We start from the raw sequence: 138,073 nt of genomic DNA, 5'->3' as shown, positions 1-138,073 counted from the left end.
TGCAGTGGACAGGTGCATAAAGATGGGGAACAGGGTCCTCTGAGGGGTTTGATTACATCTAACAAGGAGCCACATACTGCATGGGCACCTCAGCATGGGATGTGGAGGACAGAGAACCAATCAGACCTCAAATAAGTCAAAGTTGAACTATTTCCCATTGCTTTTGTGAAAGGCAAGGTGGAGAAGGAATGTAGTTCTGTGTTTGCTGATGCTTTTGCCAAGGGCAGCCCTAGTGGGGGTGGATTAACACGTCCTCATGTTCTAGGTGAATGCTAGGCTAGGCCAGACCTAAATGCTAAAATTATTTGTGTTGTAAGAAATACAGCAGGGAAAATCTGCCAACATTTACAGCTCAGAGTAGGCCTGTTGCTGATCAGATATTATACAAGGCTTTGCATTTAGAGAGAACAGAACTATTTAGGATGTCTCTGATGTTGCACTGTGACATCCCTGCCATGTGCACATGCAGTGCAGTGCCCAATCCTTGCAGTGTCACTCAGGCCATGGCACAGCGACCTTAATGAGTATTAGAAACAATCAGTGGAAACCAATTAAATTTGTGTAAAAGTAGCTGCAGCTAAAAAGGGAGTATTAGCCTTTTTTTTCCTCTGTTACATGGCAGGTATTGGAAAATTATTGTAAATAAAGTACAGGTAGTTTTTAGTATAAAAAGTTACCACCACCCCAAGGGCAGGCACTGTGCCACAACCCGACCTGCAGGACAGATCCCAGCAGGTCAGAGCAAGAATGTAACAGATAAGAAAAAATAAACAACCTTAAAAAGCAGAACTGGCGAATCTCTACTTCTTCTTTGGTCGCAGGGCTGGGAAAAAAAGAGACTTTCTAATACCTCAGGGTCATCTCAACCACAGAAACCCGAGAGTGGGTGGGTGCAGAGCACCCCCAGGGAGCTGCCCTGTGGCTCAGCTGAAGCATCCTAGGTGAGCAGCCCCGTGGTTGCACAGCCCTGTCAGCGTGTCATTCAGCAGGTGACAAAACACACCTGGATCAGCTTCCCCCCGACCTCTTGGGTTTCAGGTAAAACAGCCCCTGACAAATGAGAAGGCATAATTACCCTTCAGGGCTGGATCAGCGTGGAGCACCTCTGGCTCTGCTCAGGGGTTTGGTTGGGGATGATGCTAAGGGATGATCCAGACCTGGGTAAATGCTTAAAAACAGAAGAGCCCAAATGCCTGGTGCGTGGCACTTGGTGTGTAAAACTGGTTAGGGAGCAGAGGGCTGTCATGCATGTGCACCGAGGGTTTGGGGACACCCCTGTCCTGCTGGTGGCTGAAGTCCTACCCACACATCAAGGTGCTCACCCAGAGTGAACCCAGCTGAGCTGCACAGCCACCTGTGGGTCAGCGTAAATGGGACCCTGAGCTCTGCATGAGGTATTGGAGGGCTCTTTGAGGGGGGCTTTAATATTTTATTTTTAATTGCAGTCTAGCTGAGAAAGTAGGTTGAAAAGGAGAGAAATGTCACTGAAGAGCAGCCCTGGCAGAGGAAGAGACCCTGGTGCATTAACACCGAAGTGTATCAGCTTTTCAAACAAGCTCTGTTGGAGGCTCTTTATATGTTGCCACTGATGATCAATAGATACTGGAAATTCTCTACTCTGCTCTTAACTTTCAAGTGATTTCCCTTTGAAGGCATAAAATATCTTGAGAGAAAGCTATTTAAAAGAAGTGCAAATTACATTCAGAACAGTACTAATCACCTCTTGAGATTCCTCCCTAAGGTTTGATTTACAGTTATCAACAACAAAAAAGTGATGAAAATCAGTCATTTTTCTAAAAGTGGTTTTTTTGGGGGGAGGAAAAAAATGACCTTCAGTGGTGGGTCAGGTGTCCACTCTGTGTTGGCTTCACCCAGGGCTGGTGTTGGATCCTGCAGTTCATACATTTCTCCCACATGCAGAGCGGGTTGTGCCCCCCAGTTGTGTGCCCCCAGATGTTTTGGGGTGTCTTAAAAAAGTGCAGGAGGAAGCCCCGGTGTCAGATGGCAGCAAAAGCTCTGGGTCTATGTGGCTCCCTCAGCCAGAGAGGAGGAGCAGAGGCTGAGGGAAGGGAGGCTCAGGAGCTCCGTGGGACACTGGGACAGGCTGAGCTCCCCGTGCAGAGCACAGTGGAGGTGCTGGGGAGCTGGGGGTGTCCCCAAGCTGGACATGGCTGGGACAAGGCAGGAGCAAGGCTGGGAAAGATGAGGAAGGGAAACCCCTTGGCAGCCATGGCCTTGGATAACAACCTAGATTCCTCCTTCCTATTCTTCTCTTCTCTCTGTGTGACTGTGCTTATACACTCTTTGTTTTGTCTGTGTTTTTGTCTCCACCCAGGGCAGTGATGGTGACTCAGTGGATAAGAACAAATGCTGCACGCTATGTAACATGTCCTTTACCTCAGCAGTGGTGGCAGAGTCACATTACCAAGGGAAAATCCATGCCAAAAGGTTAAAACTGTTGCTAGGGGAACAACCAGCACTGAAGGCCACAGGTAGGTGCAGAGGGGTGTGGGGGGCCAGGGCTTGGCCAAGGGGCTGCCTTGGTGTGTGAGGGCAGAAAATGGGAACAACGTGGAAAGCTGAGCAGTGGCAGCTGGCAGAAGCAGCTATTCATTTATGTTGCTGTCATAACAACCTTTAAAAAACTCCTGATGCTCATTACTGTCTGCTTTGTTTATGTAGATGAGGGGTTTATCAGCTGGGACTGGCCCTGGTGCCAGAGCCCTATCTCTGGTTCCACATTTCCAAAGGGTTTTCTCAGTGGAGAACAGTGTCTCCACTGGGTGCAGATAGCCAAGCTTGGCTTTAATTATCAGCAGTTTAATTATCAGCTCAGCTAATATGTTTAATAAACCTTTGGTGTTGCTGTACAGTACAGAGCATCATCTGCTCTTACCACAGAGGGAAAGCCAGGTTTTAAAAACTCTTGGATTGATTGTTTCTTGATTTTTGCCCAGATGGGTTTTGTGCTTTCCTCCACAGTGATTCTAGTAATGCAGCCTATTAACTTTCACATTAAAAAAGTCAAATGTTGAAATTGGACAATTTAACCATCTTATTGTTTGCTTAACCATAAAGTCCCTGAAAACCACTAATAATCTGTGAAAAAAATTCCTCTGTGGTTATGGAAGCAAAAAATGCTTGAACAAAGAAAACTCACCTTTCTCCAAGAAGGATTGCTGGGCTGAGGTCCTGCAGACAGATGTGACCCAGAATTGCTGCCAGTGGCACTTCCTTCAGCACAAAATACAAATGGAGCTGTGTGTGCTGGACCCTCCTAGCACGTAATTCCTAGATGTGATTAGATAACGGGGGCTGGCACTCTGTGTGTGTGGTTTTGTTGTCTTTTTAACTTCACAGACTGTAGATGCTGATACAGAGAGTATGACTTGTCCTTTGCCAGGGTGGGCTTGGGAGCTGTTAGCCCCTTTGCCTGAGGGAATGTGGGGAATTGTGTTAGGTGGTGATTTGCTCTGTTTAGTTGTCCAGTGTGTCCTGTGGAGGAGAAGGTAAAGCCATGGCAGCCTGGTGAAGCACCCCTGGGTCAGCCAGGAGGAAGGCTCTGAGCTGTCGTGGTCATCCACACCTTGCTCATGTCTGAGCTGTCATGGTCATGCACACCTTGCTCATGTCTGAGCTGTCATGGTCATCCACACCTTGCCCATGTTGGGCTCCTCAGGCTGTTCCTGCAGCTGGCACACAGCTGCAAGGGCACGGAGAGCAGCAGGGACTCAGCTTGGTGTTTGTGTGCCCAGGGCTTGCTTGAGCCCCATCCCTTAGTGCAGCCTGCCAGCAGCTCCTCCCCTGGCATCAGAGGAGCTGCCACAAGCCCTGGTGAGGTCCAGGTGAGCTGATGTTCACAGAAGGGCTGGATCTTGGAGCAGATTCCTGTGTTGTGCTGACAATTTGGATTCACCCTTCAGCCGCAGGGCCTGGCCAAGGCAGGGCTTGCTAAGAGCTGCAGCCTTGCACTGTGGCTTTTGTCTCACTTTTTATTCATCTAGATCAGCCTCATGAGGCTCTAAGTGAGCCGTGCTGTGTGCTCTGGAGTGATGGGCTCTTCAGCCATCCTAATCACTGGGAAGCAGCAACTCAAGGACTCATCAGCTCTTACAGGCACTTGATCTGGAAGATGAAGCTGAGCTCAGGAATACATTAATAAGCACCTCCTTGCTCTACGGGAGTTCTCAAAAATATGCCCTTTGGACACAGTATTTTCTGGGCTTCCTACCCAGCAATTTTCACTGGATTTTTGTCCCAGTCCTCTGTGGCTGACACTAGGGAGCGTTCAGTCTCTCAGAGAGAGCTTCAGAGACTCCACTGCTCGTGAGTCCTGAGAGCCAACCACGCACAGCCCTGAGCGTGCTGGATGCTCCTGGGGAGGAGATTCTGCTGCTTGATATTCTGGGGTTTCTGTCTCATCAATCCCAAAGAAAATGACATCTATTCTTAGACCCTCATGGAGACCAACATTCTCCTTCACAGTTCCCATCCAGATGGAGCACAGATGTCCCGTTCTCTGCTGGTGCTTGCAGGAGAATAAGTGGCCCAACAGTCAGGTTTCTCACAAAAACCATGTCTCATCATGACAGGGAAATGGTTGTGATCTTTCCTGTTCTGTGCTGTACAAGGCTGTAGCCCTCAGAGGCTTCATGTCAGCACTATTGCAGACGAATTCCTCCAGTCATTTCCAGCATCCCCTGTCAGCTTGCATCCCATCATCACCACGAGCTACAAACCCAAGGATTGTGGGGGAATAGCTGCTGTCTTCATCAATCCAGGTGTGAGGACCTGCAGGCATCATTCCAGGAAAGTGGTGATGGCCCTGGCTTTGGGACATCAAAAGGGACTGAGCAAGTGGCTTTTTGGTTTGGGTGCTAGGATCTGTCCAGCAGCAGCTGGAGACTTAGTTGTGGATTTCTGGGATTTCTTCTGAGTTTCCCAATGCCTCCTTGTTGTGGCTCACTTAACTTTCTTGTCCTCATGATGAGTTTCTGGAGTGTGCCAATGGAAGAAGTTGGGTGCCATTTAAATCCAGCTTGGAAAGAAAAGCTTTGGATGTGAGAAAGAAGTCAAACATTAGTTCATTGCCGGAGTGCTAAAGTGTTTCTAACTTTGTATTTTGCCTCTTGCAGCAAAGTAAGACTTTCTCACTTCCCTCCCACAGCGAAAGGGAACGTAAGGCAGACTGTCATGAGCTATTTAGCATTTTGAAATACTTGAAATAGTCAAACTCGCAGCTTTTATGTTTGTGTTTTAGATGGTGAAACATTTTTAACTTTTGACGTTTCGTGAGTGTTTATTATTAATTTCCATGTCGCTGCTCAGGGAATGATGGCATTTGCTGTTCTGTAGCAGTTATGTAGTGCATATCAAAATGATAAATTCACATTTGTGGAGAAGTCAACTTTCATCTATTTCTCTTTGGGAGAATTTGGTAGGCTTGGGATGCTTTCATTAATTGCCAGGCTGGGCTCAGCACAGCTTAGGACTGGTGGGGGTTGTCAGTGGGGCCAGAGGAATGTGGTTTTAAAAAAATATTTTGTACTGTGAGTGGTAAGGGAAATCCTTTCCCGTGGCAGCCCTGTGTGATGCAGGTAGGGGATCTCTGCTGTGGAGCTGTAGCCCATGGTCCCATGGGATCCAGGTGTGGATGTGGGCTGGGAGCAGGGCTGGGGTGGGCATGGGGGGCTCTGGTGGCATCCCCTGCAGCAGGAGTGCCAGTCCCCCTGGCACCTCCCTCCTGCATGGCATTTGGGGGAGCACAAGCCACCAGCCTCAGGGAGAGGGGCTCAGAGGCACAGCCAGGGGCTGAGAGCAGAGCTGCTTCTGTCAGGTTTCCTTAGTGAGCAGGAGATGTAACTCCTGTGGACATCACCAGCTCTGCCAGCTTCAGCCTGCCTGGTCCCCCTCCGGCAGCAGCATGCATAGAAACAAGGAGAGATCTGGCCAAAAGATTGGATAGGTTTAACTTTATAGCCTGGGGCTTGTGGAGCAGCAAGTCAGATCTGTCACAGAGCTCCTGGGCTGCTGAAATTGCTGGTTGTTTGTAATGCTCCAAACTTCTCTGCAGCTCACTCTGGTTCCCTGGGCTCACCAGGGCTGTTCCAAGTGCCTGTGGCATCACTGGGCACTGGGCATGGACCCCTTCCTGCAGGGAGGCTCCTTGGGGCGTGCAGGAACACGTCTGCAAGAAGGCAGCTGTGCTTGCTTTTCATGAGTCAAGCACGTGCAAAGTCTGTGTAACCCCAGTTTGAGCAGGAAATACTGCAATTCCCTGATTTTCTTCCTGATGACTGTGCTGGCCGCTGGCTTTGCTCTTTGCTCACCCTGGCAGTTCTGCTGCATGCACCTTGGAGGGGCTGGGCTGTGTCTCTCCTGCTGGAACCATAGAAAAGACTTTTTTTTAGGAGCAAAATCCAGCCAGACCCTGCCTGGCCCTGCCTGGAGCAGCTCTTCAGAGGCAGCGTCATCACTGCTGGAACTCTGTTACCTTGGCAGTCATCATCAAAAACAATAGAAGGTTATAAACCCCTGGAAATTGATAAGGTTGTAAGTAATGTTATATGTAAGATAGAATTTCCTTGAAAGGTGTCCCTTACTGAGCAGGTCAGCAGAAGATTTATAACAATATTAACTTTCCCAAGCCAGGGAGTCAATCACAGTGGGCTCCAGGCATAATTATATGTCTAAATATATCCCTGTGTTGCTGTTCCTGGTGGCAGACACTGAGGTGGGTTTGGCATTTGCTGCCCTGTGTGCTCATCAGGGCTCAGCTGGATCATCTTCTGATCAAAGACAGCCACCACACACCTCCAAATGTGCCTATTCCAGTACCATGGAGAGAGCAGGTTGTTAATTATTTAAAGAGCAGACATTTCATCTGGAAAAGAAAGGAAAGGGAAAGCCACATAAAAGGGAATTTTTCAATGAAGTGTGATAATTAAGTGCTAGTCATTTTATATTTTTGTATCCCAGTGTTACCTGAACTTTTATTTTACTTGAGACTCTTTTTTCCATGGGTTTGTGACTTGTATTGTATGAAGTTGGGAAACTCTGTTGAACAAAGTGCATTCCATTATATAAAGACTAATCACTCACTTTTCTTTGGGATGATTTGGGGGTCGTTTTTGTGTTCCTGGATGGGCTTTTTGATGAATCTGAAGGAAAATAGAATTAAATTAAGGTTGTGTGTTGTTGGTACCTGACAATTCACAACGTGAAGATCTTTGAAGGAAGAGGAAGGGACTGACTACTGAGTATTTTTTTTTTTCATCTGTGACAGTTTGCAATGACTATGGCTTTCCCATTCTTTCTGAGACCAAATAAATTGAAAAATAAGAATCCTGAGATAATGATAAATATGTCTCTCTGTCCTGAGAAGGAGATGGCTCTGCATGGTGTATTTATTCTCCACTGACGATTTTTCCTGGGAGTAGCAATTCAAGCAGGATAAGTTTAGCAAATTTAGTCAGAACAGTGATAAGACATGTAATTGCACTGAGAGCATCCTCCTTCCCAGTTAGTGAAATGCAGAAAGCTGAGGAACAGTCCTGGGCTGTCCTTTCATGATACTTTTTTTAATGAGAAATGGTAACTTTCCAAGCAGCACCATCCAAAATATCCACTGGGACCCTGTAACTGTGTCACCATGATATTTTATGAAAATCCTTTCACTAGGATTTTCTCCTGAGAAGCTGAGAAGCCTCAGAAAAGAAATGTAGACAATACCTACCTGATGGCTGTGGAATGTGGTCTGGAGATGGTTTACCAACAGGTGCATCTTTCATTGGTCCATGTGGATTTTTTTTACTTGATGACCAATCATGGTCCAACCATGTCGAGGCTCTGAGCAGTCACAGCTTTTTATTATTCCTTTCCTAGCCTTCTGATGAAATCCTTTCTCCTTTTTAGTATAGCTTTAATACAGCATTTTTAGTATAATATCATAATATAATAAACCATCCTTCTAAGAAACACGGAGTCAGATTCATCTCTTCCCTCATCCTGGGACCCGCGAACACATCGACATAACCGCAGCTAATTATTCCCTGTGTCTGCTGTGGGATCTGCCTCAGGCTTTGGTGCTCCTCAGGCAGCAGGAGCCCGGCAAAGCAGCAGCAGGAGCCCGGCAAAGCCGACGTGTGCCCGTTTTTCCTTTTGCAGAGGCTGCTCTGGGCGCGCTGAAGCCGGCGCACGCGGAGAGCGCCCCGGCCGTGCCGCCGCCGCCGCAGCCGCAGCGCAGGGACTCGGACAGGCACTGCCAGCTCTGCACGGCCTGGTTCAACAACCCCCTGATGGCACAGCAGCACTACGACGGCAAAAAGCACAAGAAGAACGCGGCCAGGGCCGACCTCCTGGAGCAGCTGGGGAAGACCCTGGACCTGGGGGAGCTGCGAGGTGAGAGACCTGCACCCTGTGCTTCCCGTGACCCTTGTTTGTTGGCCAGGGTTTGTGTACAAATCATGAACAGGACTGTTAGGAACACGTCTTGAGCTGTTCTGTTTTCCAGCATCAGTCTCATTGCATGGTTATGACAATGGGAAGATGCCATCAGCTCACAGGCAAGAACTTAATGTTACAACTTACTTTAAAAGTTGTTTGGCCAATCATACAAAGCAAAAGCATATTGACAGTAGTTCTATCCAATCACTATAAGCACATGTACCTTTGGTTAAAACTATGCTTGCTTATTTTGGATACAATACCTGCTTGTAAGCCTTCAAACACAATGCACAGAGCTCCATTATTAAGCTTAGAACTCCCTTATATCTTGCTAGATATACTTTTCTGCAGCTTAGGGAGTTATTCTAGACAAGCATTAATACACAGACCATTGTTCTACTTGGCCTTACTTTTCTACTTCTTACATAATTTTTCTGCTGACCAGTCTTGTTGCTGCTGCTTAGCTCTAATCACATTCTGCTGTCCCTGAGGCTTTCCTTTTGCAGCTTTCCCAAAAGCCCCTGATTTTATGGATTCCCACAATTGCTCACTGCAGTCACCAGTGGTGCAGGGAGCCCTAGATGCTGTTACTGCTTCCTAAGGCTCCCAGTTGTGTAAAAAAATCCCCTGCTCTGGAATGCCAGCCTGCAGTTTTAGCAGCATCCTTTCAAAGTTGTTTCCTAGGTATCTCTTTTGCCTCCTCCTGAAATAGTCCTTTCCATTAGTGCACACACCTGTCCTCGAGCAAGTGTGGCCTGTCCCTGGGAGAGGAGAGCACATTGCAGCTCAGCCCCACGAAGAAGTGCAGACAGGATGTTGCTGGAGGCAGAGCACTCCCTACATCTCCCTGATGGAGAGCAGGACAACTGCCTTCCATGATTTAATTAGTGTTTGTAAAATGCTGTGATGGCCCTGGGTCAGCAGCAGCAACAGGAGCTGAGCAGTTGCCACAGGGATGTTAAACACAAGTTTTTTTGGTTCCTGCTGAAGGGAAAGCAGCCTTTCTTTATCTGTCTGTCAGTCCATCCATGGTGGCCCCATGTGCAGGGTCCCTGTGGGACTGTGCCTGGGCTCACACCCCTCTGGGAGCCACCCTCAAGCAGAGCAGAGCACAGCCAGGCCAGTGGTCTCAGCAGCTGGACACCCCAGCATCCCAGGGCCCTCCTGAGCTCGTGATGGAGAGGTGCAATTTGATTCAGTCCAGGAGTGAATCTTGACAAGTACCTGCTTACTCTGGGCTGTAGGCACAGGAGAGGCACGAGCCTTTTTGTGTGGGTCACAATCCTGTGTGCACACAGGGACCTGATTCAGGCAGCTGAGGAAGAAGGAAAGTTTGATTCAGAGCTATGTGCAAGAGCTTTGGTTTGCCACTGAGGCTTTGCAATAACATTTTGATACACCTGGGTCTTCTTCCTTGCTAAATGAAATAATTTTTCTTTAGATACTAATGACTATACAGTATATTGTGCATTTCTTGATCTCCTATAAACCTTGTAATGGTTATCTTGATCCTCCTGTGCTACCTAGTGTGACTCATGGTGCCATCAATGATTCATGTTGGCTGAGTCACTGCCCGCTGCTGGCAGTATGTGGGGATAAAACCTGGGACAATAACATGGAAGTGCTCAGTACTTTGAGCTGTGCCAAGCTCAGGAGTGGCTGAGGATGTCATTAACTGTAAATAAATCAGTTGGGAAGTGTTTTATTCATTTAGCTCCTGGCAGAGTTGAAATTGGAGGCCTTCACAGCCTCGTCAGCTGCTGGTTTTTGCCTTCATGGTGGTGCTGTGCATGGTTGGGGTTTGCACTGGATCCAGTGTGTGTGGGTGACAGGAGAGGGGACAGCAGAGCTGTGTCCAGGCTCTGTGTGTGCCTGGTACAGGGGAACAGGGGTGGCCCTTTGGCTGGGCACTTCAGGATGCTCTTCCAGGGGCTCAGTCCCAGCACCCTGTGCTCCACAGCACAAGCAAGGAGCTGTCCCTGAGTCTGCCAAGCTGGGAAATCTTTCAGTTCCTCTAACCATGTCGTGAGCATCTGTCCATCTGTGCTCATGCTCTCCTGGATGCATTTAGCTGCAAGATCAGGGCAGATCTTGACAGGTGTGGAAAGCAGTGGCCACCCCACAACAATAGCCAGGCTCACCTTGCTAGGTAACATCGTGTCTGCCTGCAGGGTAACAGTGACAGCAGGACATGGCTGTGCTGGGGACAGCATCCCCATACTCCTCCTGCTCCACACTGCCTTTGCTGCCTCAGTTTTCCCTGGATTGCAAAGTCATCTCCTTCCTCTGCATCCCCGGTGGCTTCTCCCATCACAGCTTAAATATTAATTCTATTTTGACTAGTGTGGGAGATGAACGTTTGATGCATTGTGTGAGCCTGGAACAGGCAGTGTCAGTTGAAGTACAACATTTCAGCAGCCTTTGATGTTTTGATAATGGCTGTAATAAAATATTTATTGATAAATATGAATGTATATTTGGAGAAATAAAAATAGAGATATATTTTTGGACAATTGATATTTATAGGAAACAAAAACATTGATTCTTCTCACCAAGTGCTCATCCTGCAATTTTGAAGTCTTATTTTCTTCTCAGAAATAAGAATGAGGAGAGGAAAAACAAAAAGGAGAAATGAGCATTGTTTCTGCAGTCTGTGTTGAGTTAAAGCCCTAGAACAGGGCAGAGAGAGATCCCTTTTCCTTGGCTGGATGGAGTGCAGGGTCCAGCAGTTCTGTGAGGCTTTCCAGCCTTGGCACAGAGCTGCTTTGGGACTCACCCTGCTGTGTGGCTGGCCTGGCATCCCTGCTGCTCCTGCAGGGCAGGGGAGCATGGGAGCACACCCTGAAAGAGGAAGAATTTGGGAGTTTTCTTCCTGCAGAGCTGCCTCCCCTGGCTGCCCCTGCACCCTGGCACAGATCATAGGAAGACAAAACCTGGTGGGTACCAACCCCCAGATTCCAGGCTCTGCTCTGGCACCTTGTGCCTGTTCAGCAGCTCAGAGTGGCCATGGGGCTCCGTCTGCCAGCTCTCACCCTCCCCAGGCTGTCCCAGGCACAGGCAGGAGGAATGTCAAGTTTCAAGTCACATCTCATGAGCTGTGGTTCATGTCTGGGGTCCCCCACGGCCCAGCCTCTCCCATTCCCTCTCCCAGGCAGGTGGGCTCTGCAGTCCCAGCTGGTTTGTAAGGTGCTGGGGCCAGCCAAACCCTGCAACAGGTGCTCTGAATCCCTAAAATAAAGCCCAGCAGCACAGTACAGATGGACAAGGGCACAGAGATGATGTCACTTGGAGCCTTTGTGTCCTCAGGTACATTGGTGGTGCTGCAGATGCACCAGTATCAGGCAACGAGCTGTGTTTCCTTTTTCATCTCAGCTCATAATTTCTTTGTATGCCTTATAAATACTTCTCATTCTGTGCTGTCACTTGTGGTTAGTAAGAAGCAGTTTAACAAGAACTCCCCTGGAATGGGTTTTAATTCGTTTTATGCAGGATGACATTAATAACTTGACTTGTTAATATTTTATTTAATGGGGATAGGAGGACATTCAATTTTACATGAATGCATGTCACGCTGCAGGGGAGGCAGTGCTGATGTGTCTTGAGGATGCAGAAGGGGATGTGAATACAGCCAGAGCCCAGCAGCTGCCAGTATGAACTGCTCAGGGTGAGACCACCTTATGGCCTGGAGGGCTGAGCTCAGCCCCAGAGCACTGGCTGGGGAGTGTTATGAAACCAATTTCAAGTAGCAGCTTTGATGAGCTCCAGTGAGGTCAAATTGTGGCAATTTTTACATCCTGGAAGTGATCATTGCCTGTGGTCTCATGCTGCTCATCATTTGAGGCTAGTTTCCTCTCTCCATCTCCATCCCAGTTCATGGAATCTTCCCAGCTCCAGCCATGGAATCCACCCAGTTCCCAGTGGGAAGAGCTGCATCAGGGAACAGCACTAATTCCCTGCACAGAACACAGGGAGGGGGAGCAGGGTTCCCCCTGGTTCATCACTGTGAGTAGCCTTGACATGCTGAGGGAGAAAATCATCATCCCCAGTTAGGAGCTGCTTTGGTGAAGGCGTTTCCACCTACACCAGTAATTAAGATTCACTGAGGCTGCTCTTAACGTGCTGCTAAATTGGCTGAGCAGCAGAACCTTATTACCTTAAATTAAAGAATTACCTGTTTTTTAGCTCCCCAGTCCCACTCTGCCATGTGGAGATCCAGGTTCTCAGTCTCTGCAATGTGCCTACACACCACACCAGGCACTCACTGCCCTCCCCATTCCTGCCTTTCCCATTCCTGCCCCTGCATTCTGCTAGATCCGTGTGGCTTCTGGTGCCTGTTGGTTGAATAAAGGGAACAGGAGCTGCCAGCAATGGACAAAGGGCGTGACTGTGAAATCATCACTGCTCCATCAAGAATAAATTCTGGAAGGAGAAAAATCCATATGCACATTTGCAAATTGATTTTTGTTCTGTGCCACGTCGTGACACAGAAATACAGAAACTACTTAAATACCTCTGCAGTTGCTGGCTTGTTGTTTTCAAGCACTCATCTGAATGATTTTGGAATATTATTTAAAGATGATTTTCATGCTGTGCCAAATTCCTGGGTGAGAGATATTATGAAGTGTTTGAGAAAAGTGGGGCTGTTGGTGTCTGGAGTGCAGAACAAGACAAGGGATTTTTTTGAGAGCCAAAAAGGCAGGTCCAGCTGGGGAGGAGTCAGCATGTTTATTACCTGTGCAGTTAATTATGGTGAGCATGGACTGATCAAATTTGAGAACGCCACACGTTATTTGTTCTAAATGAGTTGTTCTAACAATTTTGGCAAAGAAAAAATACCGTAGAAAGCCAGAAGATATTTACAAGGAACATTAGAGCTGTTCCTAAGGAGCACAGCAATCCCTGCTAGGAATCCCATGGCTCCAGTGTTTTTAAGCAGAGCCCTTGGTTCTGCTGGGGACTGCAGCCAAGAGAGAACCCAGCAGGTGAGAGAGCTCCTGCTTTGGCTTTGGGTGGCTGCCTGGTGCCCCTGCAGCCTGCCAGCCTTGACCTTGAGCCAGAGGGAGACCAGCATCTGTGCTTGGCTGGTTCACTTTGGTGGATAAATCAGAGTGGATCCCTCTGGGGGAAAGAGAGCTCCCAAGTGATCTGGCTGCTGAAGGTACTCACAGAGAATTGCTCTGAATTATGATCACTACCAAAAACCAGAGGGATAAATGGTGCCTGGAGTGCTTGTTAGTGTGAGCACAGCAGTGATGCCCTGAGGAGGGCACAGGAGAGATTCACCACACTCTCAGGAGGGATGAGCCTTTGAACCTGGCTTTCCTCTGCTCAGTTCTAAAAATATTCCTTTAGGTTTCTCTAATGCTTGGATACCCTAGCCTGGAAAAGTAAATAGATGGGTCACTGTAAAGAGAAATGTCTGTGAAACTGGAAATGAAATGTGGGCTCCAAGTACCTTTTAATTAATTAGAAGTTTGCTTGGAGCATAGGTTACTGCTTTTTTTTCTCTCTCTATTTCTCCCTTTTTCTTCAGTCATTTTCATTTATTTGTACTTCCTAGCTGCCATTTTGAATAGCCTGTAGCCCAGACACAGGAGTGTTTCCCTCTGCTCCCCTCAGCCTCACCACGTGGCACAGGTGGAGCCAAGGGTTAATTAATTAATTAACACCTGTTTTTCTTCACAGGCCTGAAGCGCAGCTACACCTGCAACATCTGCAACGTCACCCTGAACTCCATAGAGCAGTACCATGCACACCTGAAGGGCTCCAAACACCAGACCAAGTGAGTGTCCCTGTGCCTCTCCCAGCGGGCTGCAGTCAGTCTGTCTGCCGGGATGGAATGTTCTGGAACAGTGCTCTGCCCTGCAGCCCCCCCCAGCAGAGGAGCACTGGGGGCTGTGCTCTGGTTGCTGTGCAAACACCAGAGGCACCTGCAGGTGGGGGGATGCAGGGCTGAGCCCACGTGGGCTTGCTGGAGAATCACTGAATTGTGGATGATGGTAACTGAGTGTGCAGCTTCTTTCATGTGTGGAACCTCAAAAGAGACACCACGAGCCTAAGGGGATTAGGTGTTTCCCAGTGAAACAGTTTTTGCTGTGATTTAGACTAATTATGCATTAGCCAGCTATGAGAACTGGGGGGAGTCTGCTCTGTCAATTACTACAAATTATTAAATGAAGTGATGGAGAAACACATGATACCAGAGACTAGATTAATGAACTAATTGCTCTTAATGCACTTATATGTGAGCTTTGGGAACCATTTCAGGCTGAATCACTTGGAACTGCCCAGATTAGGAGAGGAATATAAAGGGATATACCTGAAGTGCTTCAGGTAGCTTTGAGGGTAGTCTGAAAAGTGAGCAGGATGAGCAGAACTAGCAATGACTACTAATGGCTCATTTTGCTTAAGCCAGCAAAGGATAAAGCCAGCCCTTCCCCAGGTGATGTCAGACCTTCCCAAGTTCCTGGGAGTGTTCACATTGGCTTTATTCTGTTTGTTCAGGGAGTATTTGAATGCCTTCCCTTGCCAGTCTGTATAGTTATTGCTGTGGTTGTTGTAGGGATTATTGTGAAGGATAAAGTTTATCTCAAGCCAGAGCAGCCTCATGGATGGGAGATAGAGATGTGTCACCAGTTCCCCACCCCAGAAGGGTTCCTGGTCCTCTGGGTTATCCCCACACCACCTGCTCTGTTGTGCAGTCTCCTGCAATCAGCAGAGATTAAGAAATCTTAATTTCTAGTGCTGTGAATGACACCTTGGGAAGTTATTTATGCTTTGACTGTGGTAGGAGTGGCAGATGACACACCTGCCCTGGGCTCAGCCCGTTCTCAGTGCAAAGGAATGTGCTGGGCAGCACAAACAGCACATTCTGCCAAGGCTGCATCTATGCCTCACTGGCTTTTCCAAGCAATTGCCTCTTCCATATCAAGAAAGGGACTTTGGAAATGCAGACCTGGTCCTTTGCTGAGTTCCCAGAGCTGTGGTGTCCCACGGGGTGGTGGCAGCACTGTGGCTCCCAGGTGTGCCCTGTGCTGGGGGCAGGTGGGGATGGTCCCCTGCTCGTTCCTCAGCCAGTGCTCCCCTGCTGGTTCTGCTCTTCTCATTATTGCTGGTTAATGTCAAGGCTGTCCTCTGCCTCATAACTCAGGCTGAAGCCACTGGATTGCAGTTGCAAAGGCAACAAAACATTTTATGTAGCTGTCATACTTCATATAGTTAAAGACTAAACTAACCTGAAGAAGGGGGCACTTGGTGAAGGACAGGGGTGAAGGGATGCAGGGGTTTCGCTCTGGGACAAAGAGACTGCAGGATGGAAGCTGACACCACCCAAAAAATCCCAGGCAGATGAGTTTCCTGGAAAGCTGCTTCAGGAGCTGAGAACTTTTATGAGGCATGAGCTGCATTGTGGTTATTTATTGCTGTTCCTGAGAGCTCTGCAGAGAGCAGCACGCTGAGAGCCCCAGTTAGAGCTGCCTTAAATAACCCACCACACACACCATGAACTTGGCAGCTGTGTTAACCAGGAGCCTGCCACTGCCCTGTGGAGGGCTGGGGCTCCACGGGCAGCACAATTTGAGGCTTGTACCCTGCAGCTGAGCTGCTCTTCCTTGAGTGTCTGAGCAGGAGAGATGGAACATTCATAGGAACTTCAGGTGCTACCCCGAGTGCTTCTGACTGCGTTTGTTGGACCAAGAAAGGGGGAATAGGGCTTAGGAAGGAAGCTGGAGGTGTCTTGTCTGGTGTTTTGGTGTTGAATAAAAGATGCAGGAAGAGGGAGTTAATACTGAGCTGGTCCTTATCCCACCAGCTGTGCATGCACAAAGCAGATGTATCTGCCAGCTCCAGATGTATGATATATTTATATATGTTATATTATACATATTATATATATACATTATATATATAATGTGTATATATATATTGTATTTTATATATGTTCTATTATATATACATGTATTTGTATATATTATATTATATACATTTTATATATGTTCTATTATATATTCATGTATTATATATACATATATTTATATATACATATATTTATATATGCATATATATATGCTATATTTCTAACATTTTAAAATATGTTATATTTTTTATAGATTATATATTTTTTTCTCCAGGATCCAGGTACTCGAGCTTAATTTGAGAATTAAGGTTAAATTTCACACTGGATGTGTGAAATTTAGTGGGAGTGCAGGGCTCAGGCTCTGATGGGTGATGCTGCTGGCTGTGGGCACGTGCTGGCAGGGAGCAAGTGTTGGAATGTGGATGGACTCTGGAACATCTGCAGCGGGGTGGAGCACTAAACCTTTAATTAGGGATTTATGAACTGTGTGGAGATGATTGAGGCATTGTTTGACTTGCTCTCCAGAAATAGATGGGGTTTTTTTTTAATCTCCTTTCTCCTTCCCTCCTCCCCCCGTGCTGGGCAGGGTGCCAGGCAGGGCCCAGTGGTGGGCACCAGCAGCTCCTTCCTGTGGGCACAGCAGCAGCCAGAATCCCAGCTGTGAGTGTTACTTCTGAGAGGCTGGGAGGGGGGCACATGCCAGCCTCGCTCCTCACTGCTCCCCATGGGCTGGCAGAAACAAAACCTCCCTCTTCTCTGCTTTATGCAAGCTGTGAAGACGAAAAATCACTGCTCAGAGTGATTGGCAACAAACAGCAGGGATTAAAGTCCCAGATAGTTGTGAAAGGAGACAGAGGATATTCAGTGTCTGGGGTCAAAACAATGCTTGTGCAGAATGTTACCCTGGGGCTTGGCAAGAAGCCCTTCCTGGAGAGGGGCTGGGAGCAGGCTGGGTCATCCCCATGGCCTGGAGAAAACAGCTGCCTCCAGGGAAGAGGCTCCAGGGAGCCTGGATTTGGTGTGAGGTCCCTCCTCTGGGCACGTGGCTGCAAGGAGCAGAGGTGATTTTGGCAGAGCAGAGAGCCCAGGCTCACATTTGGGGTGGGTGTCAGCCCTGGGCCAGCTGTGGGTCTGTCACACGTGCCAGAGGGTGAGAGCTGAGCTCTCTGTCAGCCACGGAGGGCTGAGATCCAGCCCTGCTAATTAACAGTCTGACTGTGTGGGGATAACCATTCCCACTTCCACAAAGAACAACTTTGTCTTCTCGCCTTCATTTTGTCTCTTTGATCAGCCAGACCTCTCTGCCACATCTAGAGCTCACAAATGTATTCCAGGGTTTTGTAACCGCTCATTTGCACTTTCAGGGATGCTAATACATGTCAGGGTTTCCCTTTCAGACTCAGGCTTCCTGCTTAATTTCAGGATTTTTGCAGAGAGAGGACCCAATCCTGCAGCCACCATCGGGGTAAAAGCAGTTCAATGGTCAAAATTAATTCTGAGGGGTTAAGAGTGGTCGTATCTGGTAGGGGAGGTGGCTCTGCAGCCCCTCCTGCACAACTCTGTGACTTTGGGCTGCCCCCTGGGAAGCCCAGATGGTTGATGTCCTGCTGAGGAGCAGAGGCAGCAGGCTTGGTCCTGGGCAGGCTCTTTCCTCTTTTCTTCCCTTTTTTATTTTCAGGCTGAGAACACAGATGTCTAATTGGAACAGGGTATTTATCACCATAAGCTGCTTGGCTATTCAGGCATGAGCTAATCAAAATATTGTTAATATCATGCCTGGAGAAATGTCACCCTTTTCCCATGGTTGTGTTTACATCACTTTTCCCATCTATTTAAGAAGGTGTGAACAAACACTGACAGCCTGTTGTGGCTGAAGCAAGTCCCAGGGTCTGTGTGTCTGGCACAGCCAGCTCATGGGGAGCTCTGGGGCTGCCTGGCCTGGCTCCACCCGGGTCAGATTTAGTGCCAAATGGTGTTTCTCCTTCTCCTGGATGCTTCCAGCCCTGGTGCCAGCAGGTTGGGCTCCTTCTGCACATCCTCCCTCAGGATGAAGGTTCTCTGGCAGAATATTTCCTGTAAATTTCTGGAAATTAGAGTAAATTAGTTGTATTGTGCGCTTCACACCCAAGCCAAATGATTTTGTTTCTTGCCTTGGTGGCTACAGTAACAATAACACTTGGAAATAGTAGCATTTCTATGTGCTTTTTTGCAATATATAGTGGCTTATGGTAAAGGAGCCTTTAGAGCAGTAACAACTCCAGAAGATGAATAGTTACAAAAGGTAGATGGAATTGATAGGCATTTTAATTTGTCATAGTTTCAGTTCCAGAGAGCAGCTGAATAATTACACTGCCTGTGAAGAAAGAGAATGTAATACTTCCCCTCATTACAGATCTGACTTGTCTCCCTTCCCTTTTAATGTAAGTGAAAATGAAGATATCTCTGATATCTTCTGTTTTGATCATAATTTGAAAGCCCCAGAACAGCCCGTACAGCTCTGTGTTGTGGTGTTGGGTGCACAGATTAATCACTTCCATGTAAAACCCAAACACTGGGTTAATTGCTCAAAGCACAAACCTGAGCTTGCCAATGCCAATTCCAACGAGGAATTCCTCATCAGCTGAGCTGTGCTGGGCCATGGGGGAGGCGAGTTGGGCAGGATTTGTCAGGCTCTTAAATTCAAATTTAACACCTAAAGAAAGGAGACTTTTTCCAGTTTGCTGTGGTGGTTTTCTTTGATAAAACACACCAGGATGGAGCGTGACTTGGGCTTCGTTTCTCTCTTGCAGCCTGAAGAACCAATAGTGGCTCGTCAGTGGAGAAGAGGACAAGCACTAATGCTGCTTCTGTGGAGGGGAGCGGGTCAGCAGGAGAGGAGGCTTTCTTGGACAGTGATCCTATGTGGATTCAATAATTAACATGTAACTAACCTTTGCTTTGGACAAGTACATGGAATTTTTTTTTTTTAATTTTGTGGTGAGTTAAAATATTTCGATGGATTTTTTTACCCTTTCAGGACAATATTTATTCAGCACAGAGTCTAGAGTATGATAACTATCCTGTAAATACAGCACTTACTCATCAGCCATCTCCAGGGACAGTGGAAACAAACTATTTTACTTTTTCATATTTATTCCTAGATTTCTCCCAAGAGTATAAGATTATTCTACTACATTATCCATGATAGTGATGTAATCAGTCTTCAATCAGAAATAAACACACTTCCTTCACCTTCTCCAGCATGGTTTGTGTCAGCACATACAGAGCAGCAGCAGTGAATGGTGGGGATTGTGTAACGGATCAGTTTCTTCCTTCCCTCTTTGTCTCTAAAGAAACAAATGGTTCCATGAGTAAAGAACACTGAAAAGAAAGTGTGAATTCTCTTTCCTGCTGGTAGGATCCATGCAGGCTCAGCAGAAGCTCTTTGCTTTACTGACTTGGCTGCGAGGCCGGACGCTGCTGTGCCCACCGGAGAGCTGCAGGAGCCCGGGGGCACCAGAGCCTTGGCACAGGCTGAGCTGGCCAGGCCATCCCAGGTAAGGCTGGTGCCCTGTGCACCTGCAGGGACACGTTTTTAGCCCTGCACTGACCCAGCTCGGGCTCTGCCCTGCACTGCCTGCAGCAGCTCGTTCCCCTGCCTGAGCAGAGCAGGAGCTGAGTGGGAGGAGAGCCCTTCAGTGCTCTGTATCCTGGGCTGCTCTGCTGGCCAGGAGCCTCAATCCTGGGCAGTGCCTGAGCCCCTGGGCAGTGCCTGAGCTGTGCCTGAGCTCCTGGCTGTACCTGAGCTGTGCCTGAGCCCCTGGGCTGTACCTGAGGTGTGCTGAGCCCCTGGGCTGTACCCTGAGCCCCTGGGCTGTACCTGAGCTGTACCTGAGCCCCTGGGCTGTACCTGAGCTGTGCCTGAGTCCCTGGGCTGTACCTCAGCTGGACTTGAGTCCCTGGGCTGTACCTGAGCCCCTGGGCTGTACCTGAGCTGTACCTGAGCCCCTGGGCTGTATCTGAGCTGTACCTGAGCCCCTGGGCTGTACCTCAGCTGGACCTGAGTCCCTGGGCTGTACCTCAGCTGGACCTGAGCCCCTGGGCTGTATCTGAGCTGTACCTGAGCCCCTGGGCTGTACCTCAGCTGGACCTGAGTCCCTGGGCTGTACCTGAGCTGTGCCTGAGCCCCTGGGCTGTATCTGAGCTGTGCCTGAGCCCTGGGCTGTACCTGGGCTGTACCTGAGCCCCTGGGCATTACCTGAGCCCCTGGGCAGTGCCTGAGCCCCTGGGCTGTACCTGGGCATTACCTGAGCCCCTGGGCATTACCTGAGCCCCTGGGCTCTCCCTGAGCCCCAGGCTGTGGAGGGACAGCTCGGGTGCACTGCAGCATCACCTCCTTCCCTCTGTGGGACACTCAGAGCCACTGCAGAAGCTCTGTGTGATTAATTTGTGCTCTTGCATCGATGCCTTTCATGTGTGGAGGAGAATGGGTTTTTCACAGATGAGTAAACATCTCCTTGGGTTTCATGGCTGTGGGGTGGTTTCATTTATTGTGTTTTGGGTAATAACATGAGCCGCCAGTGTTCCTGAAGCTAAACTGCCTCTTTACAGAGAGAGTGATTTACAGAAATAGGGCACATCAGTCATGTGGGTTCAAGCCTGACTTTTCCAAGCCTCCTTTCCCCAAAGGAGCCCTCCCCCAAGCAGCATCCAGGGTGCTGCAGAGGCGTTTTTGTCAGGAGACAAGCCCAAAAATCTGTGTGCTCTAGTAATCACTACAAGCTAATTGCAGCAAATTAATTACAGCACAAACACAATTTCTTTCCCCAGGCAGGCGTGGGGAGAGCTCTGCAGTGAGCTGGGTTGGACCCAGCCTCTGCTGCCAGGCTGTGCCAGGCTGGCTGTTCTCCCCGGGGTGTCCAGCCTGGGGCTGGTGTCACTCTGGGGTTCTCGTGGCACTGCAGAGCAGGAGGCTCAGCTCTGCTGATGGGATTCCCCACCCCACAGCACCTGGCCCAGGTGAGTGGGAGGCAGGTGAGCTGCCCCATCACACCCCTGTCTCCAGCCTGGAGTGACAGAGCAGCACAATATTTCCATTTGTTGCCAGTATTGTCCAGGTCCAGTCAATCAGGCTTTGGTCCCTAAATCCTTTTAATCTCTTACTTTTCCTAAGTTCATTAGGCTTTCAAAGCAAGACATAAAAAGACAAATCTCCTCATGGTAAGTCAGTGATCCCTGTAGAAGTGACGCCAGATCTCTGATGTCAAGCCTGGACCAATGGCCCCAGGGTGAAATGTGTGAGAGGATGTATTAGAGAGCTTTGAAAGTGGTTCTGTGCAACCACTGTGTCCCCCTAGGTTACTTTAAACTGAAGGGTGAAAACATTTGAGTATATTTTCTTCATTGAAAAAAGAAAACATAAACACACTCAGCATTTTTCATGCAGAACATTTACACTTAACAATTTGATTTTGTCTGTTCTGGCCAAATGTTTTACTGGTTTAAAATTCTGTGCAAGATAGTCTGTGAAGAAAGCAAATCTCAATCATTTATCCTCAGTCTGGTTGGGTCTCTCCCCAGACTCACTTTACAGTCAGTGCTAACTGGAATACAGGTGGCACTGGGAGGCAGCTGCAGATGTGGCTGCCAGCTCTGAGCTGCAATGTTTTAGAAGTGTTTCATTACTGTAGCCATGCTGAGGCAGCTCTCCAGAGTCTGGTGTGGGTGAGTCAGCTTGTGTTTCTGGGGCAGGACACTGACTTCCAGGGGTGTTTCATGCTCAGACACAGCTCAACACAAATAATAATGTGGTTTTATCTGGCTCCTTATGTGGAGGCAATGGAGCTCTATGGCAGCAGGGTGTAACCTGAGGCAGCCCTGAGACAGCAGCTTCATACAGAGATTAATCATGGGACAAGAATGCTCCTGCTACGTAAGTGGTGCTTCCTTTCTTAAGTTCCTATTGCATCAACTTAATTAGCAAGTCCTGACCTTTAAAACCACCTTCCATAATCTTCAAATTAAGTGTGTGGAAGTCTGATTCTTCCTCTGGGCTGCACCTGCCTGAGGTCATGGACCTGAGCAGCTGCCAGCCTGCTCCCACAGCAAGAGGCTGTGGGGAGTCCCCAGGGCTGGAGAGGGGCTGGAGACAAGCAGGACCCACTTTGGGGGTTGAATGAGAGCTCCAGAGAGAGCCAATGTCCATTAACCCTGTGGTGTGCTGCTGCTGAAGTTCCTGCACTGGGCTCAAGGTGAAGACTGCAGGAGAAACCCTGTAGTGGGCCACTGCTCCCTAATTGAACCCTGTCACCCACTCGCAGGTCTCTGGCAAAAGCCTTTGTCTAACACGTTTTTAATCAGTGTGTGCATTTCAATTTGCATATTAATAGCAAGGAGCTGTTATTACAGCTGCTGTTGATGAGATGGTGTCAAGCCCATCTTCCCATCTGAGGAAAGAAAGAAACTGCATCTATTATGTAAAGAATGACTTTGGCAGAAAACATGTCTGAGGGTCGTCCATTCTTTGTCTCTATCTTCCTTTATCTCTGCCTTTATTTTGCTCTTAATGGCTCCTATGGATGCATTCATTAAGCTTCTTTTTTCCCCTTAGAACAAGGATCATTTAACAAGAGGCTGGGACAGGATTTTGTGCCTGTTGTGACAGCTCCAAGCTAAATACAACAGCCTTGTTCAGCGCTTTTGACTTTTGTAAAATGGCAAAAGGTGGCCCCGCTCTGGGAGCCATTTTTTGCAGCTGACCCAGAAGAATAATTAACGTGCTGTAACGAACCTTGGCATGTAAGGACCCAGCTGCACAGGTGTTGGCTTCTCCATCCATCCCAGTGCCAGGCTGGGCTGTGGTGCTGGTGGCACAGGAGGCAGATGGAGCACGGCTGCTGCTCCACAGAGGATGCACAGGACGAAGGAGAGCCCGTGGGATGGCTCAGAGCAAACTGGGATAAAGGAGAGCTATGGAAATAGAAAATGCAAAAAAAAAAAAAAGTACTGCCCTCCAGCCCAGCTGCACAAAAAGAGCTGGAGGGAGAGCAAGCCCTGCTGCAGCAGGGAGAGTGCTGCACACACACATTTATTGAGAGCAGTGCTGCTCTGAACAGACACACAAACTTCACCCACTGCTAGCAATTCAACAGCTTCTCCTAAAGAGGAAATTGTTAACTGTGCTAGGGAATGTGGAAGCCAGCAGGTGCACAGGATTAAATAACCCAAAAAGCATCTTTGCTAGTGCCAAAAACGTGGTGGTGCAGTGCCAAAAATGTGTCAGGGGTGAGTGGGACCCTTGGATGGGTGCTGTGAGGATGCTGCCTTTGTGTTTGGCCTTGGGCAGCACAGAGATGGGGAGGTTTGTGCCACTGGGCCACTTGGTCGTGGTGGCCAGGAGCAGGCTGGGGTTGGAGCAGGAACCACTGTGGACTCTTCCCTCAGCCTGCCCTCAGAAGTGGCAGGAGGCACAGGCTGCTCAGGCAACGCTGCTCCTGCAGCTTAAATTTGGAAAGGCCTGGCCAGAGTCCAGCTCACAGCACGCACCTCTGAACCAGGCAGTGCTGTCTCGATTGCTCCCACCACGACTCACTTTCTAATGCAGGTATTTAGTTCAGTAGTGCAGTAATGCATTAAAATGGGTCTCAAAGCTAATTATACAAGACCCAAACAATTCCCCCCCTCCTTCTTGTCTGATCTTTGGCCACACTTTTGGCCAGTAATGAAACACATCTTTGGCCACTGATCAGTGACTGCCCACAGGCTCTGGAATCAGGAAGGCAAAATCAGTCTCTGCTCTTGTGCCCAAAGGTTGTTTTCCTCTCCAAACACCCCATCTGCAGCTCTCCCTGGCACAGCTCAGATGCTTATTTCACCCTTGTAATTAATTCTATGTAATTTACTAACAGTGCTGTAGCAGTGAGGATCTAAGGCTACAGGATGATAAGGTTTATAGTGAAATTAGAGTATCCAGTAGATTCAGAGACCAGGCAGGCTTTAGGGCAACAACAGATTCTTATTTGGATCAGGAATAGGAACAACAAGCTTCCAGCTAGATCTAGGCTAGAAAAAAAAAATCAGCTTCAATTTAATGTAATTATGGCAACAAATTACTGTGGGGCAAAAGGTAGTAAGTCCCTGTAAAATTAAGTAGTATAAACCTAATTTATTATTTCAGATTTGGGAGGTTTAAAGAGTGTTACAATCACCACCTAATTTCACAGGGGTTGAAATGAGGTTGTTGTTGTGCATTGGACAGAAAGTTGGAAGTGCCAGTTGCCAGCTGTGGTTGCACATGCTGAGGGTTGTGTCTGGGGGCTCGTCCCACCCTCTGCTGCCATTCAGTATTTGTGTGTGAAAATGCCCAGCGTGGTGATTTCTGTTCTGAGAGCAGGATGTTTGTGTCTGTGCCAGTTCCAAAGCAAGCACAAAAATAGAGGTGCACTGCAAAAGGAGCGTTTGAAATGAATTCTTTTAAACCGTGCTGTGTGGTTGGATTAATTTTGGGTTTTTGAGGATTTATTTCGGTTGCGTCTCTCTTCCCCCAGCCAAACCCTGTTCATCTCAGAGAGGCTTTGGCACAGCAGGATGCTTGTTTGGGTCACACCAGTCTCTCCCTGATCCCCTGATCTCTGCCACTCTGGGCAGAGGGAGCACCAGGACCCAGCCAGGGCAGCGTGCCACTGAGGGGACAGGGGACAGCAGTGCTGGGAGCACCAAGTGGAGCTCAGGAAATCATCCATCACCCTCTCAGCACCGTGCAAACGTGCTGCCAGCCCACCCAGCCCTGCCTCCCCTCTGTGCCATATTCACGGTGATGAGTAATAAAGTAATATTTTAAATGCAGACCCAATGGTTCACACCCATTTCTCTGCATAGCAACACCAGGCTCCTGTCCCAGGAGGGGCGTTTAGCAAGGCCTCAGAGACATTTAACAGAATTTTCTCTTGGAAGTCAATCTGGAGAGCAGCTCTGGAGCCATTCCCTGCTTGGGGGGGCTTCAGTGAGCCTGTTTTAAACAGTCAGCTGCTGCGTGAGTTTAATATAAAACACGAGCATTCTCTTTAATTAAACACGCAGTTAGAGAACATTTGCAGCTTGCAGAGGGATGCTCTGTGGCTGCCCTGCCCCTCAGTGTGTCACCAGGGCCCTGCTGTCTCCTCCTTGCTGAGCCATGAGCTGGCAGCAGTGCCCTTGGGGACGATGCTGGTCCCCAGAGCAGGTCCCTCCCTTCTCCTGCTGAGAAGGACCCGAGGTTTATTGAGTCATTTGACCCCTCGGGGAGATTTATTCCTAGATTTATTCCTGTGCCAGAGCACGGGTGACGTGGCTGTGCCAGGGCTGAGGCTCACAGCAGGGCAGCCCTGAGGGCTGGAGGTGCTCTTGGCAGTCTGGGTCATTAAATATCTCCTGGCTCTTCTCCCCACAAACTTCTCCTCATTTTTCTTGGCCTCCTGCATGCTAGCTTGAGTGACTTATGCAGAAAAAAACAGCCAGAGAATGAATGCAGAGTGCAAAATGTGCTGGTTTTCTGTGGAGTTTTTTTGTGGTGTTTGTTTTCCCTCTGTCAGTGTCTGTTTGCCAGTACACTCTGCAGCAGGGGGTCCTGCTGTTGGCACGTTTATTTCACTGATGTTTGGGGTTTCACTCAAGTGGATTCCCAGCAATATTCCCTGCCCAGGGGTCACGTCTCTGCTGTGTGTGGATTTGGGGATAGCACTTGAGGCAGGAAAGCTTCTACTCAAAAAAAAAAAAAAAATCTGCTGCTTTTTCACTGAGGTGAGCTGGGCTGTGAGAAAGCACCACTAATGCTTGGTAGTTTTTAGGCATCCAAGTTTGTAAATCCACAGTCTAAAACTTGTGCAGACAGCAGAATGAGTTTCTGCAGCCTGGTTTGCTCTGTGCCCTTCAATCCACTCAAACTCACGCTCCCTGTTCCCCCTGCTCCCCAGTGCCTCTGCCCTGCTGTGTGGAGAGCTGCTGTGTTTTGTTTTCCCCTTGCCAAGCCCGGTGCCTCCTTTACAGACGAGTGGGCTGAGGCAAAGCCCATCTGGGTGGGAGCCGGGAGCGAGGGGAAGCGTGGGAGCAGCAAACGCTTCACGTCATGAGACAAACTCGGCGAGCTGGCCTTAAAAGCTCCCCGTGGCTTCAGCACACATGGATGGCAGCACAGAAATCCAAGCCAGAACCCAAGCAGGCTGGAGATCTGCTTGGAGCAGAGTGCAGGAGCTGGTGGCAGGCTGTGTTGCTGTGCTCAGCTCCCTCTGAGCTGAAGGGATGAACCTCTGCTGGCCAAGCACAGCAACATCTTCCACTTGGAGCCTTTCACCCCAGGCTCTCAGAGCTCCTTAGGAATATCAGCTAATTAAACCTCCTGTGGTAATTAACCACGTCTTCCTGATGAGAATCCAGTTTGGAGAGCGGCTGCCTGTCCTCCAGGCGCTGCCAGTGCCCATCACCAGCAGCGAGGAAGGTCTGGCTGTGGGACCTGCAGGTTTGGTTTTTGCTTTGGAGATCTTCTCCCAGAGGAGCTGGGGGGTCCTGTGAGACTGGAGAGTGGGCAGAACCCCGTGGTGGGACAGGACATCCCTCTGGGTGATTGCTGCAGCAACGTGGGGAAGTCCCAGGCTAATGAGAGAACAGCTGGATGTGGAGCAAGAGGCTGAGAGTGGTGAGAAGGGCATTTTATGAGGCTGTTCTGAGTCTGTGCTGGGTGACTTACTTCTCTCCAAGGTCTGCTTTGGGATGACATATATTGTTCATATAGCAGCAATGGGTGTCTTCCCTCCTGGTTTTCTTGTGAAAATATCTTCTATTCATAGCATGTGATATGATTTATCTGAAGGTACAATCAGATTTTTTTTTTTTTTATATTCCAGAGCTGTAGTCAGCAGGGACTTTGGTGGTTAATATTCAGGGCCAGAAGCCTCGGAAGTTTTGAGTCACAACTATTTCTTAGCGTAGGAGGCAAGAGAAGTAGCCCTGGGTGAAGAGTGGCAGGCACAGCTCCTGGCTGCCTCGAGGCACCCCAGCTGGGCTTGGAAGTGTCCTCCTGCCCTGGGCTTCCTTTTGGAGGTGCTGGGCTCGACCATCTGAGCTGCAGAACCTGCTCAGCACTGCAATTCCCTCTCTTGTGCTCAGCAGAGTCTCCCTTGTTCCTCCTCCTCCCAAAACCTGGGAGGGTGTTGGGGTGGAAGTTTCCCTGCTGTGTCCTCCTCAAGTCCCCCTGTGGCTCTTGCCTTGGGGCCCAGCTTTCCCTGAGTGCTCCTGACTGCCCTTGCTTAGTGTCACTGATGTCATGGAGCGGAATTTCGGGGGAAGTTCCCTAAAATCATGAATTGAATTCTTTCCAGCTCAGGGGTTTTAGCATTGCTCTCAGAATTTCAGGTAAAACAGATCAATCTGTGAGCTCTGCCATAACCTGCAGTTCTCATTTTGCCTCCAGTGACAGTGTGACCTCATTTTGAAAGGTCTGAATAACTTGCATTTGGCCCCTGGATGTGACACAGAATCCAACTACTTCCCTCTTTATTATACCTGTGGCAATAATTATTCTTCCTCTCCAAACATAGCATTTTTCCTCTTTAAAAGGGCTTTTTCTCATTCTCATTTCCATCCTGGAAGTGCTGGTTTCTGTTCTATTTTTAATGGAAAGGCTGGAGGGCAAATGCAATTAAACCACAGTGCATGAACTGTAACTTGAAATAGATTTTTTTAAAAAAACCCAAACACCACCTTGTCACTTGCAGAGGACTGGCTTTGTAATGTGGGCTCCAAGTCCAGGTTTCAGACCAGGATCACAGAGGATTTGGAGTGAAATAAATTGTGTTAAAGAAGGAGATCCAGCCATCCCAGGGCTGGAACTGGATGCCAAGGCAGCACTCAGGATCACTCCTGAGGTGTTTTGAGAGTGAACCCAGATGTGTGTGAATGTGGAGCTGCTCCCCTTGCACCGAGGCTTTTAAAAGGAAATTTAAAGGGACTAATTGAAAGGGACACATTTAAAGGGACACATTTAAAGGGTGTTTTCACCACCTCAAATGTCCCTTGTGGCTGTCACATGCTGAGGCTGCTGAAAGGAGGCAGCTGGGGAGGATGGAGTGAGCTGCCTTTGTGGCTAACAGGCAGAACCACTGAGGTGAAAGGTGTCATCCTTCTCCATCTGCTCCTCACCTGCAATCGATGCCGTGCTGCTCTCATCACTCAGCTGCTCCTGGAGTGCACCACACCTCACCCTGCCCTGTGAAAAATGGCTCACACTGAGGTGTTTTTGATCACATCTTGGGCTTGGGAACCTCAGAGTGCCTGCTCCAAAATTATTCCCTAAGATCACCTGCTGCATTAGGGATTTATCCCAAACTTATTGTATGGCTCGGGCTGGTGCAGACAGTGAGGAGGGTATGGGTGCTTCACTGAAATTCTGCATTTCCGTGGAGAAGTGGGAAATTATTGTTGAAAAATAGTTATTGAATAGTTATAAAATCTCAGCAAGTGCTGGGAAAAGAGTACTTCATTGAAATTCTGCATTTCCATGGAGGAGTGGGAAATTATTATTGAAAAATGGTTATAAAATCTCAGCAAGTGCTGGGAAAAGAGCATCCATTTAAGTTCTGGCATTGAGCCCTTGCTCAGCAGAATATCCAGGATGTCTTGGGCAAGTTCCTTGTGGCAGTCAGGACTCTGGCTGTGCCTGACAGGGACTCAAACCAGAGACCCAGCTTGCTCCACATCTCATTTGGCATCCAAATGCTCAGCAGGAGGGTGCAAGCCCTCAAAACTGACAAAAGCAGCACAGGGGACCTATGGGGTTGGCTGTTGCTTGTCTCTGCCCCATACAGGTGAGGTGGTTCTGGGCAGGCTGTGCTCTAAAGGACGAGTCTGGACTCTTGAGTTTTCTGCCTTTGATTTTGTTTATTATTTCTTATCTACAAAGTTTTCTGCCTGCCCAGCCGAGGTCTGCTCAGCGAGCAGCCCAGTGCACTCTCCCCTGCCCACGGGGGGGCTGTGTCTTTTATAGTGAAAACTACCTATAACATCTTTACCTTTTAAAGATAGAAACTTTTAAAGATAGAAACTACTACTACTTTTAAAGATAGAACCTTTTAAAGATAGAAACTACCTATAGCATCTTTTACCTATAGCATCTATACCTATACCTATAACATCTTTACCTTTTATTCCCAATACCTTTCATCCTTATTAACAAGTGCACCTTCACCATGAGCCAATCCACAAGTGCCAGCATCACCACAGAAAATGGATGAGAAGAAGAAGAAAGAAGAACCTGGGAACACGCCCTGAATCCTCCACCTTGTCTCCATAACCCCCCTGTACCAAAACTCTAAAATCTATGTTTCACCCTGTAGATAGATCATTCCTGCACCATTCAAAGGTTTCTCATTTCCCCATACACAGATGGCACATCCCCAGAAGGGTCAAAGTCAAGCCACCAGACACTTGTGGCAGCATTCCAAGACCTCCGAGCCCCCCAAGGGTTCTCTGGGTAACTCTGGGCATCACATCTGGAGGGATGTGCTGGGTTCCCACAGGGACCCTCTCTGCCTGGGTCACACTCCCCCTGCAGCCCCAGCAGCACAGAGAGCCTCTCCAGCCCTTGGCTCCTGCTCCCTGCCCGAGATCCTGCCCTGCCCATGGCAGGGAGGTGGAATTAGATCAGCTTTAAGGTCCCTTCCAGCCTGGTTTGGGACTCTCTCATTAACTCGGCCTTCTAATGCCATGAAGCTGTGAAAAGGTTTAAGGGCAGCTCCCGAGAGCTTTTACAGCCATAAATGCTTTTATCGCTGTAAAACCTTGAAGCATTCAAGCCAGCATCCCGTGCAGCTCTTGCTGAAGCTGCCCAGGGTCCTCACCTGCCCCGTCCTGCTGGGAACTGCTGCAGGAGGTGTCTGCAAGTGCAGCTGCACAGGCTCTGTGCCACAGCAGGCTGCTTTGCTGCAGTGCAGGTGAAAGGCAGAATTGCAGGGAGGTAATGAACTGCCCCATTTACCGAGCGATTAAACACCTATTTAAAGCCTGACTTGGCCGCTCAGGCAGCAGAAAACAAAGTACAAGGCAGTGCAGCCTGGAACAAGTGCTCGATGGCCACTCCAACCTGCAGCTTTTCAGAAGTTAAGGTGCTGTTAATCTCCAGAATGTGGTTTCACCTGCCTGCAGCAGCTGCCTTTTGCATGTTTGTCTAATGTTTATAAGATGTTCCTGTTTTACTTAAAGTTCACAGCATTTAATTAATGTGTTTGAGCAGATTAAAAATAGCACAAGATGCCACCTCTCTCCAGGCTGTGGGAAAGGCTCCAGTCAAGAGGAAAATCTCCCTGTCCACCCTGCTGATGCCAGCCTCCCCTCCTGCTGAACTTCATGCCACTTCATTTTTTAAATTGGCAGCTTATTGAAATAAAATTGTTGTGTTTGTGTGTGTTGTCAGTAGCATTTAAGCTGCTCACTTCTTGGAAATCTGTTGGTTCTCCACGGGGCAAGCACAGGGATAAATTCCAAATAATAGGTGGATGAAAGAGGTTCAGAAGCTGCCAGAGCTCAGCTGCAGACACCTGGGAAAAGGGCTTGGAGGAAAGGATGTGCTGGAAAGCAGCTCACTGTCAGGTTTGGAGTCAAACAGAATAAAACTGATATATTTTAAAATTTTGTGGTTGTGTTAATGCAGTCAGTCAAGTCTAATTAAATGTAGAGACTCAATGGATTTGTATAAACACTCTGTGGGAGCCTGTCAATCTTCCAGGGAAGTGAACCCCCAAACAAATGAATAAACCTTTAATATCTTCAGCTCTGCCTCTTTCAAGAGCAGAGCTGGGGGCTCTGGAGAAGGATCCAAGGGCAAATTTCCAGGAGAGATGCTGTATCTGAGGGACAGCTCCTGCTGTACCCACCTTGGTGCTGCAGCACAGACCCCAAATCAGGGTCTGATTTGACCCCTGATCAGAGCATGTCCTGGGTTTGAGTGCCAGCAGGTGGAGATGCTGGCCTTGGCACTCAGCTGCACCCACCAGCAATTCCTCGTGCCCTGCCCTGTCCTGGTGCTGCTGGAGCTGCAGCACCAAGAGCTGCTGGCTTTGCTGTCCCTGGACCTCTCTGCTCTGCTCCCTCACCTGTCAAAACACAGATTGCCTGGTGGAAAATACTTGTCCCAGCTTCAGAATCTGCAAAAAAAAAAAAAAAAAAAAAAAGAACCAAAAAATGGAGGGGGAAGATGCTGCGTGTCTCAAAGGTGAGCCTCTCCCCCACAGGAGAGGTTTCCTCCTCCAAGCTGCACCTCACACAGGGAGTGCTGGAAGCCAGAGGTGTGGAGAGCTCAGCTGGGTCAGCTCCTGCAGCACAGGGGGGTGGGCAGGGGGTCTGCAGTGCCCTGTGCCCCCATCTCCATGCCACGTGTGCCCAGGGCTGCGGGGCATCTTCTGCTTCCCACACAGGGCACTTCTGGAGGTGCTTCTCCTAAACTTGTCAGGAATTCCTCTGTGCTCATGAGTAAAGTTGGGAAAATCATCTACAGCAGAGTGAGAGAGGGAGGCTAAGACACTGCTGAGCTAATTTTTTCCTGTTTGTGGGGGTTTTTTTCTCTTTCTCAGTTGAATTCTCACCTTCTCACCACAGTTGTTGCATCTCACTGTACACTTCATTTGATCCTTTTGTGAAGTTAAAGTAAATACGACTGAAAGACAAAATACATGCTGTACTTGATGTAAGACTGATGACACGTCCCCCAATTATCCTCAGCCGTGAAATAGCTATAATCAAATTTAGAGAGCAGCTGTGTTGCTCAGCACTGCTGACAGGGATGCAGTGAGTTAGAATTGATGCTGCCTCTCCTTAATCCAGCAGCAGCCTCGTGGCCCTGCTGGGGATGTGCTCACCAGCAGCACTGGGCACCACCAGCCTGCTCTGCCCCTCAGCCTGGCACCCACTGCTAATCCTCTGCTCCCACCTGGGTCCTGCACATCCCTAAAAGTGCTGGGAAGTGGGACAGAGCTCCCAGGCTCATGTCTCAGCCATTCCTGGAATTTCCTCTGCTGGGCTTCAAAGTCAGCCAAGCACTTTAGCTGCCTTTATTTTTATTTTATTTTGTTTTTTAGCTTCAGCACAAATAGTTGTTTAAGTGGAGGACTCATTTCAGCTGTCTGTTTTCTCGAAAATGAAACAAAATCTCTGCACTCCCTGCTGTCCCCACAGTGGGACGTGTCCAGCAGCAGCAGCAGGGAACCTGATGGTTTAACACCCCCAGAACCTTCTGTGCTGTTCTTGGCTTTTCACAGCCAGCCTAATAGTGGTGTTCAAAATAATTGCTGTGGAGGGAAAATCACAGGGAGCAGCACATGGACAATGGAGGATATTTTTAGGACACACACACACACACACAAAAAATCAATCTAAATCTTAGGCTTTTTCACCGTGTGCCTTGAGCAGTGAAAAGGGGGGGAAGAGATGGGGCTGTGAGAGACATGGGCTGGTGGAAGGTGTCCCTGGGGTCAGCAGGAGCCAGGGCAGCAGAAGCACCCAGCAGGAGCTGCAGTGGTTTTGGCTCTCCTTGGTGCCCACTTGGGAAAGTCAAATGTTTATGTGTAACCTAAAAGAAAAGCTGTTCTGCTGCTGTGAGCTATTGGGTAATAAAACCAGGAAAGGCACTGCAGTCAATAAAAGTAAATTAATAACTAGAGACAACAAACCCTGCTTCTCTGACTGGCATGAAGCAATCCTGTGCTGAAGGAAGAAAAAAAAGTCACAGTTTATGAGGAGGCAGGTCAAGTCCCAAGGGGAATGAGCCATAGCATTTTGTGGGATATTTGTGATCACGACTTTTTTCTTCCCAGACCTGTAGGGTTTATTTGCAGGAGAAGCCAAGCAGCTCCACAGAGCAGAGGAGGTCCCAAGCCCCTCGGTGTGGTGGGTGCTGCCCACACCTGCCCTTGCACTTGTGCAGCTCATGCAGCACAAATTAGGAGGCTTAATTATTTCAATAGAGGTTAATTACATTAGTCACTACAGCGAATCTCCCGTTCATGCCATGCTTTCCACTTCATTTAATTCATTACCCCCTGTGACAGCAGATTTCTGCACAGAGCTGCTCCTTTATACCCCAGGTCCCTTCCAGGCTCAATCCCCCACGCTGGCCCTTTGCTTGCTCTTCTTCCTCTCAGTGTTCCTGGTGGGGGTGACACAGTTGGGTGGGAGCAGCCTGGGACATGTTCTGCCCCGGGGGAAGAGGGTGGCTGGAGCAGTGCTGTGCCCAGCTCAGCAGCGTGTTCTCACCATGCAGGGACAGGCTGTGAAGCCCACACTGTGTGTGCTGGAGCTGAGCAGATGGTGACCCTGATTGTGCACACCACCCCCTGCCCTTGGCTACATCATCCCCTTCCTTCTGTGCACATCACCCCTTCCCTCTGTTCGTGACCCCTTCCCTCTGTACATCCCCCCTTTCCCTGCTGTGTTCATCACCCCTTCCCTCTGTACATCACCCCTTTCCCTGCTGTGTCCATCACCCCTTTCCTTGTGTCCATCACCCCTTTCCCTGCCGTGTTCATCACCCCTTTCCCCCTGTACATCACCCCTTTCTGTTGTGATACGGCACGAAATGATGACACAGACACTGCTGCTCTCGAGGGGAACAAAAAAGAAGAACTTTATTTTCTGACTCCAACATGTCTAGTTTTCCAAAGGTGACAGTGGATTGGAGGGTGCCAGTGCCCCTAGACAGACCAAGGGTCCATCAATTCTCTCCACCTCCATGAAAGAATGCAAAACATAGGTTATTTACAAAACGGTGTGTGAAAAAGTTTGTTGAAAGAATGTAAACATCAGAAGGCTTAACAAAGTCTTACAAAATCAAGGCGACACCTTTCCTTGTGTCCATCATCCCTTTCCCTGCTGTGTATCTCATCCCCTTCCCTCTGTACATCACCCCTTTCCTTGTGTGCATCACCCCTTTTCCTGCTGCCTTCATCACCCCTTTCCCTGCTGTGTTCATCACCCCTTTCTCTGCTGTGTACATCCCCCTTTCCCTGTGTTCATCACCCCTTTCCCTGCTGTGTTCATCACCCCTTTCCCTGCTGTGTTCATCACCCCTTTTCTTGTGTACATCACCCTTTCCTTGTGTTCATCACCCCTTTCCCTGCTGTGTTCATCACCCCTTTCCCTGTTGTGTACCTCATCCCCTTCCCTCTGTACATCACCAGTTTCCTTGTGTGCATCATCCCCTTCCTTCTGTGTTTTATCACCCCTTTCCTTGTGTTCATCACCCCTTTCCTTGCTGTGTACCTCATCCCCTTCCCTCTGTATATCACCCTTTCCCTGCTGTATTCATCACCCCTTTCCCTGCTGTGTTTTATCACCCCTTTCCCTGCTGAGTTCATCTTCTCCTTCCCTCTCTAAACCTTGTTTAAAACCACTCCTGCACATCCGTGTCCTCTCCCACCTGCCAAGCAGGGTGCCAAGCTCTGCTGCTCGTTGCCCATGAGCCTGCTCCCTCCTGCCTGCCCTGGTGCCAGGCTGCCCATCATGGGAAGATTTATCTGGTTGTGCACCCCTTGCAATGGTCCTGAAAGAGCCATTCCTCACAGTTCAGTGTGTTTCTGTAAATGGCAGAGTGAAGTTCTTGGGTGGCATTTAATTAGTTTTACTGTGCCTTCCCTACTCGGCAGAGATGTGTCATAATAGCTGAAGGATTCATAAAAAAACATGCTTCAATCAGAAATTCAAATGCAAACCAAGACAGAACAACAAAGATCTGAAAACAAAACCAGAATTTTAAAAATTGCCCAGATGGGACTCAGTGCCACAGGCACATGGTGCTGCTGTTAGAGGCAAACCAGGGAGCTGCTCTTGCCAGCCAGAAGCCCCAGCTGATGCTGGGTGGCACAGCAAATCCTCTGGGATGCTGGGAAGGGCAGTGGCCAGGCTTTTCCCAAGGCTCACAGTGGCTTTGCAAAGCTGCTCCCACCTCAGAGTGGACCTGGTGCATACTGTCATTTGCTGAAGCACGTTTGTCACACCTTGGGCTGAGCCAGAGTTTAAGCTGTGACCACTGCCAAGGTGCCCTGAGCAAACCTGTGTGGGCTGCACAGAAAGGCTGTTTGTCCTTCCAAGGCTTCCCAGGGCTTCCAAACCCAGGCAGCCAGAGCTTTGTGCCACTGCCTGCCTCCATCTCTCATTTTGTTTCTAAAGCCAGCTCATTCCTTCACCACTGCACCTGGGGATCCATCACTGCTGTGCCTCCAGCTCCCCCAGCCCCCTGCACACAGCGTGGGGGGAGATTTCTACACCCAAGGAGCCCCAGTGCCCAAAACTGTGGCTGCTGACATGTGCAAGGGGGAAGTGAGACATTTCCCACCTGTTCAGCTAGTTTGCAGCTTGGTGGGATATTTCCTATTTTTAACTGTAGCTGCAGTTAAAGGAATAAATTTGTGAAGTCAAACATAAGGTAACAACCAAAGGAAGTAGTTTTTTTAGCTGCAGATCTCTCTGATTCACTACCTGGTGAACACTTTCTTTAGCACAATGATACTTCTTAGGGTGCACGATAAAAACCTGCAGCAATCAACAGACACTGTTCTCACTTTTCAGTCTCATCATTAGCATTTTGCTCTCATTAACCTGAGCATGACAAATTGCTTATAACACAGATATTCCTGTGTTGGGCATTAGCAGGTCTAGTTGTGAGGAGAGCTGTGGAATTTGGTTTGCAGAGCTGTGCATCATGAATATGAACTGTGTGTGGCTCTGACACCGCAGGTCAGGCCAGTGTAAAGGAAATGTTTCTGGACTTTAATCTGAATGGAGACCCAGGGATTTAAAGGTATTTAAACTCCTAGCCAGGAGTTTGCTTGGGCTAGGAAACAATCAGCCTTGTTTTCTGCAGGTGGAGGGTCCTTCCACGGAGGTGGAAGCTGCTCTGGCTGCTGCAGGTAAGACTCTGCCCTCTCTCCCCTCCTTTCTGACATTTTAGCACTTTTGCTCTGCCTGTGCCTTTTTGCCCACGTGTGCCAGACCCACGGCTGCTGGCATCCTGCTGGAGTACTGCAGAGCCAGGGTCCAGCTGGGATGCTCACTGGGATGCCAGCCTTGGCTGGGAGCACTGGAGGGGCACACAGAGCACCGCAGCTGCCAGAAAATTAGACTCATTTATTTGGAAATCTGTTGTACACAAAGCACTTTAATAACCACATTCATCTAAAGGCCACGTCAGGAGAAACAGTACTGCCTGTTCCCTCTCAGATGCCAGTTTTGGGGAATGCTGCTGCTAACATTTAGCAGGAGCTCCAGGTCACCTTGATACAATAAAGCTAAGACACGTTTTAATGGCTGTTTAATTAGATTTACCATAGGGAAGGTGCCGTGGAAGAAGGCTGCATTTCTGCTCCTGGTGCTGGTTTAAATAAAAATGCAGATAAAAGACTGCAAGTGATAGATAAAGATGAGGGGCTTTTGTACCCCTGTTCAGTGTAATTTTTTACCTTCATTTGAGTGATGTGTCTGCTCCTTCCCTGGGCTGGAAAATCTCACACCCCCTCAGAGTGATGCTGTTTTCTGCCTGCCACAAAAATGTAGGTTCTCCCCAATGTGTGATTTTCTTTTAGGTGACCTGAGCTTTGAGCACCTCACTCTAAGGCTCCCACATCCTTCAGAAGCTGCCCCTGTGTTATAAACAGGATTGAAGCAGAAGGGAAGGAATGCATCTGATTTCCAGCAGCAATATCTGAAGCTTATGGCAAGCTGGGCCCTGTATTAGAGAACAAATAGCTCAGGCTCATCTCACACCAGTTTTGATTCCTTCATGAGGCTGTGGGAGACTCCAAGGAGCATTTTGTAAAGTGGCCACTTGCTCCTCCACGGGAAATAAAACATTGAAACATTGCTGTGAAGGATGTGACATCTCTCCCAATGGATTTATTAAGAAGACCAGAAGAATAAGGAGTTATAAAACCTGATCCAGGCGGCAGTTCAAGCTGTGTAATTGATATCCATTATTTCCCATTGACTGCTCTGCATGAATTTGCCTTCTGTAGCATCAACATATTCTGAGCTGCTGGGGCTTGGCAGAGAGCAAAGCCAATAGCAAACCTGGAGTGTGAATCCCAGGAGAAAGCCAAGGTGCTTTTCCTCAATTTCTTCCATAAATACACACCTTTGTCATAATTTGCAGTTTCTCAAGTCACTGTATTTGCACAGGGCAATACAGATCTGCTGTGGCTTTGCTGAAGCAGAGACTGGGCATCAGCTTGGGTTCCACAATGGTGCAATTTCTCCTCATCTGCTTCATTTAATGGCAATTTTCTGCTATTTACAGAAATAGGGTTATTATAGTAAAGAATTTGCTGGAACAAAACAGGCAGAAAAGGGGCACCCCCAGAAATGCAGATTAATCCTGTGCCAGAGCAACCCCAGCTGATTTCAGTGTCTGTCTGTCCTGAACGTTTGTCTGCCAGCTGTCAGGAGCAGCACATGGCTCCTCAATGCTTCCCCAGGACTTCAGTGCTTGATGTCAGTGTTTGGTTTGGTTTTGGTGGCTGTTGGAGCAGTCAGTAGCTGAGGGACTGGCAGTGCCTGTGCTGAGAGCTGCTGTGTGCTCCAGGGGCTGCAGGAGCCCTGAGCACAGCCCCCTGCCCCACACAGGTCAGCATCAGGCAAATCCATCATTTTCCCCTTATTTCTCAAAGATTTTCTATGCCATTGACCTCCTGCCCCTGCCTCCTGCAAATCATTTGCTTTTCCAGACTCTTCACTATCAACTTCTACTATTTCTTGCCTCTTTTTTTTTTTTTTCCCTTTCTCCTTATCTCACCTCAAGAAGGAGAGGGATTACCTCATTTCCACTGCCTCAGAAATAAATCCTCATTATGGATTTGTACCTGGGGAGGAAGAAGCTGATTTCCACTCCCAGCCTGTTCTGGACAGAAATTTGAAGGTAATTGTTCAGTCCAGGGACATCTCACTTGCCTAATAACCATAAAAAGCACTTTTATTAGAGCTGGGCTTGGGGCTGGGGCTATTGAGAAGATATTTATGGGGAAGATATCATTTCAGAAAACTAGAATATGGACATCAAATTTATGTTTTTATTTTAAGGTGGAGCAAAGGGAAGGACGTAACATGCAATAAATCTGAGTGCTGGTGGGGGGCTCATCCCCAGGCCAGGGGGGCTGCAGCTGCCTCCTCACAGGGCTCACTGCATTGCCTCAGAATTGCTCAAAATCATCCTCTAAGGTGGCTAAACCCAGCAGCAGCCTTTCCCTGATGCTGCAGTTGTGAAAACTGCAGACACTGAGGTGTTTTTGCTCAGGATCCAGGAGCTGTGTCCAGGTTCTGCCCCGCTAAACATGCAGGAGCACGAGGCTGAAATAATAATAATGTGATGCAGCCCATCCTGCTAATTGCTGCAGGATGAAATGAGGGTCAGAATAAAACGTGGTTATCTGCTAAATGGCTGCTGCAGCCAGCTGTCAGGCTGTTTGCTGCAGCCCTGGATGTATTGGCTGTGGAGTTTTGGATGCTCCAGCTCGGGGCAGTGTAGTTAGGATATTTTATTAAAAATATTTTCCTAGGATTTTTCCCCTCCTGAAGAGCTGGGAGCCCCAGGAAAGAAATGTAAACAACAACTATCTGTTGCTGTGAAATGCAACTGATGCATCTTCCATTGGTCCACATGGATTGTTTTCAATTGATTACCAATCACAGGCACCTGTGCCGAGGCTGTGAGCAGGATTTTGTTATACATTCTATTCTATTCCTGTTCTTTGTAGCCTTCTGATCCTTCTCTCTGTTTAGTACAGTTTTAATGTAGTATTTTAGTAAAATATATAAGATAATAAATCAACTTTCTGAGAAATGGAGTCAAACCTTGTGTCTCCACACATGGGGTGCTCCCCTCAACAGGGCAGAACTGCCCAGTGATTTCCCTGGGCTCTGACAGAGCTCCTGCCACAGAGCCATCAGGGATGCACCAGACACGAAGCAGCCAAGAGCCCCTGGGAACTTCCAGGAGGAGAAAAGGCTTGGTTCAGTGCCGCAGCTTCACCCCAAGGTGCACCCAGAGCAGTGTGACAGACGTGCCCAGTCCTGGGGCTGCGGAGCTGCAGGGACCCTCAGCACCCAGCTGGGCACGAGGGTGGCAGTTCCTTAATGATTCATGAGGAATGGCATCTAACCAGCACAATTACAGCTCCCGTTAACACCGTGGGAGCACATTGTTAACACATTGTTTAGTGCCTGGCGATCCAGGACAGGGAGTGCTCACACCCAGAGCTGCTCCCCGACCTCTGATCCCACCCCTGGCAGCAGGCACAAGGGTTTGTTTGTACAAACTGGTCCCAGCGAAATGCAGAGCATGTAAATCAAGTGCCAGACCACAGGCTGTGGAGGAGCCTTGGCTTGCTGGAAGCACCTGCTGACCCAAGGGGCTGGAGCCATTCCCATGTCTGTAACCCCCAGGGGCACGGGAGCAGGGATTGGGAAGGCATGATATCTCACCTGATTGATTTAGGAGCTCTTTTCTTGTGCTGCCCATCGTGGGACTCACATCTCTGAACCCGGGAGAAGCAGAGAAAAGAATGGGCAAAACAATTCTTATCTCGTTTGCTGTGTTGTGCCAAAGCAGAATGCGATGTGGAGGTTGTTTACCCAGAGGGAGGGGGTTTTGTTTCCTTGGCCTGTCAGGGCCAGGTGTGTGTGTGTGTGTGCCAGCTGACAGTCAGGAGATGCCAAGCTGAGTTCTTGGCAGGTTCACTTTAGATGTCATGTAATATAGTATATTAAAGTAATTAATTATCCTTCTGATATCCGTGGAGTCCTCCTCGTCACTTCTCCTGCCACGGGGCAGGATTTCTGATAGCCTGTCTTGTTGAACATTTGCTGTGCTTCCTGACAGCCCTGGCCTGAGCAGGGAGGTGATAAATCACCTGCTGCTGGCTGAGGTGCCTTGCTGCCAGGTAAGGTGCCTTGCTGTGAGGTGAGGTGGTTTTTTGCCAGGTGAGGTGCCTTTCTGCTGGCTGAGGTGCATTTCTACCAGGTGAGGTTCCTTTCCACCAGGTGAGGTGTTTTTTTGCCAGGTGAGGTGTTATTTGGCCAGGTGAGGTGTTATTTTGTCAGGTGAGGTGTTTTTTTGCAGGTGAGGTTTTTTTTGCAGGTGAGGGGTTTTTTTGCCAGGTGAGGTGCCTTTCTGCTGGCTGAGGTGCATTTCTGCCAGGTGAGGTGCCCTGCTACCAGGAGGTTCCTTTCCACCAGGTGAGGTGTTTTTTTGCCAGGTGAGGTGTCTTTCTGCCAGGTGAGGTGTTATTTTGCCACGTGAGGTGTTATTTTGTCAGGTGAGGTGTTTTTTTGCAGGTGAGGTTTTTTTTGCAGGTGAGGTGTTTTTTTGCCAGGTGAGGTGTCTTTCTGCCAGGTGAGGTGTTATTTTGCCACGTGAGGTGTTATTTTGTCAGGTGAGGTGTTTTTTTGCAGGTGAGGTTTTTTTTGCAGGTGAGGTGTTTTTTTGCCAGGTGAGGTGCTTTTCTGCCAGGTGAGGTGCCCTGCTACCAGGAGGTTCCTTTCCACCAGGTGAGGTGGTTTTTTTTGCCAGGTGAGGTGTTATTTTGCCAGGTGAGGTGTTATTTGGCCAGGTGAGGTGCCTTCCTGCCGGGCTCACAGGTGGATCTGCAGGTGCTGCCCATTGCAGGTGAGCACTGTCCGCCGTGGAACAGCAAAGGGCACGGAGGCACAGCGAGCACAGGGAGCAGCATTCCCTGCTCAGTGCCCTGCTCCAGAGCTCCTTGGCTCTGCCCAGGACTGTGCAGCCCTGAGCCACAGCCTCTGCTTGACCTGTGGGCAGGCTGGCAGCAGGCAGGGAAGGTGACAAAGAGAAGCAAGCTCTCTTCAGTACCTTTAATTCCCTTGACTTTTTTTAGAGGTCCAGAAGCAGAAAAACAATGGAAAAGCATCACAGCTGCATGGCAGTGCCTGTGTCATGGTTGTGGCACTGGGGCTGTGGCCTTGGGCCCTTCAAAGTCTCTTCAGTCACCTCTGGACTTAAACTGTTGTGCCTTTGTGTCCTCCAAGGCCTGTATAAATTTCCTATTTTTAACAGCCTGTGCATAAGAAAAGCAAGCATTAGAAAGGTGTACAGCTGGATATCTTATAGTTAAACTGAATCCAGTCACGGTTTCCTTCCCATGGAGCTGTTTTAGATATAAAGAAGATGATAGATTACGTTATGTTTGACTGACAGATTTAAATTGGGGCTTCCTTCTGCAGCCTCCACATCCATGCTCTAAATAGGAGACTTGGGATTAAGGCCATTAAATTACTTAGTTTATTGGAAAAATAAAATATCAGGAGCAGATGAAAATGAAAAGAGAGAGAAATGCAAACTGAATGAGTGCTAAAAAATTACTAAGGTAAGGTAGCAAATGAAATAGAATAGCACTAAAACTAAATGACGTGACTAAAACTAAATGACATGTAAGAAATTCTCAAGTGGCAGTGATTGCAGGCAGACCCACACTCCTGCCTTTTCTGGATAGCCCTGAGTATGAGGAGTGAAACATCTCCTGGAGATCTGATTCCACCTCAGCTCTGGGGAGATTCCGCAGTTCCACAAACAATCCATCCACAGCTGCCCAGAGAGGAGCAATAGATTAATCTTCTTCTGGAGCAGCAGGGCAAACTGCCTTCCCTGCGCTTGGAAAAGCACCAGATTTGGGTCAAAAGGAGCAGATTTCAGCTTCTCCTTCCCCTCCTGCCGTGACCCCTGTGGGGCTGGCTGCTCTCCCAGCAGCTCTGCTGCCCCGTGCCTGGACAGCTGTGCTGCTTGGCAGGGATTGCTGCTGCCTTTTCCACAGCCTTTGCTCGAGGCTCTTGGTGAGGATGGTTCTTAAATCCGAGCACGGCGAGTGGCATCACCTGCACTCTGTGAGTGGCACTGTCCTCAAATGCAAAACGCCTTCAGGTGAGCACAGGGCAACCTGACCTCCTCATCCTCATCCTCATCCTCATCCTCATCTTCCTGGCAGGGCCAGCTCCCAGGATCACTCACAGCTGGTGCCCAGGAGGGGCTGGGTCTCTGTGAGGTGCCAGAAGAGGCAGAGGCTGCTGGATGACAGCCCCACTGATAGTAAAAGGTTTTAAAATCATAGAAAGCTTTTAAGTCGTAGAAATCTTTTAAAAGATTTTAAAATCGTAGAAATCTTTTAAATCGTAGAAACCTTTTAAAAGATTTTAAAATTGTAGAAATCTTTTAAATCGTAGAAACCCTTTAAAAGATTTTTGAATCACAGGAAGTTTGGGGAGTTAGAAAGGAAGCTAGGCTTAGTGGGCTCTGGGAACATGTTAAAATTAAACCCTGGGAAGTGTTAGGCCTTGTGTTTGCTGGATCATGTGAAATTGCAACTGTGTAACCAGTATGTGATAAATAATTGTTAGATGTGATGATCGTTTAGTAATTAGATATAATTATGGTTTAATCGTAAGAAGAATCATGAGGAACTGTGTTCAAGGGTTTGGGGGGGATCACGAGAAACCCATGCTTGGATGAAATCAATGTATACAACAGAACAATATAAGTTTAATAATTAATATGTAAGTTATATCACGATAGAATATAAAAACATGTTCAGATTTGGGTCTGTGCCCCTGGCACCCAGAGCTGTTCAATAAAAGCACCTGCACAGAATCATTCTGGGATTGTGTGCTCCTGAGCACTGACACCACAGCCACCACCAGGCAGAGGATGGAGATCCAGCCTCTGCATCTGGCTCCAAGTGGTTTAACAACACCATAGCACGAAGGGAAGAGTGTGAGAAAATGGGGTAAGAGAACATATTCTCTCGTGTTAAATCACCACTCTAGGTCCTGTTGCCATTGGCAGCCTGAGGGATATTTTTCAGAGATGCTAAAACACATTGTAAATTAGGAAAACAAGAGAGAAACCAAACCAAAACACCATATTGTGTAAGATCATATCTCTTGATACCAGAAAAGCTTCTCAGAATCAACCACCTCGCTCGTGTTTACTCCTGTTTGTTTGGGGTTTTTCACTTGAAGAGATGAAAAAGATGTCGTTTCTGGTTTTCTGTAAAAATAGCTGTAGTCATCGATGTCACCTTTGTAGCCTTGCCTCACTGCCTGCAGAGGTCAGCAGAGCTGGAGCCCTGGTGGAATGTGAGCAGCCCCGCTCCTTCCAAGGCCAGGAAAAGAACATTTCACCATCCTTTAACTCGTCACATGTAAAAGCTGAAAAGTCTCACACCGAGATCTCAGCAGCCACAGGTAAGTTTTCTTCAGCCAGCTTTGAGAAAGCAGCTAAGGAGGTATGACTACAACCCATAATTACTGAATTCCAGTCTGTAATTCCTCCAGGAAACAGCAGCAGTTCACTGGAGAGCACTCAGGCTCACGCTGAAAGGAGAGAATTGCAGGTGTTTGCCCTTTTGGAACTGTTGCAGGGGAATATGCAAAGCAGGCCTGAAAAGGAGGAGGTGAGTGCTGGCAGCACCAAGCCTGGGAGGTGACACAGTTCTGTCCCTGCAGGAGCCCAGTGCTCCCAAAAAGCTCTGACTTCAAGGAGAAGGAGCCCTGGGTGATGGCTCAGCAGCATCACACTTTCAGTCACTGTATTGCAACTGCTCTAAGCTTCCCCAGAAAATGAGAGAAGATCAGGTGTGATGTTCTGCACTTCACCTGTGAAAAGTAATCAGGGAAAAAATATAGAATAATGCAAAGTGCAGAGAGACTCGTGGTTGCACTTGGTATGCTGAAAGGAGAAGAGGGAGACACAAAATCATGTGCAGGTCAGTTTTATACAAAACATCAAAGACAGGTGGGAGTGACTGCTCCTGGGCATGGCTGGCAGGGGAGAGCAGCAGCCAGGAGAGAGTTCAGAGCTCAGCCAGCCAGGGAACACAAAAGCAGCAGGAGCATTCCCCTGTTCTCACAGTGAGAAACTGAGCAGGGCAGGGGGCTGCTTCTGATGGGGGAGCCCCCAGGATGGAGCTGGGGTGCTGGATCTCTGGGGGTTCAGCCCTGGTGGTGGCAGGGAGCAGCTCCTGAGATGGGAGCCCCCAGGATGGAGCTGGGGTGCTGGATCTCTGGGGGTTCAGCCCTGGTGGTGGCAGGGGGCTGCTTCTGATGGGGAGCCCCCAGGATGGAGCTGGGGTGCTGGATCTCTGGGGGTTCAGCCCTGGTGGTGGCAGGGGGCTGCTCCTGATGGGGAGCCCCCAGGACGGAGCTGGGGGTTCAGCCCTGGTCATGGCAGGGAGCAGCTCCTGATGGGGAGCCCCCAGGATGGAGCTGGGGTGCTGGATCACTGGGGGTTCAGCCCTGGTGGTGGCAGGGAGCAGCTCCTGATGGGGAGCCCCCAGGATGGAGCTGGGGTGCTGGATCACTGGGGGTTCAGCCCTGGTGGTGGCAGGCTCAGGGAGGGAAAGCTGCACAAAGCACAGACAGACATCGTGACCCACGTGCAGGTCCCCAGCCTCCACACTCTGCCACTAAAGGCCACCTCCTGCTGAGGCCTCATTAATGGGGAATGGCTCAGGCACATCATAAATTTTTTAAAAATGGCGTGAGGATCCAATTAAAAGCAGCATCTCTGAACTGGAACTGCTTTGCCATGAACTGAACATGCCTAAACCTAGTCATGGTTGAGCAGAGCAATTCCACTCAGCACTGGAAAAACCCAACAGCACAGTGCCCAGAATCTGATTTGATTTGAAAGACCACAAAATTATATTTCTCTGCTGATTTTCCAGGTGGCAGGATTTGATACAGAGTTTTTAGTTTTTCACTACTTCCTTTTAACTCAATTTGACAGGAATGGCTTTTGGTACAAGGCAGAATTTGCCCGGTGCCACAGCGGGGATAATGGAAACATCAGAGAAATGGCAAAGCCCAACTGGGGGAGACCAACCCTCTGTCTGGCATGCACTGGAATGCATGAAAGCCAAGTTTTCTGCAAGAGCAGAAGTCAGAGAAATGTGCACTTCTTGAGGGACACTCAGTGGCCCACCACAGCAGCCCCTCTTCCTGGGAGCCCAGGGGCTGCAGCAGGATCTGTCAGGTTGGGTGTGTGCTGGCCTTTCTGGGGACGTGGGAAGGGATTTTTGCATGGCTGGTACAAGCATGGCCAGGAGCACGACAGCTGCAGGGGAAGGAAGGGTGGTGGCCAGAGCCAGTGCAGCCACAGGGACACCCTGCCACGGCAGGCAGGAACGGGAGCTGCCCTTCCTCGCGGCTTTGCTGATTAAGGAGCTCCTTTTCTTGGCACTTTGAGCTGGAGTTAAAACATTGCTGGGAGAGAGGCACTCAGGGGCAGGCGAACAGCTTGCTCTCAGCTGGCTCAGCACTTTGCTGTTTGCAATTCCACCTTTCAGAGCTCAAAAAAATGCTCCCTGAAGGCTCAGGGCGCTGGGCTGGCATCCCTGCACAAGCCACAGCCCCTGTGCCCAGCAGCCCCTCAGCCAGAGTGGGGCAGGGAAGGGCTCCAGCCTGGATCCCAGCAGAGCAGCCCTGGAACAGAGGCACCAGAAGGCTGTGCTGGCTTGGGAGATCATTTTGGCTGCTGGGTGTTTGTGGGGTCCTGGAGGCTTTGTCCCCTCTCTTGGGAAGAAAGGGGATTTTTAACCTGACCTCCAGACTGGAGGAGCTGGGGGATGTGTCTGCCCCAGAGGGCCACGTCTGGATGGTTTAAAGGTCAAGTGACTCCTTCTGCCTCTCTCCCAAGTGGCACAGCTCCCCTGGCCCCTACAGAAATGCCAAGCCCTACAGAAATGCCAGGCCCTACAGAAACGTTCTCCCTGGGAAATGGTCTGTGACTTAGCAGGCTTGTGAGAGGCAGGTTTCTAATGACTCCTCAAGCCGAGATTTTATCCCTGCAAATGCAACTAGGTCTCAGTGTCCCTGATTAGTTTCTTGTGACAAATTCCATCTGTCTGCCTGGGAACAACAAAGACCTAAAAAACCTGAGCACCAGCCATGCAGCCAGCTGCTCCCATGCTGGGCTTTGTCATCACAGGAAACCACTTACAAAACAGGAAACTCTTCCTTGTTCCACTCAATTTCTTGGGACTATTTGCCATGAAATGTCACCTTCTCAGATGAAGGAATGGGATTTATCACAATTAAGGGAGGCTTTGACATATCCCTTTAAGTGAATTAAGGGTGCTCTAATTCTGAATTCGCCCAGGGCTTTGTTGGTGCAGTGGGAGTCCTCTGCAGCTCAGAACATCAGAAGCATGCACATTTTTGGGCAGTTGTTGGTGTGATTTTGCTGCTCCTGGCTGCCAAGGTTGGTGCAGCACGTTGACAACAAGAGCTGCTCATTGTCAGAATGTTGGCCCTGAGCACTCCTCAGGAATGCAGAGAGAGGACTCTTGTGCTGGGTTGTTGATTGACTGAGTGGTTTGCTATGTATTTGGGATTTTCAGTCACAATGCACCTGCGTCAGTGCCCTCGTCAGTCACCGCCTTCCTGCTGCGCGAGTTTTGGCTGCCACACGAGACACAGAGCGGCTGAAGCCGTGGCACAGGGGTTCTGTGGCACACAGGTTCTGTGGCACAGGGGTTCTGTGGCACACAGGTTCTGTGGCACACGGTTCTGTGGCACACGGGTTCTGTCTCACACAGGTTCTGTGGCACACGGTTCTGTGGCACACGAATTCTATGGTACATGGGTTCTCTGGCACACAAATTCTGTGGCACACAGGTTCTGTGGCACATGAGTTCTGTGGACACACACGTTCTGTCTCACACTGGTTCTCTGGCACACAAATTCTGTGGCACACGAATTCTGTGGCACACAGGTTCTGTGGCACACAGGTTCTGTGGCACACAGGTTCTGTGGCACACAGGTTCTGTGGCACACAGGTTCTGTGGCACACAGGTTCTGTGGCACATGGGTTTTGCTCCACAGGTGCTGCTGCAGTGATGGCAGGGCCCTGGCACGGTGAGGGGCAGGAGGTGGGCTGCCAGCAGCGCTCCCCACCGTGGTCCCTCAGCTCCTCCTGCCCTGGCCCTGCTGTCCCTGGCTCTTCCCGTGCCTCCACCTGCATTTCCCGTTCTGCAGCCGGAGCTGCGTCACCAGCGCCGTGGCCTTGATCCCCTGCCCGGGTGTGGCAGCAGCCCTGGCACCTGCCTGGTGTCCCTGACCTGTCTCCTAGACCCCCTGTAATAAAATCCCCGAACTCCATTTTTCACCCGGTCATTAATTCATTATTACTCTACTTAAACTTCTGTGACGTGTAATCCTTCCTACAAGGTTGCTAATTTGCTCCGTGGGTTAAGATCGAAATCCCAAGTGTCTCTGGCTTCCTGCCAGGACTCCTGAGCCCCCTGCCCGGGTCTCGAGCCATCCAGGGCACCCAGAGGGATGTCCTGGGTTCCAAGACATCACTGCCAGCCCTGCAGAGCCAGCTGGGCTCTGCCCACGGCTGAGACCAAGGGCTGATGCTGTTCCATGCTGTGCCAGGCTGTGCCAGGCTGTGCCAGATCTCCTCAGTGCTGCTGCCCCGACAAAGGGGGCTCAGCGTATGAAACACCCCACAAAATGTTGGGTTGCATTTGCTGTTGCCACAGCACACAGAGCAAACACTGGTGAGTCACTGGCGTGAAGCATTTATCCCAAACCTCCTGTCTTGGAGAGCTTTTGGCATGGATGAACTTTACAGAGACAACAGCCCTCGGTGGGAGTTACTGGGACCAGTCAGTGTGTCCAGGCTGTTCATGCCCACCTTACTGTGGTGTTATCTGTTTGGTGACTCTGTGACATTCCAGCAGAATTCCAAACTGGTTTTGTTCCAAACTGGTTTTGTTCCAACCCGAGCGGCTCTCCAGCCACAGGAGGGCGGCACCGGCACAAACTGCCAAAGGGCTGGTTACAGCTTGGCTTTGTCAGAGAAATAAAACAAAATCAGAAACCAAAGTAGCATATATTTATGTGTATATTACGAAAGAAAAGATAAAACATTAACAGGAAGGAAGGAGGGAACCCTCAAGCCTCACCCATTCCCGCTGAGCCCTTGTGCAAATCCAGGGGGAAATAGTGTTTACTTTTCAAAGCAAGATTTATCCCTAAATCAGTCATTAAACCTCCACGAAGTGATCCAGCAGAAGCACCCTGTTTCCTCTAAGAGCCGGGGGGGCAAGAAAGCCAGCAGGACTTTGGTGGCACCTTTCCATGGTCTAAAGGTGCTGCAACAGACTTGGACAGCAGCACAATGCACTATTCATTGACAAATCGTTTACCATTTCAAATAACTCCTTTAAAAGGGTAAAGATTTAAGTGGGTGGCTGTTTTGATTGCGTTTACAGTGGCTTGGAAAATAATTAAAAGAGAAAATGAGTGGAGAGTGGGTGCTGAGGTCCCAGGGTTTGAGGTCCCCGTGTCTGAGCAGTGGATCTCTCTGGGTACAGCTTTTTTGGGGTCAGGAGTTTCAAGAGTGCCTGGAGCCCCAGAGAAGCCCCCAGGGATGAGCTTAAAGCTCCTGCTCAATCTCCTGCTTCACTAAATAAGGGGAAAGCCGTATAAATGATGTTGAAATGTGGAATTGCTGGAATGCTCTGCAGCTGTCAGCACTCGGCTGATGTTTAACCCGAAACCCCGCTCAGGTGAAAAGAGGATTTGCCTCTCTGAGGGGCGTGTGAGGCTAAGGCCAGGCCAGGCCAGGCCAGCCCTGCTGCTGTTTTCTGCAGATGAAGATAATTTCTTGGCCAGAGCTCAGTCTGCAGCAAAGTAAAGGCATTGCCTTCCAAAGAGATTTGTTTGTTTGGTTGAAGCGAGATGTTTCTGAGAAAGGTCCCTGCAACTGCTCCAGGTTAAAATAAGGATTGGCACAAAGTGACAAGGGACAGCATTTGGGAATCAATACCTGAACCAGCCAAAGCCTGAAAAAAGAGTCCAAAATGGAATTCTTTTATTAGCTTTTCTCTGGCACTGACACCTGCAGACTTTTACCTGCAGCTGTGTGGGAAGAGCTCGCACTGCAAACCTAATTCCCAGAGGATTTTGAGGAGTCAGACTGAAGCCATCCTGGAGAAGGACCCAAACATCCTGACTGAACAACAGATTGCAGAGAGTAGTGTTGCAACAGAGAGCATGATTAGAGAACTTTGAGGAGCACTTGATCTAAAACACTCCACAAAAGGATGATATTTTAATGTTATAGTAGGAAAACCTTCTCTACACAGCTGAAATTAAGAAGGGACATGAGCCCCAGCCCCCAGCTTCCCCAAGGGTGCGATGCAATCTAGCATTGGGAAGTTGCTAAAATATATTGGGGCACTGCTTCAAGTTCAGGTTCTGACTGAGCTTTAATATCTTATAAAAATTAGGTTACATTACTCAAAATGGAAGGGTTTCAAAGTCACAGCAAAGCTGAATTTCACTCTGTAAACAGCAGCCTCAGGTCATTGCAAGCCGGGTTCTGTGAGGAGACTCTGAACTCTGCTCTGCCCCGTGATGGGTGTGTGGCTCTGGGCACCAGCTACAGGCAAAGAGCAATAATTGCCCCCTAAATCCAGGAGGAGCTTCCTCACCTTCCCCAGCAGGGACTGGGCTCAGGCTGGAGGTGCTTCAAGGTTTCCCCAGCCTGTCCACGCTGCTGAGAATTAATGGGGCTCTTCCTCTCACTCCATTCCTGGGTATCCACCTGTGAAGCTGCAAAGGGTAGAACAGTAAATCTTCCAATCAAATATTAAATTATCCCTAATTTATTTGCTTATGGCAAACTGTGAGCTCTGCAATCAGGCGTGTTGTTAGGGTTTATGTCCCAAGCTCTCCTGGGAGTCAGGGGATGTGCCTGGCAGTGCACTGGGGGGGTTTGCTGACCCCTGTAAATCTGGGCTGTGCCAGGCACAGAGACCTTGTTCCTGCTCCCTGGCTTTGGCAAATGCCTTCCAACCTCACAACCTGTTTTTGCACACTTTCATTGTGGCTAAAACATTCAGTGTTTAGGAAGAAGTTTATTGTTTGAATCAGGAGAAAACCAGCATGTGTCTGGCAGCATGTTCTGCATAATATATTAAAGGTTTTTTTACTTCTGTACAAAACCCTTCAAGTCACCTGGAATTTTTCCATGGGCTGCACTCTGCTCAAGGTTTCAGTTTGCCTTAGAGTTGTACATTTGTCCTTGTCCTCTCTGGCAGCCTTCCTGCAAAGTGGCTCAGAAAATGGTACCAGGGTGAGGGTGCAAATCAGAGCCTCACGGAAAGTCTGGGGGAAGAAAGGGTCTGATGGCTCCCAAGCAGATTTCTAAATGAAAAATTGTGTCTTGTACTTTGCTGTTCAGGAAGAGGGGGAGAAAAAGCCGTGTCTGGATTGGAATATTTTCAGCATTTGAAATGGCAGGTGAATTTTAAACAGAGCCCAGCTGGAATAGAGCCAGCCTGGGAAGCACAGTGTGGCAGTTTTCTCTTCCCTTTCCATTACGGTCCAGGCAGAAACAACAGCAGGTGGAGAAAGTATTTTTAGTCAGATTTTCCCTAATTCCTTGAGGCATTAAAGCATCTGTACTTTGCAAAGACAACGCAAATCCACTTTTTCATGCCCATGGGTGTTTTAAAAACCGAATTTTCTGACGATGTGGGAGAGCAGCAGCTTTCACACAGCTCCCCCTGGGAATTCCTTTTCCCGCAGTGATGGGTGCGGGATCCCGGGGTCCGGCAGGAGGATTTGGGGAGGATTTCAGGGAGCGGGCAGGGCTCGGGCTCCGGCAGCAGAGGAGCCGCCGCTCCCATTCCCAGGCGCTTTTTGGGAAATGATGGCTGCGGGATGAATCAGTGACCCGGCCAAGCCCGGGGCAGTGTTCAGCACTGTATGCAGCGGGTTTTCCGCGGAGGAGGCTGCAGGATGCCCGGTGACTGCGCGGTGATGGGGCCGGTGATGCTCCCTTTGCGTGGGAGCCGCAATCCGGGAGCTGCCGCTGCCCGGGCTCTGATTCACTGCCCGGGCCCCCAGCTGGGAGCCGCGGAGCAGAAAATGTCACATCTTCCCACGGCAGAGCTGCTCGGGCCGTGCATTCATTCGAGGCGCGGCTCACCGGGAAATAAGGGGCTTTTTCAGGGTCGTGTGTTAAGATTCTGGTCACGCCCAGCTTTTGGTTTTTAGCAAAGATAAATGGTAACTGTGCCATCTCCTGTTGCCTGCAATATTTCAGAGTCTTTTCTTCTCATAAATAGCCTTGGCTTGATACTGGAGCATCGTTTTGCTGCACGTGAGGCGTTGGAGCTTTGAAACCCCAGACCAGCTCTTTTCTGTGAAAACCACACCAGCACATCCACAAATCTCACTCTTTACAGCTTGTCGCTCACATTTAACCTGCTTTAGAGCAGAGGTTTCCCTGGGCAGCTGCAGATGAAATATGCTTCATCTGTGACTGTTTTCACAAGCACGAGGCACCCCCTCTGCCAGGGCTGCCAGGGACACCCAGGCTGCTGCTTTACTGCTTTGCCAAGCAGAGTCTGTCCCTCTGGGTGCAGCAGGGCAGAAGCTCAGCTCAAAGGTTAATTTTTAACTTGCCTGTTGCTCCACGGTGTAAGGGAAGCTGCCAGGGAGGTGTTGCTGTTGACTGGAGCACCCTGTCCCCCCACACACACAAACACAGCCGGGTGAGGGCTGGCCCAGCTCGGCTTTGGACTCTGCTCCTGCCCTGTGTGCTGATTTCACCAGACACTGAAGGTCACGGTACTGGCTGTTCAGACACTGGGAACATCCTCCTCTCCTCCTGAACGCTCTGGTCGTGCTGAGCCGGGCTGCTGACTCCTTCCAACCCCATCTTTTCATGGATTTTGGAGAGATGGGGATGGGTGTCTGATGAGGGGACAGAGGTGGGATCTCTGTGTGGTCTGCTGTCACTGACACCCCCTTTGCTCTGGGCTTTTCTTTCTTTTTGGGTTGCTCCCCACCTTTCCCAGTCTAAGCCAGATCTTCTGCCAAAAGTCTTCTCCTTAGTTTCTGTCCTGCCTTTCCGTGGCTTCTCCCCAGCCAGCAGTGGTAGTGGGGAACCACCAGCACCCTCCCAGCAGGGCTGCTAAGCAGGGCGTCAGACAAGCTGGATAAAATTAGCTCTTCAGATGCATGTTCCTCAGGATGCTGGGACAGGGGACACCCAGTACAGCCAGCTTGACTCATGGAGAAGAATTAATGGAAACGCCCGGCTCCTGGAGGGAGGAAATTCCTTGAACAGCCTTTTCCTCTGTTTGTTGTGCGGGAGGATGACAATGGCAGGGCCGGCTCTGCGGCACCGGGAGCTCAGGAAGGGCCGGCACCGCCGGGTGACAGCACGGCCGGGTGACAGCACAGCCCGGGGACAGCACGGCCGGGTGACAGCACCACCCGGGGACCTGCCCTCCCACCCCTCCCTGCACGGGCAGAGAGCGGCGGCACAGCCAGGGCATCCTTACCGGCACTGCCCTCCGTGCCACGAACACCGGGGATGGGTCCAGCTGCTCTGAGCCAGCCGGGTGCAGCCCTGGAGATAAGCAGAGCAGCAGCACTGTGCGTGCAAGGGTGCTGGGGTGGTTGGGTGTTTGTACCTCAAACTGTCTTTGGCCCGTGTGCCGTGAGAATTCGTGTTCCGTGAAAACTGCAGTTTTTGTTGAGCCCACTGTCAGGCATGTTCCTGGAGCACAAACCTGCCAAAGCAGGCTACAGCCAAGGAAAAGTGCCTTTTCTCACTGTAAATATCCAATAATCACATAACTTCTTAGAAAGTGGCCTTTATTTACCAGGGATACCACTCGGGCTGATGATTTCAATGTGATGAGACAAGAAGGGCTATAAAATCCCCAAGCCAGCGGATGTTATGAATCATGCCATGCAAATCTTGTGAACAGGACTGTCTGGGCAACCCTAGGACGTGCCGGCAGCAACCAGTTCAGTGGGTGTTGATTTCAGTCTGCCACAAGCATGGCTTCTGCCAGATTTGCTTCCTTCTTTCAAAGAAGAGCTGCTGGCAAATGATAACCCAGGCTGCCCAGGTCATTGCTTTGGTTTTGGGGGCCCAGAGAGAGACAAGGCTCTGCTAAATCCAGCACTGAGCCTGGCACGGGGGGTGCATTGTGGGCACCTCAGTGGCCCAGGGGAGCAGGAAACAAAGCCCCAGCAGCAGGGCCAGGGAAGAGCAGGAGGCTGAAGAGCTGATCTGCTCCCTGCAGGCTGTTCTCAGAGCATCCTCAGCAGCAGGCTGCTCGGGTCCTGGCAGGTAACATGCCCCAGAGGCGGGTGGGCTCAGGGGCTCCTTACCCCAGTTTTGAGGTTTGTCACCAGACGCTGCTCTGGGAGGAGCTGTGGCATCCCCAGGGCTCAGAGTGGCTGGGTGTGAGCAGGCACTGAGTGGCCCTGTTTGGCCTTTTTTGGGAACAGCCACTGTTTGAGGCAGTGTTTGTGGCTGGGGATGGCTTGTGGGGATGTGTCACCAACGGTGCAGCAGCTGCAGAGAGTGTGGAACACTGCTCTGCTGGGATGCTGGAAAACTGGCAACTCCTCTGCAGCAAACCTGCCCTGAGACAGATTTTTCTGAGCAAGGACAGTTCTGAATAGCCTTTGGAAGCTCCTTCAAACAGGTTCATCCCAAAACGGTTTACACTCTGCTCTTCCTGGGAGGGGAAATCACCGAGCATCCCGCTCCAGTTATAAATAATTATAATTGCCCATTCTATTAGGTGACTTAAAAGATTATTTCCAGTCTCCCTGACTTATTGGCAATTTGGAGTTCTTACTGTAGGCAAAAAAAACCCTGTAGCTGGGCTATCATTCTTCCAAGCTGCTTTATCTTTGTTGCTCTAAGCAGAGTCATGGGAATGTTTTTATCTAAAGCATCAGGTTATTAGAGGACAGACTTATAAATAACCAGTCTTTGCTATTTTTAAGTACTTTCAGCATCATCTATCATGATAGTACAGCAAAACCTGCAGAAAAACAGTCCAGTTCTGCTGCCAAAGCTTTGTAACTTACTGCTGTTTCTTTGGGTGATGAGGAGCCAAGCCCAGGTTCCTTCTCTGCTCTGCAGAAATGCCAGAGGCTGGCGAGCTGTGCTGCCCACCCTGGTCCCAAACCATCATTTTCTACACCTTTCTTTCCTCAGAGCATGTTATTCTGGTATTACAGAGGGGAAACTGACACTGGAGTTGGTTAGCAACAAATTTGGTGAGACCTTTCTGGGGGGAAAAAAAAACCCCAAACCCAAAAAAACCATGGTTGCCATAGCAACTGTGGGCCAACCTGGTGCTGCCAGGTGGGATGGGGGAGCCAGAGGCTGCTCCACATCCTGAGAATGGGCTGCCAAAGCCATGTCTGGGGAATGAGGGAGAGGTGCACATAGTCTGCTCCTAAACCAGGTCCCTGTGAAATGACAAAAAAAGTCTAACCCCAACACTCCAGGAGAACTGAGCATTTCAGACAAGATAATTTAGATTTACTTCATAATTTATTAGTTTTCACATCACTGTATGCAATAAATTATATCCAATATAATAACAACATTGTCATAAAATTTTGCCATGAAGCAAGTACTCATCTAATAGTGACTGTAACCTACACAGAGAAGAACTGCAGTTATTATATTTAGATTTTTAGTGTTAGTGGTAAGTGAACATAATATTAGGGAACTTCACAGTAAATTCAGGGTAATCTGTCATTATTATTGCTTCTGTGCAAACGACTTTTCCTGCACACATACAGCTCGGCAAGGAAAGGCACAGCTGTGCAGAGTGTCTCTGGAGCAAACGCATTCCCGGGTGGCTGAGCTCACTGCACCGCTGCTGCCTTTGGGTGCATTTAGCAGATGCAAAGTGACCCTGAGCAGCAGCTGAGCGGTCTGCAGAGCCCCCCACCAGCCACAGCCCCACCTCTGCACGGGCTCAGGCTTTAGGGAAACGAGGCTGAAGAGGCAAAGCACCCAGGCCAAGTCTGTGAGCACCAAGGAGGTCCCGAGTCACACCCGGGCGTGTGGGCTCCCCTGCAGCTCGGAGGAGCTCTGCCTCGGGCTGGGAGCTGCTTTCTTTCTGCCAGCCTCTGGCCACCAGGCTGGCCACAAATGTGTGCCACGGGCACCACTGCAGCTCGGAGGAGCTCTGCCTCGGGCTGGGAGCTGCTTTCTTTCTGCCAGCCTCTGGCCACCAGGCTGGCCACAATGGTGTGCCATGGGCACTGATGCTGCTGTCCACACGGATGTGCCATGGGCACTGATGCTGCTGGGCACACCAGTGCTGTCATGGGCATACGGATGTGCCACGGGCACTGATCCTGCTGTCCACATGGATGTGCCATGGGCACTGGTGCTGCTGGTCACACCAGTGTTGCTGGGCACACCAGTGCTGGGCACACCAGTGCTGGGCACACCAGTGCTGGGCACACCAGTGCTGGGCACACCAGTGCTGGGCACACCAGTGCTGGGCACACCAGTGCTGGGCACACCAGTGCTGGGCACACCAGTGCTGGGCACACCAGTGCTGGGCACACCAGTGCTGGGCACACCAGTGCTGGGCACACCAGTGCTGGGCACACCAGTGCTGGGCACACCAGTGCTGGGCACACCAGTGCTGGGCACACCAGTGCTGGGCACACCAGTGCTGGGCACACCAGTGCTGGGCACACCAGTGCTGGGCACACCAGTGCTGGGCACACCAGGCTGCCGTGGGCACCGCCTGCTGCCCGCAGCGATGCCGCCGTGGCTCGTGCTTTGCGGCGGGGCCAAAGCCCCCTGCTTGGGCTGTCAGGTCCCCAGGCCCACGGGGCAGCAGAGCATGCCGAGTGTGGCAGGAGGTCTCAAACAGCCCCGCCACAAAACGTTCTCCATTTCTGCTGCCTCCGCCAGCTCAGCGAACTTTAAGGGAGTATTTCCGAAACGTCAGGAACTGCAGCAGTTTGTCTTTTCTCCTCTGCTTTAGCGCCATCAGCGCTCTCGTTTTTTCCTCCATGTCCTGGTCGGTGGCGAGGATTATCTTGGCTCTCTCCTCCGCCTTCTTGTCCCCGGAGTTTTTGAAGAGTTTCTGCAGGGACGCCTCGTTGATGCTCTCGAAGATGTTGGCCGCGGCTTTCTTGCGCAGCGCCGTGTCGAAGCGGTAGCCGTGGACCGAGGGGCTCACTCGCAGGGATGTGGACATGGCTGCGCTGCTGGAGCCTGTCTTTGCTTTCATCGACGTGGGCTCTGCCGGCTCTGCCCCGGGCTCCAGGCGGAGGAAGGCGTGCTGTGCCGGCTCCAGGGCTGGTATTTAAAGGCAGGCTGGAGGAAAAGCTGGAGGGCTCCGGTTACAGCGCTGAGATCACGATGATGTCAACACCCGACAGTCGCAGGCAAGTTTAACATTTGAGTTGCCAACTTTCCTGTCGTGCGGACGAGATGAAAAGTCCTCACTGCTTCATCAAAGGAAATGTTGGGGTTTTTTTGACCCACCACAGAACAGGCTTCAACCGTGGCTGTGGGACTGAGCCAGCACAGCCCAAACTCCACTCCTGCCCTTGCTGCATGTGAAAAGCACTCCGTGCACAAAGAATCATACCATAAACAAGTAAAGCTCCAGGTGAGAACTGTTGCAATGCTAGCAAGAGGCTGGAGCCTGTGCAAACAGCCAAGAACTTGGCTCTGTCTCCATTGCCAACACTGCAAACCTGCTCCTGTCTGGACATGAGCTCCTTTCTGCTGCTTCCCAGCAGATGCAACTCATCTTTGGTGCACACAGAGCTGCAGTTCCTAACTGAGAAGTGCTGTCCCAAAGGCAGGTGATCACCCTCTGAGATGACTTCCCTGGGTGTTACACCCTCAGCTGCACATGGCAGTGGTCTCAGGGGGAGCAAGAAAACTCAGTTTGCTGCCCTGCTCCTGCCTCCAGTGTCCTTTTGCTTAAATTTCATGCTCATTAGTGCTGGAAAGAAAACTCACCTCTGCTCCATAAGAGTGTGTGCTCTCTATACCACCCTTGGTCAATGACAAGCCCTTGGGCTGGGAGGACTCTCTCTTAGTCACACAGGTGAGACTGTGAGGAGCAGGAGCTGGACTCAGTGACCCTTTGGGTCCCTTCTCTCTCTCGAGGCACTGTGGACAGGGCACAGAGGGGGCTGGCTCTGACCACCAGGGCTCCTGCTGGCCTTCCACACCTGGAGTGTACTGAGCACAGTCAATACTGCCCAGAATAGCTGTGGGTTCAAAAGTCACTTAAGGCCAGGAGCCAGAGATAAGTGTATTTTGGTTAATGTTTTAAAGCAGCCGGATGCTGCAGAGGCTCTGTTTGGAAAACCAGAAGCTTGTTTACTGTTGCTGCTGACCCTGTTACTCATCCCTGCTGAAAGGCTCTAGGAGCAGCCTCTGTTTCCATCCCACTCAGACCAGGGGTTTCCCTCACTTACCAGAGAAATTACCTCTGACCACACTGAAGAACAGATCCAAGGAAACATCACCCAGATGCTTTTTATTCCACATTCCCTTTAAAACTTCGATTCCTTTGGATAGAGGGAGGGGATTTTCCTGAGCCATACACACCTCTCTAGCAGTCAGTGGGAGCACTGAAGAGGTGATCCACCTGAGGCCCATGTGTAGATGCTTGTGCTGGCTCAGATTGGAGAAGGGGATTACCTGTGAGTTCTTGGTCACCAGGTGAACTGTGAGCAGGGCAGGTTCCTGCCTGGGCCCCAGAAGGACTGGCAAGCCCAGCTCCATCCGGGCTCAGATCAACTTCCAGCTGGCCAGGACTTGCCAGGCTTCTATCCTTAGGAGAAGGAGTGGCCTCATTTCAGTGTCTGGCCTCTTTCCTACCTGGGACTTGGGACTCACCCACTGCTGCTGCTGGGCACATCCTGAAACAGCCCTGAACCCTGCAGTGCCCATATCCTGCCAGGACACGGGTTTCCCCAGTGCTGCCAGGACTTTGCTCTGGCATGAGCTCTCTCTGCACGTGCCATGGCTTCCTGTGGCTCTGTCACCGTGTGAGTTACTTTTTACAAGTTTTTCACAATTTCTTTTGTATGTGCTGGATGTTCTGTGCAAAAAGCAGCTTTGAAAAATCCCTGGGATTCTTCTTCCACCGGCCAGACGTGCAGCCTCTCACCTTGCCATGGTCTTGCCAAACTGGTGAGACCAATTCATCAGCTGCTTGTTCAGCATTTGCAGGGCTGATAGATCCAGCCTGAAAATAGGACAGTTTTGGTGTGGCTGGATCTCTGCCAGGGAAAGATCTCATGGTTTATAAACTCTGCTAACATGAAATGTGATGGGGGAGCAGAAGGAAGCAGGGCCACATGTGCTGCCCAACCCTTCCTGCTCAGAGCTGCCCGAGCACTGGAGGGGGTAAACCTGCCCAAAACACGTGCCCGGATGAAATGCTCAAAGTGCTTTGCTTCACAGGACAGATAACGCCGTGTCAGGGTATTTGGGGCAAAATTCAGTGCCAGAAGATCAGCCAAGATCTTGTGGGCTGAAGAAAACAAACCCTTTTTAGCGCCCTGGTCTAAAACAAGAGCTGAGGCAGGCTCACGTGCGCCGTGTTTTCACCACTCCCACTGCACATGGAATCACTCTGCAGGTATTTGCAGAGATGTGGCTGACAGCATAAATTAGCAATATCTGCGGAAGATACAAGCTCAGAAAAGTATCTGCCATGGAAACCGAGACTAAAGCTGATGCTTTAGGAGTAAGACATCAGAAAGCTGCCAAGATCAAGCACGCGTTCCTTGTGAGCTCATCTCGCACAGAGCACTAACAAATGTCTTTGCCCCTTCAAGCTTCTCTGCCCACTTTGTATAAATTTAGTTGTGCTTGGCTCTGACAGAGCGATGAAGCATGCCTCGTCTGTTTTTTTCCAGTAATTTTTGTTTATACGGGTGTTTTAATACTGCTTTCCCAGTAGTGCCTAGGAGGAATTATTCATGTGTTGGATTGGAGAGCAACTTCAGAGACGATGTGATTTCTATCATCGTTCTCCTGCTATTATTGTGTAATTGCTTTGTGAGACGCAAACGCTCCATTTCACCCGTTAATGGGAGGATTAATTCCCATCCCCACCGTCTGCAGAGAGGCACAGCCACCTCTCTAATTGTGCTCTGCTTCTCCTGGCGTGCCGGGCTCGGGGTGCTCGGGGTGGGAGCGGTTCTGCTGCCAGGAAAGCCCCAGGGCAGGAGCTGGAGGGAGGCTGGCACTGCCCCGGGTGCAGGGGCAGCCAGTGCCTGCGCCACAAACTCCTGCAGAGAACTGGCTTTGCCTTCGTGTCGCCTCCAAAACCACTCCAAAGAAGGTAATCCGGGATGCCTGGCAGCTCCCTGGGGCGTGTTTTGCATAGCTTTCCCTCCGCTGGCTGCTGCCAAAACTTGCCGGGTCTGCAGCACCCTTTTGGGGTCGGAGGATGCAGCAGCCCCCGTGGAGCATCAGTGCTGCTCAGACCTTCCCAGCCAGGCGTGGGGCATTCAGGAGCTGAGACTCAGAGTGTCCTGTGATACCTGTGAGATGTAACAGATAGATATGGATGGTATAGATATAAATATAGATATAGATATAGATATAGATAGGTATAGATATAGATAGATAGATACAGATATAGGTAGATATTTGCTTTGTCATCAGGCCATTCAGTCAAAACCTAAGAAGGGGAAATGTCCACGAGCCTCCAGCCATCTCTGCTCTTCCCATCCTTTCCCTGGTTTCCGTGGTCTGGAGCTCTGGCTCCTCACAGCCTCCACAGCTGCCACCAGTCTGCAGCTGGGGAAGCCCAGCCCTTCCCAGGAGCCAGAAATGCCACTGTCTGCTGGGAAAGGCTTCAGAGATGGAAAGGTTTCCGAGATGGAGTGCTCTGCAGACAGCTGTGGCATGGCTCTAAGGTCAAGGAGGAACTGGTTCATTGTGTTGCTCTTGGAATCTGCTCAGACCTTCCCAGCCAGGCGTGGGGCATTCAGGAGCTGAGACTCAGAGTGTCCTGTGATACCTGTGAGATGTAACAGATAGAGATGGATGGTATAGATATAAATATTGATACAGATATAGATAGATATAGGTATAGATATAGATAGATAGATACAGATATAGGTAGATATTTGCTTTGTCGTCAGGCCATTCAGTCAAAACCTAAGAAGGGGAAATGTCCACGAGCCTCCAGCCATCTCTGCTCTTCCCATCCTTTCCCTGGTTTCCGTGGTCTGGAGCTCTGGCTCCTCACAGCCTCCACAGCTGCCACCAGTCTGCAGCTGGGGAAGCCCAGCCCTTCCCAGGAGCCAGAAATGCCACTGTCTGCTGGGAAAGGCTTCAGAGATGGAAAGGTTTCCGAGATGGAGTGCTCTGCAGACAGCTGTGGCATGGCTCTAAGGTCAAGGAGGAACTGGTTCATTGTGTTGCTCTTGGAATCCAAATTCCTGGGAGGTTGTCAGACATCCAGCTTGTGCAAATGGCAGTGCCTGCCCTGGCTCCAACCTGCCTACAGCCTCTCTCCACGGGGACTTGTGTGCCTCTGGGACTCCACCTGAGATTTCTGTTTGTTTGGCTGTTGCTCGGGTTTTTCTGTGGTTGTTGTTTCTTTAATAGAACATCTGGGAACACTTGTCCAAATCTCACGGCAGGACACTTTACGCTTTGCTCACAGAAACCCCAAGAGTTTAACTTGGCCATCTGTGCTCCTCGTGACTCCTCCTGTGGTCCCCATTTCAGAGACACAGGACAGGGCAGGTACTTGCCCCCGGTTCAGAGGTACAGGAAGGAGGGGATGATTGTCCCCAGGTCAGAGGTTCAGGATAAGGGGGATATTTTAAGGGCACTTCTGTTGCAGTTCAGTTGCTGGGAAGCACAGATATGTCTCAGACAATCCTCACACGGGAAAAGCATCCTGGTTTTCAGACAACAGAAGGCATGATGGCACAATTAAGCCAGTTAAATTCCATCAGAAAGTATTTTAATAGGGGGAAAAAATAAGGACTGGCCTAAGTGAGGGGAATGCAGCCCCAGAAATGTGCAGAGCAGCCCTGTCCTGCTGTGGCCCAGGGAATGGCTGGAGCTGGGTAAGCTCTGGCTGAGCCAAGCATTGCTCCATGCAGGGAGACCATATAAGAGTAAAGTCTGTGGTGTTACTGATAATGAATGTCTCCTCATTTCTCATAAATTCTCTGCTAAATGTACGATCACCAAGTTAATAATGCAGCGCAGGGCATAACAGATAGCCAGTTACAGTAAGTAAATCATGTCTGGTAAGAAACAGAAGAGAAACAGAAACTTCTGGCACTTTTACCAGGCAGGACCCCTTGGGAGAAGCAGCAAAGCAGAGCTGAGGACAGGTCTGGTGTGGATGCTTGCTGCCACAGGGGACTGCAGGGTCTGGGGAGGCAAGGGCTCGCTGTGTAGGGAAGCCACAGGTGATTCTCTTGGTGCTTGAGATTTCTAAAATCCATCTTGCAAAGAGGAACTCTGGCTGTAAAATATAGTGGCCTGAAATGTAGTGGTGAAATATAGTGCCAGCCAGGGCATTGTGACAAGAAGAACAACCTTGTCCGTGGGGATGCAGGTGAGCAGCAGCCAGGGCTGTGGGGCAGGGGAGAATTTAAGGGGGGAAACTCCATCAGGTGTGAGCACGTGCCAGCAGGACCAGCCCTGGGGATGGCACCAGCTCCCTGGGATGGCACTGGAACCAGGGGGTGGCACCAGCTCTCTGAGATGGCATCAGCACCATGGGTTGGCATCAGAACCATGGGATGGCACAAGGTCCCTGGGATGGCACCAGGTCCCTGGGATGGCATCAGCACCATGGGATGGCACCAGCACCCAGCTCCCTGAGATGGCGCCAACCCTCTGGAATGGCACAAGGTCCCTGGGATGGCATCAGAGCCCTGGGATGGCACCAGCACCCTGGGATGGCATCAGCTCCCTGAGATGGCACCGGCCCCCTGAGATGGCACCAGCCCTTCATGTCCTGCTATTCCCCCAGGAGCCAGGGAAAGTATTTGAATATCCTGACTTCAGCATCTTCCTCCCGGCTCAGGAATGAAAGTTTGGACTTGGGAGCACGAACAACCTTTTCTTTCCCTGCCCAGTTTCCTGTTTGATCTCCCTGAAGGTCCCGAGGAGCCGTGGCTGGACAGGGGCGCAGGCAGAGCCGTCTCCAGCTGTCAGACAGCTCATTGTCTCTGCCGAGGGGCCGGGCTGGCGGAAATCCTGCCGCGGGGCTGGCCCGAGCCTGTCCCGGGTCATTGTCGCAGCGCCCCGCACACGCTCGGCGCCGCCGTGCCCGCTCCTCGGGCTCTAATCTCCCCCGAGCCGCTTCCTCTGCTGCGGAGAGGTGGCAGACAGGACGTGCCTTTGTGCTGTGCTGCCCCGGGGGTCTGCGGTGCCCCCCGGCTCCCGGAGCCGGCCGGGTGCCGAGGGTGCGGCGCTGGGGCAGCCCCGGCGGCTGCGGAGAGTTCGGGTGGTCTGGTGCGAGAAAAGCCAATCGCTTGGTTTTAGAATGTTGGAAGTTTGATAGTAATTAAATGGTTGTGAAAAAATAGCAGGATAATTGGGGTAATAATAATTTGGACAGTGGGGATTAGGATGATGTGAGACAATAAAAACAAAGAGTTACGGACAGTCCGGGTACCTTTTCTGGGCGAAATAAGCCCGAAAAAGGACCCAGGTGAACAGAGGATTAACCCTCAAAAGCAACACCCCGTTGTATATTCATACACCTCATACATGATGTATAAATTCCATTCAAACAAAGGATTCTGTCTGGTCAGTGCCAACTTCTTCCTCTGAATCCTGACGGCGTCTTCAGGGCTGGGCAAGGCGGGAAGAAGTTCATTTCTTCTGATAATGGAGCAATAAATTCTCTTTCTCTGAAAGATTTAGGTGTCCTGTGGCTCCTATCTCGGTGTGAGCCCTTTCTTTAAAAAAATATCCTACATAACATAGTTTCTATTTTAACATTATGTTATAACCTAAAACTATATTTAACACACTACTTAAGAAAATTAACACAGCGTAACTTTCTAACATAACACATCTAATATTCATTTTAATATTTGCGAAAATATTAAAATTTTTCACATCTGGGGTATCAGGGGAGGGTTGTGGCCATGCAGAGGTGACACTGGGCTAGGCAGAGGACACCAAGGGCTCTGTCTGGGGCCAGGCACAAGGGTGACCTCTGTGAAATGTTTGAAAGCCTGCAAGCTGCCCGGGCTGGGAAACACTGGCTTCATGCTGAAAGAGCTAAGGCAGCTCCAAGGTTGGAGGGACAGGCTTCTTGAGCAGAATTTAGCTTTCAGTTCCTTAATTCTGTGTCAAAGTGAAGTGGGATGGGGCAGAGGGTTTCCCGAGCTGGCTGTGTTTTGGAGAGGAACAGTTGAGGTTTGGGTATGTGCAGCTGAGTAACACTGGGAGAAGAAAACCGGGAAGGGAAGGAGGGAAACAGCAAAGCTGCATCTGTGGAGATTTATCAGGGAGTCGACGCCGTGTTGATCGTCTGGGAGATGAGCTTGGCACTGCCGAGCCTTCAGCCTTATAGCTCATTTCTCCACCAACAAAAGAGTTTCTGGGAGAGAACAGATGGTGTTTGGCTCCTTCCACCATCTCTGGTGGCCCAGCAACTTCCCTTTGTAGCTGCTGGAAAAGCAATTTCTGTGATGCCCTTCCCATCCCTGTGGCTGTGCTCGAGCCACAGGGGCTGTTTCGGGGTATTTGGGGGCATTTTTTGCACGCTGAGGCCCTGCTGCAGATCCTCCCCAGGTTCAGCTGCTGCAGGAGGATGGGAGCTGCTCCAGGGGTGTCACTCATGCTTGTGCCGGGGCTCTGGCTGTCCCCAAGGCCAGCGCAGCTGTGAGGGCAGGTAACTGAACTTTGCCAGAGGTTGTTTTCCCCAGAAAGCTGCGCCCAGCCGCACACGTCAGCCCTGCTCAAAGAGCAGCAGCAGGGCTGTAAAGCCTATCTCCGGGACAGGCAGGGCTGGCAGCTCCAGGCACCAGAGCCACGGGTCTGAGCTGGGCAGAACCGGAGCAGGGAGGCTCCCACGAGCCCTGGATCATCTGCGGGGCACAGACCTGCTCCGTGCAGCTCACGGTGCTTCCCCTGGTGTCCTGGCCCCAGCCAGAGCCGCCTCACACTGAGCAGCAGCCCTCTGACAGCCCCTGCTCTCAGATGTGTTGGACTCTCCCAGCAATGCCTTCTAGATGTTTCCCCACACAGGGCTGGCAGCTCCAGGCACCAGAGCCACAGGTCTGAGCTGGGCAGAACCGGAGCAGGGAGGCTCCCACGAGCCCTGGATCATCTGCGGGGCACAGACCTGCTCCGTGCAGCTCACGGTGCTTCCCCTGGTGTCCTGGCCCCAGCCAGAGCCGCCTCACACTGAGCAGCAGCCCTCTGACTGCCAGCTATGCCTTCTAGATGTTTCCCCACGGTCGCAGCCACATCTCAGTGACTGATGCCTTGTTTACATGGGAGCCTTGTCTTTGTTCTCCAGATCTGCCCTTGACTCGCTGTCAGGTGTCAGCGTGCTGGGGCTTCAGGCTGTCTGCTGGTTATTCATGCAGCGGTTCAGACAAAAAAGAACCAGTTTAGAGCTGCCAGTGGATTTTAGCTCTGTGAGGGAGGGGAGGGAAGGGGAGAGGGGGGATGCTGTGTGTACAGCAAGCAGTGTAGTCCCTCTGAGCAGAAAAGTGCTGATGGTGAGCCTGGGCTCTGACAGCTCCCACTGTGGCTCTGAGCCCTCAGTGGTTCAGGGTCGAAACACAAGCCCAGCCAGGAGTTTGTGCTCTGGATTTGTTGGCATCTGCCTGGGAGAAGTAAATGTGATTTGACTCTGTGTCTGCCTTGCGGAAAGAATCTGCCCATCACGAGGGTCTGTGTGAGACAGAGGGAGGTGGGAGCTTGTAGGCTCAGGGGACATGTGGGGAGCCCTGCTCTGGCCACTCTGATGGGCACAAATAAAATAAAAATAAAAATAAAATAAAATAAAATAAAATATAAAATATAAAATATAAAATATAAAATATAAAATATAAATATAAAATATAAAATATAAAATAAACGCAAAATAAATAAAAATAAACTAAAATAAGCCAAAACAAAATAAAACAAAATAAATAAAAAATTTTTAAAATAAACTAAACTAAAATAAAAAAAAAACAAAATAAAAATAAAATAAAATAAAATAAATAAAATAAATTTTTTTAAAAAATATTGAGATGTATGAAAGTAGGAACCATATTTCCTTCCAGCAACAGGTATTATTACTATAACTTAGAGAAATTGTTGTTTAAAATTATTTTTGTAATTATCTTCTGAGGTAAGTCAGTAAATAAAATAAAATGAAATTATGAGGTCTGTCAGTAAACAGTGCTGAGCATGACGTCAGGTCACTGAGCCCAGTGAGCTCATGGCCAGGACCCTCTGTGCAGAAAGCTGAGTCAGTTCCGGCCACGATGAGCTCTGTGGAAGGAGCATTTCCCAATGCTGTTTAGGGAAATCTTACACAGAAAGTAAACAGATATCTGACCCCAAAACCCTGCTCCTCTGCGGGCCTCTCTGATCACGACAGCAGCTGGGGAAGAGGGTGCTGGTGCAGCAAAGGGGATCTGCACCCCTGGGGCAGTGCCAGGGTGCTCCCAGAGCTGTGTTTGGCAGGCACGTGGTTAACACCAAGCTTCTTGTTTGGCAAATTAATTGGGGAAGAGAAAGGAATTGGCCAAATGCACCAAGCCCACCATGCCCTGGGCTGGTGGCATGGTGTTCTAACTCTCAGGGATGGTGTCCTGATGTGCCCCATCTGCTCTGAGCTGTGTCCCACGTCCCCTCAGGCAAATATTTTCCTCGGGGACTTCTTCCCCCCACCCCACTCCCGGGGGCTCCTCTCTGTTGAGGAAGTATCTTTGATCAGTAGAAATTAAATCAGGAAAATATTTTCCATTTGTGTCAGGATAAAAATGGCTCAAGCCAGGCGTGATTGATAGCTGCAAAAAAAAAAATGGGAGCAGCCCCCGTGCTGTTTCGGAAGGCTTCCCACTGTCCTTGCTTACAGTAAACACTGAATATATTTAGCTGCAGAGCCCAGCATGACACAGCCTCTTACAGCAATAATAGCAGTGCCTCGTCTCTTTTCCTTTTTTTTTTTTTCTTTTTTTCTAAGAAATGGGGTTGACTAGAGCTCCTAGGATGCCGGGTAGTGATTGCCTCATGGGTTCACAGTTCCTCCTGGACACCAGTATCTGTGTTTGTCCTTGTTTGCCAGGTCTGGCTCTGTGGGCTGTGGTGACTAACTTGGCAAACAGGCGTTCGGGGGCCGTGGCACATCCTCCGTGTGGCACCAGTGACGTGCCACCATGAGGGCACTGCTCAAACCCTGCTGCCAGCCTGGCTGGGCACCCTGGGCAGCAGAGAAATGATGAGACCCTTGTCAGGACCTGCCTGTGTCTTGTTCCCACCCTTTGCCCCACATTAAGCTGTTTTTATTCTAGTGCCAATATTTGGGTCTCTGGTTTCTTTATTTACCAACAGCTGTAATAGTGCAACGTTTTGCAAAAAAGCCCCTATGTTTTGCAATGTTTTGCAAAAAAAAACTATGTTTTTTTTTCCCTAAAATCCTTGGCCTAACACCAAGGATTTTAGGGGGAAAAAAAAACCCTTCCCAAAGATCCCTCTGAGCATCCTTTATCTGATAATGAAGACTTTACCCTCTCCCAGCCCTGTGCCATCCTCTTAGCAGTGGTGGCTTCACAATGTGTTCCCCAATCCCTCTCCATATTAGGCGCAATTTAGCAGCTCCTCTCTCCTCCCCCTTGCTGTAATTAGCACTTTTTGGCTTGAGTCATGGCCTCTAATCATATCTGGCCTGCAGCAGCTCTGCAGAGGTGAGCCCTTCCCCAGGAGCAGATAAGCCTCTGCTTGTGCCAGGCTGCGTGTTCCGAGGGACACGGTGCTCCAGGCACAGCCTCAGCTCTGGGGCAAGTGGCAGCACACAAAGAAGGTGAAGGTAACTGTTTTCTGTGCTCTCACATCCCTCCCAATGGGAAATCACAAGGCAAACGTGGTTGTTATTAATAAATTGCCTAGAGACCTGTGGCTGAGGTGTGCAGGAGCAGAGCCCAGCCAGGTGAGGAGGAATTGTCCCCCCAGCAGAGCCCTGGGATGGTCCCTGATCACAGTGCAGGGACATTTGGGCCACAGGTGTGACAGCACTGGGGCCTTGCTGCCTTTCCAAGGTGCTGCAAGTGTTTCTGCAGCAGGGCAGAGTTTGGGATGCAGCACTCGCAGCCCCTGGGTGCTCCCAGGAATGCAGCAGCTCCAAAGCTCTGCTCCAGCAGCACAAGAGAGGCAGGAGCTGGGGGAGCTGCTCTGAGATAAACTCAGCAGTGAGTGGAGAAATGTGGGGATGGAAATGAGCAATCCTGGCACAAACCAGGAACACAGGGAGAGGAATAGCAGCCAGGGCTCCAGTGGGACCTTCATGATGTAACAGCAGCCTGGGGACCCTGAGATGAGGCTGCAAACTCCCAGACACTTTAGGGAGGTTGATCATGAATGAGTTTATGGCTTATGAGGGGTTTGTAAGGGAGCCAGGACCCAGATAATGGGGGATTTTAATTACTTGGCTATTGATGGATATAATAAGTGTGCAGCAAACCACAAAGGGAAACCTATGGCTGGAGGGGAGAGTGAGATTGATCTATGCACAGCATGCTAAATCACTTAAATCATTCAGAGCCTCTTCTGGCCCCAGCTCCAGGAGCAGAGCCAAGTATGATAAATAAGGCTGGAATTGGGAAGTGTCTAGAATCCAAATGTTTGTATTCCTGTTCGATTTCAAATATTCACAGGACAAAAGCAGCAAGGCACTTGGCTGAGGCTGCCTGGGGGCTGTGGGAATTCCTGTGGAGGGGGCTGGCAGCCCAGCACCAGGAGAGGTGCTCAGGAACTTTTGCACAGATTTGTCTCATGGTGATCTGGGTGAGACCAGGGCACGGCAAGGAGGGACCCGGAGGCCGAAGCGATTGAGGGTGATGGAAAGTCTGAGCCAGCAGTGTGGGTGGGATGACATGGCTGGGCATGGCCCAGGGAGCACAGGGAGCCTGCAGGCAGGGCTGGGCACCTCCTGTGGGTTGGTGCCAGGGCTGGTGAGGCTCTCTGAGGTTTGGTGCATGAAGGTGTGCCCAGGTGAGGTCTCCTCCTGCCACCTTGGCTTCCTTCTCCATCACACAGGCCTGACCATCAGATATCATGTGGAAAATCTCTGCTTGACAAAAGCAAGGAGTCAGGAGTCAGGTGGACACTCCAATACGTGGCTGGAGGAGCTGTTGGGCAGCTCTGAGTGGCAGCCCTGCAATGAAACATGTGCCTCAGTGCTGCAGGGACAGGGCCTGGCTCCAGAGATAAGGGAGATTTCTGTGTGGGTGGCACTGATCTGGGGCTGGAGCTGCTGCTCTGGATGTGGACAAGGGCTGGGACATCTCTCTTATTTTTCCATCCACTCCCTGGCAGGCGTCAGTCCCAGCTGACCCAGCAGATACTGCTGGGCTCAGGGAGTGCAAAACCCCATTCTCAGTCGTGTGGGTCCTGGGCAGCCTGCACATCCCAGCCTCACTGCAGAGATGTACCTCTGGGAGCTGAGGGCAGCACCTCTGAAAGAGGGAGGGGAGCAGCTCTTTTGCTCTTTTCCCTTGCTGAAATACCATTAATTCTATTACTGAGCTGCAGGAATGGGATTAACCCTGCCTGTTCCAGGGCTCAGGTTGTCCCAGCTGGGGTCTGACAGAGAGCAGCAGAGCCTGGACATTGCTGCTCAGGTGTGGCTGGACTCACCCCACACATTCTGGGCCGTGCAGTCCTGCCAAAACAAACCCTTCAGGACACAGGGGGGCTTCAGGCTGGCAGCCTGTGGCAGCACAGTTCCCACTGGTGGGATGCAGCACGGATGCCAAGCACATGGTTATCCTCAAACACATCGTTGCCATTTTTAGGCACAGGCATAAATTATTTAAATGCCACGTGCTTCCAGTCGGAATGCACCTGAGAGCTTAGATGTCTGGGTCTTGTGATCAATGTTAGACAGCAATGGTTTGAAAACAGAGAGGAATCAAAACTCTCTTGGAGCAGCTCTCCCAGCCTGCCAGGAGAGCACGCAGGAGAGGCCTGTGCCTTTCCGTGCCTCACTGGGTAATTCCAGAGTGGCAGGGTCCTTACTGAGCTCCATTCCAAAGGAGCTGCAGCTGATTGTTTGTGAGCTGGCTGTGACAGAGCATTTGGTACCCATGGAGCCTGTGCTGTGGAGTTTGCTGGCCTGGCAGCACGGTCTCTGACTCTGACTCTCTCTCTGCAGTTTTTTGGCACCTTCCTTGTTCACCAGAAGAAGGGCAGTGTGCTCTCCAGAGCAGGGAAACCCCTTGGCTCCCCAGAGCCCCCTGAAACGATCAGCCTCTCTGATTTTCCATCTCCCTTCCTCTCCTCTGAGGTGACACAAATCCATCCTCCTTGCTCCTGAGGACCTGCTCCTGGCCCCGCTGGCACAGGGCAGCATGTTTGGGAGTCTGCAGAATGAGGAAAACCCCCCTGTGGGGGTCCTGTGGTCCTGCCTGGCCCTGGAATCACTGCTCCCAGCAGGGTTTGGGCATTTCCAGCAGGGTTTGGGCATTTCCAGCAGAGCCCCCCTCCCCTGCAGGGCCAGCCTGCTCCAGCTCCCTCCAGTCCTGGCTGTGCTTTTCATTTAGATGGAGTGATTTTTCCCCTGGTCCAAGTTTGCTGTTTTCCTGAAATGGTCTGAAATGTAATAGGCCAAGACAATCATCGGGATGAAATATTTCCTACATGAAATATGCAGCAGCTATTCAGAAATGAAGATCAAGTGGAAGCAGCGCTGCCAGGCAGAGATTTAAAGGTGCTGACACGTTCCCGTGGGTTGTTTACTGAAATCATCTCCGAAGCCCCAGTTTTAGGGCTATATTCAAAAAAAGAGCACAAAATACAATTTAGCAAGAGTTTAATAATTCAAGCTACAGTGTGCTGAGCTTGTTTTGCCCTTATGGGAACATCATCTCATTTCAAAGGACCTTGACTCTTTTCTGGTAGTGCAGAAGGGGCACTGCCAGGGCTATTTTTGCACCGAGACACTGATTGGGTGTGAATCCTGCCTCTGGTGGCGGTGCCAGCAAAACCTGAGGAGGCAAAACAGAGCCATATGGCCCGATTTCCCTAAAGATGCAAATTCCAAGGAATCCGGGCGTGCTGACTTGCTAGAAAAGGGCAACACAGGCACCTGGCATTATAAAAAAAGCTTTAGCACTGCTCTTGGCACAGGGCACTGCCCACTCAGCCCAGCTCGGTGGTGCGAGGTGAGCCCATTCCCGCAGCCCTGGGCCGGGCAGTGACACTCGGGGCTGCTCGGGGGTCTCACTTCACCTTCAGTGGTGTCAGAGGAGCCTCTCTATTGGGCTGACCCTGTTACTGTGCTGCCGGTACCCAGTGAGGATCAGGAGTTTGTCAGAAGTGCTTTTCCCATGCTGGCCCCTCGGGGAAGCCAAGTGTCCCCATGTCCCCTAAAACAGCACTGTGTTATCACCGAGACTTAAAGAGAAGCCCGTGTGACCCCCAGGGCTGCAGCTTTGCCCTGTGACATCCTGAGCCCTTCATGAACCAGGAGGGGCGATGGAGTTGGCCATGGAGAGCAGCCCCTGTTCCCCCGTGCAGCCTCCTGGACACCCCGCATTTGTCCCACGCTTGGCTCCCTTCTCTCATCCACACTCCTCTCGGGGGAGGCTTCAGCATCACTCCAGTGACGGGAGAGCTGGTGTTCATCGGACTCCCCCCGAGGAGTAACCGTGTCCCTTTGCAGGTGTGGGGGGACAGGAGCCGTGTCCGGGTGCCAGGGCTGGCGGTCACAGCGGGAGCTCCTTCTGGCCCTTCGCTGTCCCCCGAACCCCTCCGCCCTGCACCCCCCGACCCCGCCCGTGCCCACCTCGCCACCCCTGCTGCCAAACGCGGCTTTCTGCCGCCACCTGGTGATGGACACAGGGCCCGGCCTCACTGCTGGATCGGCAAATCGCTGCTTTATTCCTCCGTGTGACCCACCCGTGTCCATCCGAGCTGCGGCCCCCACGCCGGGGTGGAGCGGGGAACAAGCGGGGCTTGGAGGGACGCAGCTCATCCCTGGGGATGATGTGCTGGCAGGGCACCCTGTGCCCGTGCCGGTGCCAGGGGAGGATGCCGAGCTCGCTGTGAGCCCGCTGGGGGTGCCAGCAGCAGCTCTGCTCTCTCCCACGAGCCCCGAGCGTGTCCCTCGTGTCCCAGACGCGCACAGGGGGGGAAGGCTGCTGCCGACGGGAGGTTTTGCATCTTGGCTTGTGCTTTGCACACAGACACCGAAGCCCCTCGGCCTCCTGCGCCCACTTTGGGCAACCCTCGGGGAAGGTCAGGCGCTTATCATCGCCTCCCTGGTGGTGTCCCTGATGCTCTTCAGGAAGCTGAAGATGTGCGACCCGCCGGTTCCTTTCGCCTCTAGGGCAGACGGGGGTTTTCCCGCAGCGGGGCTCGGCTCTGCCCGCCTGGCCTTGGCTTTGGCGGCCGCAGCAGCGATGTACTTGGTGACGATGGTGATGTGGTAGGACCTGAAGGCTGCCAGCGCGGACACGCAGCGGTTGAAGGCGGCGCGGAGCTCCGCGTTCCCCGAGCGCAGCACGAGCTGCCGCGGGGACGCGGAGCCGCGGATCTCCTCCACGAAGGCTCGGTGCGGCGGGGGCATGTACTCCCTCATCCTGCGCAGGAAGGCGGCTGCGAGACAGCGGCAAAGGCAGGAATGAGTTGTGAGTGAGTGGATTAAAGGCCCCGACACTCTAGGAGAGATGCTGGCCTGGAGATGTGCTGCTGGCACAGTTGGAGGGACCCCTGCACAGCCTCCTCTGCCCTGTCTCCCAGTTAAGTGAGAAAGAAAACCCATATTAGGTCAGTGCTCCGTTAGGGCTGCTGCTAACCCTAAAAGGCAGGGGGTTTAGCCCTGCTCCCAGCCTTTTGGTTTTGGATTTTTTTATAATTTTTTTTTCTAGTAAAGTGGTTTTGCTTATTTCTGGTAAATGTTTCCGTTGTGAGCTGGACTTTAGTGGAGCTTTATGAATGGCCTCTCACTGGCAGGATGCCCACATGCTCTGCTCCCTGTCTCTGGGCCCATAGAGAACCTCAGCAAAAAGCTGACATGCAAGAAGTCAAATGCATGGTTTTGTGAATTTGTCATGGTGAGGAAGCACCTGCCAGAGTCACATTTATAATATAACCTTCCTCCCTGGAACTGGGCAGAGCCTGGTGCCAGCCAGGCTCTGCAAGGATGAGATGGGCACACATCCTCCTGCCTGCCAGAGCTGGCACACTCAAGGGAATCGCTCTGGCTCATCTCCTCCCCAGCCCCTAATCTGCTTTGGAGAAGGAAACCTGTCACCATCATATTTTCTTCCCCTTTGCCAGGATTTCTTCTCCTGGGAAGCTGAGAAGCCTCAGAGAAAAATGAAAACAACAATTATCTGATTGCTTCTCCTGTGTTTTGCTGCTTTGGAATGTGGTCTGGAGATTGTTTATCCAACAGGTGCATGTTTGATTGGTTCCATGTGAATTATTTTTACTTAATGACCAATCTCTGTCAAGCTGTGTTGGGACTCTGGAAGGAGTCACAAGTTTCCATTATCACTATTGGTAGCCTTCTGTCTGTATCCTTTCTCTATTCTTCAGTATAGTTACTAAAGAATATATAGTTATAGAATGTATATATATTATATTATAGAATATATTTATTATAGAATATTATATTATATTATATTATATTATATTATATATAAAAATATAGTGTTATATATAACTATATATTCTATATATATATAGAATATATCTAGAATATATGTAGAATATATAGTTATATAGTTTATATGTAGAATATATAGTTATAGAGTTATAGTTATAGAATAACTATAGTTATTCTTTAGTATAGTTAGCATGGTATAGTTTAGTATCATTTAGTATAGTATAGTTTAGTAAAGCATAGCATCCTTTAATATAATATAATATCATAAAATAATAAATTAGCCTTCTAAGAACATGGAGTCAGATTCACTCCTCTCTCCCCTGGTCGGGGTTGTCTGTAAATTCCCCAGGAAAGCTCGTGCTCACCGCTGTCCTGGCGGTGGCAGATGCCCAGGAGCTCGTCGAAGGCGTGCAGGACCGTGCTCTGCGCCGCGCTGCCCCCCGAGAACGCCATGGGCTGCGGGGACACCCCCTCGTAGATGAGCCCCCGCGCCATGGCAGGGTTGTCCTTCCAGCTGAGCGGGAGACACGGCAGTCAGGCAGCGGCCAAGGGGCTGGGGACAGGGGCCTGTGGGAAGGGACCTTGGGCTGGCAAGATTGAGCAAAACTTTCCTGCGTTCTCATGGATCTCCTCCTCCGACACGGCCGTGTCAGCCTTCCTCAAACAGGAGATAAACTTGGAAATCAGACTGTGTGCCAAAGCACACAGTGAGGCCGTGGGGGTAAGGAGAAATCCTGAATTTTCCTCTGCCAGAAGAGCGTTCTCTGGGATCTCCACGCCCTGGTGAGCAGCCTGTGGCATGGTGCTGGGACACATTGCCCTGCCTGGCTGCACCTCCAGCTCCAGCTCAGGAAGGTTTCTACAAGCAACCTGAAACGATCAGCCTCTCTGATTTTCCATCTCCCTTCCTCTCCTCTGAGGTGACACAAATCCATCCTCCTTGCAGGAGGGGAGGGGGCACTTGTCTGGGCACTTTACATCAATTCCCTGAATGTCAGTGGCCGTTTGGAGAAGCAGGTAGTCACCCAAACACTCCTTTGAGCCCCTGAAGTTTGGATTTTCCTGTGTTGTTGTTACTCAAGATGTCTTTAAATGCCTTTTTAAAAGGCATTTGAAAGAAAAATAGAGGCCAGGCCAGCCTGCCTGTATTTATCTCTGCAGATAACAAGGCAAGGATGGGATTTCCTCCCTCTGAAGCTGCTGGTCCTGGGCAGGTCGGGAGCCAGCAGGGCTGGTGCCTCCCACACACACCCTGAACTCAGACCCTGCCAGCCCCCCTGGTGCCGAAATGGAGAAATGCTCACACCCAAATGGAGACGGGAGTTATGGTTTCAGGGAGGTAAAGTGCCTGGCACAAAAATATCTGTTGACCTTTAGCAGAATGCACCATTCCATGAGGCTGGCTGCAGTGTCTGTTGGGCTACAGGAATAGATTTTACACAAACTGCAGAGAAAATAGATCCATTATCAAATACCAGAATATTTTTAGTTCTCCCAGGATTGTATTTATAGTAACCTCTACTAGTGGGAAGTTCTTATAAGCAGAAGGGAATTTAAAAGGCATGTTTTCCCAAGCTGATGACCATCGAGACAAGGTCAGCTTGGATAAAAAATGAGAGAAACTTAATCACGATGCACGGAGCCTTTTACTTGGGAATGCTGAGATATGATGGAGAGAAATAAAAATAGAACCCCCCTGAGAAGCCTGGGACCTGGTGTCTGCAGATGCTGCAGCCCCACAGGGATGCTGAGGGATGGGCCAGGGTTTAGCTCTTGGGCTGCGGCTCCACCTTGCCCAAACAGCATTTGCAGTATTTGAGCCCCACAGGGATGCTGAGGGATGGGCCAGGGTTTAGCTCAAACAGCATTTGCAGTATTTGGGGGGATTTTCTTTTTTTCAACTGACAGAATTGTAACAGAGCAGCAGCAAGGGGATTTTTACAGATGTTTCCTTAACACGCAGTGGGAAGAGCCTCTGCTCAGCTTTGCAGCTTTGTGTACGCAGTGTGGAAGGAAAGAGAAATTCCTCTTCTCCTGTCAAAACTGTTTGGCCAAGAGTAGGAAAGATTCATTTGTGCACAACTCTGCCTGCTGGGGCTGTCAGGGCTGAGCTGAAGTGTGGGATGGAGAGAAGATGGAGGGGGGCAGACCCCAGCCCTTGGCCACAGTCCATGCCCAACTGACCCAGTGCCCAGGAATTCCGAGTGACAGGATCATGATGCTCTAGGGAGCATCACTGCCAGACACAATGCTGGTCCCTCCCTGCCCTGGGCAATTCTATATCCCACCTGGGCTGCCTCCCCCCAGCCCTGGGAGCTGCCAGCACAGCAGCTCTGAAGGGAAACAGGCCCCACTCACCCAGAGAGAAAGATCCGGATCACAGAGTAGAATACTTCTGGATCCACATAGTCTAGGAGGAAGTCAATCAGATCAGAGGCGAAGGGCAGCCACAGCAGAGCGTGTGGTGAGCTGCAGCATGCACAGGCACCAGCTGCTCTCACCGTGCATCCGCCCCAGCGCCTCCCTCATGGCCTCGATGGCCCCTGCCAGCTCCTCCAGGGCTCTGTGCAGGGACCCCTCATCACCCTGCAGGGTGGCACCAAGGGCCCGGCTGATTGCCTGCAGGAGGAGGAGGGAGAGCACCAAGTCACAAAGGATGTCTGTGTAATGTCTCTGCACATTTGCCGCACCCGTGGCAGCGCTGCCCCTTGCCCAGCCGGGTTCAGGGGACAGGAGCACCTTGTGGGTGCAGGTAAGCAAAGAGCCCTGACACACAGTGCCCACCTTAATGCCAGGCACAGCTGCCTTCTCCACAAGCAGGGTGACAAGGATGAAGCCACGCAGGCTCTCTCCCCCAGGCAGTGTGATGATCGTGTCCAGGTTCCTGCACAAAGGGGCCGAGGAGAGGGATTGAGAGCGCGGTGGCTCAGGATTTCCCTACACACTGTGGGATGCACTGAGCCCTTGGAACAGAACCATCCCAGACTCCAGAGCCTCTTATGTGCACCCTGTGCAGAGAGGAGCTGGCACAGGGTGAAAGGGGAGCAGGACTGCTCTGGTTTGGGGGGCCTGCCAGCCTCCCCATGGCCCATGGCCAGTGGGTCTGTGCAGCCAGAGCAGCCAGCAGCTCTGCCACAGTCCCTGTGCTGTCGTCGCAGTGGCACTTGTGTGACAAATACAACACACATCAAGAGAGGTTCAGTCCAAGAAGTGCTACAGAGCTGAGCCAATCCAAACAAAACCAACACCGTTAGAAAATAAATGAGCAACAACTACTTACTCAATTTCCAGAGGCCTGAAGGCATTGCAGTTATGGCCAACAAATGCACAAGAAAAAGGAGAGAGAGAGAGAGAGATTATAAATTGTTCTAGTAACAATCCATGCTCTGCAGGGAATAGAGGAGCTGCTCCCAGAGACACCCATGTCCCCACAGAGTTCCTGTGTCCACACCCACGAGGCTGACCCCAGCAAAGGTGGGATTCAAGGGGCTTTGGCAGAACGGGAGCAGTTTGGGAACAGTCTGTCCCCAACACCTGCTGATCACTGCTGCCCCACTGCAGGAAGAACCGCGCTTGGTCTGTTTTTTGGCAGTTGCCTGTTTACCCGTTGGGGTCCTTCCTCCTCCAGTTGGCCAACACAAAGTCTGCGTGGCTGAGGATGGGCGGGAGGCCCAGGGCCTGTGAGACCTCCCAGTAGGGGACGGCGAGGTTTCGGGGCAGGACCTGAGTGTCACAAAGCACAGGGGATGTGGTCAGGCTGTGCAAAGGTGCCTGTGTGTGCAGGCAGCCAGCAGCTCCTGCTGCAGCCACAGGAAATGGGCTTTGCTCCCATGGGGTGAGTTCTTAGGGAGCAGCATCAGCTCCCAGACCCCAAGGAGCAGGCCAACCTGCTTTACCTTGCCTTTACCTGCACGGTGCCCTCCTCGCCCTCCTGCCAGACGTAGCCCATGGTGATGAAGCTGAGCACCAGGTGTGCCAAGTGCAACTCCTCACGGCCTCGGAGGTGCTGGGTGTTCAGCTGCGGCATCTGCCAGGGAAACCCTTGGGAGCAAGGAGCAGAGCCAGCAATGCCAAGGCCCCTGTGGTGGAGGGGCTGCCCTGCCAGCTGAGGGGAGCCCTCCTGGTGCTTCTCCCCTGCCTCCCTTCCCACCCACTCTGCAGGATTTGCTCCTGCTGCACTGTTACTAGTTTGTGAGCAGGGACAGTAATCCATGGGGTTTTCCTCAAAAAGGAGTCCCTCCTCCTGGTGCTGGGAGCAGCTGATCCCAAAAGGGTCGAGCCTGACTGGAAGGTGAGGAGCACCTGTGCTCCTTTTGTAGGGATCATGGCTGGAATGAGACATGGCTCTTGTGACACCTAGAGGGGCCCTGCTCCAGCTCTTGCTGGCTGCTGAGTGCTTGGATCTGCTGCGGGAGTTATTTCTGTGCCAAAGTTAGGACTTTGCTGTCACCTGGTGTCAGTCCTGGCTCAGCACACATCTGTGCTGCTGGGCTGCTTTTGCACGTTTTCCAGACACTGCTGTGTTTGAGAAAGCTCTGGAGGCAGGAAGGAGAAGCCATACCTGGTGCACATGTGAGCGGAGCTGATGGCTCGTGATCAGCTGGGGCAGCTCATGGGCAATGTCCATCCAGGGGCCGTAGGGCGCCGGCAGCTCTGTCTTGGTGGAGAGAGGCAGAGGAAGGGCTGTGAGCGTGGCCAGGCTCCCAGCACCCACCCAGCCCTGCACACCACTGCTGGTGCCTCGTGCCTGGTTCCCCCTCCTGTGTGATCACAAATTAACAGATGGTGAACACGATCTGTCTGTCCCCACCCACTCCCACTGTGGAACCAGGCCAGTAATAAATAGCCCCACTTTGGGCCCTTCTTGTGCCCCCAAAATCCTGTAGAGCCAAGGCCAGTGTGTAAATGGCAGAGCTCCTTCACCTCTCCTCTGTGCTGCAGCAGCTTTCATCATTTTAAAGGGCAGGGGTTTGCCCTATGAATAGCACATGCCTTCCTCATTGCTCTTTGTAAAGTGTTACAGCAAAATGCCAAATCAAAGCTCCCCCAGAAAGCTGCTCACCAACCCCTCTATTTTCCTGTCTGCCTCCTGTGCCATGCGGATGGGGAGGCACAGCCAGCTCCTACCAGAGGATCGGGAAGCAGGAAGCCAAACTCCTCGGAGATTTGAAACCTGGGCAGTGCCAGAGGCAGCGGGGGCTCCTCCGTGTCGTTGCTGGCCTCCATGGCTGGACGCTGGCTGTCAGGAGGTGCTCTGGCAGCTTGTGCTGAGCCAGCAGCAGCACCTTGTCCTGGGGGTCAGGCCTGGCTGCCCAATGGCCAGAGGGTCTGAGCAAACACGGCTAAAGGTCGCTGATAAGGCTTTGTCTGGAGCAAACATTAAACTCCGTCTCCGTGGGGTGGGCATCCACCCATGGGAAAGCCTTGGGTCACTTCTCTGTGGGGAAGCAGGGGCTGTGAGCTGACTCCTCCAGGACTGCCCTGAGCCTCCCAGAGGGTGGGAGGTGGCCTGGGGCAGCAGCTCAGGGACACTGCTTGTGTGGCTGGCAATGCCAGACTGTGTGCCCTGGGCTGCTGACCTGGCCGTGGCAGTGAGGAGCCAGCCTGGGGGTGCTGGATGCTGGCACCTGGCCAGAGATGCACACACACAGTGGATGCTGCTGCTTTCCCCATGCTGCTGGGGTCACTGGTGCTACTGGTGGGGTCGCAGCACCAGAGGGGGGTCAGCAGGATGCTCTGAGCAGGGCCTTCCCAAACAGCAGCTTTTTGGGGGAAAACCAGCCCTGAGAGTGCTGCCTGTGCAGGGGCCAGGGCTGGAGGCACTGAGTGAGGGAAGGGAAGGGAAGGGAAGGGAAGGGAAGGGAAGGGAAGGGAAGGGAAGGGAAGGGAAGGGAAGGGAAGGGAACAACAGCACGACTGACATCCCATGGGGTGCAGGTCCAAGGGCATTGCAGGAAACATACACTTCACATACAAAACAGAGGTGACACCCTCACAGTCAGCACTGCAGCCACCACACGAGGCAGTGGCCCTCCCTGGTCCCCAGCTCTCAGGAGGGGGCCATGAGCCACACACATCCACAGTCACACAGGGGAGGTCCACTTCAGAGGCAATCACAGCACCTGGGGCAGCCCTGCCAAACAGCCCCCAGCATCAGGCAGCTTCACAGCCCTCACAGATGGGCAAATCCCAACCACCACCATGTGCCCACAGAGAACAGGGGACAATCTCAGCAGCTGTGGCCCCTAGGCCCCGAGAGCAGGGTTAACTCTGGCAAAAAACATAAACTATGTAAGCACAAAACCACGGGGCACTGGCCATGACAACAGCTTTGCCCAACACATTTAATTAGTGCCCGTGGTGCTGCCCCAGCGCTGGCTCTGGTGTTGGGTCCGTGTCTGTCTTCATCTCCAGCTCCGGCTCTAGCTCTACGTCTGTCTGCAGCTCCGGGGCCAGCTCTGGATCTGGCTTCTGATTGAGCTCCAGGTCTGGCTCCAGACTGAGCTCTGGGTCTGGCTTCTGATTTGGCTCCAGGTCTGGCTCCAGATTGAGCTCTAGATCTGGCTCAAAATTTAGCTCTGGGTCTGGCTCCAGACTGAGCTCTAGATCTGGCTCAAGATTTAGCTCTGGGTCTGGCTCCCAAGGTAGCTCCAGTTCTGGCTGCTGACTGAGCTCTGGATCTGGCTCCAGATTTAGCTCCAGGACTGGCTCCCGACTGAGCTCTGGATCTGGCTCCAGGTTTGACTCCAGATCTGGCTCCCGACTGAGCTCTGGATCTGGCTCCAGGTTTGACTCCAGGTCTGGCTCCTGACTGAGCTCTGGATCTGGCTCCAGATTTGGCTCCAGGTCTGGCTCCTGATTTAGTTTTCAGGTCTGGCTCCCGATGTAGCTCCAGGTCTGGCTCCCAGTTTAGCTCCAGGTCTCTCTCCAGCTCCCTGTCCGTGTCCCTCCTGGTGCTGTGGGGGACCTACAGTGGGGCCTTGGCCCTGACATGGCTCAGGGGATGCCTCAGCCTGAGGGCACCTCTGCCCAAGGGTCACCTCAGCCCTGGGCAGTGTCCTCATGTCCCCAGTGTCCTCATGTCCCCACGGGAATCACGTTGTCCCCTTCCCTCCCCTCTCCAGGATCCCCGAGCCTGAGGGCACCTCTGCCCAAGGGTCACCTCAGCCCTGGGCAGTGTCCTCATGTCCCCAGTGTCCTCATGTCCCCACGGGAATCATGTCCCCTTCCCTCTCCTCTCCAGGATCCCCTCAGCCCTCTCACACCCCCTGCCTCCCCCAGGCAGCAGTGGGGCCCCACTCACCCCTCGGTGCCCGGCGCCTGCTCCTCACAGCGCTGGCCTGGCACCTGCTGCCGCCACAGGCCGAGCCCCAGGGCCGCCGTCAGGAGCAGCAGGACCAGGCTGGAGCCCAGCACCAGCCAGGCCATCTCAGCATCCTCCAGTGCCCGCTGCAGGCCTGGCGGGAGACAGCCCAGATGGGCACAGGCCCTGCCAGCCCAGCCAGGGACAGCCACTGCCAGCCCTGCCAGGCACAGCCACTGCCAGCCCAGATGGGCACAGGCCCTGCCAGCCCTGCCAGGCACAGCCACTGCCAGCCCAGCCAGGGACAGCCACTGCCAGCCCAGCCAGGCACAGCCACTGCCAGCCCTGCCTGTCCAGCCCAACTGGGCACTGCCACTGCCGGCCCAACTGGGCACAGGCACTGCCACAGCCCTGCACAGGCACTGCCAGCCCTGCCAGGCACAGGCACTGCCAGCCCAGATGGGCACAGCCACTGCCAGTCCAACTGGGCACAGCCACTGCCAGCCCTGCCTGTCCAGCCCAATTTGGCACTGCCACTGCCGGCCTTGCTGGGCACAGGCACTGCCAACCTTGCCTGTCCAGCCCAACCTGGCACAGGCACTGCCAGCCCTGCTGGGCACAGCCACTGCCAGCCCAGATGGGCACAGGCACTGCCAGCCCAGCCTGGCACAGGCACTGCCAGCCCTGCCTGTCCAGCCCAGCCTGGCACAGGCACTGCCAACCCAGCCTGGCACAGGCACTGCCAGCCCTGCTGGGCACTGCCACAGCCAGTCCAACTGGTCACAGCCACTGCCAACCCTGCTTTTCCAGCCCAGCCTGGCACAGCCACTGCCAGCCCAGCCTGGCACAGGCACTGCCAGCCCTGCCTGTCCAGCCCAGCCTGGCACAGGCACTGCCAGCCCTGCCGGGCACAGGCCCTGCCATCCCTGCCCACGCCATCCCACGGCTGCCCCACTCACCTCCCTCTGTCAGCTGCAGGCCGCTGTCCCTGCTGCCCCCACGGCGTGACCCCCTCCTCCGGCAGTCGGGGGGCTGCCAGCCCGGATTGCAGTGGCAGTTGCCCTTGTTGTTGCACACCTGCAAGGCCAGGGAGGGGTCCAGGTGTGCAGGGCACTGGTACAGCCTGCCCCTCCCCAGCCCAGTGCCCGTGGGACTCACGCCATGGCCGTGGCAGTTTTCTTTGCTGTCGCAGTTCTGTCCCAGCACCGACAGTGGGTGGCATGTGTTGTTTATACACACCTGGGAAAAACCATGGCAGCTCCAGCCCAGCACTGCCTCACCCATACAGCGCTCAGCACATCAGGCTATGGCCCAAAGGGAAATGAAAACACACTATTTAAAAGGGAAAAAAACCAAAAAAGACAAGCCACAGTTCTGCCCTGAGGCCAGGTCATTTTAGTGCTCACTCCCACCAAACCTTTAATGCAATGTCTGCAAGTTTTTACAGTGTTTTTAAATATCAAGCACATTGCTGCAAGGAACAAGTGTTTCTATGATCTTGTTAATATTGACTGTTTCTATTTGCCATTCCAGACGATTACAGAATATTTCCTTACCCTTCCAGAGCCACACTTTGTCCCTGGAGGAACCAGAAGGGGATCCAGCCATGTGGATACGTTCAGGTAGTTCACAGTCACACACAGGTGATGCCGCACTTGGGCGTACATCACGGCAGCGGCGGGGGTTGAGAAGGGCTTGTGCGATGGGTACGTGCAGATTAACTTCCCACACCTGAGATCCCTGCAAAGCCAATTTGCACGGGATGTGTATCAAACAGACACAGACACACAGATACTGCCTGATGGAACATTAAGCGGCACAGTCTGCTGAGCAAACATCAGCAGGACTGGGAGGTCTGACAGGAGAGACACCCTATCAAGGAGAACACACAGAGAGGTATTTCTTCCTTCACAAATCTCACCGTAAACTGCAGTCTTGACACTTCTCTTGGCTGTCCAATCCCAATTAAAGATGGATTTCAGCAGAGCCAGTGCCCCCTGCCCAGCGTACCTCCAAACACAGCGCCGGTAGTGGCGTCCGTCCTTGAAGCCGCAGTGCCCGAACCTGTCCCGCTGGCTGTTAATCTCCTCGTAGCACACCAGGGGAGCGTTCTTTGAATCTGCAAGTGTACCAATAATATTTGTTACCGTTAAAAGGAACACAAAGGAACATATTCTGGTACCTAACAACTTCATTTTTCATTATTTAATTAGAGAGAACATACGTATCCCTGCCCAAACCCCCAGCAGTCCTGAACCTCAGAAATGGGGAAGTTCTCTGATTGAGTTTGCCCACAGAAAATAATTTCCTTTTTGTTCTTTCCATTGTTATCTGTGAAGCACTGGGGGTCTCTCTTAACCAGAGCCAAACCAGAGCTTGAAATGCTTTTCTAGAGCTCTAAGGTGTCCCACTGTCACCCGAGCATGGTGCATTGAAGAGTACAGCTTCAAAACAGAGGTGACACCCTCATAGTCGGGTGCCCCACTGTCACCCGAGCATGGTGCATTGAAGAGTACAGCTTCAAAACAGAGGTGACACCCTCATAGTCGGGTGCCCCACTGTCACCCGAGCATGGTGCATTGAAGAGTACAGCTTCAAAACAGAGGTGACACCCTCATAGTCGGGTGTCCCACTGTCACCCGAGTGAAGAGTACAGGTTCACTGAAGAGTACAGCTTCAAGCTGTGTGGCCGTGCTGCTGTGGCCGCCCCTGGCCCTGAGCGGTGCCAGTGCCACCAGCACAGCCTGTTACCTCTCCCGTAGAGCCGCTTGCACTGCAGGTCTGGGGACTGGCAGCGTCCCCCGTAGCAGTAGCCGGTGCCACGGCCGCACTCCTGCCCGTTCTGCACGTACACGTCGGGCGGGCAGGAGGCGGAGGAGCCGCTGCAGAACTCGGGCAGGTCACACTGGGCATCGGCGGCCGGGCGGCACGGCGAGTTCCTCCGCTTGAACTGGGGAGCAGGAGCAGCTCTGCAGCCTCCCTGCCTGCCAGCCTGAGCCCACACAGCCCCCTCTGACCATGGCCTCAGGGTGCCTCCCCCTTGAGGCGCTCAGGTGTGACACGTGTGTGACACTGCCTGGGACAGTCTCTGGGTAATGTCCCCTCCAGGGGTTTCCAAGAGCTGAGCTGGGAACCCCAGGAACCTTTCCCATTGCACAGTAGGAAGTTTGGCTCTGTCCCTCAGCATGGGAACATACCATTTGTCCAAAAATAAATAATGATTTTGTCGTAATTATAAAAACGTGCCTTACCTGACAATTTCTACAACATAATCCAGTGGCACATCTTGCTCTTGGCTTCAGCCTACACGTTTTAGTGCAACACTTGTCCTTCAGGCATTCCTGTGGACACATGGCAAACCAAAATATTTTATCCTGTCGTACCCCCGAGCTTCTCCTCCTCCTCTCCCCATATCACTCAGGCGACATCCAGCAGAACAAACGGACAAAGCCGCCACCGGACCGGTGCCACACAGAAACAATCTCCAACCCAAGCCAGCCCTCGCTGGGCCGCTCCCCGCTGCTCTGGGGCTCCCAAGGGCTGGTTATTCCACACGTGCTCGGGGCACAAAGGCAGCGTCTGGCCCACCTGCTCTGTGCCACAGTCGCACTGCTCGCCCGGCTCCACCACGGCGTTGCCGCAGACGGCCGCGCTCTGGCGGGACAGGCGGATCAGCCGGGGGCTGCCGAACAGGCACGAGCCTCTGCCCTGCTTCAGGAAGGTCTCAAAGTCCCTGATGCTGCAGTTGCTGAAGGATTTCGCCCCGCTGAAATGTCTAAAATAAAGCAATTATGGGTTTATATGTTATACATTCACTGCCCCTCTCTCTCTCCAAAGCTCTGCGTGTGCCCAGACCTGGCACAGGGTACAATGGCCCCCAGGGTCTATTAATTCACCTGATCTACAGCTCGTTATGAACAGAGATTGAAAAACATTCTGAAGTACCTTCATTTTAGAGAGCAAAGGTCTCTTTTGTCGAATTAAGTGCTAAATTGCTATTTAATTAATTCTTTTTTTCTGAGAGGAATTAAAACAGGTATTTCTTCACTGAAATAGTGGTCAGGCATTGGAATTGCTGCCCAGGGAGGTGCTGGAGTCCCCATCCCTGAAGGTGTTCAAGAAATGACTGACACAGCACGCAGTGCTCTGGTCCAGTTGACAAGGTGGTGATTGGCCAAAGGTTGGACTCCATGGTGCTGGAGGCCTTTTCCTGCCCCAGTGATTCCATTTTTGCAGTGGAATGACAGTGGTGGAGGACACCTCTGACAAGGGGACACGGTGCAGCCATCCCTGTCCCCTACCTCACGTGCCCCAGCCCCTCGGGCAAACTCACAGCGCCTCAGGGCTCATGGTGCAGACACGCCCGGGGCAGCTGCAGCCTCGGGGGCTGTCGGGGCTCATGCCCAGGCTGTGGGCCAGCACCTGCGCCAGGAGGACGGAGAAGGACTCCAGAGTCACGTTCCTGTTGTACTGGAGGGAGGAGAGAGGGGAGCAGCCAGAGCTGAGCGTTCCTTGCAGAGAATCCCTGCTCCGGACACAGATCCTCCAAGGCGCACCATCCGCCCCTGTCCCCGCTGCCCACGCTCACAGCCATGGTGAGGGACAGGCAGAGGACAGGTGGGACCATACCAGGGCCACCGTGGCAGCAGCATCTCTCTGACATGCCCCTCCTGGAGCCGCTGCGCCCACCAGGGCTCCGTGGTCCCTGTACCTGGAACAGAGGTGGGGTCACTGCTGGTCCCAGGGACCCCCTCTCGCTGTGGTCAGCGGGGGATGCTGGCTCTGTACAGCCCAAGTCCCCTTGGTGCCCCTGACTGTTGTCCCCGGGGACAACAGTCCCTGTGATAAAACTGGAAAAATGTGAACTACTGCATTTTGGGAATTACTACTTAACTACGGTGACATGTAATCATTCAGAAAGTTTGTGTAAGGGAGCTAATTACTGTAGATCAAAAAATTATATTAGTTTTATCTGTATACTCTCAGTTCTTCCAAGGGGCTACTAAGGACCATAATAGAGGCAGTATTGTGTATCACACCAGCTAAAATTTAGGTGTCTAACAAATTTAGGTGTCTAAAAAATGGGGCAGGGTCTGCGTGCTGGGAAGCTGGCAGGGACTGGCGGCTGCCACCATTCCCAACTCCTCAGCCTGGGTGGGTGGCAAGGGATGGATGCACCACTGCAGCTGCTGCTAGGAGGAATGTCTTGGAAGAAATACTTTAAGAATGTTAAGGATTTAGGAAATATGGGTTTTTTTGAAAGCATTTGTCAAAGTTTCCACTTACATTGGTTTGACTGATTGCTACCAGGTGACCTTTAACAGTAATGAACTTGTATCTTACCCTAAGAGAGAAGCAATGTTGTGGGCCTGTGGCTCCAGAGACAACTGTTTCCACTGTGAAAATCGCTGTAGAAGGTCATCTGTGTCCCCTGCTGTTGATATTTTGTCCCCCTCTGCCCACAGCTCCAGGGAGGACAGCACAATGGTGACATTAAGGGGATCAAACATCTGAAAGTGTAAGAGAGGAAACATTGCACTCACACCTTCCCTCCATGCAGAGTCACCACTCTGCACACAGTAAACACATGGGAAAAGTAAATTGCTGCTGTCAGTGCCTCAATGACATCTGTAGCCAAAAAAAACTCCTAAAGAATAAAGAGATACAGCAAGAGGCCTGAGCCAAAGTCTAATAACTTCATAAGTGTTAGGGGTTTTGGGAATAACTTCTCATTACACAAGTGAACCATAAGAGCACCAGTGGAATAAAGAACATTGGGAAGGACTGGAAGCTGGTTACAAGCACCTGAGAGTAAGCAGGTAAATTAGATCAGTGGGATCAGGGATCTGCTGCACAGAGAGGGAAGCAACCCAGGAGTCCTCAGAAGGCAGGGTTTGGCTTCCCTGAGGCAAACTGCCTGTTTTTCTGTGCATCTGCACAAGACATGGCCAACACACAGGAAAGATGTTCTTTTGTCACAGGCTGACATGTCCAGAGGAAAAACCTTCTCAGGAAACATGGACTTTTTAACATAGCATCCTCCTAAACCTAAAAGCAGCTAGAAAAGAGGTGGCCACTGCTAACATCAACATCCCCCTCGTCCTCCATCTCACTGCAGTACAAACGAGACTTAAGGACTCACATTGTTGATTAAATTGAAGGCTTGGATTATGTTCTGTGTCGCAGCATTCGGGTCTGATCCCATATAGTTGTACTGAAAAACAACCCAAGAGGACACAAGGGCAGACAAGGTGCTTACCAGGGTGAAGCATGTCAGTGTTGGAACACTGAAATGATTCCCAACACCGAGCCATGGAGACATGAGCTACAAACTCACGTTCCTTATTTCCTACAAAATCCACAGCACACAAAATGGAAAACAAATCCACGTAAAAGCTGGGAAATGTTACCATTTCCATGCTCAGAGAAGTCAGGCAAAGACAAGGAAAAAGTGGCTGGCATGGACTTACCAAAGCCTTGTCCAAAACCACGTACACCGTGAGGTATTTGGGAGATTGTGCAGCAGCCGAGAGGGGCTAAAAGAGAAAAATGGCCTTCAAAGTACAGACTCTGCATTCTCTGGTCGCCTCACTGCTGCTGTAGGTCCTCAAAGCTTGTGTCCAGGTGTCTGGCCAAAGCTTCCAGCAGAACCAGGCCCCTCCTCACAGGCCAGGGCGCTGTGAGAACAGGCACCGCTCACCTCATCCTCCCCGGGGGCATTGTCCAGCATCCCCCAGGCTGGCAGCCCTGCCTCGGGGGGGCTGTGGGCACGGAGGGCCTGTGCCATCTGCTCCTCACTCACTCGGTACAGCACGTGCTGGAAGGCAGGGGAGTAGCCCAGGGGCTGGATGCCGTAGCTCACGTTCTCAAACTGCAGCAAACCCCTGCCAGGGGCACCAGCACTGCCCACTTGCTCCTGGGCACTGGCACAGCTGCCCCAGCACCAGCTGTTTGCTACTGCCAGGGAGGGCAGCACAGGGACAGGGCTGGGGCTTTACCTGAGCCCCGAGCAGGTGTTGAGGGTCACTGCTGAGCTGGGGAAGCCATCAATGTACCCCCAGTAGTGGCAGCCTCCCTGTGAAGTGGCAGAGCACAAGGAGCACAGCTGGGCAGGCCATCTCCTTACCCACCACCCAGACAGCTGCAGCAGCTGCCCTGGGCAGAGACAGACAGCCCAAAGCAAGGCCAAGTTACCTCAGCATGGGCAGAATCAGAGTGCCAAGATCCCTGCTCACCGGACACGTAAGTCTGGAAATCGTCAGATAAAAAGGCACTACAAGAGAAAGGCACAAAGTGAGGTCCTTACAACAGCATCCATCACCCAGAGCTTCTCGAGCTTCTTGCAGGTCCTGCAGCCACCAGGGAGCAGGGCAGCCACAGGGCCAACTCACTGCTGCTGCAGGTGGATGGTGTACAGCCTGCCCTCGATCCTCAGGATGTAGGACACTGCCTCCTTGTGCATACAGAAAAGCAGAGAAGGGGAGAATTGGGAACAGGGAGTTGGGAATAGCACGATCCAAGGCCTGCTGTGAACAGCAAAGGGGGAGCACAGCGTGGGTGCAGCCAGCACGGTGCTGACAGCTCTGCTGTGGTGCCACTGTTACAGCTGCCACCACATCTGTACTCCCCCAGCCCTCTTCTGCAGCTGAGCCTCACTTTCCCCTCCCTTCTCCCAGCCTCCCCAGAGCCCCCCAGCACCGTGCCTGCTTCAGCCCCTCCACTCCTTTTGTGCTGGCCCCCAGCTGCTGTGGGATTGTGATCTGGGACCAAACCCGCCCACCCACAGGGGACAGAGACCCCCATGGCTGAGCCCAGTCCTGGCGGGCGGGGGGCTCGGGGGGGCCCTGCCCAGCCTCATGCAGCAGCTGCAGGAGCAGCAGGAGCAGCAGCGGTGGCATTGCACAGAGTGGCCCCATGGCTGGCCGGTAACAGCCCCACCAGTAACGGCCCCAGAGCCCACCAGTAACTGCCCGCGGGTAACAGCCCCACCAGCAACAGCCCCCCCCAAAGCAGAGACCGAGGCAGAGGGTGGTTTTTTTGTACAAAACTGGCATCTTTATTGCTTGTTGGGTCTGTACAAAGGGGTTGGGAACAGCCCTTGGGCCAGAGAGCAGCGCGGGGCCGGCTGCAGAGGTGGACACGGCTCCCGACCTGCCCGGGACAGGTATTCATACATTTTACAAAACAAAGTCAGTAGTCATCTTCAGTATTCACCACCAAAAACTGGAGCCATTCCCTGTCCATGGGATCGCTCCTCAAAGCCCACGTCCCTGTTCCAACGTGCACGCCGGGAGTACAAAATCTCTTTGTCTAGTGAAGGCACCGTGTTCAGCATAGTTTAGTTCACACACACAGTTAAGTTACATCTCTCTGGATGACTTCATTCCCTGGATCCCCTCCTCTTTCCCCACCCTCTGACCAGGGCTGGAGATGGGCTGCATCCAGCTGCAGAGCTCATTGTGACAGACAGACAGACAGACAGCCCACTCAGGTAGAGCGGGACACAGCAACACAATTAGGAAGTAATTGATTATCTTGGAAGAAAAAGGAGACCCCCCACCAGTACAGTTGGTGAAATTCTAGGTGACATTTTACAGATTTTAATAGTGTTATAAATCTTAATCTAAGTTTATGGGAAACCACAGGAGTTCAAGTATTTTATTACTGCACACACTATATATATATTTATGTATGTATATACAGAGAAAAAGATTATTTTTGGCAATATTAGGGGGATTTTACAGATTGAGCTGTGCTTGTGGCGAGCACAGAGTGAAACAGCCCAGCACGCTCTTCAGCACTTATCTCACTTTTAGCAAGTTTGTGCAATAGAACCTCACTTTTAGCAAGTTGTGCAATCGATTTCTATTTGTGATCATGATATCCAGCTTCTACCCACGGCACCACGGGATCAGGATCTACAGCTCCCTCTCCTAGCACAGTGGATGCTGAGCACCTCTGCTCAGGAGGAGCTCCAAAATCCAGCCTAGCCCATGGTGCAGGAGCAGAGGGCAGCCTAGTCTGACACACAGCAGCCCAGAAGCATCCTGACTGACACTACAAGGGCTTGGTTGTTAAAAGATGGGGTGCATCAGTCACCAGGTTCCCATTTAAAGCACTCAGAGAAGCTCTGGTGGTCCAAGCAGAGACACTTCCCAGTGTTCTCCAGGGACTGCTGCTGTCTTTAGACCTGAATTAAAACCTAACAGCCCCCCATTTTTTAAAACCAGAATATGGCCGTGTCTTCTCGTACCTTTATCTTCACTGCCCATCCACGTATTAGTGGGAATTAGTACAGGAGTCTCGTTTAGCCACTCTCTAATTAAAAAGCATTAAACTCAGTGCTCCTATAGCACAGCTTAGTGTCAGTCAGCATGGAGTTAAGAATTTAAGTGCATTATTATGCATCTATAAACATATATACATGCATAAACATATTTTAAACACATCTCTCTTCCTGAAAAAGTCCTCTGAGACCTCATTCCATTTATGCCATTAAGGTGTACATGGGAAACACTTTCCAGTCCATGCAGAGTAACTGTAAATTAACTGACCAGATCTCCTTGCTTTGCAAACGGGTTACTCCAATTCCTCACTGCACAGTCAGAGAGACAACAACAAATCGGACAAATTTCCTTACCAGGGCTCGTGGTAGAAATGGGGAAACCCAAACCCACGTGCTGGATTTCAGGACAATTTCCCTGCAGGCTGCTGCACTCCTGCTGCCAGCCTGGCTGCAGAGGCAAAGCTTGGACAGAGCGAGGGACAGGCTGGGTGTTTCAGTCCCTGGAGCTTTGGTCGAGGTATTTATTGAGTGTAAAGTTCCACATTCCCGGTTGGGATCTCTCCTTTGCCCTGTCCCAGGCTGCAGAGGGAGGCTGCCGGCACTGCCACGGGATGCCAGAAGGGGAACTGCAATTTCAGCCGCCGCAGCCAACAGGTCAGCTCGCACGAAGGCCCCGGGGAGCCAAAAGCTATTTGGGAGGCAAAGGTGCCGGTCGGGAAGGGAAGTACTGTCCCTGAGGTAAACATTTCTGCTGTGCTGGCGGCGGTCCCTGAGGTACAACCTTCTGCTGCGGGGGTGGGGGCCTGTGGGGGACACAGGAGGAGCAGTCAGTGCCACAGCCCTCACACCCCACCGTGCCCAGCCACCACTGCCCCACCCAGCTCCACACCGAGACTGACTGCCACCCTGTTCTTCTGATGTTTACAGTCTTGTAATGAAGTTTCTCAGGCGCTTTTATGTAAATAATTATTGGTTTACATTCTTCTCTGGAGGAGGAGAAATTTGATGGACTGTTGGTTTGTCCAGTGTCACTGGAGAGGTGGCACTGTCATCCTCCAATCCACTGTCACTTTTGTAAGTCTATAAATAGCGGAGTCAGAAAATAAACTTCCCTTCTTTTTCTTCTTCTTACCTTGGAGTCCAGTGTCCACATTGTTTTATTTCATGTCCTATTGCAACAACTGATTCTAAACATGCCACACCCAGACTGTGCTTTCAATGGCCTGAAATCCTCTGGGTATCCCCATCTGTTACAACTCACCTTTTCTCCCAAAATTCTCTGAAGACCACCCCCCCCAACATGAGTTACATTAAGATGCTCCCACTCAGCCACTGGCACTTCCTGGGTCTGTGCGTGGCACAGCACAGCACTGCATCTCACAAGCACAATTCAAAAGTAAGATGAAAAATACGGGAAAACTTTCTGCTCCAAGTTAAGAGAAATGGTTTTGCACTTGGCCATAGCATTCACAAATCAGCACAACGACAGATTTGTGAGCAATTTGCTTTTAAACTGACTATTTTAACAGGCTTTTCATCCACCTGCTGGGCTAATCTGCCCGCACAGCAGCGCTCTGAGCCTCGTCCATCACCACACAGCCGTGACAGCGCAGGATGAACGCGCCGCCTTCCAGGGTGAAGTGAAGGAGAAACTTCTGCCAGTGAAAAGTCAGCCCCACTCACACACAACACGTGATGGAACACCCCCAGGGGGCTCCTGGGAGTGACAGCCAGGACAAGAAATGCCATCAGTGCCCCTGGCAGTGGGCACTTGCAGTAAGTGCACTGACCTGCTGGGCACCCTGGGTGCCTGCTGCACCGGGTACTGCGGTGGGGAGTAGTAGGGCTGGTGGAAAGCCTGCTGAGGGTGCTGGTTAACTGGGTAAGCTGGGACAGGAAAGGTGTTGGGATGCATGTCCTACAAAGAAAACACAAAGAGAATGTTCAACAATTGCACATGGGGAATCAAAGTATTTGCAGCACTAAGGAAGTGATGTTCAAGAATGGTTGCAAAGCAGCCTGGCAATGTCAGAGGTGCTCTTTCCTCTGAGAAACTCAGTAGGAAGAAGCAACAGCAGTCTGGAAACTGCTGGGTTTTGAAAAACACAGAAAGGCTGATCACAACAGCACTTGGTTTGCTCTGGGAGTGTGCTCTGGCTGGCTGTGGCTTTCAGAGGACAACTGCTCTGACAAGGAGAGGGGCTCTCACGTGGGCTGGGCCTCTGGCATGAGGAAAAGGGAGCAGCAAAGCAGGTAAACCAAGCACAGCCTGGGACAGCACTTAAACTGGGAAACTGAGGAGCCCCCCACACAACCCTTAGAAAACAAATATTCTCTCTGCTTTTTATCAAGGAGAAACATAATTTTCAGAAATGAGGAAGTAACTTGAAAGCTTTTATTAGGGCAAAAGTTATAGCAACTGCCTTCATCTCTTGAGTTGAGAGTAACAAATAGAGTAAGGGAAGGCAGCTGATTCCTACCATGGGCACAGCTCTTGGAGGATAAGGCATGCCACGGGAGAAGCCTCTCTGCTGGTAGTCCCTGGGTTCAGTGTCTGGCCGAGGAGGAGGTGACTGAAGTGACCTGAAATCCGATGGACAAGGACTGTGTGAGCACATAACCCAGACACCATCACTGTGCAGGTTGTGAACCCAGGCACTGTGAACCTGAGCTGGATTTATGCTATTCTAGCATGTATCAAGTGTGAGAAAGATAATACTTACCACAAATCTAACAGATTTACACAACTCTTTGTCTGTTCAAGACTCTGGCAGCTTCCCTTTACCCCACTATAAAAAGATGGGTCCCAAAAATATAAACCCCTATCACCAATGCACAAGAACAAACATAACAGTAAAGAGAAAACTCTCTGCTCTCTTGATTTGGGATGGATTTATCTTTTCTGTCATTGCCAGAGGCAAGCTGCATGTGCCACTGGATGCAGGGGCCTCCCCCTGACATCCTGGGGCTGGGATGTGCCTCCCCACTTTGGCATTGGCTGGTGTCAACAAACATCCGTGGGCTATTCCAGGGCAGAGGAGAAGGCAGAAAGGAGGAGGCACTCACGAGTGGCAGCGGGACATCAGCCTCCTGCAGCTCCTCTTCAGCCTGTCCCTCTTGGCAAAGGCCAGAGCAGCAGCCACGAGCAGGGGGAGCACCAGGAAGAAGAACACGAGCAGCCCGTTGCGCAGAGAGGTGTCTTTGTCTGAGGGCACAGAACCATGGAGAAGAAATAAGCCTTGCGTGGTGTCACCACCACCTGATTCACAACAGAAGAGAATATGAGGTAGGAATGGTTCTGTTTTTCATTTTTTATAGAAAAAACCCAAAATAATCCAATAAGATAGATGCCCAAATAGATGCTTTCTGTTTATCTTTTAGAGCTGGTACCCTGGGCTGCAGTAGCACATGAAATTAGGAGATCAATCCTCATTTTTCATGACTGTAATGTTTCATTACTGAAGGTTTTATGAGAGAGGAAAACAGAGCTTCTGCCTTTTTGGTGTGATGTTAAATCTACCTCTTCTCCAGCCACTGTTTGCTGTAGACAAAGAACTTGGGTTCTTAATCTTGACATTTTTATATGCAGCAATTTCTCCCCTGCAGGCTGTACTAAAACAGCCTTTCCCTTTTTCTGTCTGATGATTTGAGGCATCTGCCCAAGCTCCAGTGTGCTTCTACAGCCTGTTATTGCATCAGAGTCCCTAGCTTTCCCAAACCCACACCAACTTATGAAAAAACAGTCTTCAAGATCAGTCTTGTAGCCCACAGAAGTTACACCAATCCCATCTTTATATACTCCACATGCACACAGCATCAGTCTTCTCCAGATTAGAGCTTGGCTCTGGCTTCCTGCTTCACCTTCAAACCCTCAGTGAGCAAAGCAAACTTCCCAGCTCTGTCAGTTTGCTTTCTCTTGTGCAGGAATCATGATTCCCTTCACTGGTGCTTCCCTTCCCAGCCCAGACACAGAGAAGTCCAAGAGGATCTTTGTTCTGAGGTGTCAGAAATCACCTGAACTAAACCACTCCAGATCCTTACAGATCCCAGCATCCCAAACCAGAAGTGCAACACCCCAAGCAGAAAACCTCTGCCAGAATTCTTTGCCAGTGAAACCCAGTGCAGAACCATGCACCAAAGTTCACCAACACATGTGCTGCCCTGGAGCACCCAGCCCTGCCCTCAGAGCCACTTGCCATTGTATGGAGGGCCACTGTCCACGCTGCCCCCGTAGCCTTTGGAGTCACAGAAAGGGGGGGCCCAGCCTGCTTCACAGTGGCAGTTCCTGTTGTTGTTGCACACCTGTATTCCAAAACACAAATACTCAGTAAAACTTCATTTCTGTGCATTTAAATCTGCTTGCAGCAGCCATGACCTGTTCTGTCCCTCGCACTGCTCAGCCTTGAGAATTTTACCCAGTAACTCCTTAGGCAATTCCAAACAGCCCTTGGCCAGGCATCCCAAGATTTCACATGACTGAGCACACACAGCACTGTTCAGGAAGAGCTTCCAAGGATTAGCTATCCCAACAGCTCACACACCATGGCTTTTGCTTGGTATTTTTTTTCCTTTGTGAGATGCAGAGTCAAATTTCATTAGCAATACTGGAATTGGGAATTCTTGCCTGGCAGAGAGTTTTGTCAAAAGATTTTTTTGACACTGCTACAGCTTCTCTTGCCTAGAGGCATTTTATAGAGAGTTCTACAGTTCGACAAAACAGAAAAATAAAGTTACTAATCACAATTTTAAAATTTGCTGCCTTTCTTCCCTGCTTACCCCATGCCCGTGGCACTGCTTCTCCACGTCACAGTCGTAGTTCAGGACAGAGGCACTCACACACTGGAAGTGCCTGCAGATCTGGGGAACAGAGATGCACACAGATGAGGGATGATGGCATTTCAGTGCCCCCTTGCCTGCCCAGATCCCTGCTCCTAGCCCACAGCCACGCTGTGCTTGCTGCCACAAAGCCTCGCACACTCTCACTGATAATTCCAAACTCTGCACAAACTCTGCTCCACAAAAGGCCTCTCAGCATGGGGCTGAGCTGGCACTGGAGCCTTTTGTCTCCAGTCTGAATGTAAAGGAACAGCAATTAAATTGTGCCCAGTAAGGACATGTGGAATGCACATTCCTCTGCTAGGGCTAAGCTTCTGCACTCTTTAGTTTAGTTGGATTTTAATTGCAAGTTGTCTTCGAGGCACTGGTGTGGGCTTGGCTCTTCCTGCTCATTGACAGAGCAAAGTTTCTGGCTCTCAACAAACTCAATTTCTTTCGCTTCACCAACAAATGAAAGGCTCATTAAAGGTTTGATGCACGTGCAGTGCAGTACTGGGCAGTGGGGGGAATCAGTGGACTAATTTAATTTCACATTAACTACAGGCATCCAAAAATAATGGTCATAACTATTCATGAAACAGTGCAGCTGAAAAATTTATTCCCATGAATACCCCAAATTATTACATTAGGATATAATTTTAAAAAATTTTATTACCTTTCCATTACCACACTTGGTGCCTTCATTCACCATTCCTGGGTCTGGGACATCAGAACCCAGCTGGAAATCCACCCCCCAGCATGTGGTGCCTCTGATGGGAGTTTGGATAATAGCAGGCTTGATTCCAAACACAGGCATGGCTTTCACATTTTCACACTGCAGCTTCCCACACATGGCATTCCTACAACAGCAACACAGGAACACTGTAGTGACACTTGAATTTATTCTGAGAACCAGACTGCCATGTGTTTGATACGATCTTTCTACTTGAAGATGCTACTTGAAAACAAAATTGAGGCAACTTGACAAATAAAACTGAACTGGGCTTCATTCCAGTGCTGCAAGAGTAGTTTATCCCTTCTTTCTGTAAGCTGTTGGAATCTCTACATTAAGGAAAACATGATGATTTCCTTCTCATCTTCCCATATGTGAACACTTAGGGAAAGCACAATCCTTGACAGGAGGTGTGGAACAGTCTCCTCACCACAGCCCTGCATCCCTGCCCTACAACACCCCAAACTGACACCACAGCACCCAAATGCAGATTCCCAGCCATGTATTTCAGAACTTCAACACACTGGGCTCAACTCACCAGCTGGAACATTTCTTGTAGTCATGGCCATGGAAACCACAGTTGCCAAATCTGTCCCCCTTGGAATTCACTTCAGCAAAGCAAATGTCGGGAGCTGCTTTGGCTTCTGCAAACAACAGCCCATCCCCAGAGAGAGGAGCCACGTTACCCAGGCACAGAAACATCTCACACAGGATCTCCTGCACCCAGAGCAACTACCCTGCTACACCAGGTATTTGCCATGCAGCAGCAAGCTTAGGAACTTGGTCAAAATGCTAGAGAGGTCACAATGTCAGAATTACAAGGTTCCAAGTCTAAAAATGGAGAAAAACAGTTACTTAACCTGAGTCAGTTCTAGCATTTGATATTTCTTTACAGATCTACAGAGCAGAAACCCCACTGTACCAGAAATTATAAGTGTAATAAAATTATGACTTGGATCCCCAGCACAGAACTAAGTGTAACACAGGAAGAATGCACAACCATAATGTTAAACCATTACTACCTTTGCTCCAAAAACTCTGCCAAAGCCAGCTGGTCTCTTTAGTGACAAGCAAATAAATATATTTTAAATAAACTTAGCATATTCTTTAGTTACATCTCTTAGAAAGACTGTAACAGTGTGCCCTTCCTTACTGGAGCCAAAGATGTCCTGGCACTGAGCATCATAGTACTGGCACACGCCGTTGTAGCAGTAGGCCTCCTGGTTGTGGCAGGGGTGCCCGTTCTGCACCGTGAAGTCAGGCTGGCAGAACTGGGAGGTGCCATTGCAGTACTCCGGGAGGTCACACTCGTTGGTACTGGCACGACACTCTGTGCCTCCAGGAAGGAGCTGAGCAGAGAGGGGAGGGAAAACTGCATCAGAAAACAGGAATCTCAGAGCAGAGACTGGTGCTGCACCTGACCCACGATACGCCCCAAACCAGGGACTGATCTGAATTCGTGTGTCCTCGTGGGGCTGTGGGCACACAGGAAAACTCCCTCTCACAGATGACCTGACTAAGCCAACACTCTCCTTTTCTCAACTTCCTAACCAGAGTCTCCTACCTGGCAGTTTTTGCAGCAGTCACCATAAGCACATTCAGCACCGGATCGGAGCCTGCAAGTTCCTGGCTCGCAGCACGGATCGCTTTCACATTCCTGAGGACACAAGGGTTGTGAATGACACAAAATCTCCCCCTCTGTCACAAACAGTCCCCTCTGAGCGGGGGGCACAAGACTGCCCTGGCACTGCTGGGAAAACACAGCTACAAACCTTTGGTGAGCCACAGTCACACTCCTCCCCAGCATCCACCAGCTTGTTCCCGCAGTAGGGGACGCTGTAGGTTTCATCGGGCTTTGGCACGTTGAGCAGGCAGCTCCCACCTTTGTTGAGTGTCAGCTTCTCAAAGTCTTCTGCACTGCAGCTGCTGAAGTTCCTGGATCCCCTGCAATAGAGAAAATAAGCTGAGCTTTACACTAAGCCAAGCCAGCATCCCCTGGGAACACTTGCTTTCCCCATTACAAGAACAACAGGACTCTGTGCAAGGGGAATTTGAAGGTGATAGTAACCCAGAAAAACAAAGCACATGGATGGGGCATTTTGAGCCTTCTTTGCCTTCCCTTGGGCAGCTACTTACGATGCTCCAGAGCTCATAATGCAGCTGCTTGCCCCACAGTGACAGACTCGTTCGTCGTCATGGTTCATCCCCAGGTTGTGGCCGAGCTCGTGAGCCATGATGGAGGCAAACATCTGGATACTGATCCTTCCAAACTGCACAGGAGTGACACAGGAGGCAGTCAGCACAGAGCTTACACTGACAAAGCCAATGCTTACTTCTGTGCCAAGGAGACCCTTTTGCCATTCTGTCTCTACATTATCAGGATTCTCAGACCAACAGAGCTGCATTTCCAACCAAGTGCATGGAATTTGCTTAGCAGCAAGAGCCCTCAGAGAAACTCCTCTGGGACACTACCCAACAACCTCCACTTTCCAGAGCAGCTGCAACATTAACACAAAAACTAGAACTCTTCACACCAGCCCAATTCTCCTGAAATGTGCAAATTCCAGCACTTCTGTCACTGGTCCAAAGCCAGATTTCTGGGATTGTGAGTTATCTGAGACCAGCAGCTTGGTTCATTAAGGCTCTGCAGCTCCATATAAAATATGCAGTGAACCAGCACTGCTCAGGGAGGTCACAGCTGCAGGTCAGACACCACAGGAACACCCATAGCTCCCACTTTTGAGGCAGAGATGCTTAAAACGACACAGAAATCCTCTCTGAGAAATCCTTTTGCATGAGTACAGCACACTGAGCAGAGGAGAAGCTGAGCAGAAGACTACAGAGAAGTTGTGATCCAGATACCTTGGAAGTGTCAAATTGTTGGGGACAACATAAGAGCCCCACTAAGTCACTTCAGCTTTGTTATGAAAGACACTGTGCTACCAGGAAGACTTTCAGAGTGCAAACTCTGACTTCAATCACATTGAGAGATCACTGAAGAAATCTCACCACGTTAATGCCTCCTGCATGGCTCTTGGAGCACACTGTTCCCACATAGGCCATTCCAGCTGTGCCACCAAAACCCTTCTTCCTGCAGTCACAAAGAGAAAGAAAAGGCCATCATCTGTCTGTACAGACACACAGAGTCCAGACCAGCACACCACTCCTGCCTGTGGGGCACAAATCCTGCTGCTCCAGCATTCCCAGGCTCACACAGGAGCACTGCTACTGACTGCAAGCACAAATGGCACCAGTTAAGCTTTTGTTGTCTGCTCAAGATTCCTTTACTCAGTTAATTTAAAACAAGTGTTTACAGAGAAAGTCAGCCTCTTCCACATCATCCCTCTGCACATAAGGAGCACAGGCACTACAGCTGTGAGATGACTCTGGTGTTTTTGGGGTCTCCCAGATCCTGGCTGCCGTGGGTGCCCAAGACAGAGAAGACAAATAAGCACGACCTGTCCAGGCCCCTCAGGCAGGCTCCAGAGCCACAGGCAGTCTTAGCAAGCTCAGCTCTTAGTGATTATCAACTCATTAGTGATTTCAGCTCTTTAGCTTGCTAAGTGCCTTTTGGCTGGGAGAGAGAGGAGAAGGCTGTATGAGGTTCCACAGAGATTCCTTTTTGGGGTCTTCTGCAAAGATCTCAAGGACAGCTCTTCTGTCAAACTGGGCAAAAGTAGGGGTTTCTAAAGGGTACAGGAGTTCTGCAAACTATCCAGTGGTGAGGGTCGAGGTGAATGTGACCTATAATGTTACACAGAGATAAAAAAGGGTCCAGGGGTGGAAGAGAAGGGCTTCTTAGGCCCAGTCATCATGCCTAGGCATTTTCCATCTAACTAAAACATTCCTAGGCTTTTTTGGGAGATGTCTATCCTGGCTGAGAGAGTGACTTTGGGAGACATTTCCATCATGGCTGAACACCGTGGAGGCATTGCAGGCCCTGTGCCTGCTCCACAGCTGGGCTGAGCAGGCAGCAGGGACAGAAAGCCCTTCCAGGGAGCAGAGGGAAGGAGCTGCACTCACAGCACGAACTGGGCGCTGTCGTGCCTCCGCCGCAGAACGAGGTTCTTCTCTCGCCACTGCACGAAATTGGCCAGCACGTCCCCAGCCCCCCCGTCCGTGCTGATGATGTTCTCGTGCTTCCAGATCTCCAGACCGACCAGCACGATGCGGATGTTCAACATCACGTACATCTGGGGAGAAAAAGGAGGAGAAATACTCATTGGTATCACAGAGAATCACAGAATTTCTAGGTTGGAAGGGACCTTTAAGATCATCGAGTCCAACCCATGTTCTAACACCTCAACTAGGTCATGGCACTAAGTGCCACATCCAGTCTTTTTTTGAACACATCCAGGGATGGTGACTCCACCACATATCTTCAGACAAAAACAAGTGGCCTGGTGTTATGGACCCTTATTGCAAGCATCCATCTTTTCTGTGTGGGTTTGGATTTTTTTTTTTCACAGTTAGTACACAACTGGAACCACCAGAATGCATTTTCCCTGTGATTTAGACCTTTATTAGCTACAGGATCAATGCTTAAATGTCACACTGACTACATTGTAAGACAATACCAAACAGAAATAAAAAGAAGTCTCAGTTCTGACAAATATCATGTGAAATAGTGGAGTTACAGACATGCTTTTTCTCTAACCTTTACACAGACATAAGAATTGCAATAACTGCAACAATCTGTCCTGCCACTCACTGGATACAGCACAGGTTGGAAGAGATTCCTAAACTAATTTTCAAGGTGGATAAGTGCAGATGAGGTGGAAAAGAATTTAGAGGTGGAAAAGCTTCCATGGGGATGCATTCCCCAAAGTGGTACCAGAACAGACCCCAAGGTGGACATTTCCAAAAGGCAGCAGGGCTCACAGCATCCCTCTTACTCACACTGTCAAGGAAGTTTGCCAGCTGCACCATATGTTCTCTTACTTCTGTTTCACTCTTCCCAAAATCTTCAAACTGCAAGACAAAGAAACTTAGTTTCAGAAGAGAAGAGATAGAGACAACAGTTAGGAAAAGGAACAGAACATTTTTGCTTGGCTCCAAATCTCCAAGAAGATACAAACCAATTCAGCAACATCTTCACTGGTGCTGCTCAGCAGCTCAGTATTCCAAAGACAACAGCAAAGGCAGTTTTTACCACATGCTTTCCTTACATTAGGAGATTCCTTGCTAACAGAACCTCTGCCTGTCTGATGGCTGATTCCTTTTCTGAGGAGGATTGCATTGCACACATTTATCCACTTCCAGGGTGGTATATTTGCACAACTTGGATAAATTGTCAAGTGTTTTTCAACAATCTATTTGGGAGTAATGAAACCCGAGGGCTTTCCAGGCCCTCTTCTGAGGGGAAAGAAAAAGGAAAGCCACATAGAACTCCCACCTTTTCTTTATCCACAACTATGAACAGCTCCACGTATCTTGTCTGGTGCAGGACCGCCCTCTTTCTCTGGGGAAAAAAAAAAAAGTGTTTTAGACAACTTCAGATTTATTAATTCAAGTGTAAACAAAAGAAAAAACCCTCATGACATTGTCATATTTCACTTGATACCACCAGTGGTTTGAGACACACCCAAAGCACACGGTGCCAAACCCAAGCAGTGTAATCCAATGCAATGAGAGTCTCTGTGTTTTGAACTAAAACTCAGCTGCACAAAGACTCTCCTTGTTTCAAAAGCAAAGGATCTCTGCACAGCTTGCTTTGGAAAGTCACCACACACTTTGATAAAGGGGCAAAAAGATTCTACCAGCAAATACCAATGACTTTGATGTGAAACACAACATTTTTTCAATCTTGTTCCTGTACAGACAGTCCTTGAAGGACAAGGGGGACTTCACACCAAACTGCTACTGTGATGGTGAGGAGGACAGAATAAACATGACAATATTCTGCCCTTAGAAGTCTCCCAAAAAAAGCCTAGGAATATTCTAACCAGCTGCCCCACCCTCACTGCCACGTGCAGAAGCAGGAGGAGACTGTGGCTGCTTTGGGGAAGAAACTGAGTTGTCCCACAGTGCAAAACCCCCCAAATCATAAACCTTTAGGTATGTGCTAAGTCCCAGGAAATCTGATAAGCTGCTTGCACACTCTTAAATGAGCTCACAAAACCCCTTATGTGGGACTGGGGAGGACTTACCCGCAGCAGCTGGGTCATACTGGGATGGAGATCTCCCTCTGCATGTTCCCCTTCCTGGCCTCCAGTGGTTACTCCACACGCTGTGGGCTCTTTCTTCACATTATCCAGTCGATACAGAATGTGTTTAGAGCCAGAAGAGGGATCCATGGGCTCAATGCCATAGGTGACATTTCCTATTGTCACCAAACCCCTAAAATAAGGCAGTGTGTGAGAAATCTGGCACTGAGCACAGAGGACACTTACCCAGAATTTTTACAGCTAAACAAAGGAACAGTTATTCCTGGATAACCAAAGCCTGCCTATACCTCAGTTCTTGTCAACCAGCACATTTCACCTCAGGCCTGGCAGCAGCCTTTCACTGAGCAGGGCCTTACAAATGCAGGACATTAAATACCTCTGTAAGGCTCTGCAAAGCCCCAGGAATTACATCACAGGTCTTAAGCAGAAATGCTTTAGTTCAAATACATTATTGCCACTCTGGTGCCTGACATGACCCTGCAAAAAAATCAATGGCACAGAATATATGGCAATTAGCCCAAAGTAGAAAATAATTCCATCCAATTTGAGGTGCATAAGGTTTAGGGCCAATTTTGTGAAATTTGGAGACTAGTGTTCAACATTCCACTTCTGCAATAGGTACAGTAGTCATGACTATCTGTGCAAGTTCAAAAATAAGCCAAATATGCATCAAAACCAACTTACTGCATTCTGGTAACAATATGCATTAATAACTTATTTGATGGTACTTCAAATATCTGTGAAGTCCCTGAATAAAAGATGCCACAGGACAGCAGCACCAAGGCAGCTCAGTGCAGCCAGTGACTCCCTGTCAGAAGCAGCAGAACTGGGTTTTGGCTTCAGCAGCCACCAAGTGACAGCAGGGACACAAAGGAGGAGTTGTGCTACCTGAGCCCCGAGCAGGTGCTGACAGCCACCAGGGAATCCAGGGTGCCCTCCACGAACCCCTGATAATGGCAGTGATCCTGGACAGGAAAACAAGGGTGCATTACACACGTGTTTCAGGCATGTCTGCACAGCCAGGGCAACCCCTGATCTGCCACTGACCAGCAACTCAAGATTACAACTCAAGAACACTAAATGTATTCAGTTAAATTTACCACAGCTGGATTTCTTGACTTGATCTAGGCTATCCCTCTCCTGTTCTGTCCTCCACCCTGCCTCAAATATTTCCAGGCCAGCCCCTCCCTCCTGATTTGGGCCAAATTACTCTTCAGTCTTCTGGCAGAAAGTCCTGGCTTGTCTGTCACCTCTCTGTAGCAGGAGGAGGGACAGCATCTGCTGTGCACCCCAGCCAGAGCTGTGCTGCCCTGGCACATGGGGCACTCTGCACATAGGAATTCTGGAAACTAAACAAGGGGTAGCATGGGGAAATACACTCCATTTTCTCTGGCAAGGGCATCTTTAGACACTGATATAGGGGTCTATAATACAGATTCTGTCCCCTGTTGCTGAGCAAGGAATGCAGAAAGTACAGAGGGCTTGTGCTAATTGTTGAGGGTGACTTCTGTGACCTAATGCTGAAAAAGCATTTTTCCTCTAACCAACCCCTTTTAACTAGGAAGCAAACAGTCACTTGACTCAGGTGCTCTATTTTCAAGAACAAGATCCTATGAATCATGTATGACTAATACTTCCCTTTCAAAGGAACACTGATCCCTAAGAGTGAAGCCATTAGGAAAGCTCTCTTGCATTTTGTACCACACAACCAGCTTTCAATTCTACATTTCCAAAGGCAACACATCAGGCAGGCTGCTTGTACAGAATGAGAGCTGCAAACATGCTTTCTGTGGAGTAACCCCAACACTAGAGAGCACATCCCTCCCAAAAGTCCTTCAGACTTGGTGCTCCCATGTTGTGAACACCCCATGTGTGGAGATGTGAGGCTTGACTCCATGTTTTCAGAAGGCTGGTTTATTATATTATAATATATATTATATTAAAATACTATATTAAAACTATACTAAAAGAATAGAGAGAAAAGATTATTAGAAGGCTAAAAAGAACAGGAACAGAATGCATAACAAAATCTTGTGACTGCTCACAGCCTTGACACAAGTGGCTGTGATTGATTGGTCATCAATTGAAAACAATCTACATAGACTAATAGAAAATGCACCTCTTGCATTCCACAGTAACAGACAGTTCTTGTTTACATTTCTTTCTTGAGACTCTTCAGCTTCTCAGGAAGGAAAAATCCTAGCAAAGGATTTTTCTTAAAATATTATAGCTACACTTCCATCCCTTCCAGCAGCACCCCAATAATGAGACACCAACAGCTGAGAGCAGCACTGCCTTGTAGAGAGGAGCAGCTTCTGAGGCAGCAGCCACCTCCACAGCAGAAAATACAGGTCTTTCACAGGTTAGAGCCTCATCCAAAATTAAGGATTCTCTCCAGGAAGAGGGCAGTGGGTACTGAAGGGAGCCCAGCAGAAAACAGAACTATCCTTTTGTAATCCAAACTCCCTCATCCCACAGATGCTCTGTTCCAGTCACTCTCAGTGAGGGTATGAAGAGAAGGAAATCCTACCTGGACATCTGGATATTCCAGTTGCAACTTTCCCTCCTTGTCATAGGTATAAACTGTGAAATCTTTGGGCAGCAGTTCTCTGCAATGACAGAGGACAAGGAATACAAGAGGAATTTCATGGAATGACTGTGACATTGGAACACAGCAGTAAGATGGCCCTAATCAAAAGTGTGACAAATATGTAAGTTGAAATTAAATCAGGAAACATTAAAAAGGAAAACCCTTCAAAATTAACAAAGAAATTGTGTATTTTCACAGCAAAATTCAAGAGAGCAGAACAGCAGAACTGCTAATGAAATCAAACAAACCACCTCACCTCAGAGAGAGTAGAACAAGCAGCAAAACCCATTAAATTGTGCTAAAAAGCCTGCTTCCAAGCAGGAAAAAAAAATTCTAGCTCTCAGACTGCTGCACATGCCTTCTCCTCCTCAGATTGAGGAGGAAGTACATTGGAAAGTCTCCCACGACTCAGACTGCTGCACCATCCTGGTAATTCCATTGATGTGGTGCAGCTAAATTCCCACATTTCTGAGGGTCAGGGCCTTGGCAAGTGGCAGCTGGAGCTCCCCAAGGGCTTGCACACTTGTGTCTCTATCTCAAGGGCAGTTTGGCCAGCAGTGGCCTGGTAAATGACCATGTGCTGGTGCTGCCCTTAAACCCCAGGCAGGCAGAGTCTGGATCAGCTGTGAGGTCTCAGTATTCAGACCTTGGAGAGAGTCAGTTTCCTCATTTATTAGTGTCCTTGTGCCACTGAGACAGGAAAAAACACAAAACTAAAACAATAAACAAGATCCAGACAAAAGTGAAAATATTTACTTGAAACACAGTTCAGCTCGTTTATTTTTAGCTGTGAATAGAAAGAGTTGTAGATTCCCTGGGTCTCCTCGGAGTAATTTGCAGCTTCCTGCTCTGAAGGGGGTTCCCCAGGGCTGCAGGAATCAAAAAACATCTCTGGCTGATGGCCAGGACACCAGGACTCAATCTCTTCACAGTAGTTTGAGTAATTGAATAATTTAAAGAAATTCATCACTTACTTGTTCTTTTCTAGATGAATGGTGTATTCTTTTCCCTCAATCTCAATAGCATATGACACTTTGTCCTGAATATAAAAAAAAGTGCATTTTACTCATGTTAATGAATGAAACAGTCTTTGAAACCAACAATGGTGGTCTGAAATTTATTTTATAATTGTCCCTGCCTCGAGAACTCAGCATCCCTTCCTGTGTGACTGGGGAAAAATGCCATGAAGGAAATGGTTTCAAAACAAAAATGTGGTTTTCTTGTCCTTTCCTTCTAAAACTTCCACAGAAATTTCCAAGTCAGAGCCAGAAAAGGACAACACAGCTTTCTACTGAACATGATGCAAGTTTTACACTCAGATTAAAAATCCACTGCAGCAACTCCTGACCTCAGGAGGAGGGAGGTACTCCTGTCCCTCAGCTGCCAGCAGTGCCAGAGGTGATGCTCCCTGCAAAAACAGACATTTCCCTGCTGCCAGGTGCATCCAGCAGCATCCCACGGGCATTTCAGGTCACTTTTGGGCAGACTTTATTGGGAAGCAGATGCTGAACTGAAGATGTGTCTCAGAGTGCCCAGTACCTGTATGGAGGAGCTGTTGGAAGCCTCTCGTCGTTCTCTTCCCAATCTCTGTGGAGTTACAACTTCGTAGGAAGTGAGCAGGGAAATCTCCTGGAAACCTGGAGAGCAGAACAGAAACATTGGCTAAAGGAACAAAGCAACTAAGAGGATGAAGCACAAGGAAGAAAACACCACTTCAGGAAAAGTCCACACACAGAAGAGCACAGAGCAAAGCACACTTGGATTGCCTTGCAAGGGACCAGAGAAAACAACACACAAATAACAGAGGAGACACCAATTTTTCCAGAAAGTTTCAAATTGACATCATCACATTCCAAATAGTGTCTTACCAGCACCCATCTCAAGGTACCAGTACCACCCCCCCTTCATCAGCAGAATCAGCACTTAAGGCAGCCCAGCACAGCAAGGACTCATCAGGGATGCCCAGGGTCAAACCAAGTGTCCTGCAAAGCTGCAGAGCTGCCCCGTGCAGCCTCTCTCAAGGAGCTCCAGCAGCTCCTGCTCTTCCCCTGGCACAGCTCAGCCTCACACCCTGGCCTGCACACACAGCCAAACAGCCCTGAGGCTGGTGCTACTATTTATTATGCTTTTAGAGAGCTCCCAAGGGCCTCATCAAAACAACTGAGGTGAGACAAATCCCTACAAAAAAGAAGGTGCTCCAGATCCCTTTATATATTATTTGCATGTGCAACATCAGACAGATCCCCTGAACCAAACAAGTCCACAGTCCAAGCTCCCTTTATCAGCTTTTGCAAGCTGTTTTATATAAACTATGTAAACAACAATAAATTGTGCATGCAAATTACTTTTCCCATCAGTGGTGGCATCTGCTGGTGCCTGGCTCGCAGCTGCTCACCCAGGAAGCAGGAGGTTGGCCAAGCCAGATCACAGGCAGCAGCCAGAAAAATAGTTTTCCTGGCTCATGGCAAGGGAATCAATGAGCTCATCTGAGGAGTCTGAGCTCCCCAAGAAAGGCAGGGGGAAGGGAACAGTTATCCTCACTGTCTGTCTCCAGAAATCATCACCATGTCTGGGGCAGGTGGAGCGAGTGTTTGGTGTCCAAGACCCTCCAAAAATCTCTCAAGTGGGACTGAGATGCTGCATGCAGTTCCACCCAGCCCCTCTGAGCACACCAAAACTCACACTCCATCTCCAAAGGGCCTTGTACTCCTCTAATCTGCAGGGCAGCACTGTGAGCTCAAAGCCTCCATGAGAGGCCTGCTCCATCCTTTGGAAAACGGGCAGGCTTTAAATGCCAGGGGTTCAAAAAGCACCAGGCTGCAGTGGCACTCAGGCTCCTTCAGATGCCTTCCCCTGCTCTTCCCACCCCTGGCAAGCTGACACACACCATCATCACCTCGGGGGAGCACTCAGAAAGGCATCCTGAGGAAAAAGCAAACCCTCTTCCCACCACCATCCCCGAAGAACAAGCCAGCAGATCACTGCCAGCTTCCCTCCTGTCACAGCACACGTGGCCATGGCAGGAGGCCTCAGAAGCACTGCGCTGTCCTGGCCTGCCACGCAGCATTTCTGTCACAGGCACAGCCCCACTGCTTCTCAGAACCCACACAGGGCACAGACTGCAGCAGAACTTTCATTACTGTGGTGTTTGTAGACAAAAAGTATTAAAAAAGCAGAGATAAAATTCCTGAAAACAGCCCCTGACATTCACTGGCTACAGAACACAGTGCCAGTACCTCCCTGGCCTGAAAACAAGGGAGGGAAGGGCTGCTTCCTTCCCTGGAATGAAGCACCAAAAGCACACACTGCAGCAATCACTTCTGTCCATTTGTCATTCCCAGCCACACTCGTAGACAGCCCCGAGCTCCTGCTCTGCACTTGTCCCATCCCCAGTGCCCTTCCCACCCTCAGCAGAGGGGATGGGACACTCAGGCCAGGCTCTGCAGGCTCTCGAGGCACAGGTGACACAAACAGCAGGGCACAGCCAGCCTTGGCAGGGCTTGGAACACACACGTTTGCCCAAGAGCAGCTTGGAAGCAGAAAATAAGTCAATGAATCATCACATGAAGCAGAACTGGGAGGGATTTCTGGGAAGAGAACAACTCCAAGAGGATCCTCTCAGAGCAACAGCACTAAAAGTGGCCAGCTTTCAAGTCTCTGAATGCTCTGACAGTTCTCTCCCCACTTTCTGCCCTCCCTCCCATCCTCACCCCTCTGCTTTGGGAGGTGATGGGGGTGGGAGTCTCCAGCAGGCATGTCCCTGGCACTGCCCCTCACTTCCCAAGGAAGCTGCTTCCATGCCCAGTGCCCTGTGCAGCATTTCACACATCACCAGCAACTCTCAGAAAGGGCACAGAGCAGTTCAACAAAAATCCAACTCAAGGGACAAGTGCAGCCAAGCAGGAAGCCAACCCTGCTCCCACATTTTCCTTCTACAAAGGCCAGGTAGAGTTTGGAATCAAATTTTCAGCAAGTTACAGGAGTTCTAATAGTCAGGTGCTTTCTGGCACTGCTGGAGCTGTACCACGTCACTGCTGAGGACATGACATGCTGATGACCCATTTCCGTGCTGAGATTTTGTTTCCCATCAGAAAAACACAACTGCATCCATGACCATATTTATCTCTCTCATTACAGGCTGCCATTAATTACCAAGCATTGGAGACAACTAGGAAGATGTGATTCATCTTCCCCTCCCCACCCCAAATCCACCATAGGAATTCCACGCATGCTTCATGGCATGTGGGAGCTTGAAAACCACCGGAACACATCACAGCCATAAGGACTCTCCAGACACTGAGGGAAGCTCTGGGGGTGTTCAGGTGTTCTGGGGGTGCCTGACAGGTAAGATCTGCATTCAGCAGAGGTCAGACTGCATCCCCTGTCTTGCTAGACCTTGGCATGCCCATGGGTTGTTGGCTCAGTTACGGAATCACAGCACACAGCTACATCCACCTACTCACTCACCCTTCCCCTCAATTTCCATCCTTCCTGAGCTGTGACTCCTTCCTGGGCTGTGCCTCTTTCCCAAGCCTAGCAACGGAAGGTCAAAGATACACTCTTCAACGGAAGAAAAAAAATTAAGAAGAGGAAAGTTCAGAACGTGGCCTGTTACATCACAAAACAAACTAATTTTATAAAAACAACTCATCAGCATGTGAGCAGGTCAGCTGCTAAAATCAAAATTCATTAAGTTAACTGCAGTTATCATCAATTGATTACAATTAATAGCTGAGGTCAGCTGCACGAGTCATTCCACACTTTGGCAGAGGATTGCTCACCAGAAGTGCCAAAGGCATTACACAGCCATCCAGCCCACCAGGACCAGTTCCACATGGAGCATCTCCACCGAGCATTCCTGAGCCCAACAATCAGCTCCTTGTGCTTCAAGCTGCACCTCTGAGCCCCAGAGCAGGGCAGCCATTCACCCCCTTCCCCCCAGCTCCACATCTTTAGATTCCCAGTGTGCCTGCCTCTCCTTTCCTAAGGAGCATCAACATTCAGTATGTCCTTACACCTCTGCCTGGTCATATCAGGCTGTTCTGGCTCCACTCTCCAGGTACACCGATCCCAAAAAGCCCCAGAACAGGACACAACAGCCCAGTGAGGCCTCCCACACACCAATGCACACGTGCTGTGTGTGTTTATGGATTTCCACAGTTAAACTCACCTTCAAAACAGACAGCACATATCGGATCCACTTGGCATTTAACCTACTCTGACACTCATTTCCTTTCCTGCCAACATGCTCCTGCTCCCCATTTTTCACCCTCTCATACTTGTACAATTATTTCCACCTCAGCAGAACATTCTGTACCATCCTTTCAAAGCCACTTATTTCTGACAGGTACTTCTCTCGTGCTCAGATCACTGGGATTGCTATCCCAGTCTTTATGGAGCCTGAATCCCATCTGACTGGGAGGTACCAGCTGCCAGCTCAATCTGCATTCTCCATATCCTATTTTCAGAATCATACAGGAGTTTGCCAAGCAGTGTCTGAGGAGAAACTTCATGACCTGGCTTACTTACATATGTCCTTCAAAACAACAGAACCACTGCTGGTGGATTTCTCCAGGCAATGACACACCAGGAAAAGCATTTTTTTGGTGCACTTGACTTTTGCACTGAGGTCACAGCTGAAGTAGGATTTACTCTTTGGAGTACTGCAAGCAAAAACCTCCTTCACTTTCACTATGCAAATATTATCCAAGTCCACTTAAAAATGTTTAGAGGTTTACAAAAAACACAAAGATAGCAAGTCTTCTTCTAAATGCAGCAATGTTTTCTGTGGAGCCAGCAGCTCCAGCTCCTTCCAAACCTCAAACACTAAAGAGTGCCTCAGTGGTGTTTCATTCCAAACACCTGGGAACATCTGGCCAGCTGTTCTACAGGCACCACTCCTTGGGACTGTTCTTTCCACCTCTCCCTCCCCTGCTCTCAGTCTTCAGAACTGCTGGGTCTCCTGCTGTGCCAGTGCCTTTGAGGAGGCAGGAAGAGATGACCAATTCTCATGGCAAGAGAAGCAAATTCCTCTGTATGTATTGCTCACCTGGAATATTTGTATAACATTAAACCTGGCCAGAGCAGTTCATGAAGTTTCTTTTGGTATTTCACTGGGGATGTTGGATGTTGATCAGGTTACGGAGCTCTTCCACAGAAATATTTCCTAGAAAATTCTTACACCCCTTGCTGAAATCCAGACCTATGCTGTAAGTGTTTCCTGTCTAGACTCTCCCCATTCCTTCTGCCCTTCCTAAAGCCTAACTTGTCTGCAAGACAACAGCTCCCCTTGTTCTACAAAAAGGACTGTCACAAGTGTCCACTGGTACTGTCACCACATCCTCTGCACCTCGGAGCCTTCTCACAAGGAGAAGAAGGGTAAAGTTATGCTGTGTGCAGCAAGATGAACCCTCCTGGGGGTCACTGGCCCTTTCACCCACGGCAGTGTGCCCATGGACAGGGGCTGAGCGTGCTGAGCCCACTCACTTCCTCCCCATCTCACCAGCTGTGAACGCCAGCTCTGCTTTCTCAGCTGACTCCGTGGGAAGCTTCTCCTTGGAGACATCACTGGCTTTACATCTGGCCACCAAAGGGAACTGTGAAATGCACATTCTTACCTTTTTTTGATTTTTAGCTTGTGAAATAATAATGATCAAGACATGCAGAAACTCTAAAGTCATGGTCCTAACTTCCTTCTTCCAAAAGCAAGGCATTACAAGAGGCAATGTTAGCCACACTGAAATTCTTTCCTCTCTTTCCTTTTCACGTGGAGGAAATAACCACAAACTCACTCTTTGCTGAATGACTGTCCCAGATTTGTTGCAATATGGGTGAGGCAGTGCTGTGTTTTCTGTGATCTGAACAAAAGAATTATCTTAACTAAACACCCTATCTCCCCAGAAATTTAAACCCAAGCTTTTAGACACTTCAAGAATTGTGGTCAAACCTGCCTGGAACATCCTGGTGTGTGTATGACACCAAGTATCAAGAAAGAGATGGAGTAGCACAAAGCAGTGTCTGCCTGTGATTTTTTTTTTTTAATCCATATAGTCAAATCTTGAAGGCTCCTATGGACACAAACAAGAGAGGGAAAGCCACACACAAAAATCCCTTAAGGCTACACACCACTATGTGATTATGGTCATTCAGGAATTTTCAGATAATAATTTCTGGTAACACTCCACTTGTGCCTTACATCCCTATGTGTGTCAAAAGCACCAACATTACAACCCAAGAGCTGGAGGTTTCTACCCTCTCCTTCATATTGATACTCAGGCAAGGGAGGTTCGTTATATCTCATGGAAGGTTTGGCATTAATAGCTGGGACAGAGAGTTACAAAGGCAGAAAGGAACACCACCATCCATCATCAGGAACTGGCACCAGTGTTTCTTTCCTACAGGCAGGAACTAAAATCTTATTCCTAAAACACCAAGCACCCCACCAGAAGCACAAGCACCTGACATCTCAGAGATGCATAATTCCAGGCATCACACTCAGCCTCCTCAGTCAGGCAGCTCCCAAGGTGCTGCACCACCTCCCAAAGCTGACTTTCACCTCACACAGCTCACACACCCTCCAGCAACAACACAGCAAGTGAGAGGAAGAGATTCCAGCACAGAATCCCTCGGGGAGAGGCACACACCACATAAGCACTGTCCTCAGCACGAAGCACCAGTATCAAGTTGTATATTCCTCAGCTGGGAAGACCTGACTACAAAAACACGCATTAATGACAGACACAAAAGTTTTACACAGCGCACGTGTCCCTTCAGGAGGGGGAAACAATGACAGAGGAGACATTTCTGTCATGTATGCATAGCCTTGAATCAACACCATAAATAAACAGAACCATCTCAATTAATGAACAGTCCCTAAGGACAGCACAGGACCAGCTCCTTAAAAGTCATGGCACTGAGTCCTGCCCTCCCTCCCTGGGCACAGCAGCCTGTGCAGCTCTGCCCCACACCCCAGCTCCTGGATGGCCAAGGCCACCTGCACTGACCGGGCAGCCCTGCATCCCTGCTTTGCTCGGGTGCTTTACCTCCTGCTCCGCAAGAGCCGCGCAGAGCTCCCGGGACAGCACGGCCGGAGCTGACACGGGAGGATGGAGGAGCAAAGAGCCACGGGACAGCTGCGAGCTCGGGCAGGCGTGCCGGGACCCAAGGCCACTGCCGGGATCAGCTCCCATCTGGAGCTCCATGGTCCCCACACGGGAACTCCACTGCCCCGGGACTAGCTCCCATCTGGAGCTCCATGGGCCCCACACCGGAGCTCCATGGTCCCCACACCGGAGCCCCGCTGCCCCAGGATCAGCTCCCGTCTGGAGCTCCACGGTCCCCACACCGGAGCGCCGCTGTCCCGGGATCAGCTCCCATCTGGACCTCCATGGGCCCTAAACCGGAGCTCCATGGTCCCGGGATCAGCTCCCGTCTGGAGCTCCATGAGCCCCACACCGGAGCCCCGCTGTCCCGGGATCAGCTCCCGTCTGGAGCTCCATGGGCCCCACACCGGAGCCCCGCTGTCCCGCCGGGCCCTCGGCAGCATCCCGCACGCTGGCACTGGCGATGCTGGGCAGGGCACAGGCGGTGCTGCCACCCACACGCCCTCCAGCTGGCAGCCGCCACCACCGGGCACCGCCGCGGGGCACACGGGGCCAGCGGGCAGGACCCCCGCTCTGGCCAAGCCGCGGGGGGCTCTGCCCCACCGGACCCTTCGAGGGCAGGGGAGGGGAAGCGGCTGCCCCAGGGAGGGGTGACAAGGGGGGCCCGACCCTCCGGAGGGGATGGGGAAGGGGGAACGGCGCTGTCCGGGAAAGGGAGCGGGGGCCGAGCGGGCTGCGGGCGGCAGGCCCGGCCCGGCCCCGCGCACTCACCCGCGGGCTGCCCGGGCGCGGCCGGCGGCGGCAGGAGGAAGATGAGGAAGATGAGGAGGCGACAGAGGCAGCTCCAGGCCCGGGCCATGACACCCCCTGCCCACATCGCCCCTCCCGTGGGGCGCTGGGTCCGGCCGGCGGCCCCGCGGCCTTATGGAGCCGGGCCGGGGCCTGCGCTGCGGGCCCCGGGACCGACCGCCCCGCAAGGACCGGCAGGGCCCGGCACGGCCCCGGGACCGACCGCCCGCCCCGGGCCCCGCACGGTCCGGCACGGCCTCGGGACCCAGCACGGACCCGGGCATCGGCACCGCCCGGGCACGGCCCCGACAGGGACGGGAAGAGCCTCGACCAAAAGCGCTGGGGTCCCGAAGGAAACGCCCGCAAAGGGAGCTGGTGTCAGCGCAGACTGCGGCCAGCACGGCTCTGCTGGCCTTGCCTGCCGAAAAGCTGCACCGCACACTGGAAGCGCAGAACCGTGGAATAGCCTGAGCTGGAAAGGGCCCACAGCGATCGTCACGTCCCACTCCCAGCCCTGCACAGACACCCCAACAATCCCACCCTGTGCATCCTTGGGAGCGTTGGCCAAACCCTCCTGGAGCTCTGGCAGCCTCGGGGCTGTGACCCTTTTCTCGGGAGCCTGTTCAGTGCCCCTCAAAGGGAAAGAATCTTTTCATAATGTGTTGGAAGCACATGAGAACACACCACGTCAGCCCCTGGCTGGGCAATACCACAGGTACAGGTGAGCAGGAGAAACTCCCCAGGATGAGAAGGCATCACAGCTTTGCCCTCTGCTACAAGCACCAGGCATACTGCCCTGCTCCACCAACCGCCCGTGGACAACCTGCCAGGGCAACTTCGGAGCTCTGCATCATCCTCCGGAAAAATCAGGAACAAACCCTTCACACTGGGAGCAAGTAATGGCAAAATTGAGCCAATTTACTACGCAAAGAGCACAAATGCACCCGAACCTAGACTGCCTCCCATTCCCAAAGGGCGGGCTGGCGCTGGGGAGAGCCGCGAAGCACAACGGCCAGCTCGGGCGGAACCAGTGGCTGCTGTGGCCGCTGAGCCGCCGCGCTGCCCGTTACCGGCAACACAGGCCCCTGAGAGCCCTTCTCCGGTGCTAAGGGTGTCCGCTCTTCGGGTGAGCGCGGCGGGCGCGCCCCGAGGGAGGGGTCCCCGAGAGAGAGGTCTCCGAGTCCCGGTTGGGCTCCGGCCGGGCCCCGTTTGCCCCGGTGCGGCCCCGGGATTCGGCCCCGGGATTCGGTCCCGGGATTCGGTCCCGAGCGCGGCACCAGCGCCCCGCCCCTCGCCTTCGCCCATTGGCCGCCAGCCCTCCCCGGCAGCCAATCATCTCCTCGCCTGGCGCGCACTCCCTCCGCCACGCCCTTCGCTGCGGCTGCCGCAGCTTTTTCCGCTTCGCTCTGACCGGCTGCGAGCGGCGAGCGCCCATTGGCTGCGAGCGGCGCGGGGGCGAGCACCCATTGGCTGCGGGCGGCGGGGGCGGTGCGGCGGCGGGCTCCCATTGGCTGCGGGCGGTGCGGCCCGAGGCCGAGCGGGGCGGCGGTGCCGCCATGGCGCCGCCCGTGGGGTACGCGCTGCTGTGCGGGCAGGCCGCGCTCCTCCTCGGGAACCTGCTGCTCCTGCACGGCCGCGGCCTCCCGGACAACGACACCGAATCCCGGGAGCTGCCGCCGGGGCCGCCCGCCGCCGCCTGGGCTTACAGCGATCCGCGGGCGCCGCTCGTCCTGTGCACCTACCTGTGAGCGCCGGGCCGGGGCGGGGGGAGCGCGGCCTGCCGGCCTCCCTCACCAGCCGCTCCTTCCCCGCAGCCCCGATGAGTTCGTGGAGTGCGAGGAGCCGGTGGACCACGGCGGGAACGCCACGGCACAGCAGGAGCTGGGCCACGGCTGCGTGAAGGTGAGGGCGGGGCGGGGGCGGCCCCGGTGGCGGCGCCCCCCGGGCCCCGCTGAGCGCTGCCCCCGCCGCAGTTCGGCGGCCAGGCCCACGGCGAGGTGGATCACACGCGTGTGCAGTGCCGGGCGCTGGACGGCATCGAGTGCGCCGAGCCGCGGAGCTTCCTGCGGGGCAGCCGGCCCTGCGTCAAGTAGGAGAGTCCCTGTCCCCCCGCGGCCACCGGACCGAACCCCCCGGGAGCGGGGCTGGTCCGGCGGGGAGCGCTGACACTCCCTGACCCCGCCGCGTCTTCTCTCGCAGGTACACGGGACACTACTTCATCACCACTCTGCTCTACTCCTTCTTCCTGGGCTGCTTCGGAGTGGATCGGTTCTGCCTGGGCCACACCGGCACCGCCGTGGGGAAGCTGCTGACCCTGGGGGGCCTGGGCATCTGGTGGTTTGTGGATCTGATTCTGCTGATCACCGGGGGGCTGATGCCCAGTGATGGCAGCAACTGGTGCACCGTGTACTGAGGAGGGGCAGGGCTGGCCCCAGCTGCAGCCCCTGGGTGCCTCTGCTCGCTCCCAGCTCCAGCCCAGGCTCTGCTTGGCACAACATGGACTTACAGAACTGTGACTCAGGGTGCACAGCAGTTACTCTTGGTAATGACTCTGTACCGACCTTGGACACAAAGTTGTTCAGGATATATTTTGCTTGTTTAAAATAATCTGGCTTCCCACTGCAAATAGTGACAGCTTCAGAAATCAGAGCTTGCGAACACAGGGGGTCAAACAAACAATAAAATCTGGAAGAAGCTGACTGCACGTACTTTGGGGATTAGTAGATCACAGCCACACAGAGATGAAGGCCGTGGGGTCACGGTCTAGCCCTGAGTCCCCCCAGCCAGCCCATTAATCCAGAGTCCTGAGCCCTGGTTACCTTGGGGTCATGGGCCATCTGGGAGCAGTCAGGGAGCTGGGAAAGGGGCAGAGCTGCCATGGGGCAGCTCCTGTCTGTGTGCCAGGCACCCTTCTGGCTCCAGCCCCAGCACAGGGCACCTACAGCACCCAAAGGGTGCAAGAATCTCACACCCGAAAGAGGAAGCCCCACCAGCTGCAGGTTAAAAACTTACCAAGCTGAATAAAATGGGAAAGGGAAGCTGCAACGAGTCCCAGCCAGAGCCAGACACAAAATCTACGTATGCAAATGTCCAGTCATGTTTGAGATAAAACAGCAAACACACACAAACTCCCAAGTTTGGCAGCTTCAATTTGGGGGGGCAGGGGGCAGCTTTGTCCTGAAAATGCCATTCCTCAGCAGAACAACAGGGCTGGAAAGCCCATGGAGGGGAAAAAGTTCTGCAGTGACCCAGAAAAAAGAAAAAAACCAAAACAATCCCCTGTGCACTGTCGTTAACAGCTCCCATGTCTCCAGCCCCCCACTGCCAGCTCACAGCAGGACCTTGGTCCAGCAGCTTCCCTCCTCCCCAGGGAACATCTGGGACCTTGTTCAGAAGGAGTTGTGATGTCCCTGCCCTCACCATGCACTGTTCCCTCCTTGTGCAGGGCAGCAGCACCGTGAGCACGGGGAGCAGCCACTGGTGCTCCCAGGCTCTCCCCAGCTGCTGCACCCTGTCCCCCCACCCTGGTGGGCACAGCATTCATCCCCCACGGCAGCCCTTACCCAAAACACACAGTGCAAATGGACAGCTGGGGAAAATAACCAGGATTTCCTTCTTTATTTAAAAACACGGGGGAGAAAGGGCATTGCAGCATGTACAGGCAAGGGGTGGGAGGCAGGTAACCCCCACCCCAGGAGTCACAGAGGGCCCCAGCCCTAAGAGCACTTGGAATCCCCAGCCAGCACCTCCAGAAACATCTGGAACCACGTGGGAATAGCAAACCCCTCTCTCCCACCACTCTGCCCCCCACAAGGCACCCCAAATGTGCAGCACCCCCAGCCCCACAGCACATGACTCAGGAGGGAGCAGCTCCAGGGGGGTGAGACCATCCACGCCTGAGCCAGGAGCCAACACAGAGCTGAGGGGAACCAGTTTGCTTTAAAATCACCACAAAGCTCCATCGAGGTCTGGCTGCATCCACCCAGCCCTCTGGAATGGGAGGGAAATCCCTCCCTCCCAACACCACCTGTGTTGTGGACAGCTCTGGAGCCCAGCTGAGCTCCACACTTGTTTGAACCTCACCTGCAGCCTCTGTGCTGTCCTGGGGATGCAGGAGGGTGGGAACGAGCAAAAGGAATGTTGCAATAGTGCTGGAGCCACTGGTAGTTTCTGCTTCTGGATAATTACCTTAATTGTGCAACAAGCTTCTGCTTTACCTTCCCAGGCCTGAGGAAACTGTGCAATTATCAAGCACCAGGAATACTCAGGAGTCTGTGGTTCCAAGGCCTTGCACAAAAGAACCATCATCCCCTCTGCATTCCCTGCTCTCCAAAACTGAGACTCTCTGATGGGTGGGCTTGCCAAACTACTGAAAACATTCTTGAAACAGTGTTAGGAGCCAAACAGCAAGTCAGCCTAAAAAAATGAAAGTTTCAAACTCTAGTGCAAATAAAGCAAAAAGGAGCAGAAAAAGGAAGAGCAGGATCTAGGTAGCTACAATTAAATAATATTAACACTCGCCCTGTACCGTTTGCATCGATTCCCACTCATTTTCGTGGTCTCTGTGTCCTCCAGCACCTCCACACAATCCCCTTTGAGACCCTCTTCCCCCTGAACTTGGGAGACCCCATTCCTGCCTCCCCCAGTGGCACAGAGGTACCCTGTGCTGTGCCCATCCCACAGCAGCCCCACGGGCACCGAGGCAGGAAGGTACAGCTGGCATCACATTAAGGTCAGTCATGCTAGTCAAGGCTCAGGCACAGCTGTCAAACAGCTGGAGACCCCAAAAGGGCTGGGACAAACCAGATGTTCTGCTCCCAGGGAACACGCTGGGCTGAGCTTACAGAGCAGAGGACGTGTCACAGCCAGGGAAGGGAGAGGGGAGCTGAGTTCTCGCTCGGCACGCGGGGATTGCACACACTTGTGGGGATTGCACACACTTGTGGGGTGAAGGTATCAGACAATCTCTGCCGAGGGAACACCTGGATTTTCTACACACTATTTATCACACCTACAGGAGCTCATTAGGTTATGGAAATGACGATTCACATTGCTCTAGAAACTCCTGCTGGTTTCCATCTCGGGCAGGCAGGGGGTGAGTTGGCCGGGCAAGCCTGCCCAGCTCCATCATGGCTGGTTTTCATTGCTTTTTACTAAAAGCCCTTCACCATCTGGCACGGCTACCTGTGCCCTGGTGTGTGCAAAACCAACATCACACCTGAGGGTGCTCCCACCTGGGAGCCACGGTGGCTCCAGCTGCCTGCCCTGGCTCATGCTCAGGAAGTACCAAAAGCCTTTGGAGGGGCTGAGTATCTGCCCAGGCTGGGGTTCAACAGGAGCCACAGGTATAAAAAGACATAATTAAAAGCCAGCAGATTGCTGATAAACCCTTGTGTGGGCAGTGGGAAGATTTCTGAGGGAATAAGTCACCATAAGGGGAAGCTGCAGTGAGTCCCCTGTGTGGGCAGCTGCAGGCTGGTGGCTCCCAGCTCTGCCCTGGGGAATCTGAGCAGCAGCAAAGGGGAGAGAAACATTTTACAAACACAAGAAAGGCCACACTCCTCCTCACGCCTTCAAGACCTCCTGCCACTTCCTCCAGACCTGGTTTGTGGGGGAAACGATGCAATTGCAGAAGATGTCCCCTCGTACAGGTCCCCAGCATCTCCTGCCCTGCACAGTGCGCGCCGGCAGTGCCTGGAAGCACCTTCCAAGACATGGAACCACTGGGCAGGAGCAGCCAGGGACCCTGTGGTGGGGTGGTGCACCCTGTGTGGACGTGGCTGCGGACGGATCCCGCGTCGCAGGGAAGAGCTGTGGCGGAGGGAAGGAACCACCTGGCGCGCCCCAAACCGCCCCACGGGGATCCGGGGAGGCGGCGTGCGGAGCCGGGGGTGGCTCGCTGCTCTCTCAGACGTCGGAGGTCCGGATGCTTTCATCATCCAGGTCGAAGGCGAACGGCTTCTCCTTGAGGTGCTGCGGCTCGGAGCGGTGCCGCAGGCGCGTGCCGGGCGCGGCCCTGCCCTGGCGCTCCGTGAGCGCCGGCACGAACACCGAGTCCCTGAGCGGGGCCGGCAGCCCCCCCAGCGCCGGCCGCTGCCCCTCGGCCTGCGGCACCGGCGTCCAGGGCTGCCAGGAGCTCGTGGAGGGCGCCTTGCACGACGCTCGCCGCTCCTCCGCCGAAGGCCGCGGCTGCGAGGGGCCCGAGGAGCCGCCGGGCCTGGCCACGGAGGTGGATCTCATAAAGGACATCTCCTGCAGGGGCAGGGCAGGGCGAGGTTGGTTAGATAATCCACTAAATAAGGATTTTGTACGTTGGTATCATCTCCATTTGACGGTAAATGTGAAACAGAAAGTGCGTGACCTACCCTGGGACGGGTTTTCAGGGCCTGCACTGCCCCTGTGATTGCCCGGATCCAGCTGTGCATCTCCTCGGGGCTGTCTGCCTGCAAACACAGCAGCCCCAGTGAGGCTCAGCTGTCCTGGCATTCCCAAGGTTCAGCTCTGCCTTCTCCTGCTCCCACAAACAGCCCCTATTATAAACAATCCCAAGGGAAAAGTGAATCCCCCACAGTTCTCCTTCACACTCGTGTGTTACAGCCCCATCTGCTCACTGTGTTCACTGGTGAAGGGCTGTGGGGAACTGTCCATTTCTCAAGAGCTGAACTTTCTGCCCCAAAAATTATCCTGGCCTCAGCTGCTCACCTGGATGTAGAAGGTCCTGGAGCTTGTTATGACTTCAAAGAGGTTGTCTCGCATCAGTAGGTCACTAGAAAGAGTGAGAAAGAGACAGTCACACCCCAGCAGCCATCATGGACAGAAAACCCGTATTTATCTTCATCTCTGGAGTGTGCTGGGGAGGAACGTATTGAAGGCAAACCTTGGTTCTCATTGGGATTTTGAGAAGAGTCCAGATCCCCAGAAAACAACAGCCAGAAATCCCCCAGCTCTAACATCAGCCAACAAACCTCTGCCCTCCCCCACCATAACCCACTGCATTCCCAGCTCATTTTAAATATCAGCTTGCTATCACTTATTAGGAATAAACAGTTCAGAGATACATGAATACACAATATTTTTACTTTAGCCGAAGAGGTTTGTTTTCTTAGGTTATTTTTCATTGCAAGCCTTTACATTACTTTGATTTTATCAGTGTTTGCTGCAACAACTTGTTCCCGAGACACTGCAGCCGCCTGGGCTAGTTTAAGGCAAACACCTCGAGAGCTGCTTCCCACGAGCAGCTGGAGCAGCCCAAGCTCGCTCTCCTGAGCCAGCCTGGGGCACAGCAGGGAAACACGGGTGGGAGCATTACCCAGACTTGACCAGGCACTCGTGGGTCTTGCAAACATCTTTCAAGAGAATCGAACGTAAAGGCTCCTTGTCCTGCAGAGGCGAGAGGAGACAGTGCTGGGCTTGGCTGGCCTCGGGGCTGGCATGTGCCTCCTTCAGAGGAGGAGGAGGTGCTTGGGGTCCCGGGGGAGCTGCTCACCTGCTCACACTTGTAGTAACTGATGGAAAACTCATCCAGAACAAAGTACCGCCGCTTCCAGCTCTTCCTCTGGAAAAGAGCAGGAAATCGCTCAGCGCTCAGCCCTGCCACTCTCTGTCGAGGTCCTGCAGCCAGAGCAGCCCTGGCCTGCAGGGAGAGGCAGCCCCAGGCACTCACCACGTTGCCCTGCTTGACGCAGAAGCCGCTCTTGAGCGGGGCTGGCCCGGCGGGCGGCTTGGTGGCCGAGGGGGGGATGTAGCTCTGCGAGCGCCGCAGCAGAGGGTGAGCGCCCACCTCGCTGCCCTCCCCATCCTGCAGCAGAGAGAACACAGACACATCAGCAGGGAGGCATCCCTGCTGGAAGGCAGGACGCCCAGCTGCAGGGAAAAGCCACCTGACACAAGCCCTGAGTGAAGTGTGTGAGCCAAGGGCTCATGGCAGTGCTGAGCATGGGCAGGGAATCAGCCAGAGCTCATGATGTTCTCTCATTGTGTGCAGCTCCCTGGGCTGCTGCCCTGGTACTATTCACCCTTTTGCAAGCATGTGTTAAAAACAAGAAATCAGAAGGGCTGCAGAAAAGCAATTTGAGGGCTGAAGATAATCCCCTGCAGCAGGGGAGTTAACAGAGCCCACCTGCCTGGCTCGTCCTGCACGAAGAGGTGACTCAGCTGAAGGTATGAGGAGAACAAGAACCACCAGACAAACACAAGCTAGAAAGGAATGCTTTCCAACGGGAGAAGGCAATATACCACGGGAATAAATTGCTCAGAAAAACCATAAAGTCTCTGATTCTCATTTTCAGAGCCAAGTTCTCCCAAAGATACTTGGGTGTTTGGAGCTCAGGAAGGGAAACTGCACCTCCTCTGATCCCTGGCTGTCCCTCCCAAGTGCAGTGCTCAGTGCTGTGAGCACAGAGGGGCTCTGGTCATGACCATGTGCCCAGCCCCGTGAGCACACCCCAGTGCACCCCAAGGGCCAGACCCATCCCAGCAGCACCCTCCTTTCCCCCCAGCAGCACAGAGGATGGTTGAGATGAAACATCTTCTACACTCAGCTTCTTCCCCATCCCTCGGAGCCCTTCCTCCCTCGGCTGAGGTTTGAGCATTGCCATGGCAGCGGGGTGGCCCTGGCCACTGCCAGCCTTATATGGTCCCAGCAGGGGACTGCGGTTTGGGTGAACCTGCCCGCCCAGCACCTTCCACAGCTGCTTCCGTGTCCCCAGGACAGACAAGCAGCTTTTTGTCCGGCCCCTGCGGAGAGCAGTGCAGCACAGCTGCAGCACCAGGATGCCACCCACGCCCCCGGGCTGTGCCAGCTCTGCTGGGCATTGCACAGGTGGTGTCCAGAGCAGAGGACACTCCTGCAGCCCGGAGTGTCACACGCCCCGGAGCTGGGGTGATGCTCCCTGCTGGTCTGGGTGCAGCCAGAGCGTGGGACTCCCCTCCGCAGCCCTGGAGCAGCACCGGCTGGGGCACAGCCAGGAAACCACGGACACGCCCAGGAAGCTGCAGCAGGGGAATGGCCATTTCACACGGGGGAAGCAGCAAGAGCACGGAAATATTCTGGCAGCTGATGCACCACCTCCAAAAAACCCCTCTGCACCCCACAGCCCTCCGTACACCTCTGCATCCTGCCAAACCCTGTGGCCAGGGAAGTGTTAAAAGCATCTGCCAGCAGAAACTGCTGCAGTGATCTAATTCTCTATTTTTAGTGCTGCCACTGATAAGAGCTGAAGTGAGATGCAGAGCTGGACAATGCCCAAACGTGGGAGATGCTGATGGCCACGTGCACACCCAGCTGCGTGCCAGGGAAGCGGATGCAGAGCCACGGCAAGCGGTGCCCACCAGCCCTGGGACAGTCCCTGTGGCTGCTGTGGTGGGGACACCAGGCACAGGGCTCCTCCGCCCTGGGTACCTAAAAGAGGATTTGCACCCAAGACACGTGGGTGGATGGCGATGGCCAGGAAGCTGAGCAGATTCATGGTCTCCTCCTCACCTCAACACCCTTCAGAGTGAGAAAAAGCAGAGGTGTTCAGGGTGCTCAGAGCAGCCATTCATATCTGCAGGGGAAAGGGTTTGCAGGCACACTGTTTCCAGGAATGGAAGTACAACCAGCTCACCTGGTTGATGGAGATGGGTGTGTGGACCACTACCCCCCCAACAATCTCTGTTTTGTAGGCCACCTGGGGCTTCTTCTCCTGGGCCTGGGGCACCACCGGAGGTTTGGTGATTTCTGTGGCCGGTGGGACGCTGCCACCCTTTGGCACCTGTGGGAGAAAGGAAAGGATGAGGGGCACAGGGTGACCATGCTGGGCATCCCCACACCTCCACTGGGCACCCCATCTCTGTCTAATGCAGCCACGGGGCACAGGGTGACCATGCTGGGCATCCCCACACCTCCACAGATGGGTACCCCATCTCTGTCTAATGCAGCCAAATCCCTTTAGAAAACAACTCCTGGCCAAGCACCCCAGTTAGGGAGGGTGTGGAACCCCCTGGGCAGCAGGAGACACCCAGAGGAGAGATGAGAGGAGCTCAGTGATTAAGCACCCTTTCACAGGCGCCTGTGATTCGCCTCTGCAGCTCAGTGAGTTTGTGGGACACTTGCTCCTTTAATTGTCCCCGCTCCACTTACAGGCTTAATGAGGAGCTGGGTCTGGCTAACGAGGCTGAGCGGCGTGGCCGCAGGGACAGCCAGGCACTGCTGTGACCCCAGTGCTGGCTGTGTCCCCCGTCAGCAGCCCCACCCCCTGTGCAGAGGTTGGGCTGCCCACAGCTCCCTGCACTGCCATCCTCCCTTCTCCCTTCCCAGCTCCTTCCCTCTGGCACCTGGCTCTGGACAGAAAGGGCAGTTTCCAAATTTCCCTTCCCAGTCCTGCACTTCAGCTCCCCTAATGCCAACCCCCAGCCCAGAGCAGGGCAGAGTGGCAGCATCGCCACATCCCAGGAGCTCTGGGTTTCCCTGCCAGCCCAGGACAGCTCCTCCCTGAAGGGCTGGACCAGCCGGTTGGCCAGCTGGGACACAGCCAGCATCGGGAAGGGCTGGCTGAATCAGACCATGGAAACCACCATGGCTTCTTGCAGAAACAGAAGATGCATCTCATTCTCCTGTCACCCCAGCTCCCTCCTCCACCAGCCTGACAGAATCCCCCTGCCCCAGAGGCAGCGACCCTGGAGGAAACTGCTGGCAGTACACCCGGACACAGAGCCCAGGCAGGCTCTGGCCACAGCTCTGGCCAGCTCTGGAGATGGAGTCTGTGGCCAAGATCAGCTGGAGCCAGAAGGAGAAGGCACAAGCCAGAGCAGTGTGGCAGCTGCAGGTGCAAAGGTTGTCACACTTAATGTATTTGCAGAGAAAGAAAGAAAATACAAGCTAAGTCTGATCTTGCAGATGAGTTTCCCACAGAGACTACACTATGGCACTCCAGGGATTAAAAAAAAAAACAAAAAACTACTCATGGATAGGCCCCAATCAAACTGTTTACACGATTTCCCCTTACATTTAGCTTACATACCATAAACAACACGCATCAGTGCATGACCTAATAAAACTCTGCTCACATTATGCACTGCTCACTGTAGGTCAGCAGAAGCCCCCAGCCCTTTCCCAGGGACCCCCTGTGCAGGCAGAAGCCATCCTGGAGCCCACCCCATGCCCTGGTGCTGCCAGGGGGGAGCGTGGCACGTCCCGCAGTGCCGGGAGCGCCGGCGGCTGCGCGGCACCGGGTCAGTGCCCATCAGCTCACGGCCCCGTGAGCACAGCAGCACACACAGGAGATGGCACATGAACCCTCTGGATGCAGCACAGCCTGCCTCGCCGTGCCCCACAGCGCAGGGCTTTCGCTGCCTCGTCACAGGAGCCGGCGTTGCAGGAAGAATAAAAACTGAATAAATCTACTGAAGCACGATAAAGCCTCCCTTTGACAGCCACAGCGAGGAGCTGGCTGGGCCAGATCCCAGCCAGCAGGAGTAACAGGAGGAGGAGAGCCTGGAGCAGGAGGGGATGTGGATGGCTCCCACATCCCCTCCTGTCAGCTGTCCCCCACAGCTGGCCTGGGAGGGCGAAGGAAGAGACGCAAGGAAACCTCAACCATAAGGATCCCTGGGGATGGTGGAGGGAACAATTGAGAAGAGCATTAAGTAACCTACCGTGATCTTACTGGCCCTGTTCAGTGCCTCCACCCAGTCCTGCAGGTCCTTTTGGTCACTGGCTTGCAAGAAATAGCGCTGGGAGAGGGCGTTGATAACTGCCAGAGGAGCAAGGACAAGGAGAGTTGGCAGCAGCCAGAAGGATTCGTGGGGCAGGCACCCACACTGCAGCTCCCCGTGGGAGGGTGTCCCCCCACCGAGCCCACCAAATCCCACTCACTCACCAAAGCAGAACGGAGTTTTAGGCTTCTGTTTCGGGGTGGCAATGCTAACCTGTGACAGAGCAAATCAGGGGAAAAATTAGAGACACCAGCACGTGCCAGTGGTGGGCAGAAGAGCTGGAAGTTTCCACCCACCCACCCTGCTCCCTTCCTGGGCTCTGCCAGGAGCCCCGAGCAGGACCCCACACATATGGGGGCAGCTGGAGCTCCAGCACAGCTGTGCCAGCTGGAGGGAGCTGGCCCGTGTCAGAGCACACGCAGCACAGGGTGCTGGGTCCCAGGGGAAGGTCAGCACGGAGCCAGGACTTTCATCCCCTGCACCCCCTCAGGCACTGGCTGAGCTGCACAGCAGAGGACAGAAAGCTTTCAAAGGACCTGGAAACATCCATTCTCCTGGATCAACACAGTCACTCTCATCAGCAATTAAGAGAATTGAGGGAAAATAGTGGTGGTTTTTCCCTGAAGAGTAGGAATCATTTATATAAGAATAATATTCCTTGAGGCTCCACAAACAGCATTCGTGGAGTATTTATTCTGACAGTCCTCCTCCTTCAAAGCCAGTCCATAATGCTTTAAATATGTTTTCTCAAGCAAACCCCCATTTTTCTGGTGTATTTACTGTTGGTAGTTCCAGCCACTGACAGAACCCAACCCCGCAGTTTGTGACCAAATGCTGTCCTGCAGCAATTTTCATTTAAACTAAAACCTATGTAATTTGTGAGGCTCTTTCCAAAATGGGGAAGGCTCAGCCTCCCAAGCATTGCTTCATCTGCGCTTAATTTATAAATCATGATTCAGCAGGAACAGGAAGATCTGTCCAAGGCTATATCCAGCTCCAGGATAAAGCTGAGCTGTGCCTGGCGTGGCAGCCACCAGCCCCCCACTCCCCCCCAGCAGCTGAGGGGCCACTTGCAGGAGGAGGATGATGGCAGCTCCACTCTCCACGTACACTCTCCACTGTCTCAGTCACCAGCCCTGCAACAGTTGGTGCTTATTGCACTGTTCCTGCCTTCCCATGGGGGCTGGATAACACCCTTGAGACACACAAGTGACTTTCCAGGTCTCATCCTTCAGGGCACTGCCCTCTGAGCACAGGGAGAGCTCCTGAAGCACTGCCACGGGACACTCTGACACAGCAGGCAGGGACATGGGGAGGCCTGGAGGGGATGCCCACTCCAGGGAGGTGGGATGTGCCCACAGACTCACTGACAGCTCTACAGACATGAGGAGGATGGTGGCAGCTCCACTCTCCCCACACAGCTACAGCTCCACTATCTGTCATCGGCCCTGCAGCAGTCGGTGCTTATTGCACTGCTCCTGCCTTCCCAAGGAACAACCCTTGAGACACACAAGTGATTTTCCAGGTCTCATCCTTCAGGGCACTGCCCTCTGAGCACAGGGAGAGCTCCTGAAGCACTGCCACGGGACACTGACACAGCAGGCAGGGGCATGGGGAGGCCTGGAGGGGATGCCTGCTCCAGGGAGGTGGGATGTGCTCACAGACTCACTGACAGCTCTACAGACATGAGGAGGATGGTGGCAGCTCCACTCTCCCCACACAGCCACAGCTCCACTGTCATCGGCCCTGCAGCAGTCGGTGCTTATTGCACTGCTCCTGCCTTCCCAAGGAACAACCCTTGAGACACACAAGTGATTTTCCAGGTCTCACCCTTCAGGGCACTGCCCTCTGAGCACACGGGAGAGCTCCTGAAGCACTGCTCAGCCGAGTGCCAGCTCCGTGCCCAGCTCAAGCTGACGCCACACTCCTGTCCCCACTCAGTCCTGGCCACACGTGTCCTTCCTCACAGCAGAGCAGTTCCTCTTCCTCCTGCAGCCCAGCCTTGCACCCCGTCCCACGCCACTCCAGGGTGAAGATGAACACAGTCCCAGCACCAGGATCTTTGTGCTGTGGGATCCCTCCTTGCTTCCCACAGCCATGCTCAGGCTTCATCCCAAGGAGATGACCACGAGCCCAGGCAGGACCAGGAGCTGCCCTCGGGTGCTTCCAGGGCAAGCCTCTCCTGGGAATGCCACAGGGATAAGGGGAAAACAGGGAGCACTCATCTTCCCTCTGCCCCACCCCAACATTACCTTGGAGATATAGGTCAGCTGCAGAGATCCGACAGCACCTGCTCCGATGGCCAGGTTCTGCAACACACAAGATGAGCAGTGGGAGGTAAATGACAGGGAGAAGGTGGCAGGGGCAATCCAGCCTGTCGTTTGTGCCCTTGGGGTCAGGCAGCAGCTGCCATCCTCAGCCACTTCCCTGTCCTGCACCTTGTTCAGCCCAGACCCCTCAGCAGTGGGACCAGCCCTGCTGTGCTCCTTGGGACAGTCCTGGAAACCACAGAGGTCACAGAAGGTGGGAGCCTGGTCATGGCCACGCTCAGCCACAGGACACTCTGACACAGCAGGCAGGGGCCTGGGGTGACCTGGAGGAGATGCCTGCTCCAGGGGGGTGGGACGTGCCCACAGACTCACTGACAGCTCTATAGACATGCCTGGCACACGTGCCCACCTGAGGATTGTCCATGTACCACAGGAGGTGGTTGGCCTGGGTGTCCAGGATGAAATACCTCCGCAGAAACTTGCCACAGGTCTCATTTTCTTCGATGTCCAGGAAGCCACAGATACGGTTCTGTCGGTCCAGGTACGGCATGCCGGGCTCCTTCTGGCATCACCCTGTGGAGTGGGGGGCAGGCAGGGGAGGTGGGTGCTCTGCTCCCCAGGGAGCTGCCCCAGCACCCGTGGCACCCAAGCTGTGGAGCTGGGTATAGCATTGGACAGATCTTCCTGCTCCTGCTGAATCTTGATTTCTGAATTAAGCACAGATGAAGCCAGGTGTTCCAGGATGCCAGCAGAGTCCCTCAGCCACAGCCCATCTCTCTCTCTAGAGGGAGATGGGAGGGACAACAACCAACCCACCACTCCCAGCCCCAAGAGCCACCAAACCCCGTGAGCGAGGACAGAGCAGCCACAAAGGATCTGACACGAGACACCAGATCCCTGAGAATTGTGGTGAAAATTAATCCCAAAGCAGCATGCTAGAGAGAGCCTGAGCACACTCCCAGGAAACAGGGAACAATCTGCAACTCCAGCAGAAAATCTGTGCAGCCAGGATGTCGAGTCAGCAGGGAAAACAATGACCCATCCCAGCGGGGCCACGCTGTGTCCCCAGGTCTGCCACGGGCAGGGACCCTCCCCACCATTGCCCCCCACCCAGGAGGAATCCTTCAAGGCCCCTGGGCTGCAGTGGGAACATCATCATCACTTCCAACCCTCTGTGGGGAGCAGAACCAGCACCAAGGGGCCCGGGGGGTGCAGGATGAGTCCCACTGCCCGGGCAGAGCCCTCTCCCCACGGGACAGGGTGGAGGGCAGGGATGAGAGCAGCCGTTACCCAAAGGATGTGAGTGAAGCCAGTGTGGTTTGTCTGGCAGGAGAGTGGTGATCACGCAGGTGCCAGAAGCAGAGCTACACAAATAAAAGAACTCATGCAGAAAAGGAGGAAATACTATTTTTGAGCTGCAGTGTAGTGGGGCCCGGGGAGGTGAGGGTTGTGCAAGAGCTGGGGTGCAGCTGCAAAGGTAGAGGAGGCAGAAAACAAGTCAACCTGCTGTCAGGATCTCAGTCTACCACCAACATTTCAGAGATGGGTATCAGGGCTTGGCTCATGGGGACCGTGCTGCTGCAGGGGGAGAAGTTGTTATAGACCAAAAACGGTGCCCTGGCACAAGGGTTTCTGTGGGCACTTCCAGTCTCACTGCTTTTTTGTGGGCTTATTTTTGTGGTGGGGAAGCACATGGACAGCCAAACCCTAGGTACCCTCAACCATACCAACACGTTCACACCAAACCTCATAAACCCTTCCTTCTGCTGACAACAAAGGTCTAGAGATTCCTGCCTAGGAGACAGATGAGGAAGGAGCAGAATGTGCCACAGGCAGCGCAGAGATGAGCCCCACAGTCCCCATGGGACACCACTTGGAGTCTCCTTGTCCCCCCACCATCCTTCATTACCACGGGTTCATCTGGGAGAGCACAAACCAGCTCAGCCCTTCTGTGCACACTGACCTCAGGCTGCACTTTGAGATGCCCAAACCTGTGGGCAGAGGAGATTGGGACTGTTCCCACACTCAAGTCAGCCAGGTTCCTGTCTCCTCACATCCCACTGCCCACAGAACACAAGTGGTCTCTCTTTGGAGCCACCGAGAACTGCACTTTCCACAAGGAAATGATAAAAGTAACATCTTCAGCTGTGCTAACATGGGGTACCCCACTCAGGAAACCCAGGAGGGCCAGAAAATGTTCAATTTCCTAATGAAGCATATCAGAGACTTCCAGGACTCTTTCCTGCCTCTGAAGAAACAGACCTGCCAGCTTTTTCCACCTCAATATCCCACCCAAAAAGACAGCCCTTTCTTGACTCAGTGATTGACATGGCAAGCAATTGGGCTACAGAAGAAGACTTACAGCAAAACCACCCCCTTGCCTGCCTGAGCCAAAGGGAAGTGCTGCCCAGGGAGAGGCAGGAGCTGCAGGGCACTGTCCACGCAGCACCCAAGGGTGGCTCAGAGGCCTCGTGGGCAGCCACACAGCCAGACTTTCCAGGAAGCAGCTCAGGGTGCCCTGCACCGTCACGGCTGCTGTGCCCTGCTCTGTCCCGGCAGAGCCACAGCCAGAGGAGCAATCCAGGAGCACTGCAGCAGAAAAACCCGAGGCGATGGAAGACCCGGCACTGGGAGCATCACAGCTGTGCTGCGGGAGGCACCTCCTCAGCACCTCCCTCCACAGCTCCCAGACCTGTGGGCAGCCACAGCGTCCTCCTCCTCCTCCTCCTCTCTCACACCTGTCCTCCCGAGCTGTGCCGGGGTGCAGGATGACCCTCCCTCCGTTCCAGGACTGGGACCTGCGCTGCCCAGTGCCCCGCAGCGGCTGCAGCTCCACTTCCTCTCACCTGCGGTCGCGGAGCAGCTCCCGGAGCCCACGCTGCGACGTCTGTCCCGACCCACGAGACAGACGGGGTAGGCAGCGCCCAGCAACTCGCTCCTACTAATTGCGGATCTTTGCCTTAATGAAACTATCAGCCTGTCGGGAGGAGGCTGGATACAGCTCTTCATCTGCCACAAAGAGTGGGAGAACACACAGAATAGCAGCAAACCCCTGATCCCCGCCACACGCTGCCTCCAACCCCACAGACTTTGGGCGACGACGGCGCCTGCAGCATTTCCGGAGCTCCCACGGGGACCCCTCCGCTCCGGCAGAGCCCCCTCGCTGCCTCCCCCTCCCCTGCCCCGACGGGAGCCGTCGAGCAGAAGCCGCTCGCACCGGGAGGGCTCCACTCCAGCCCCGGCAGGGATAATCCAGCTGCAGAAACCGGAATCCCCGCCAGGGACAGGGGGACCAGCCCTGGGGCCGCCTCCCCAGCGGCCCCCGCAGCCGCGGGGCACGGACGCCTCCAGCCGCTGCGGGAGGCTCGGGGGGAGGACGGGGCCGGGACAGCGAGGGCTGCCAGCCCGGCCCGCGGGGTCTCGAGAGAGCGAGCGCTGCCTGCGGGCGGCTCGGCGGCCACGCGTGTCCCCGCGGTGGCACTTACCCCGCGGCGTCCCGGGCGGGCGGGGGGCGGCGGGGGCTGCGGGCGCCGGGCAGCGCTGCGAGGAGGAGGAGGACGGACGGGCGGCGGAGGGGGTGTGCCCCTGGCTCCGCCGTCGCTTCTTTCCGGGTTAATTACGTCTGTCATTAGCAAACCCGGCCCCGGATGTGAGTGCGGGGCGCGGGGCGGCTCCGCGGGGCGGGGGGTGGGTGTCCGTCCCTCCGTCCCATCGCCGTCTGTCCGCGGCTCTGCCGCGCACCTGCCGCGGCACCGGGGGCTAAGCCGGCGGCAGGGGTAAGGGCGGCCCGGTGCGCTCCCATTGCCAGCCTGTCCGGGCTCGGGGCCTTCCCGGTGAATCCCGAATCCCCCCCGACCCGACACAAAACCACTCGGTCGGTGCTCGAGGCTGGCACTGATGGAGATGAGCCGCCCAGCTCGCGATTCCTGCCAGAGCATCTCTTGGGGAAGCTGCTGCTGGAGTGAGCTCGGGGTGGATTTGGGAGCAGGAAACACCCGCTGCCTCCCCCGTGCCGCCCTGGGGAAGCCCCACTTTCTCTCCGAAACTCCGTCTGGCTCCGATGCACTTTCTCTCGGCGCGGGTGAAACCGACCCTGGTGCTGCCGCCGCCGCGGGCGCGCAGGGATGTCGCTCACGGACACCCGCAGCCCCTGTCCGTCCCACTCTAACCCGCTCCTTCCCACTGCTGCCTGCCTGCTCCCCCCATCCTGGAGGTCTCGAGCCCTGCCTCCCCCTCTCCCCATCCCTCCCTTTGCAAAGATTAAACTGTTCCATTTTTACACCGAGGCTCCTCTCGCAGCCCTTGTGACCCGCCGGAGCCCGGGGCAGCGCTGCGTTCCGGGCACGGTCACACGGCAGCGACTCCCAGCGCTGCTCTCCCTTCATTCCAGAGCGCTCTGCCTGGCAGCTCTCCTGGATTTTCCAGTGCGTTTTTCTGCTGTAAGCTGTGTGGGGGTAGAAGCGGCCCCTGGAGCTCAGTGAGACGCCCCAGCAGCAGATGAAGGGCCATGAGGGGGCACATCTCTGCCGCAGGACCTTTGGGGATTCCTCCAGCAGCCAGAGCCCCGCGCAGAACACCCTTTGTGTGCCCCAGAGAAGGAGCAGGATCCACAGCAGACAGGGAATTATCTGCTTTCCAGATGCTCCCCTCCAGCGGCAGCGACCCTCTAGGCATATGCTGACCTTCCCAAGACCATGTCCATGTTCTGCAGGACTTCTGACCCTCTCACCCCCTCCAGCACTCACCGAGGTCACTGCTCCAGCAGCATCCTCCAGCTGTGAGTTCCACGGCTGGATCTGCACGTGCTAAATTACTTCTTTTCTTCTGTTCAAACTTGCTCTTTTCAGTTTCAGTACCTGTTCCCCTTTTCCCCGTGTGCTGACTGGGGCAGACTCCAGCAGACAGCTGCTGCTTGCTGCTCACCCTGCTCTACAGTCCTTGCAGTCAAATTCTCATAGTCCCAGCCATCCTTCACTTCCTTCATCATTCCCCTTTCTGTTCTCCTTACTCTGTTCACTCACTTTTACCCTTCTCCCTCATGAAAACAAGTCTCACCGACCACTCCTGGGGGTCTTTCTAGCACCTGTGGGCAGCCACAGCATTCTCCTCTCTCACCTGTCCTTTCTAGCAGAGCTTTGAGCTGTGGGACAACCTGCAGCCCCAGACCACAGAGCAGCCTCACATCTCCCCCTCACATGTCCCAGCAGCCACCGAAACCTCTCTCCACAGCCGAGCCTCAGGTTGCAGAAAGCAGCCCAAAAGCATCTCTGTTGGACCGGCGGGGAGGGGATCTGCTCTGGCATCCCGGGCTCTGCCTAGCAGAGCCCTCCGGGGCGGCACCAGACGCCAAACCGGTTCTATTCGGCTCGTTCCCTCTCGGTTTTGGCTTCCCTGCCAAGGAGAGGCTGCGGACGCGCTTCTCAGGGCAGCGTTTATTGAACCGGCGGCGATGGGACCCCTCGCACAGAGCATCCCCGCCGCATCCCTAGGCTAGAGCGGCCAGCAGCCGGGCCCTGCGCTCAGAGCCAGCCCAGCAGCAGCGTCCCGGCCAGCACGGTGGCCAGCAGGCCGGCCGGGGGCGGCGGGGTGGCCCCCGCGCCGTTCCGGGAGCCCCGAGCCGGCCCGTTGCAGTCGTCGCTGAAGCAGCAGCGCACGGTGGCCCCGCCGGAGCCGCCGCGGCGAGCCTGGTCACAGAAGGACTTGTAGGAGCAGGACTTAATGACGCTGTCTGCAAGGAAAGGCAAAGTGACAGGGGGTCAAAGACAAGGAGCGCCTCAGTGCAGCACAGTGCAACGCAAGAAGGAGCCACCTCCTGCTCCGCCTCAGGTCCCCGGCTTCTCCTCGCCCTCCGGACCTCTGAGACCTTCTGGTCTTACCCCCCTTCTCCCCCTGGAGCCCCCCGGCCCCCCGGCCAAGGCCCTTACTGGGTGCAGTGATGGTGGAGCAGGCGTCGGCGTACTGGGGGCAGCTGTGGGATCCCTGCTGGTTGCAGTCGTTCTCGTTGGATGCGACACATTTGTGGCATTTCAGAGCTTTGCCTGCGTGAAGGTGAGGAGGAGGAGGAGTGAGAGTGATAGCAATGCACTGTCCCAGAGCCCCCAGTGCCCTGACAGTCTGTGGGTCTCCACCCCAGGGACCTGAGGGGGGTCACAGGTGAGGGTTGGCACCAGACAGATTCGAGCCATCAGTAGGTGCTGCCATGGCATGCAGCAGGATGCAGGATGGGGCCTCACCTGTCCATAAAATTAATGCAAAACTCTTCCTAGTGTGACTCAAAATGATGAGAGCCAAAACGGGCAGGTGAGCTCAGCTGAGTCCTTGCCCTGCAAAGACTCCCTGAGAGCCCTGGAATTCCTTTTACAGTAAAAATAGGTAGACATAATATTTAAAAACCATCCTAGATCTTTGTCTTCTTGTGCCAGATCTCATTTTAATAAGAATTTTGGGGGGGAGAAGGGAGAATCCATCCAACCTGTGGGAGAAGCTCCCAAATTTTACCCTGCACTCTGGAAGCTCAGCCCGAGGGTGCTGCGTGGGGACAGGCAGGGTGACAGTGCCAGGCAGCTGCAGGAGGGATGAGCCATCTCCAGATCGTCCTTTAAGGACCCCGCAGGCAGGTTAGATAGCAGCCAGAGCCGATAGTGCTACAAGAGTTGTGTGACCCCTCAGAGCTTACACACACCCCAGAAAAACCCAGAGCTGAAGATCCTGCTCCTGCCTGAAAGGACGAATCCTCGATTTTGGTGGGGCTGGAGGTGAAACTCATCTCTGCCTCGCTGAGGGAGCGGAGCCCTCTCGTGGCAGCGGGGCCGGCTCGGCCCGGAGCTTCCACCTCCATCTCCGGGAGAGAAAACCCGAGAACGGGCAAAATTGGGAGGCCAGAAAGCGCCTTCCATTAACCCACAATGACCCGGCTTCCTCTGCTCGGTTGTGCTGCATCTCCTTTGCTGTTCCTCACAGCACGGCACAGCCTTTCCTCTGCCCTGAGCTAAAAATACAGTCGTGTCCTGTCACATTCATATTTACTGAAAAATCCCTTTGCCCAGGATTTCTCTCCCGGGAAGCTGAGAAGCCTCAGAGAAAAAAGAAAACAATATTATCTCATTTGCTTCTCCTGTGTTTTGCTCCTTTGGAATGTGGTTGGAGATTGTTTATCCAACAAGTGATTATTTCATTGGTTTCATGTGAATTATTTTGACTTATTGTCCAATCAGGGTCAAGCTGTGTCAGACTCTGGAGAGCGTCACAAGTTTTCATTATTATCTTTTTAGCCTTCTGTAAGTATCCTTTCTGTATTCTTTAGTATAGTTTAGTATAGCATTCTTTAATATAATATAGTATCATAAAATAATAAATTAGCCTTCTGAGAACATGGAGTCAGATTCATCATTCCTTCCTCACCTTCGTCGGGGGCAACCAGAATACAACAGTGTTCATCTTGCCTTGGTCCAAAGATCCTGAAAGAGTCCAGAGCTGCTCCATGGCATTGCTCTGAGCAGTGCAGCCACCCCCCTGCCTTTTACAACAGATTTTTGTGATTATGCCTTGGAGGAACCAAGTGTTAGCAGGCAAACACAGCTCTAGCCAAGAGAAGTTTTGGCTCAGGAGCCTCCATCAGAGCTGAGGACCACAGACTGTGATCCCTGCCAGGCACAGCCGGGGCTCTGTGCCAGCGGCAGAGAGACAAGGGACAGGGGGCTTCTCTTGGTGCTACCCAGAAGACAAAGCCACCCTCCCCCCCAAAACATCATTTTCCTGCAGGGGTGGGAGCAGCTGGGGCAGGGGCACGGTGGGCAGGCGCCAGCCCGAGGCAGGTGACAGGGACAGGGCAGCAGCAAGTGCAGGAGCAGCTACAGCGATTTCCCCCTCGTGCTGCCCGCAGCCAGGGGACACTTACTTCCTCCAGCCAGGGACATGAGGATGGCCAGGGCCAGCAGGGTCTTCAGGGCAGGCATCCTCAGCAGTGTGCAGTGTGGGGTGGGTAGCTGCTGTTTTGTCTTAAGGTCTTACAGCTAATCTGCTTGGGAGAGTGCATCGGGGCTGGGCTAATGCCATCTTAGCTGGGGGGACAGGACACAGCTCCCCAAGGACAGGGGCTGGGCAATGGCACGGGGGCACAGCACCACACTGCTGCCAGCAGATGGTTGCTGGGCTCTGCTCCGTATCCTGCTTTGGAAACCATCTCTGGACACAGAACCTTGTGGTGGCTTTCAAAGGTCTTGATCAAGCCCACCTGCTCCATCCAGAGAACAGCCCCTTCTCGTCATGAGTAGCGGCCAAGCTGGGGAAAACCCTTCAGATTTTCCAACCCACCAAAAGAGAAGTGCAAGAGAACAACTGAAAGCCCCTACAGGGCTGGGAGCCCAGTGGAACCATTCCTGCACCCCCCATCCTCCCAGCAGGATTTACCTAAGGCCACAGAGGGACAGTGCAGGGATTAGGCCAAGGATTCTCCTGCCTGCCATCCCGCTGCTGCCTCAGCTCTTCCTGCTGCCTGAGCTCACTGCCATGGCTTAGTACCATCACAGCGTGCTTGGAGTGGAGTTACAGGGCCAGAAAAACCATCCCAGGTTTGAACTTCAGAGCTCAGAAATGCAGATTTCAGGAACAGATGATAACTGTACTTATTTGAAACCAAGTGCCGTGTAAATCACATTAATAAAGACAAAGCAGAACACGGCCCATTCTGGAAGGCAAAGCCAACTCCTCCCAAAACTCTTCACCAACCTCACAAACACCAAGAAATCTTTCAAGAGTGATAAACACAGTTTTTACTCAGGCAATGAAACATGGAAAAAAATATATTAGTAATCATTATAATAATCTCATTTGTGTGAGTATAACTCTTACAAATATTTACCTGACATATAAAAGGGAAATTATCATACATATAAAACCGATGGCGATGGCAGTTACACACATGGCTGGAAGCAGAGGGGAAGGAGCCAATGCAGAGGAAGTTCCTGCCTGGGGGAGGCCACACTGGAGGGACGGGGGAAGAGATCAGTAGTTGGGGGTTACTGGTTGGCACTTGGTTACAGACAGATCTGCTGGCAAACACACACTGCAAACAGCAACACGGCAGCAGGGGCAGGGCCCGCCGCTGCCAAAAGAGCATTTAAAGTCTACTGCAAGGAACAAACACAGCCAGCTGTGACAGCACACACAGGGACCTGCCATTCCCTGTGCCAGTCACGGGGACACCACCAGCTCGGCGTGTGTGCCACCACCTCGAGGTGCAGCCACCCTGCCCGCTGGCAAACACACCTGCTATCTGATATCACTGCAGCCATTATGTATTTATATATATATATGTAACTATAACCATATTATAGTTAATAAATCATTCCGTAGGAATCTTCTTTGCCCAGGCTGGGGTGCACACGGACGGGCACAGGAGAGGGTGAGGGGAGGTGGCACGGCAGGACTGGGTGGCACTGGGGACAGGGACAGGAGGGATGGACTGTGCCCCATGGGTCATCACAGTGCAGACAGCCCACAGGGGAAAGCTGCAGCAGTGACTGCTGTGTGCAGGTCGGGGCTCTGGGGAAGTGACCAGTGGTGAAATCTAAACTTCTGCAATTGTCCATCAGCTCCAAGGGCCAGAGCCATGCCCCAAGGAGAGACTGACCTCAGAAATCTGAACTTCTGCAATTGTCCATCAGCTCCAAGGGCCAGAGCCATGCCCCAAGGAGAGACTGACCTCAGAGTGTCTCACCTTGAGTGAGAACAGCACATGAGTACCACAGCTCCAAGCAAAGCAGAAGGCTGAGGGCTGCCACAGTCCCCACCTGGGACTGCTCCAGCAGCACCCTGGCAGGGCAGGGCAGTGCCCCAGGGCCCCAACCAGAAACCAGCCCTGTCACCAGCTCTGAGAGGTGATGCAATGCTGCACTCTGCTTCCTCAAGAGGAAAAGCCAACTGGCCCAGAAATCTCGGGGTCTCAGGGGTTTGCTTTACCTGCACAGACTCCCCAAGGGGAACAGAAATATCCTTGCTGATCTTATGGTTGAAGCTTTTTCACCAGCCCAGGAGGGGACATGTGGGGAGGTCAAGGGGGTTAAAAAGAAAGGGGGGAAAAAGGGTTTTTCTTTTCTGTCAGCTGTGCAAAGGGTGAATATCCAGCACAAGGAACAGGTGCACTGCTTTGAGTGGTGTCAGCCACTGGCTTCTGTGACCAGTCTGTCACTGGGATAACTGGGGATGTGGAGAACAGGCTGGGAAGCTGTGTGCTGGGGCAGGCTGCTGACACCTTTGCTTAAGTGTAGAATAAACTCTCTCTATATTATATAACTAATAAAATATAATCAAGTGTATGGCTCTGGCTTAAACAGGTGTTTGCTCTGCATGCTTGACACAGGGAATTAGAAAATAGAAGGAAAAGAGCTCAATTCTGTTACAAAAAGGTAGCAGCAAAAAGGTTTGTGAAAGTGTTCAACAGGCTGGGCAGGAAACAGTCCATACTGCAAGTATTTCCCTTATTTCACACCTATCCATTCAAGGCAGAGAATCCTCCATCACTGCAGCTACTGCAGTACCCACGAGGCAGCTCAGGGTTCAATTCCTTCCTCCTGCAGCCTCTGAAACGGAGCCCTGATCTCACCATGGCACAGGGAGTCACAAACATGGCCCTGGCTTCGCACGTGTCCAACAGCAGCTCACCCAGGGGACCAGGGCCATGGGGAGGATGGAGCAGGACCAACATCTCCCCTGCTTCTCAAACACCTCTTGGTGCAGAAACCTCCTGCCTCCCCTCACCTGGGCTCTCCCTGGAGAGGACTGAAGTTGCTGCAGGTTTTGTGACTGTTCAGTGCTCTGGGGGGAACAAGTCATGCCTGCCTGGAAGGAGTGAGCAGAGAGCCCAAGTGCCCATAAATGCTCATAAAGTGCACGAATGCAGAGATGTCAGCTCCCTTCCTCCGAGGCTGGCACAGCCAGGGACAGGGAGAGGCTGTGCTGTGCTTCACCCACCAACCAGAGACCAGCCATCCCCGTGCCAGGTGCCCTTCCCCAGTGCCAGAGCCAGCAGGTCCACCCCTGCCATCACCCACGTCCCAGGGCAGCACCTACCAGTGGCTGGACCTGTTCTGCTGAGCCCGTGAGGACAATCAGTGACAGAGAGTGCAGTGGGGACACAACCAGAGCCAGCCCAACCAAGGGGCACAGAGCCCGGGGTGTCACCTCCTGAGAGGTGGCATTGGTGCAGAGGGACAGGGTGGCAGGCCCTGGGAGGGACACACAGACCCAGCCCAACCAAGGGGCACAGAGCCCAGGGAGGGACACCCAGGTCCAGGCTGAGCACAGGATTCCCAGGCTGACTGCAGGGATCCCAGCCCGGAGCTGTGGGAAGCAGAC

General features: G+C 52.0%; 8 protein-coding genes across 14 annotated transcripts in view; 2 read left to right on the top strand and 6 right to left on the bottom strand.

Annotated features, from left to right (window-relative positions):
* Positions 1-19,535, top strand: part of ZMAT4 (zinc finger matrin-type 4) — a 46,976-nt gene extending 27,441 nt beyond the window's left edge. The window contains exons 4-7 of the mRNA XM_041424830.1: positions 2,336-2,492; positions 8,167-8,400; positions 14,131-14,227; positions 19,090-19,535. Of these exons, the coding sequence (XP_041280764.1) occupies positions 2,336-2,492; positions 8,167-8,400; positions 14,131-14,227; positions 19,090-19,105 (504 nt within the window). The 3' untranslated portion in view covers positions 19,106-19,535. The remainder of the gene's footprint in view (positions 1-2,335; positions 2,493-8,166; positions 8,401-14,130; positions 14,228-19,089) is intronic.
* Positions 19,536-55,327: 35,792 nt separating this feature from the next.
* Positions 55,328-56,449, bottom strand: TCIM (transcriptional and immune response regulator). Its single transcript, XM_041424924.1, has one exon. It carries the CDS (start codon positions 56,395-56,397, stop codon positions 56,077-56,079), a length of 321 nt encoding a protein of 106 aa, XP_041280858.1. The 5' UTR covers positions 56,398-56,449; the 3' UTR covers positions 55,328-56,076.
* Positions 56,450-71,266: 14,817 nt separating this feature from the next.
* Positions 71,267-78,195, bottom strand: LOC121346780 (indoleamine 2,3-dioxygenase 2-like). The gene is made up of 10 exons (XM_041424880.1): positions 78,097-78,195; positions 77,531-77,626; positions 76,877-76,996; positions 76,574-76,692; positions 76,250-76,264; positions 75,754-75,853; positions 75,471-75,588; positions 75,328-75,379; positions 73,335-73,483; positions 71,267-71,954 (listed from the first exon to the last, which is right to left on the bottom strand). The coding sequence occupies exons 1-10, from the start codon at positions 78,193-78,195 to the stop codon at positions 71,596-71,598; spliced, it is 1,227 nt and encodes a 408-aa protein (XP_041280814.1). The 3' UTR covers positions 71,267-71,595.
* A 1,122-nt stretch (positions 78,196-79,317) lies between these two features.
* On the bottom strand, positions 79,318-89,151 carry LOC121346708 (disintegrin and metalloproteinase domain-containing protein 32-like). The gene is made up of 20 exons (XM_041424739.1): positions 89,113-89,151; positions 87,994-88,032; positions 87,664-87,725; positions 87,467-87,545; positions 87,271-87,347; positions 86,973-87,156; positions 86,743-86,808; positions 86,415-86,486; positions 85,616-85,782; positions 84,902-84,983; positions 84,606-84,742; positions 83,861-84,047; positions 83,524-83,613; positions 83,024-83,222; positions 82,283-82,391; positions 81,829-82,012; positions 81,431-81,511; positions 81,232-81,349; positions 80,301-80,426; positions 79,318-79,793 (listed from the first exon to the last, which is right to left on the bottom strand). The coding sequence occupies exons 1-20, from the start codon at positions 89,149-89,151 to the stop codon at positions 79,318-79,320; spliced, it is 2,574 nt and encodes an 857-aa protein (XP_041280673.1).
* ADAM9 (ADAM metallopeptidase domain 9) lies at positions 88,305-112,910 on the bottom strand. 2 transcript variants are annotated; one of them, XR_005954112.1, is made up of 23 exons: positions 112,737-112,910; positions 105,403-105,500; positions 104,838-104,902; positions 103,804-103,882; positions 102,162-102,238; positions 101,256-101,445; positions 100,502-100,567; positions 100,006-100,077; positions 99,130-99,299; positions 98,116-98,197; positions 97,243-97,376; positions 96,879-97,050; positions 96,671-96,763; positions 96,260-96,455; positions 95,645-95,750; positions 95,050-95,233; positions 94,335-94,415; positions 93,755-93,860; positions 92,625-92,763; positions 92,039-92,141; positions 91,349-91,476; positions 89,108-90,361; positions 88,305-89,077 (listed from the first exon to the last, which is right to left on the bottom strand). XR_005954112.1 is itself a non-coding variant. In XM_041424870.1 (22 exons), the coding sequence occupies exons 1-22, from the start codon at positions 112,840-112,842 to the stop codon at positions 90,247-90,249; spliced, it is 2,562 nt and encodes an 853-aa protein (XP_041280804.1). In that variant the 5' UTR covers positions 112,843-112,910; the 3' UTR covers positions 88,305-90,246. The 2 variants fall into 2 exon arrangements, 1 of the variants encoding a protein (XP_041280804.1); XM_041424870.1 differs by having other exon boundaries at positions 88,305-90,361.
* Positions 112,911-114,257: 1,347 nt separating this feature from the next.
* On the top strand, positions 114,258-115,453 carry TM2D2 (TM2 domain containing 2). The gene is made up of 4 exons (XM_041424826.1): positions 114,258-114,498; positions 114,569-114,656; positions 114,728-114,843; positions 114,954-115,453. Exons 1-4 carry the CDS (start codon positions 114,311-114,313, stop codon positions 115,165-115,167), a joined length of 606 nt encoding a protein of 201 aa, XP_041280760.1. The 5' UTR covers positions 114,258-114,310; the 3' UTR covers positions 115,168-115,453.
* A 900-nt stretch (positions 115,454-116,353) lies between these two features.
* Positions 116,354-130,825, bottom strand: PLEKHA2 (pleckstrin homology domain containing A2). Of its 3 annotated transcripts, XM_041424861.1 has the most exons (13): positions 130,204-130,251; positions 129,565-129,727; positions 127,128-127,291; positions 126,701-126,757; positions 124,613-124,661; positions 124,389-124,486; positions 122,360-122,506; positions 120,418-120,552; positions 120,241-120,309; positions 120,064-120,134; positions 119,457-119,520; positions 119,120-119,197; positions 116,354-119,006 (listed from the first exon to the last, which is right to left on the bottom strand). In XM_041424861.1, exons 3-13 carry the CDS (start codon positions 127,266-127,268, stop codon positions 118,662-118,664), a joined length of 1,254 nt encoding a protein of 417 aa, XP_041280795.1. In that variant the 5' UTR covers positions 127,269-127,291; positions 129,565-129,727; positions 130,204-130,251; the 3' UTR covers positions 116,354-118,661. The 3 variants fall into 3 exon arrangements, with proteins under 3 accessions (XP_041280795.1, XP_041280794.1, XP_041280793.1); XM_041424860.1 differs by lacking the exon at positions 129,565-129,727 and having other exon boundaries at positions 130,204-130,825; XM_041424859.1 differs by lacking the exon at positions 130,204-130,251 and having other exon boundaries at positions 129,565-130,009.
* Positions 130,826-135,471: 4,646 nt separating this feature from the next.
* The window catches only part of TACC1 (transforming acidic coiled-coil containing protein 1), a 31,607-nt gene continuing 29,005 nt past the window's right edge, over positions 135,472-138,073 (bottom strand). For all 4 annotated transcript variants that reach the window (XM_041424857.1, XM_041424855.1, XM_041424856.1 and 1 more), the window contains one exon: positions 135,472-138,073. This exon is cut by the window's right edge and continues 233 nt beyond it. The gene's annotated coding sequence lies outside the window, so the exon portion shown is untranslated.

This window comes from Onychostruthus taczanowskii, unplaced genomic scaffold (genome assembly GCF_017590055.1).
Source record: "Onychostruthus taczanowskii isolate IOZ18803 unplaced genomic scaffold, ASM1759005v1 scaffold84, whole genome shotgun sequence".
Taxonomy (NCBI): domain Eukaryota; kingdom Metazoa; phylum Chordata; class Aves; order Passeriformes; family Passeridae; genus Onychostruthus; species Onychostruthus taczanowskii.
The sequence above is the reverse complement of the archived record's forward strand: the minus strand, read 5'-3'. Positions and strand labels throughout refer to the sequence as shown.

Bases quoted from the DNA above. Each gene is read 5' to 3' on its own strand.
- LOC121346780 (XM_041424880.1), bottom strand. From the start codon at position 78,195: ATGGAGGCCAGCAACGACACGGAGGAGCCCCCGCTGCCTCTGGCACTG. The intron at 75,589-75,753 runs GTGGGCACTGTG...CTCCTCCTGCAG, and splicing joins CAGCTGTGCCTGGCATTAAG to GCAATCAGCCGGGCCCTTGG. The intron at 75,380-75,470 runs GTGAGAGCAGCT...ACTTCCTCCTAG, and splicing joins GGCGCTGGGGCGGATGCACG to ACTATGTGGATCCAGAAGTA.
- ADAM9 (XM_041424870.1), bottom strand. From the start codon at position 112,842: ATGTGGGCAGGGGGTGTCATGGCCCGGGCCTGGAGCTGCCTCTGTCGC. The intron at 101,446-102,161 runs GTAGCACAACTC...GCCTTATTTTAG, and splicing joins AGCACCTGCTCGGGGCTCAG to GGGTTTGGTGACAATAGGAA. The intron at 97,377-98,115 runs GTGAGATTTCTT...ACTCCTGTGCAG, and splicing joins ATGCAGGAGGCATTAACGTG to TTTGGAAGGATCAGTATCCA.
- PLEKHA2 (XM_041424860.1), bottom strand. From the start codon at position 127,268: ATGCCGTACCTGGACCGACAGAACCGTATCTGTGGCTTCCTGGACATC. The intron at 124,487-124,612 runs GTGAGTGAGTGG...CTCCTCTGGCAG, and splicing joins TAAAACTCCGTTCTGCTTTG to TTATCAACGCCCTCTCCCAG. The intron at 119,007-119,119 runs GTAGGTCACGCA...CTGCCCCTGCAG, and splicing joins CCCTGAAAACCCGTCCCAGG to GAGATGTCCTTTATGAGATC.
- TCIM (XM_041424924.1), bottom strand. From the start codon at position 56,397: ATGAAAGCAAAGACAGGCTCCAGCAGCGCAGCCATGTCCACATCCCTG.
- TM2D2 (XM_041424826.1), top strand. From the start codon at position 114,311: ATGGCGCCGCCCGTGGGGTACGCGCTGCTGTGCGGGCAGGCCGCGCTC. The intron at 114,499-114,568 runs GTGAGCGCCGGG...CCTTCCCCGCAG, and splicing joins CTCGTCCTGTGCACCTACCT to CCCCGATGAGTTCGTGGAGT. The intron at 114,657-114,727 runs GTGAGGGCGGGG...CCCCCGCCGCAG, and splicing joins TGGGCCACGGCTGCGTGAAG to TTCGGCGGCCAGGCCCACGG.
- LOC121346708 (XM_041424739.1), bottom strand. From the start codon at position 89,151: ATGATCACAAATAGAAATCGATTGCACAACTTGCTAAAA. The intron at 87,546-87,663 runs GTGAGTTGGCCC...TTTCTCTTGTAG, and splicing joins ACCATCCACCTGCAGCAGCA to TGCCTTTTTATCTGACGATT. The intron at 84,984-85,615 runs GTAAGATACAAG...CCTCTGTTCCAG, and splicing joins AACATTGCTTCTCTCTTAGG to GTACAGGGACCACGGAGCCC.